Source organism: Molothrus aeneus, chromosome 11 (genome assembly GCF_037042795.1).
Source record: "Molothrus aeneus isolate 106 chromosome 11, BPBGC_Maene_1.0, whole genome shotgun sequence".
NCBI lineage: Eukaryota > Metazoa > Chordata > Aves > Passeriformes > Icteridae > Molothrus > Molothrus aeneus.
In genome coordinates, this window is record NC_089656.1 from 14241739 (window position 1) to 14378844 (window position 137106).

Consider the following 137106-nt stretch of genomic DNA (forward strand, 5'->3'; position numbering starts at 1 on the left):
GAGACTTCTGTCCCCTCTGCCACACTGAGCAACAGGTATGTGCCATGAGGCACATCCAGATGGGATGGACCCACCCCCACTACTTTCCTCTTTTTTCCTTCCCCACCTCATAGTCACGTTGCCCCAATTCTTCTGTTTTAGCTGAGGCTTTTTACATGGCAGCTCTATGCTTCTTCTAACACTTCTGCATCCTAGAAATCCATGCCCCCAGGCTGGCCTGGGTTGCAGCAGCCTTGCTTTTACAGGCATTTCTTCAGCTTATAAGCATCCAGCATTGTCCTCCAGCAAGGAGGAAGGTGATGGATGTGAGCTTGAAGCCCCAGCAGTCAGTGGTCAAGGCTGCAGGGAGTGGGGGTCCTTCTCTGCTGGCTCCTGGATGCTCTGGGGGGGAGTGTTGGCAGGAGTGGAACAAACTGCACTCTGTGTGCTTCCCAGGCTGTGCTTTGGATTAGTGTCTCATAATTCAACCATCCCAAATTTACCCCCCAAACTAGGAGATTGCTGGCCACAGCCAGATTTGAACCTGTTCTCCTTTTCCTGGTAGTACTCTTCCAAGTCTGTGGAAGAGGTGGACCCTTCTGCTGTTACAGAGATTCTGGGAGCTGGGGCTTTAGAGGAGCATAGTGACAATGCAGGTGACATGCAGCCCCGTGTGTCAAATATCAGGGAGCCCTTGGTCCTCTTGGGACCCTGGTGGCTCTATTTGGGGCAGGCGAGGGGCCAGGTGCTGGCACTGTCCCAGTCCCCATGGGTGCCCAGAGCCACACCCTGGGCTGTGCCGGGCTCCTCTTCACGCCAAGCAGGCGGCAACCCTGCCATGTGTCACCGCCCGGCGCAGAGGCTGGGGACATGGCTGCGCTGGCTCGGAGCGTCCTGGTGACAGGGTCCAGCCGGGGCATCGGGCTGGAGCTCGTGCGGCAGCTGGCTGCCAGCCCCCGGCCCCCCCAGCACATCTTTGCCACCTGCCGCGACCCCGAGGGCCCCAGAGGGAAGGTCAGTGCGGGAACAGGGAATGGGATGGTGCTGAGCCAGGTGGGCAGAGGGGATCCGTGGTCCCCACAGCCCTGTTGGCTTGCTGCCCTGGCTGGGTAGCCCAGGAGTGGGGGCAGAAGTGTTCTGGGGGTCTCATAACCCCCCCAGCTCCCTGGATAAGGCAGTGCCCAGTGTGGCCGGGTGGGATGAGGCTGGAGAGGCAGACATATTCAGCCTCACTCCTGGCTGTGCCCATGGCTGGCCAACCCCTTTTCTGTGCTGGGATCACTCAGGAGGGGGGACAGTTCCTAAGCCCAGCAGCACCATTCTCCTGCTGGCTGTGGGGTTGCTGCCCTACCCCCATCCACTGGGAATGGCCCTGCGCTCTTTCCCCAGAGAAAGCAAAGCCACCCTGGCTCAGTGACCTGGGAGCAGGGGTGGGACACCTGACCATGCAGCTGGTGGCTTCTAACCTCCTCCTTTGCCCCATCACTTTATTTCCAGGCCCTGCAAGAATTAGCTGCCCAGCACTCCAGCATCAAACTGGTCCAGCTAGGTATGGAGCAACCTTTCTCCTTGTACCCAACATTGCTTCCAGCTCTCTGGTGACTTTGGAGGTGGGAGCAGGGACAGCTTTTGCAGGAAGCTCTAGCCCTGCCAGGTGGGGAGGGATCCATAGGGAGGCATCCATGCACACCTGGGCAAGCTTCTCCCTGCAAATTAAGCTGTGCCCTGGCTGGAGCAGTCAAACTGGCTTCAGAGGAGGCAGAGGTGGGTCCAGGCATCTCAGCTGAGCAAGTGTCATGGGAAAGGCATGACGTCTCTTCCCAAGGATACTAAATACAGTGCCCAGGTTTTGGGCTGGGACATATGGGTTCACAAAGTGAAGCAAGGCAAGGCACAGTAGCTGCCTGGATGGTTCCTAAGTAGGAGAGTTGGTTTGGGATCTGCTTGGAGGTGGCCATGGTTGGCATTTCTTTCAGGTAAAAAAGGGAGGAAAAAAATAGCTAAAAATGACACAGGGGAAATCTGCCCAGCCTGGTATCCCAGGCTGATGCTCTGACCCAGAGGCACAGGACTGAGTCCATACCTTGGACTGGGGAGATGTCTTCTTGGCCATTCCCTCCTTCTATGGATGTGGGCCAAACTCAGTGACCTTTTTCAGCAGCATTTGGGAGAAGCACAAGGCAGCAAATAGACCTAGGCAGCATAGGGAGAACAGCCAGACTGGAATCAGAACTGGCAAAGTTGGGGTATTCACAGAAAAGAAGCTTCCAGGGTGCTGGACAGGGACAGGGTCTCACTGGGGAGGACAGTGTTTGGGTGAAGAGTGGGGGGATAAGGAGCTCCAGGCTGAGGATATGTCTTGAGAAGCAGAGATTTCCTGTGTTCCCCTGTCTTAGAGAGTGGGGGCTGCTTTTATTAATGAAGAATTAAAAGAACATCTAAATACAAAAGAAATGTTTTGGCAAAGTGCCTGCACTAGGATTGCCATTGCTGTAAAAAGTGAGGTGGGAAGCAGCCATAGCTTCTAAATATTTGTATTTCATTGAAGCCAATAATAAGAAAACTGATTCAAGGCTATTCTGTATCAGTACCTACTTATCTACCTACCTGTTAATTTGTTTAAAAGCACCTGAAAAGTTCAAATAACTTCAGTTCAAGTTCAGCTTTTAAAATATTTCTTAGAAAATAAGACATTCTTGAATTCAGGCTTTACTACAAAGAGGCAGCAAATCTCTCTTTTGCTATTAAGTAGATTATTAAAGTAAAATACCTTCTCTGTAATAAAAAATGAACGAGCTGTGAGCCCCAACTGGCAGTACCTGATGGGAAGAGCATGGCCAACATAAAGGGACATCTCAAGGGACTGGCCACAACATGAATAATCTTTTCTAAAAACACACCCCAAGCCCCAACTTGTCAATAAAGTCCCAAAATATGCTTAAAAGCTCTTAAATATCAACAGCAACAAGATACTTCTTAAAAAGAGAAGTTGCTTCAAGCTCTCTTGCTCCATAAAAACAAAGAGTTGTCTTCAAAACAGTAACAGGCATAGACTCTTCAGGAAGAAAAGTTTAAAAAATAACTCAAAAATGTGTAAGATCTGTCACTTCTTTTCATTCTCTCTCTTTCTTTCCCACCCTTATTTCTTCCAGGGAGACAAGCATTGGTTATTTCATCAAATTTGGGGGTTAAGGACTAAAAATGTGTTGGTCCCACATGCCTTGGAGCAATGACTCAGCTAATCCAAACAGAGCAGTTAATCATTCACCAGGTGACCAAAAAATCCCTCACATGTACTGGAGTGACAGAACCTGGACCTTCATCCCATTGTTATCCAAAGAAATAACTCCAAAGTGCTCTGTGATTTGTCCTGCATCTAGACATGCAATATCCTCTTGAATCCCAAGACTCCTTCCCCTCCCAGCAGCCCCACAGCAGATTATCCCATGGTGTTCCCCTCAAATGTTTTTAGGACACCTCTACAAAGGTCTGGGCTGCACAACACAAGGTAGCAACAAGTCCCATGCTGCTCATATACTTGCTTACCACCATAAAGACATCAGGGTACTTAAAAATGCCAGGGAAAAGGATCCTTTTGCTGCCCATCAGTGTATAAATATTCCAAGAAAGAAATCTTCAGCCTTGGAAACTTTTGCTAAGTCACTCTTTTCCAAGAAGGAGAACAGAAACACAGCCCAGGGGCCAAAGTGTTGCAAAAAAAATAAGGAATCTGCAGTCCCCCATTCCCAGCAGGCTCATCACATTGGCATCTGCAAAAAACAGGCACAGAAACATGCATGGGAACAAGGGCACATTCCAACCTGCCCATACACGTGAATATTCATCGTTTTAAGGGCTCTGTGGTATACCTGAGGTATTAAAAAGCAATATATAAAGTTTAATGTTGGCCTAATCAGCCTGTTTCACATTCTGAAGGTATTCAGATGACCTTTTTAAATAAACAAATGATGGCCACTTCAGTTGGTGAGCATCCAGGACAGGATGTAAATCCTAATAAGCAATCCTGACAGCTGGACACAAACTTAAAAAACCACCACTTTTATTGCCTAAGTCAGAAAAATCCTGCAATTAAAGCATGGCAGAATTTCAAAAGCTATACCAATACTTAAGCACAGAGGAAGGCACTGGGGATGTTTATCCTTGTTAGCCCAATTTCAGTTGTGCCTAGTTACTTAGGATGGGCTGTCTCCACAACTTAGTCAGTAGGGATAGGGAAGTTCAGATTCAGAGCCTGCAACCAAATGCTGCAGGCTACATCCCAAATCTTTTATTACTTGTACTCACCTCAGCTCATCTGTCAGCTCCAAAACTTTGTGGGTAACAGCATGAAGAAAAAAATGGCTCCCTGTGGAAATAAACTTGGGGGTCTCAGTGTGCAAGGACCAAGTATCCCTTGTACAATCATAAATTCCTTGGATACAGAAAGCAAATACAGACAAGTTTTTCCTACCAGTAGCCCCCACGTGACCTAAAATGAGTTGAATTAAAGTTTAATTCAGCTGACGCTGCAAAACCAAGAGATGAGGACGAACTGCTGCTCATTCCAATGTGCTTAATCTGCTAAACCTGCTGCATCCTTTCTGGATAAGTGCTGGTTCCAGCCACAGCACAATTTCCAGTGGGTGCTGTGTGACCCATCAGAGCTATTCTTCACTTTGCTTTTTCCCTGGCAGACACAGTGAATTTGCCCAGCATCCAAAGAGCCACGCAGGCTGTGGGGTATCATCTGAAGGACCAGGGCTTGAACCTGCTCATCAACAATGCAGGCATTAGCTCCCACGCCACACTGTGCTCCCTCGACTCACAGGAGATGCTCAACGTGTTTGCCACCAACGTGGTTGGGCCACTCCAGGTTGTCAAGGTATGTCTGGACCTTTTACATTTCTCCTGCTTGGGAAGATGTTCCCTGATGGGAATAGGGGCACCTCAGTGGATCTCCCCTGCCTACTCAGAGGAGCTCAGCAGCTTAGTCCAGCCCAGCATCACCCATGCTTAGTTCTTCCCCACCCGGAGTGGCTGCCTGCTCCAGGCTCACTGTGCCAGCTCACTCCTTTCCTGGGAATGGGAAAGGCTGGAGCCTGGCCCCTCCTTGGGGCATCTTCCCCATCCCCTGCACTTCTGCCAGGAGTGTCTGTCCAGCTGCTTGTCTGCAGTCTGTGACAGAGCCCTCCAGGATGGTCCTCAAATTGGGGTTCTGTTGCATGTTAATTGGTGTCTTTGCATCAGGAATTTCTGCCGCTCCTGGAGCAGGCGGCGAAGGGAGAGGGAAAGGAGGGTCTGAGCTGCAGCAGGGCCGCTGTCATCAACATCTCCTCCAAGCTGGGCTCCATCGGGCTGTGCCTCCGTGTGCCAGAGGCCCCCATGTACCCGTACCGGGCCAGCAAGGTGAGCTGCCAGGGGAGGTGCAGGAGATGCTGCCCCAGGCACAGTCCCCGTGGAGGGGAGGGAGCCCCTGGGTCACCCCCTGCCCCAGCCACCCACCCCCCTGCCTGGTTCTCCCAGGTGGAAGCACAGAGACTGGGACAGCAGCAGCCAGGATTGAGCCATTCCAGCAGGTCATGCTGATGCTTTGTCACAGGACCAAGTCCCATTTCCCATCTCCACAGACATTTTGTGGCTATGAAATGTCTCCTCTCCTGCCCACCCACTCCCTGGGTTGTGCTGGCAGGGCTGTGCCTCTTCCAGGCTGCCCAGAACATGGTGACGAAGTGCTTGGCTGCAGAACTCCAGGACAAGGGGATCTTGTGCATGGCCATCCATCCTGGCTGGGTGAAGACTGACATGGGCACAGAGGAGGTACTGGGCTGTGCAGGGGAGGGTCAGCAGGATCCCCACTGAATCCCCATGTCCTGGGGAGGGCAGAGGCACTTGGAGGATTTTGTGTGATGCTGTGGGCTGCCAGGACCATCTTCTGGAGCAGAGCAGGCAGGGAGCAGGCAGCAAGCTGCAACATACTGAGTACATGGGATAGCCAGCCCTGTCTTCCGAAGCCAGCCTGGAGAGGTGTGGCAGTAAGGAAAAATATCCCCGTGAGCACCATGGATGCTGCTCCCAGGCATGCACCCTTCCCAAGAGCTGCTCTCTGTTACAGCTCATTGTCCTTTTCTGCAGGCACCACTGACAGTGGAGCACAGCGTGAGGGGCATCCTGACCGTGCTGGCCAGCCTCTCACAGGACACCTCTGGAGCCTTCCTCGACTGGGAAGGGAACAGCCTGCCCTGGTGATGGACAGATGGACGGCACCTCTTGCCTGTGCTGCAGCCTCTGCTCGCTGGCTCACCACTCTGCATGGTCACCCCTGCTCACTCCCAGCCCTCCCCACACTGCTGGGGAGAGGGAATCAGCTTTCTCTCTCCTTTCCCACACCATGTGTTCCCTGTGCTCCCTCTGTACCCCTCACTCTGTAAACTCTGGCAGCTGATGCATCTCTGCTCTGTCTCCACACCCAGTCTCAAACCCCTGTCTGAGCCCAGGGCACGATCCCTGTGCTCTGCCCGAGCTCTGTGTGTCCCTCTGTCCCACCTGTGACCAGGCATCCCCCAGCTGAGGGCAGAGGGCAGCTGCTCCCTGTGACCCCCAGCCCCTGAGGCAGCTCAGCCTGGGCAGGGGAAAGCCAATCCTGCAGGAGCTCAGAAGATCTCTCTCCTCTCAGGACACGGGCCCTGCTCCAGCTCCTTCAGTGCCTCCTGGAGGGGAGGTCTCCAGAGGGCAGTCACGGTGCCATGGCACCTGCTGGCTGGAACTCATGGGGATGCCAGTGACAGCCGTGGGTCAGGGCAGCTGCGGGCACCACCAATCCCCAGTGCAGGAGTGGGATATCTGGAGAGGGTCACCCCATGAGCTGGCACTGCACAACAGAGCTGGAGGTCTCAGCAGGAGTTTATTGAGGATGTGGGGGAGGTGGGAGCAGTGCCAAAGGGACCTCTTGGCTGCCAGGATCCTGCAGTGGTGCCTCACCAGGGGATGACGTTGCCTTCCCAGTCCAGGAAGGTGCCGGTGTCCTTCTCAGAGAGGGAGGAGAGGACCTTCAGCATCCCTTGCACGCTGTCATCCACTGTCACTGGGGGCTGTGGGGCACAGGGGGAGATGCAGCCCATGCCCAAGGCCTGGCTGAAGGCCCTGGAGCAGCTGGAGCCAGGGGAAAGAGCTGCTCCAGGGCAAAGGGAAAGCTGAAAACCCCAGGGGGAGGGACTGAGACGAGAACTGAGGGCACGGGGACACCCAGCACCCAGCACCCAGGACCAGGACAGTGGGAGCTGCCCCAGCAGGGATTGGGCAGGCAGGGAAGCCATGGGCAGGGGCTCAGGATAGCAACTCCCACCCATGCAAAACCAGCACAGAAGCTCTGATGGACCCGCCCCGGGGGAATTCCTACCACGCCTCCGGCAGAGCTGCCCAAGTCAGTTTGCACCCAGCCGGGGTGGAGAGCGACGCAGAGGATGCCGTGCTCCTTGTACGCCAGGGACTGGCACTTGCTCAGCATGTTCAGAGCAGCCTGAGGAGAGACAATGCAGGGACGGTGGTGAGAGGGGAAGGGGGGCTGCAAGGGAACCGACAGCTGGGCAGGGAAAGCAAAGTGTGACAGCACCTTGCTGCAGCGATACGAGGTGACTTGTATCAACTCCCAGCCAAAGGCAGAAGCGATGGAGCCGCCAATGCTGGATATGTTGACGATGGCAGCCTTGCTGCAGCTCAGCCCTGAGCCTGGGCTCCCCTGGGCAGCCTTCTTCAGCAAGGGCAGAAACGCCTGCGAGGAGACAGAGGGGACAGGAGCACACATGGACAGGCAGGGGAGAAGCTCCTTCCACCGTGGGCAACATTGACACCAGCACTGGGGGAGCATCCTCCCTCCTCTTCCCTGCCGGGCTCCAGCTCCTGAGCTCCAGGCCCATGGCTCCACAAGCTTCTCATTAACTGAGAGCCCATTGGTAATCAGAATGGAGGCAGGATTCCCTCTCACCAGCCCTTCATGCTTCCCCAGGACAGCCCAACTTGGGTGAGGGTCTCACCTGGCCCATCAGCAGGGGGCCAACTGTGTTGGTGGTGTAAATCTCCCTCATGTCCTCCGATGTCTCCGTATCAAGCGTGTTCAACTTCACAATTCCAGCATTGTTGATGAGGAGGTTCAGACCAGAGCCCCCCAGGTGCTCCCCAACCTTGGCTGCAGCTGCCTTGATGCTGGGAGGGTCAGAGACTTCTGCAGAGCCAACACAGGGGAGGTCAGAGCCTGTGTCCCCATGCTGGAGTCCCCTCTGTTCCCCCAGAGGTGGCAGTGCCCGATGGCCCTGCAGGCACCCGCCCATGGCACAGCTCCCTCCCAGCACGGGGCTCCCAGGGCGTGCCCAGCCTGGGCACTCGCCAGAGGAACTGGGGCAAAGGATCCGCACCTCGGGGCACCTACCGAGCGGGATGATGATGATGTTGGGGTGCTTGGAGGCCAAATTCTGTAACTCCTGAAAGAGAGGGCACTGTGTAGGCATGGAGAGGCTGGAGGGGCTGTGCAGAGGCTCAGCCGTTCCCAGGTAAAGCCCATGCCACTCCATCTCTGTCCCTGCATCACTTTGTGTCCAACACCTGCTCCAGCTGCCACATCAATGGGGCTCTGTGCCTTCTATACATGCCTGGTGCCATTCTCCCCTCCACATATCCCATGCACAACTGGTCTTGTGGTGTCCCAAGCCAGCTGACCTGTGCTGCAGGTGCTTGACTGCAGCTCCAGCCCATTGCAAACACCATTCCTGATCCAGTCTCCCCCTCCCCAGTCTCACCTGTGCTCGCTGTCCCTTGGGGTCCCGACAGCCTGCAAAGATCCACTGAGGTGGGTTTGGCATCCTCAGGAAATGCTGGACGAGCCCCAGGCCGAGTCCCCGGTTGGCCCCAGTCACCAGAAGAGAGCGGACGTGGAGCCCTGCCATGCTGCCCTGGCTGTGGCTGCACTGCTCTCGCCTGGACTCTGCCAGTGCCTTTTGCTACTTGGTTATCTCACATGTTCCCATGAGGACTTGCATCAGCTCGTGGCTCTCAGAAATTCTCTGTCTGCACCTCAATCTCTTGGCTCTGGTCCATACCCGTGATCCACTTTTCCTGCTGGCTGTGGAATGATGCAAAGGGAGCCAAGTGTCCTGCCCAGGCAGGCAATACCCTGCCTAGGTGTCAGGAGCGTTGCTTTATGCTACCAGACCTGAGCCTTTTGGTTTTAAGGGCCAGCACTATCCCTGTCCTTGCAGTGCAACACCATCTCCCACCACCTCCCTCCCTCCTGGGATGCCAGGCCTGTCCCTCCCTTTGCCCAAGGTCAGGCAGGCGAGGCTGGACTTGCTGACTCTGCACAGTGCAGTTTATTTGCTTTAGTTTGTGCAATGCTGAGGCCAGGGCTGGGGATAGAGCAGTCAGGACAGGTGAATGTCCCTTGAGGACTTGAGAATAGAGCAGCCAGGACAGACAAATGTTCCTTAGCCACAGGAATAGGCTGAGAAACCTAGAAACCCTCCAGAACCACTGGGAAAAACCCTCCAGGGCTGACCAGAGTGACCCCTTTCCTCAGAGTCTGCTCTAACAGCACCTATAATATTCAAGTGTGATAGAAGGATAACCCCTGCCCCATCCCTGGAAGTGTTCATGGACAGGCTGCATGAGCTTCTGAGCAACCTGGTCTAGTGTAAGGCATCCCTACTCGTTCAGGAGGGTTGGAACTAGATGGTCTTTAACATCCTCTCCAGCCCAAACTATGGCTCTGTGATGCTATGATAAAATTCAGATTTGCCCCTGGGTGTGACTTTGGTGCAGGTGGGAGCCAGGGCCGTGCCCAGGCACACACATTGCAGGTGAACATCCAGTCCCAGGGTGGTCCAGGTACTGCCCAGCTCTTTCCTGCAGTACTTAGCCAATTGATGGACTGAACTCCCAGGGAAGCATGTGACTGGTGGATTACGGAGCTTTGGACAGGCCTGAGGATCGCTGAATTACAGAATCATCCCCCAGGAGTTCCTGTTGCACCTAAAATCAATGGAGAACCATGACCTGCATGTTTCCCTGTGTCCCCACCCTGCAGGGAGGGTCTGGGCATCTGATGGATGATAGACAGATTGTACTTGGTGGTCTTAGGGGTCTTTTCCTGTCTAAATGATTCTCTGATTCTATGATCCCATGGCCTCCCCAGCTGGTTCCTGCTGCAGCATCACTCAAACTGCACAGACCATTTGCAACAGTGGAATATACACATTTAAGATAGTTCAGAGATGTTGTGTAGGTAGTTTAAAGTAATTAATAACCACTTATACGGGATGTGATTGGGCAGGACTAGGGTGCATAAGCTTGTGGAACCTCTCCTGCTCCAGCTGGAGATGCTGCTCCAACTTTGCTTTGCAACTGGACAATGATGAGCTGTCATGTTCAGGAGATCTGATCCTCCATCCAAATGCAACCTTTCCAAATAAATCAGCTTTTGTCAGAAAGAGCAAACCCTGCTGCCTATTCTTCTGTGTGTTTGGTGAGTTAACCCTGGCTGAATGCCTCACATTCACCAAAGGCACTCTATCACTTCCCTCTGCAGCTGGAAGGGGGAGAGGAAAAATGTAACAAAGGTTCATGAGTTGAGATAAGGTCCAGAAGAGATCACCCACCAAATACCATCACAGGCAAAACAGACTCAAACTGAGCATATCAACTGAATTTGTTACTAACAAAATCAGAGCAGGATAATGAGTAAGATAAATCTTAAAAATACCTCCCCTCCACTACTCCCTTCTTCCCAGCTCTACCTCCCCCTGCTCAGCAGTGCAGGGAGGCAGGGAATGGGGGTTATGATCAGTTCATCACATGCGTTCCCTGCTGCTACTCAGGGAGAAGAGTTGGAGCCCTTCCCCTGCTCCAGCATGGGGTCCCTTCCATGGCAGACAGTTCTCCATGAACTTCTCCAATGTGAGTCCATCTCCTGGGCAACGGTTCTCCACAAACTGCTGCAACATGGATCACTCTTCCCTGGGGTGCTGTCCTACAGGCACAGGCATGGCTGCACCATGGGTTGCAAGAGAATCTCAGCTCCCGTGCCTGGAGCACATCCTCCCCCTCCTTCTGCACTGACCTTGGTGTCTGCAGAGCTACTCCCCTTACATATTCTCACTCTACTCTTCTCTGGCTGCAATTACATCTGCACAGTAACTTTTTTCTTTTCTTCTTAAATACATTATCACAGAAGTGTTACCACTGTGGCTGAAGGGTTCAGCCTTGGTCAGCAACACATCTGCCCCTGGCTCGAGGAGGTTCCGGGCAGCTTCCCCAGAAGGCCCACCCCCACCAAAACCTGGCCATGCAAACCAAATACAGGGTGACAATTATATCCATCTTGTCGTGCCATTTCACTGCCCTCAGTGTCAGCTCACTGATGGAACCACAGCCTCTGACATGGGGATGAAAGGCACTGACTGCCCCAAGTCACAACTGAACTGGGTGAGGGGAGGAATTTGCCATCCCTTCACCAGAACATTTCCCAGGTTGTTTGACAGACTTGACCAAGTGGCTTTAATACCTTAAGATGAGATAAAGGATGGGCAAGGCTGTTGTGGCAGGATGCTTCTTCCCATGGGCAACCATCTGGGGAAACCCTGGGATTACCTGGAGCTGGAGCCAAAACTAAAGGAAAGAACATAAAACCAAGGTAGAGTTCCAGGGATGGTTTGGCATCACGTGTGAAAGGCAAACTGTACTACAGAGTGTGCCAAAGCATGGGGAATCCTGGAATGACTGGGATTGGAAGGGACCTGTTGTTCCAACACCCCACAGTCAGGGTCACCTTCCCTTAAGCTCAGAGCCCCATCCAACCTGGCCTTGAACATTTCCAGGGATGGGGCAGCCTCAGCTTCTCTGGGCAACCTGTGCAAGCGACTCACCCACTAGCAGGGAAGAATTTCCTCCTCATATCTAATCTAAGCCTGCCCCTTTTTTTCAGTTTGAAGCCATTCCCTCTTATGCTATCACTCCATGGTCCAAAATCCCCCCCCAGCTCTCCTGTAACCCCTTTATGAACTGGAAACGGCTCCGACATCTCCCCAGATCCTTGTCTTCTAGAAGGGCACGCGTGTGCCCAGGAAAAGCGCTGGGGTTTGGCACAGGGATAGGACAGGACATAAAAACGGGGGTGAGGATGGGGATGGGATGGAGGGCCGGGAGCCGGGCCCGTCTCGCTCCGCCCCGGAGGTGGCGCTGCCGGGCGTCGCTTCCCGTTCCGGGCCGCGCGGCCATGGCGGCGGCGGCGGCCGCTCCGCCGGGCGGGGGGAGCCCGGGGCTGGCGGCGGGGGAGCGGTGAGGGGGTCCGGGAGGGGGTCAGCCCTGCCTGCCCTGAGCCCCCGCCTGGCCCCAACCTCGTGTGGCCCAGCCCCGCCTGCCGTCATCCCCACCTGTCCTCAGCCCCTGCCTGCCCTCAGCCCCTGTCTGTCCTCATCCCCACCTGTCCTCATCCCCACCTGTCCTCAGCCCCGCCTGCCCTCAGCCCCTGCCTACCCTCAGCCCCTGTCTGTCCTCATCCCCACCTGTCCTCATCCCCACCTGTCCTCAGCCCCTGCCTACCCTCAGCCCCGCCTGCCCTCAGCCCCTGTCTGTCCTCATCCTCACCTGCCTTCAGCCCCGCCTGCCCTTATCCCGTACCTGTTTCCAGCCCCTGCCTGTCCCCAGTTCTTCTCCCTTTCACAGTTCAGACTGTTACAGTTAAGACTCGGTCCCAGGAGAATAGTTATCAGGTGGTAATAAATAATATGGAAAGGAGTAGAAATAAATGTCCTCTCCTGTGTGGGAGACTTGCAGAAGGCCAGGCACACTCCAGAGCTGTGAGTGTCCCCCTCCACTGTCCCAGCAGGATGCAGCAGGACCTGTGTGCCCCCAGCAGCGTGGCTTCCTCAGCACAAAGCCCTTAGGATGGGTGCTTGCAGAGAAGTGGGTGCACTTGGGTGGATTTGAACAATCTGCTGGGTTTGTGGCTGTGCTTGGAGTGCAATACCCTTCCCAGGGTAATGAGGCACTGCTTATGGCTTCGTGTCTTGTCTCTTCTTGTGTAGTCTTGTGTGTGTGGACAAGAATGTGGCTTCTCCCAAACTCTACGTCCTGGAGCCATGGATTGCTGACCTCTTGGTGAATTACGAGCAAGTGGATGAGCGTGAAAATTTCCTGGCTGGGCAGGTGGTGCGGGTAGGTACCCAGAGGGACTGTCCCAAAGTGCTCCAACAGCCTTTGAAATCAATTCTGGGAAGTGCACAGTGGTTCCCAGTTTGCTGGCTGTGAACGTGCAACTCTTCCTCCTCAACATCTCTGATTTTAATTTTTGTTTTGAGGAGGAAAAGCTTGGTGTTGTGACCGCCTTCTTGTGAAATTTGTTCCAGATCTATGAATAAGAGCTCTTTTTTTATCCCCTTTCTCCAATCTCTTGACAGATCTTGAGTGACTCGAGTGCAGCTGGCCAGCCTGGGCTCCTCCAGGACGCTGTGGTGCAGGTCTCTGACGGATCCTGCTACATCCGTGTGGTCATTACAGCCGAGGCTCTGCAGGCAGAGGAAAAGTGGGTTCCACCATGGCTTGGTGTGGCTGGGACAGCAGTTCTGCACAGCTGCTGGGAGCACCTGGGGCTCCTGCCTGCTCTTGTCTCAGGTTGTGTTAAGCTAAAGCAACCTCAGGGTGGGAAGCTGGTGTGAAAGAGCTGCTAAGAGAGGAAAGCTGGAATGCCCTTCCTCCAGTGTCTGCTGGTTGGGATGGACAGGGATCCATGGCAGAAGCTGTGATGCCATTAGAAAGGACTGTAAAGCCCTTGGGTTTTGTGGAAGGAGCCAGATCATTAACCATGGTAGCCTGGGTTGCTCCTTCATTGCTTTCCTCCATTTCCCCATTTGGATACCCTTAAACAGCTGGGGTGCTGGTAGCAGAGAGCTAAGGATAAGCAGCAGAAAGAAGCTGCTCTTAGGCACAAATGACTAAGGAATAAGGAGCCTTGGTGCCTGCTGCTCATGCTGAGACATGTTCCAGAATGCCCCAGTGTGGCTGGCAGAGCTCTTGCAGGAGCCTCACTGTGTGTCAGGGGGGATCCAGCTCTGTTCTTCAAGGCACTCCTGCTCTGCTCCTTTTCCAGCGCCCACCTGCAGCTGAGGCTTTCCAGCCTTAATTGCAGAATTATCGTCCTGCAGAAGTACACGGTGTGTTTTCAGGACGAGGCCAGGCTGGTAAGTGCTCTGAGGAGTGGAAGCAGCCTGTTCCTTTATCTTGCTGTGCTTGCTGCACTCCTGCCTGCTTCCAGCTGCTCCCAGGAGCTGAAGGCAGGTGATGGGTGGCCTTTCATTTCCAACTGCAGCTCCTGTGGGGTCTGTGGCAGCTGACCTGGGCAGGGATTAGCCCTTGCTGGGGATAGGGTGCATCTTTCCCAGGGTCACCTGGCTGTCACCTCTGCCTCTTGGACAGCTGCAGAAGGCCTGCATGGGCTGGTGGCAGAGCAGCCCACTGTCCCCTTGCGGTGGTTCAGAGGTGTCCCCACAGACTCCCCTGGGTTGGCCCACCCTGGTGTGTGGCTCTTGTGGAGCCATCAGCTGACACAGGAAGACACAAACTCCTGTTTGAAGGGGGGCTGTCCTTTTTGAGGGGACCTTCTCTTAGACTGGAGGGTGGGTGGCAGAGCTGGGGTGGATGTGGGAGTGCTGGCTGCCCCCAGGGAAGGCAGAGGCAGTGGTGGGACTCAGAGGTGCCTTACAGGCTCTGTCCTCCCCACAGGAGGACTGCGAGTTCTACCTCACAGCCCAGCAGTTCATCGTGCTGCCCATGCAGAGGCAGAGGATGGAATCATCTGATGGGTATGGCCCATGGGGTGGGTGGGTGGGTGGGGCTGTGCTCAGGGGGACTTTCATCTTCCCCACAGCAGCACTGGCCCTGGGAGTCCTAATGTGACCTGCTTGTGGCAATCCCTTTTGAAGGAGGGATTGTCTCCAAAGCAAGGGAGAAGGGAGGTAGGGATTTGGAGGGAATTAATAACTGGCTTCTCTCTTGCTGCAGGAACCAGGACCCCTCTGTGGTGAAGAAGATAAAGGAGCTCTGGCTGTGAGTATGGGGCTGAGGGATGCATCCAGATGCCCTGATATGTGCAGCCTCAGACTGGGGTTAGAGCAGGCTGGCAAGGGCTGGCACAGGTTATGGCAGCTCCTGGCTAACCTGTGTGACTCCTTGCCCTGGAATGTGACAGAGTTGAATAGACTGTGAAAAATGAAATTGGTGGCACATTGCCAGCCTCTTCCTCTGAGCTAGGAGGAAACACCTGTGGGGAGCTTGTTCCTGCCAGTGGTGGGCAGCACAGCTGTGTGGGTCAGCCCTGCACAGCTCATTCTTCATCCTTGGAGATCCCCAGGGTCTTCAATCAATCCATCCATCTCCAGGGGTGAGGCTTCCTGATGGCTATTCCTGGCATACTGAGAATGTGGCCAGTGGCCAGATCAGCACCCAGTGGGGGATCCTCTACTTTCACAAGCTGCTTCTTCCAATCCAGGGTGCTTGATCTGTGACCAAGAGCTGTGTATATCCCAGCCCTAACCTGGCTTTATCTTCTCCTTGGTGATTACAGGAGGAATCTTGCTGTGAGGAATGCTCCCAGCTCAGGTAAAGGGTTGTGGGGGGCACGCGATGCTCTGACTGCCTGGGGGAGCCCTTGGGTTTCCTCAGCTTGGTCCTTGTTAGGCAGAGGTAGCACAGACCTGGTCAGATCTCACAAGTGTGTATTGCTAAGCCCAAAGCAGGAAGAGATAATGCTGACAGCTGAAGCAGAGTGGGACATGAAATGCCTGTGCTCATGCTCCTGGTCCAGGATTTGTGAAGAAAAGAAAGATAGTTTCTAGAAGTAAAAGAAATGCAGAATTGTGGCTGTTCAGTGTCATGACAATCACCGAGTCATGCAGCAGGGTAAAAGTGTTTGCAAGTGAGGCTTGCCTGAGTTCAGCTGTCTCCTCCGCTGGTGTCTGTGTGTTCTTGCTCTAGAGCCCTCTGTCTCTCAGCTGATTGATGCCATAGGACAGAACCAACTGGAGATTTTGAAGGAAAATGCCGAGGAATGCTTGGATTTATGGAAATCAAAGGAGAAGCCAGTGACAGTGGAGGATGAGGTTCCCATCACCCAGTGGGAGGCAGAGCGCAAGGAGGTCAGTCTGTCTGCTGGGATCAGCTGGGACAGCTTGGGGTGCTCTGGTGGCTGGGAGAAGGAAGGGAAAGGACATTGGGCAGATCTGGAGGTTTGCTGGGGAGGGAGATGTTGGGTTGGCAGGCACAGGTGGACTCCTGCATCTGGAGAGGGACTGCCCAGCGAAAACCTTGTCACGTGTCTCATTTCAGCAGGGTGAGGATGTTTTCATGGTCCCAGTCAGTGCCCTGGTGATCCCTCCTGAGGAGGAGGCAGTTGTTTGTGATTCTTCTGAGGCAGTGTCTGCAGGGTACACAGGTAGGCAATGCAGCACCCAGGCATGTGAAATTAGGGGCTCCCTAGGGTCGGGAGAGGAGTTCCCATGCTCTGGGTGTGCCTCATGCTGGGGGTATGACCAGCAGTGCTCTTTTCATTGCAGATACAAGCCAAGTAGCTCCTGGAAAGAGTAGTGATGACAGGACAGTGCCAGGAGACCCAAGTGTTGTATCTCAAATAAGCTGTGAGTAGCAGAATCTGAAGATCCTGGAAGGATTTGTGTTGGAAGGGACCTTAAAGACTGTCTAGCCCCAATCTCTTCCATGAGTAGGGACACATTCCACTAGACCAGGTTGCTCCAAGCCCTGTCCAACTTAGCCTTGAACACCTTCCAGGACTGGGGCAGCCACAGCTTCATTGGGCAACTTGTGCCAGGGCCTCACCACCCTCACAGGGAAGAATTTCTTAAAAATATCTAATCTAACCCTGCCCTCTGTCAGTGCAAGGCCATTCCCTTTTGTCCTGCCACTCCATGGCCTTGTCTAAAGTCTTTCTCCAGCCCTCTTGAAGCCTCTTTAGATACTGGAAGGTTCTTGAAGATCTCCTTAGAGCTTTCAATTCTCCAAGCTGAATAATCCCAACTCTCTCAGCCTGTCTCCATAGCAGCAGTGCTCCAGCCCTTGGATCATCCTCATGGCCTCCTATGAACGCTCCAGATCCCATCCAGCCTTTAGTTTCCTCTACAGTTGGCTCAGCCCATCTCCCTGGATTGAGTGGAGGAGGTACTGGTGTGGCCAGGTCTTTGGGAGACCTTGAGCAGGCAGGGGATGGTCCCAGTCCTCAAGTTTCTTGAAGCTGCAGCCTTGGTTGATTGTGCTGGGAGCACAAGAAGTCATTTTGATGCCATCACTGAGTGTGAGTCTCCTGCCCTGGTGTGGGCTCCTCACTGGCTCTGGCTCAGCACCACAAAGGGTTTGTGTCACCTTACTTGGCTTGGTGTCACCAAGCTTTGCTGCAGAATTACCTGTGGAAGCTCCATGTGGAGGAGGAGCTGAAGGGAAGAACTGTCCTGGGCAGTGCAGGGTGTAGGAGAAGGCCTTCTTCATACCTGCCTGCTCTCTGGGCAGTGTCTGCCTCTCCAGTGCCTGCTCTGTGAGATCTTGGAGAGGATCTCACTGGAATATGCCGCATTTTGGGCTGGAAAGGGTGCAGAGCTCCCCTCAAGAGCTGTCTCTGAGACCTTGTGCACAGGGGACCCACAGGGAATGGGCAGCTGCTTTCTTTGCTAAAATCAACCCTCTGGCTTCTTCATTGCAGGTGCTGCATCACCAACCTTCTCAGATAGCCTGGAGGGATCCCTGGACAACCCCTGGAATGGGATGCCCTCGTTGTCTTTGACCCCAAGCTCTTCAGATGGTGAGTCCCATGTCCCAGGGCATCCAGCCTGCCTTCCTGGCAGGAGACAGCTCCTCTCTTCTCAATGGGTGTAGCTCAGCCTGGATGCTGGCTTGATTTCCCCTGGCCATAAAGCAGTGCTGTGTTGTTCCCATAGCCTGGACCTGCATCATTGCAGCCCTGACACTCTTCCTGTGTGCCAGGGCAGGTCCCACCACCCTGCTCAAATTGACAGTGCTTTTCCTCTTACTAGAGAAGACCTTTCAATCTGACCCTCCCCTGAAGACCCAGAAAGATGTGGCTGCTGACAGCAACACCACTGACCTGTTGGAAGTGTGCAGCCAGAGCTCTCCTGAGGGCTCACCCCGGGGAGAGCCAGCACAGACCTCCTCTCCCTCCCTGCTCCGCTGCTACAGCAATCCCAGTCTGGCAGAGATCAGCACCAGTGAGGCAGCATCAGCTGCAGAGGCAGCCTGGGATGCCCTGTGTGCTGATCAAAGCCTGCAGAGATCCAGGGGCTCTCAGCCCACCCTGCCCACTCTTTCTCCAGTTTTCCCAGTCTTGCCCAGCAGCAGCTTGCAATCGCCACCTGGCAGGATTCCTCACAGGGAGCAGGCCTGCTCCAGTGGCACAGCCTCCTCTACAGAGGCGTTGAAGCCTGGACTGGCTCACGCCAGGACAAAGCGAGGAGAGACTGTGGGTGCCAAGAGGAAGCTGGTGGAGGAAGATGAGCAGGCCTCCAGTGAGCAGCAGCATCTCCCAGGCACCTCGAAGCGCAGGGGGAGAGGCACACACAAGGGAATGGTGCTCAAGAGCTCACGGGGTGCAAAGAAGAGCAGAAAGGAGACAGGGCTGCAGAGTAGAAAGGAGCTTGAGGAGGAGGAGGAGGAGGAGGAGGAAGAGCAAGCATCCCCTGCAAGAGCTGGGCCCAGCTCCAGGCCGGAGCAGCGCAGTGCTCAGGAGCCGGTAAATACAAAGCAGCTGGTGAGGTCCCCTGAGGGCTGGGGGTGCCTGGGGAGGCTCTCAGTGCCACAACACTGGTGTTCATCCCCAGGATCTTTCCTCACCAGCCTGGTGGGGATGGGAAGTTCAATGCAGGTGTCAGTGTAGATGGTGGAGGATCTGGGAACCCTGAGGGAATCATGAGGGAATCATGTAATCACTTAGGCTGGAAAAGAGCTCCTGAGATGGAAGTCTAACAGTCTAACCGTTCCCCAGCACTGCCAAGCCACCACTCAACCATAGCTCCAGCTGCCATATCCACAGGCCTTTAAATCCCTCCAGGGATGGTGAAGATGTGGTTTAGCCAGACTTAAACAATTGGGTAGGAACAAACGCTGGAGCATCTTCTGAGCTATCTGGGTAAAAGAAGATCAGAAGAACAGAGGGAGAGACACCTCAATCCTAGGTGTTTTCCTGGGGTTATTGGGCTCTCAGGCTGTATGGGGCAGAACTCTGGGTGCTGTGGGTGGAGCAGACCCATCTCACCCTCCCCTTTGCTTTTGTAGCTCATGGAGAGACCACCCCAGTACGAGGCACCAAGCCCCGAGCTCTGCCAGCAGGTACAATCTATCAGGTCAGTGCCATATCAGCCATGGACTTGTGGCTGTCCCTTGTTCCTGCAGTGGGACTCACACACCTATAGTGAGTCTCTAACCTCTGCCCTACCCCTTGTCACCAGCTGCCCAAGTGGCATGTCCACAGCTGGGTTTCTTCTCACCCTGGCTCCTCCTGTCTGGTTTCTCAGGATCTCAAAGGCAATGCTGAAGTGGGCATGCTGGATGCTGACTGAGGAGGAGGAGGATGACTCCTGAGCTCAGCCCATCTTTCATTCCTTTGTTTCTTCAGTGGGTTTGTCAGAACACTGGGAAGAGTGGTTGGGGGAGGGATGTGGGGATACCAGAAGCACTGTGCCGCAGGAGACTGCTGAGTGGGCTGGCCTGGCTGCAGAAACCTTGGTTCCAGGGGTGCTGGCATATGACCTGTTGAAAGCCAGTACCCTCAGTGCCAAGAGGGGAGAAGAGCATTCATTCAGGCATGCCTATATGGGAGCCAGCATCCCTCTCCCACCTCTTCATCCTTTTCAGATGCCTTGTCCCAGCAGGTGGGGACAAGAGGTGACCCAGTGCCACCATTGCAGCAATGGCAGAGGCCCTACAAGCTGATCTTGCTCCAAAGGTACCCCAGGAGCTTGGATGGTTTATTGAGTAAGTTTAGGTAGGGTCCTGCACTGTTTATTACAAAAAATATCCTGCAGGGTTATGCTGTAGAAATTAAAAATTGTATATTTTTTAAATACACAGCTCTTGTATTAAAAAAAAAAAGAAAAAGGAAAAAAAAACCAAAACAAGCATCTTGCTTTGTCGTAAACATCCGTGTGAGGAATGCGTTTGGTCCGGAGCAGAGGGCAACACAGGAGAAAGCCACTGGGGTGTCAGGATCACGCTGGTGCCGTCAGGGAGCTGCGGGGATGATGGAGCTGCGTGCTGAAAGGCGCTGGGTCGTGGTCCCGCTGATGGAAGCCTGCGTCTGGCGGGGGCTGGAGAGAGCAGTACCCCATGGGGTCAGGAGCTGCAGTGGTGAAAGTGCCTTGGGAACGCTTCCTAAAAATAGCTGGCTGCCTAAAATCACCGGCTCCCCCGCTGCAGCCCACAGCGACAGAGGGCACTGGGGACTGCAACACCACTGGATGCATCCTGCAGGCTCTGACAGTCCCTGGGCATCCTGGGCAGTGCTGGTGGCCCGGCTGTCCCCATGGCGAAAATTGGGCGATGCCATCATTGGCACATCCACGCCAGCCTGGTGCCCTGTCTGTCCTCTCTGCACCCCAGCTGCCAAGCACCCCGGCACGGCGCACTTGCTTGCAGGGTTTTGTTGGGAACAGCGTGGTGACATGCAGGGGCTTCACTGTCCCAGGGCCGGCTCCTCCCGGCCCAGCACTGGGCGTCTTTGGTCTACGGCAGCTGAGTCTTGTGCATTCCCAACAGTTTGTGCCAGGGCTTGCGGCTGCTCGCCCTCAGTGCCTGTGCCAGCCTGCGGCTCCTCCAGCCCGGCACGGGGCCAGTCCTGCAGCGTGGCACCTACACAGGTCAAGGTGCTGGTGTAAGCATGGGGGGACCCTTGGTACCCCAACACCTGCTTTAGCAGGGAGGGGAACATCTCACCTTCAGCATCTGAGGTTGGTCCAGGCTCACCCTCCATCTCTGAGAGGGACTCGTGCTTGGTCCTGTGCCTGAGCACAGGCGAACGCCGCAGGCGCAGGGGAACGGTGCCCACTGGGGGAAACACAACCCAGCCCCATGTTAGGGTGGGGCACAGTGGCCTGGCTCCTGCTGGAACTGATCCCAATGCTGAATCCCCCTTGGGAACTTCCCAGTGTGGCAGTGCCATTGTCTATCACCCCCAGCTAGGAGAGGCAGCACCAGCACACGTGTGGAACACCACCACCCACCTCTGTTGGTGTTAGGTTCAAGGAGGGCTTGGGGTCCCACTTCACACACAACTTACTTCCCAGCTCCGCCGGGCACTCGGGCTCCCTGAGCTGCTCCTCGTGGACGGACAGTGCTCGGCGGCCGGGCCCCCGTGGCGCTGCCAGCCGTGCCATCAGCCGGGTGTCTGTGTAAGCAAAGGGGAGGTGCCATTAGAGGACAGCCCACAGCACCCCACTTGGCAGGCCCCATCAGCACCCAGCACCCACCGTGTGCTTGGCTCCCTGCTGCCCTCCAACCCAAGGGCTCCAAGAACAGGCCAGCAGTGGAATGAAGCACCCGTGGGCACCTCGTGCATCCCTACCTTCAGTATTGGGCGGGGTGGGCAGGGTGCCAGCACCCACCTCCCCACCATGGCTGACCCTCCGTGGCAGTGCCACCGGCACGTTCCTGCCCAGCCGTGGCAGGCTGCTGCTCCAGCCCTCCCGGCCCCCGGGCTCCGGCAGCCCGCTGGGCTCTGCTAGGGTGAGGGAGCGCCGGGGCTGGTCGGAGCTGGTGGCCGGAGGCTCAGCGGGCAGCTGCCTTCCCAGGGCTTTCCAGGCTGGCCGGGGCTCGGCGCTGGGCTCCGTCCTGGCGGCTGGGCTGCGGAAGGGTGCGTCTGTGGGGCAGGTAGGATGGAGCTGTGGGCGTCCAGAAGTGACAGCCCCAGGGATGGTTCTTGGTTCTGGGAACCAGCCTGCAGTCAGCCCAGGGACTGGGCAGTGGGCTGGTGGCCATCTGCCAACACCAGGGATGAGCACCCATGGGTGTAGGGCACGCTCCAGAGGGTGGAATTCTGCCCACGTGCCTGCGCCCATCAGTCACTGTTGGCTCCAGTCCCCATGCTTGGTGCTAGGAGAGGGGATGAAGCCCTCTGCCCCAGGGGCTGGTGTGACCCCCAGCATGCACTGGTGACCCACCTGTGGACACAGAGTGTGTGCGGGCCTTCAGGGATGGGGGCGAGTCCGCAGAGCTGTCTACGATGTCCCCTGCAAGCACAAGCCACCGGCCAGCAGCAGTGAGCTGGGGTCTGCCCAGTGCCACCAGCACCCAACAAGGCAAAGATGTAGTGGGACCCAAAGCTGGGAGTCCAAGGGGGGCTGCCCATGGCCACCCATGGGTACCCAGCTGGGTGGGGGTCAGGGTGGGGAGGGAGCAGCCCCTCACCATCTGAGCCGGCTTTCTTGATCTCGCTGTCTTTGCTCTGCAAGGGGGAAAAAACTGGTAAGGGGGGGTATCAGGGAGGCAGTGCCCACAGGGTGCAGAGGGAAGAGTGCTGCTGCCAGGCTCTGATGTGGCTGCAGGGAATGGGTGCATGCCACGAAAGGAGGGACAGACTGACAGACACCATGCAGTGCATAGGAATTCACCCCTTGCAGAGGGTTAGGTGACAGGGCAGAGGCTATGGGCAGTGACAGCACAGAGCTGGGTGCTGCCATTCCCAGTGGGGAAATGTTCCTACTCTATGGACTGGCATCACCTACCACCCTAGAGGGGCAGGGTTCATCCCAAAAATGGAACCAGTCCCCACCTGCTGCTTCTTGCTCTCAGCAGCTGGGCCCTTGGTGACGCCGATGCGATGGAGCATGACCTGCACACGCTGCTCAAAGGAGCTGGACAACTCCCCCTCGCTCTTCTCCAGGTGCCTCTTCTGCAGGAGAGACACAACCCTGCCAGGAACATGGACCCACCACAGCACCTGTGGCACCCACACTCCTGCCTGCAGGGCACCCACATTCCCAACCCCAGCCATGCTGCCAGGAGATGGTGACATGGATGTGACCCAGTGGGGATATCACTCCAGTGTCCCCACATCCCCTTTTAACCCCACCAGCATCCATGGATGGGAGCAGCACCCACCAGGTGAACTGAACAGTGGTGGGGGCCTGGTGACTGTGACAGTGCTTACCTTGTCATGCCTGACCCCCAGCGCATCCTCGTCCTCCCCGGACAGTAAGATGAGTGACTGGGATTTGCCCTCCCGAGAGTACTTGGGCCGGATCCTCCGGGCAGAGTCAGGAGTCTGGCAGTGCTCAGGCTCTGCTTGGGGCTCAGCAGAGAGCCCCCCCTCCTCTGATTTACTCAGGGGCTTCCCTGACTCGCCTGCCTTGCTGGGGGCTCGTAAAATGTCACTGAGCATCGAGCGCCTGCTCCTAGGGGCAGTAGGACCACCCTCAGGCTCCTTCTCACACCTCGAGCCCCGGCTGGATTTGGGTTTCTTGAAGGCAAAAAAATTCCCAATTTTCTTCTTGAGGGTGCGGGAACCAGAGGGAGCCAGAGGAGCTGATCCTGGGCAGGTCTCCAGAGTCGTGGGGCTGGGGAGAGATGAAGCATTGGAAAAGGTGAGCTCCAGGCTGCCAAGAGGTGAGGGGTCAGTTTTTTCACCCTGCCCACCCTAAAGGGATGGATCCAGACCCTGGACGCTCCACCTGAGATGGCAGTGTCCTGGCAAGGGCACCCATTCCCAGCACAGTTCCCCTGGGTGCTGCCTCATTGCCTCCCCACTGTGGAACAGACTCCATGGCCACATCCAGCACACCATGGCTGCCATCCCATTCCTCCTCCCCCAGCTTTGCCCTTGGTGATATCCCTGGGTGTGCTGCTTTCCCCAGCATCCATTTTGCCCTGGGCCCAGCAGCATTTGCAGGGAGGCTGCTGGATCCTGGGGATGGGTGTGTGCTGGGCAGCTGAGGCACCCTGAGCACCCTGGGCTTACGGCAGTGTTTCTGTGATGAGCCTCTTGGCAAAGAAGTCCTCCAGCCCCTCGTCCACGCGGGTGATGCTCCTGTCCTCGCTGTTCTCACAGGCCACGGGCTGCACCTGTGAGGGACAGCTGCTGTCAGCCCAGCACAGGGCAAAAGTGTCCCCAGGCGTGACGGTGTGTCTGTCACCCACCCCTGGGCATGAACAAGTGTGTGCCCCTGCAGGATGGGTGTTGGCACGCTCCATCTTGTACCCAGCATTAAAGCCAGACCTAATCCTGCTCCCTCCCTTGAGCACTGGGGGCTCCAGGCAGCCCCAGGCTCCTTCCAACCCCTTGCTCAGCACAGTGGCTGAGGTATGGCACTCATACTGTGGGAGAAGCCTTTGGCAGGGATGCCTCCTCCATCTGGGCTCCAAGAAAGGGACCCCTCTGCTGCTGGCAGGTGATGGAGCAGGTGACCTGCAAGGACCCACATCTGCATCCTTCAGATGTTTCTAGTCCAACCTTGGAGTGCCACCACAGCCTGCCTGAGAGCCACCTGCTCCATCCCCATAACAAAGTGGCCCACACCATGGCCAAGCCTTCCTCCACAGCACCTTCCTCTCCCTGGCATGTGCCACTGCATCAGTGCCATGCTATCGATGAGAGGGAGGCGCTTCCCCATCGGTGGCATTTCAATCCATAATGACTTTTCATTACGGCTGGATTGATGCCGCTCAGGATCCGTTCCAGCCATCTGAGATCTGCTCTCCCTGTCATATCACATCCATCAAAGCCTGTCCTTGCTCAAGTCTTGGCCCACCCCGGGTGCCAGGCATGCCTGTCCCACTGCAGGGTGATGGCCCCCTGGCCCTGCCAACCTCCAGAACCCACCCTGCCCGTGGGACACAGTTCCTGCCTCCCCTCCGGCCCCGTGCCAGCCTTGATCCCACCATGATCCAAGGGCAAGCATCACCACAGCCCTGCAAGCCAGGGCTTTCCAGCAAGTGAAAGGATCCAGCTGCATCACGGTGGCACGGGGATGAGGTGATGCCAGCAGGATCCAGCCCCAGGGACAGTGATGGAGCTGTACTCGCCACTGACTGCACCCAAAAGTTACTTTTCCTTTGGGAAGGGGGGTGCAAAGGCAGGATCCCCTTCCAGTCGCCTGTTGGATGGGGGGAGCACAACCCACCTCATCACAGCTGGCAGAGCCCCACCAGCACCACCGGGAGCCATGGTGGCCACCAGTCCTTCAGGGATGATGGATTTTGGATAAGGGGGAGCAAATGGAGCTCAGGAGGGAGGCAGCTGGAGCCATTGCCGAACACATCGCCGGCCCTCTGCACCCAAACTCTGCAGGGTTTTTCATTCCTCTCCTGGCTCCCACCGCTCAGCATCTCCCAGTGGGGAGCAGGAAAGAGGATGGATGATTCCCCTCGCCTCCCCAGCCCCCTTGCCCATCCTTTCAGGCTGCCCCCCGAGGAGGAGGAGGCTCCGGCAGCAGCTGAAATGCAGAATAGTAAACCCACCGCGTCTTTGCGCATCTTATTTTCCTGCCTTGCAACAAATACTGACTGCAATAATTCACCCAAGCGGAAAAAAAAAAAAGGGAAAAACACCCCGAAAGCACCCCACCTCCCTTGCCAGCCGTGCCCCCACCCTTACATTCGGCTTGCTGGGCGGCTGCCTGTGCCGGCGGTTGGGCCGGGGCCTGGCTTTGGTGCAATGCTCCAGCTTCTCGCCGGCGGTCGGCAGGTCCATAAGGAATCCGGTGGCGGTGGCAGGCTGCGTGGCGGGGAGCGAGCCGCTCGCAGGCTCAGCATCCTTTGTGGAGGCAGGGCGTGCCGGCGGCGCGGCGGGGCTGAGTGACGGCGGCGCCCGGTGAGCTCGGAGCCCGCTGGCGTCTCGACCCGCTGCCGGCTCCAGCTCCGAGACACCTACGAGAGGCGAGAGGGTCCCTGTTGACACCCGCCCTCGCCAGGCCTCCCCATCATCATCATCATCATCACCATCATCATCATCATCACGGACGCCGTCACCCTCGCCCACGCGCGGGGGGTCAGCGAGCGGGGCAGTGGCTCCGCCGCGGGGCGGGAGCGCGGCCGTGCCCGCCGGGAGCGTGCGTGGCGGCTTTGCGGCGCAGCCTGCGATGGATCCCGCCACCGCCGCCGCCGGAGGTTTGCTGTGTGCAGGGGATGATGCTGTGGGGGGAGTGTGCGGGGATGCTCAGGCAGGGGCCGAGCCGAGCCCCGCAGCCAGCCCTGAGACCTGCAGCAGGCAGCAGTGGAGCGGCACAAACTGCCAGCAGTGAGCAGCACTCACAAACATACCCGTTTTGCTCTGCAGGCAGCTCCTCACCCCCCCACGTACCCTCTGGATGGGTAGCAGGGTGCTCAGGGATCCCCTGGGGACACAGGGCTGCTTGGTGCTGGAGTCTGCATGAGCTCAGCCAAAGCAGAGTGACCCATCAGCTGCTCCTTGTCTGTGCCCCCCCTGAGATTCACTCCCATCCCAGGCTAGTGGGGACAACACCAGCAGCAAGGGAAACCCATGGGCAACCTCTTCACCCCAAGGTTGTTGGGTGAATGGGTGATGTCTATGTCCAGGGTGGCCGTGGGAGATACCATGGCACCCACAATCACAGACAAACTGCCTACCCCTGGCTGGCTCTGTGGGGAAGGAGTTCAGGGCATTTGCTCCCCTGCCTAAGGGCACTGAGCCAGCTGGGGCCCAAAACCAGCACAAGAGCAAGGTCAAGGTGAGCTTCCCCCACAGACCCCACCACAGCACTGGGAGAGGCTCTCTGAAGGGTCCTGACCCTGCTGCCCTCAGCCCATGAGGCTCCCCCATTGCTGCTGCGAGCCCCCCGCCCCTGCCATGCCCTGTGGAGGCAGCACAACACCCACTGAGCCACAGCAGAGGGACAGCTCCCACAGTGACCTTACTTCTCACAGTTGGTGTGGGCCGAATGCTCCTGAAGTGCTTGTTTCTCCTCCGCAGGGCCATCTTGTACTGCAGGGAGAGAGGGATGGTGGCAGCTCCGGCATGGGCAGGGGACAGGCTGGCTGTGCCAAGACACATCCCATGGCAGCCAGAGCTGTCACCCAGTGATGGGTGCAGTCCCTCCATCACCCCTAGGCTCCCAGGGCTGCACCCCTTCATCTTATCCCAGCTCCAAAACCACCCACGGTGCTGGATTGGATACTTCCCCATCCAGAACTGTTCACTACACTGGATCCCAGGTCCCAAAGCAGCAGCAGCAGGACAAGGTACAAGCAGCCAGGCTGTCACAAGGACACGTTCCGGTGCCAGCAGCATGGCCTGGCAGGCTGACGGTCCCATTTCCCAGCACTAATTGCCTTAGCACTGCCCTGGGGGGAGCCGGGGGTGTGTGCACCCGCAGAGGCTGTGGCTAAGCCCAGCATCATCCCATAAGGCGGATAAAGGGCGGTTGTACCGCGGGCATCACGCGGCGGCTCCGGTCCCTACCTCCTCTGCAGCCAGGTCCGGTGGATTCCTGCCCCTCGCCAATGCCGTGGCATCGTCCTCAGCCGACTCCGGCTGCAGCACCAGGAGGTCGAGCCCCTGCTTGGAGAGGCTCTCTGCCTAAAACCATTAGGAAGCGCTTAAATTATCCCAGGGGCTGAAGCGTGCTGGGCTGCCCTGTGTGCTCTGCGCTGCTCTGCTCCCTACCCACGGCTGGGATTTGTGAGCGGATTTAGGCCTGATTAGCCGGTGTCCAGCCCAGCACAGCTGCCCTGCTGCAGGAGTGGCTGGTGCCTGGCGTCATCCCAGCACCCCCAGCACCCGGCAGCAGTGCTGGGACTTTGCTCAGGGTGTTAATATTGCTGTGACCACACTGGGAGAGGATTACCTGGGAGGAAAACCAGCCTGGGTGGGAATTGTCCTGCTTCCCAGACTGCAAATCCATGGCATTGGTGTCCAGGTACCTGGACAATGCTGCAGACCCCCATCCTGCATCCCAGCCCCACACCCCCATCCTGCAGGTGCTGGCAGCCCCCAGCACTCACCAGTTTGCACTGGGCGATGGTCAGGTCTCCCAGTACAGCATCCACAATGCAGTCGGCTACAGCGGCTGTGACGGACAGCTTGATCTCACTGGGAGCAGAAAGAGGGCTCTCAGGGCCAGCACCCACTGACCCTGCAAGCCATGGGGCCATCTCCCCAGGGAGGGCTTTGCTGAGGAGATGGATGCTTGGCTGTGGCACACAGAGGGGCATGCCCATGTGCTGCAGCTTGCTGGGTCTGTCCTGCCAGAGCAGGAATGGGAATAGGCACTGGCTGGGATGGAGAATGCCAAATCCATCCCATTGAAGATGGTCAGGGCCAGCCAAGGGGATATGCCTGCAAGAACATCATCACCCCACAGGTTTCCCCAGCACCCAGAGACTCGTCCGAAGTGGATCCAAGCAGGAAGCAAAGCTACATGTGGGAAAACACAGCAGCAGGATCCAGCACACCTCTATCACAATGTGGGGAGAGGAGAAGTTGCTAGAGAGCCCCCAGAGTGGTCCTCTGGCCTCAAGGGTCAGTGCCAGTGACTGAGCAAGAAGGAAGAACAGCACATCACCCACTTCAGCTTGCTGAAGACATCAGTGACCATCTGGTCCAGGACAGCGCTGAGGCTGAGCTGGTCCTGGAGGCAGATCCTCTCTGACATGGCATTGACCAGCTGATCCCTGACCCCGCTCTTCTGCACCACCGCTGGGCACAGGCTGTGGGCCGTGTCCAGCACCGCCTGCATGATTGCCTGAAGTTTGGGCAGGAAAGGAAGGATTCAGTTTATTTTCTATCGGGATTCACCTGGCTTTCAGTAGACACCATCCCCCTTATCCTTGGGCCAAGGCTGATGAATATCCCATGCTGCCCATGGTGCCCACCTGGATTTCCCGGCTGCAGGTCTGTGATGCTTCCTCTGTGAGACACTCCAGCTTGTGCTGCAGCTTGCCATTCTGGTAGGGGGTGTTTCCAGCCTCATACAAGAGGGGCAGGATCTGACATGAGAAGAGAGATGGTGTGGATCATCCTGTGTCACCTCATCTTCTCCTCCCCTATTTCCATGCACAGCCTGCACCCGTGGCTCTCCCATGGAAGAGCATTGCCTACATCAGCTGGGGAGACCCAGTGATTTTTTGGCTTTGCTGGGCCAGCTTTGAGCATCCTCATCCCTGCCACCCACTGACTCTCCTTCCCCTCTTGCACCCCACTACACTGCTTCCTGGATCAGGGAGATCCTTATCCAACTTTTTCATCACCTTCCCAACATCAGTATTGTCTCAAATCCTGTCTCTGGCGTCACCCCAGATTAAGTAACTGGGGGGGGTGGGGGGGGGGGTGGTGCCAGAGAGGTGGGGAAAAGGGGAAAGGAGGTGGTTTGAAGAGAAGCAGAGGAGGAAATGGTGCAGTGGGGAGAGAGAACTAAGACCAGGAGGATCAAACCAGGTCTGACAGAGCCAGAAGCTGCCAAACAAACATGGCGGATTTTATCATGGGCTGATGGAGCATTCTCATTGCTGGGGCGGGATGAAGATGCCCCAGGGATTCAGGGAGGTTTCTGAGCAGTGTGGGCATCTGTGGGTTGCAGGGTGTTCTCAAAGCTGGAGCACCCATCTCTCCCAAGGAGGGATGTGTGAGCATTGGATGCCAGAGGAAGAGGGGTTGTAACCCTGTGGGGGGTGTGCACACAGCCGTGTGTCTCTGGGGCAAGGGGACTAAGAACATTTTGATCTTTGTTCTAGAAGGGAATTCAGAAATTCCCAGCTGTACTTTAATGCTTGCAAGTGCTCGGTGATGTGTGTCTGTTGCATCGACGTTCTGGAATTCCCTGACTGCTGGTTAATGATGTCATTAATTAATCAATGCCCTGCTTCGATCCCGAATGGATGCTGGGTGAGCTGTGGGGTTTCCCACGCTCTGCACTCACACTGACAGAGAGGTTGGCATTCCTGATGGCCTCCTCAGCACAGAGGATGTCCGTCTCCACCTCCCTGCCCGTGCAGGTGCTCAGGATGTCGACGTGCTTCTGCACGCTCAGGCAGATCTCATTCACCATCTGGAGCACAGAGAGGCTGTGTCATGTGCCAGCGCTGGGGCAGCACTGCCAGTTCCCCTCCTTGCTGTGACTTTCCCAGAGAAGAGTGTGCTCAGAGGGGGCACAGTCAGGTTACTGCCTCCAAGAGCATCCCTGCCTAATAACCAAGGATGCACACGGCAGGGATGTGCTGGCAAGAGTGCCCAGGGGGCAGGAACACACTGTACAGGTTGGTGTAGCGGCAAGTTATCTCAGCAGTGCATATGCATGAAAAGCATGGATGCAACCAGCAGGATTCCAGGAGATCTGCTTTCCATCCACCCCCACCCTCACCACAGAACCATGACATGGTTTGGTTTCGAAGGGATCTTAAAGGTCCTCCTATTGCAGCCCCCCTGCCATGGTCAGGGACACCTTCCACCAGACCAGGTTGCTCCAAGCCCAGCCTGGGCTTGAACACTTCCAGAGATTTGGCATCCACAATTTCTCTGAGGAACCTGCTCCATCCCTGAATCTGCTCTGCCTTCCACTCAGGAAAGGTTAAGAGGGTGTTTTGCTGCTTGCAAGAGCTCGCATGAGCAAGCCAGGCTGGTTTGGGGCAGGGGAGGAGCAGCCCCATGCAGTGGTTTGTCCCTCAGACCTGTTCAGAAGAGGTGGTGAGGATGCCCTGCTGCAGCCGGAAGGTCTGTGCCGGCAGCGTTTGCCGCAGCTGGTTTCTCGTCAGGCAGGACTGGAGCTGCAAAGGAAGAGGCCATGAGCAGTGATGGTGGCACCTGGCCCAGGGTTCCACAGGCCGTTTTCCCCACCTTGTGCACGGCCTCCTCCGTCCTCTCGGGGTGGCTGCGGTAGGCCTGCGCCACGTCGCTCATCGGCAGCGGCATCGACTTGAGCGTGAAATTCCTGTGGGGTGGAGGGGGGTCAGCAGCTGCTGCTGCACCCAGGGCTCACCCCCCTGCTCGTGTCCCCATGGACGTGGCACAGGCTCAGAGCCCACCCAACAGCAGCCTGGACATTGTCCTGAGGTCCAGCTCTGGAGATAAGATGGCCAAACTCTGGCCCTCGGCAGACCCTGATGGGGTGGCAGTGACCACGTGCCCAGGCTCTCCATGCACCCCTCTTTCTTCAGACCTCTGGAGATCTGCACAGCCAAACACCAGACAGGGTGATGGGTGTGCTCAGCAGGGGAACAAACCCATCTGTCATGGGCAGGGAGGAGAGGAGCATCACATCACATCAGCACCAGCAGCAGCAGATCACCCTGTGCTCACTGGGGGCTCCTTGGGTGACATGAGGCTGTGCTGGTTGGGATGCAGAGCCCAGGGGAGCCCTGGGGTTGGTAATGTGGGTGTCATCACTAAATGGGTGCCAGGTTGCTTTTCTGGCTGCAAGGCCAGAGCTGTGGACCAGCTCCCTTGGGACATATATGAAACTGTGTGATGCCCTGGGGACAGTGACATGCTGGTGACAGAGGCTCTTCTGCATGGCAGTAACAAGCCAGGAGGACCAAGAGGCTCCTTCCTTACCTCTCCAAAGCTTGAGCCACCTCTAGGAGCCCATGGGCTGTTGTGTTGTTCCTGTCCCAAACCACAGTCCTGCAAAAAGAAAGGACCTGGGTGAGCCCTGCCCACACCCACACCACCCTGAGGTGGGTGCTAGCAAGAGTCAGCCCAAGACTGACCCCAGGCATCAGAGAGCCTAAAAGTGGGGTCAAAAATTACAATTTCCAGTATCCAAAACCTAAACTTGGACTTTGCAAGGAGCTATAAGTTAGGTGGGTGCCTGGAGAGAGTGAAAGGCTGGGAGAACACATTCAGGGACCATCCTGCAGGCAGGGACAGACATCTCCAGAAGAACAGCCCTGGCTGAACACCATTCCCTGTCCTCTGCAGACACCCCTGCTTTGGCTTTGTGTACACAATGTGGTCAAAAGTGGTGTTTTAGGAAGTGATGGCAGAGCATGAGGTGAGGGCAGTGACCACAAAGGTCTGTCTGCAGCAGGCTGGGCTGGGCAGGAGCCTGGAAAAGAGGTAGCAAGCACCAGGGCAGGGATGGAGCTGCTCTCTTCCCCTTCACATGTCCCCAGATGACTGCCATGGGTGCAAAATGCAGTCATAGCATCCGACCTTGTACCAGGAGTGGTCCAGGGCCACATCCATCAGGAGCTGTGATAAAACTCCTCTGATGGCATCAGCACCACAACCATCACATCAGGGCCACCCACGCAGGGTCACCCACGGGGTGTCACAGAGCTGCTGCTACCTGAGCTTGGTGTTGATCTGCAGGGCCTTGGCGAGCATCTTGGCCCCCGTGTCCCCCATGGCGTTGCCACTGATGTCCAGGGACACGAGGCTGGTGTTGCTGCCCAGGGCACTCAGCAGCACGTTGGTTCCCAGCTTGAGGCGTGATTCAGCCACAGACAGCGACTGCAGAGGCTGGAAAAGGGACAAGGAGGGGCACCAGGACATGTCAAGGTGCATGTCACCCTTCAGACACAGCTCCACCCCTGTGCAGCAGCGTCTGGGCTGGTGCTGGTTTTGGAGAGAACAAGTGATACTGAACCCTGAGAAACAGAGGGGCAGTGGCTGCTTAGACAGGCTGGATTTAGCTCAGATGCCCAGCAGGCAGTGAGGAGAAGAGAGGTTTTTGGGAAAGCTGTGCTGAATGCAGGTTACAATAAGTCTCCTCCGTGACTTTAGCCAGATATAGGCTTCCATTTTACCACATTTCCCACTTCTCTGTCTGAGCTCCTGCTTCAGACTGAGGAAAAATAAAAGCAGAAGGACTTGAATGGCAGTGGGAGAGAGAGAGGATTGCTCCCAGCCTGGGCAGGAGGGATCTGGATGGCAGCCCTGCATGGAGACTGCCCAGTGGTGGCTGAGGGTGACCAGGAGCAGGGATGGGATGGTTCTGGTGGCTGAGGGCAAGCTGGACTTACACAATCCTCCTCCTGGGTGAGCTGGACAATGCGGTGCAGGACATCCAACAGGCCTTCCCTGCAGGAGAGGTGTGTGTGTGAGGGGGTTACTTGTGCATGCCCCGGGGCCACAGAGGCACAGCTCTGTCCTCCCTCCACTCTTGCCTGGGCTGTGACCCATCTCTGACTCTGCACCAGGTGCTGGCAGTGGTGACCCTCCCTGCAAGGGCAGGCAATTCCTACCAGCCCATGGGCTTTTGATGGGGAGGGAGAGTCAAGGTGGGTGCACCATTCCAGGGAGGCTCCAAGCCTGGGTGCTGGTGCTTGGCACTCACTTGGATTTGATGTTGAAGTTTTTCCCCAGGGAAACGTGCCTGATGGATTTGCTCCTGCCAATGGAGAGCACCAGCGTCACCATGTCAGGGTCAAAGCCTGCAGGAGAGGGAGACACCCCAGGATGCCCAACAAACCCACAGAGGTGGCACCAAGGTGGTCCCTCACAGGAGACCTGCAGAGCCACCAAGCTGCCACAGTGGGATGCTGGAGGTACCCCAGGGAGGTTCCTGAGCATCTTCCTCCTTTCCTGGCTTCTCCAAGGAGATTGAAGACCTGTGCAGAGCTGGGGTCCCTGAGAAATGACCTCCAGGGAGGAGCAGCTACTGTAGGCACTCCTGATATGGGGGTGCCAAGGCTGTGCTGAGCCACAGGGGCACTGAGGGAGCTGGAGATGGCACTTGCTGTCTGCCATCCCTCAGGATGTGCCCCCCATCACCCACCCACCCCCCTGGACACCATGGGGGAGTTCAGCTTTCAGGCAGCTGCCTGCACTCCCATCCTGCTGGCTGCACCAGTTTCTGCCCAGGGAAACCCTTTCAGTGCTTCAAACCCTGAACCAGCCACATGAGACCACCTCGGATTCAGTGATCTGAAGAGGACTGCATCAAGAAAGATGCAAAATGAGAAATTTTGGCAAGTCTTGAGGTAGGAGGGCATAAAGAAATCACCTCACTTGCTGTGCTGGGACATGAAAGTCCAGGAGATGCAGGAGAACTTTTCCCAGGCTGGGAAAAAGCAACCTACCGTTGTCAGACAGGTCCAGGTGACTGATGGAGCTAGCATCAGGGATGAGGTCCTGGATGACTTGGGCCCCCGCTGATCTCAGCTTGGAAGAAACAGCGAGACATCAGTACAGGGGAGGCAGCGAGCCCTGCAAACCAGATCCTCCTGTCGGGGAGGTCAGACAGGGCATGAACCCTCCCTCACTGCCACAGGGGGACTCCCTGGCCAGAGGGCTGCTGCCCATGGCTGCTGGGCCCTCACCTCACAGCTGCTGAGATCCAGGTGCAGGTCACTGATGTGACTGTTGTCTGCCAGCCCTTGCAGCAATGCCCTGGAAAAGTCACCAAAGCCCCCATCAGTGCAAGAAATGGGGGCACCAGCACCTGCCCTGGGGCACCCCCAGCAGTGCAGGCAGTGGAGAAGGCATCCTTCCCAGAGCTCTGCCTCTCACAGCCCCTTCCCTCCATCCTCCCCAACAGCCCTGACCAAGGTCTCCCCAGGCTGTGCTCACCCCAAATCCATTCCCGCAGCCCCATCGCACCTTACAGCATCAGCTGGCAGCTTGGTACCTGCCAGGGAGACATGTCTGAGGGAGCAGGCCTGGCTGAAAAACTCCTTCATGTCAGGGGAGATGGTTTTCACTCTCCTGAAAAGGATGGGCACAACATGGCAACAACTGCAACCCAGCCCCAGCCAGACCCCCTGAGTACCACACACCCCCCTGGGTACCCCACACCCCTGGGTACCCCACACCCCTCTGGGTACCCCACACCTCTCTGGGTACCCCACACCCCCCTGATGCCATCCCCAGCTTACTTGTGGGAGTACACATTTTTGGAGAGATCCAGGTGGATGAGGCTGGTGTGGGATCCATGGACCAGGGCTCCAAAGAGCTGCCAGGGTGGGATGTGAGCCGTGTGGAGGAGGACCTAGGGGCACTGCAGCCCCTCACACAGCCCAGGGATGGAGGGGGCTGAGGGCAGGGCTCACTGCCAGGAGCCCCTGCATGGTACTCACAGCATCCAAAGGACAGTCCGTGCCAGCCAGGCTGAGGTGGGAGAGCGAGTGGCAGTGCAGGAGGAGGCTCTGCAGGTTCTGTGAGCAGAGGGGGCTCAGCAGCTTTGCCCCTGAATCCCACCCCCACCCTGCAGCCCTGGAATCCCAGTTCCAGCCTGACTCCTCCCTCCTGCTGAGCAAAGGGGTGAATCCTGCACACAGGAACCCACTCTCTCATGGGATACACCCCTGCTGCAGATGGCATCTGCACAAGGAGATGCAGGGGGATGTCCCCAGGGTGTCCCCAGCTGCTCCCAGGCAGCCATGGGGGGCTGACGCTGTGACCTCCCCATCCCTGGGGGGCTGCAGGGCAGGGCACAGAGCAGAGCAGACCAAAGCCATCCAAACCAGACTGGGGACAGAGTCTGAGTGTGTCACCCCACCCATGACAGCACGGGCACTCACACTGATGTCATCCCCAGCCAGGGTGCCGGGGTTTCCAGAGAGGTCCAGGTGCCGGAGGGAGAATCCAGTGGCTTTGTTATCTGTGAGGGCCTTGCACAACGTGCTCATCCCTGCTCAGAGAGAGTGAGAGGTGCATGGCCACAGGCTCCCTGCACTGGGGAGAGCCAGGGAGCAGAGCAAGGGAACTTCCCTCCAGCTGGGGCAGCAGGACATTGCATCCATGAAGGTGCCCTCTCCAGGGTGTCCCTGCAGCCCCTCCATCACTCCTTCTGTGGAGTGGGGCAAGAGCATCTGGGCTCTACCTTTGGCTGTGAGCATTGTCCTGGCCAAGCTGAGGCTCTGCAGACCCTTGGGACTCTTCTCCACGTGCCGGCTGAAGGCAGAGACCCCTGATGGGAGCAGGGAGCTCTGAACGGCTGTACCAGCACAGCTGGGTGTCCATCCCACCCTGAGCTGCAGCCTCCAGGACAGGAGGCAGCTGCTGGTGGGGTCTGGAGTTGAACATCAGTTTTTGTGGGTGTAAACTCATCCCAGCCCAGAATTTGAGTACCTCTGTCTTCCAGCTGGTTGCCAGAGAGGTTGATGGTGTGCAGGACAGAGTTGGGATGGCTGCTGAGTGCCTGGGCCATCCTCTGCACAAAGTCACTGTGGGGAGAAGGGTCACCCATCTGAGCAATGCTGGGACACCTCCAGGAAGGACAGCCACCAGCTCTGTACTCTTACAGGGACATGCCAGCAGCTCCTGCCTGTGTGGCAGACCTGGCTCATCTGAGCAGCCAGAAGGAAGCAGAGCATCTCCAGGGGTGGGTGGTATTCACTTCTAGGCGATGGGAATCTCTGCTCCCAGTGAGCTTCCCAGTGTGGAGGGGATGGAGCCACCAGCCCCTGGCACAAGGGTCCATGCATGGACCTCCCTGCTCCATGTACTGAGGGCAGAAGCACCAGGCTGCCAAGATCCTGCTCATCATTGCCTTGCAACAACTTCACCTACCCTTTCAAGCCACTGTTCTCCAGCACCAGCTCCTCCAGTGTCACTGACTTGCTGAGCATGTAGAGCAGCTGCTCTGAGATCTCCTGATTCTGGCAGGGAAGAAGAAAGCCTTTCTGGGAACCTGGCCACCTCTGGTGCACCCAGAGCCACAGCAGCAGCACTCACCAGCCTGAAATCCTTGCAGGAGAGTTTGGTGAACCACAGGTTGAAGGACAAGGCAGCAACACTCAGCGCCACATCCCTGCAGGGTGACAGGGAGGAGGGAGTCAAGGGCCAGGCTGAGCCAAGGCTAATCCCAAATGGGTGACAAAAAACACCCAATTGGGGCTTGTCCCAAGAGACATCCAGCCCCAGGGTGCCCCAAGACACCCAGGATGCCAGAACACACCCATCCCATCCAAACCCGAGGTGCTCCAACTGACTCAACCCTGGGATGCTCCAGGACACCCAACCTCAGTGTGCTCCAACACAACGTTCAACAGAACAGGACTGGGGATTGTGGGTTTAAAACAACACACAGGTACAGATAATCTTCCCCAGATTATTCCCTTGGGGAAAATCAAATGAATCTAAATATTTGCATGCTTCTATCTAAACCTCAGGGTTTAAAGTTCTTTTTAACTCTGAGCTCTAACGTGAGCAACAGCACAGGTGTTGGTTGAGTGGAAACAAGTTTCTTTTTTACTTCCTCATCCAAAGAAATCTCTAAAGCGGTCTCCTTTTTCACCAGCTGAACACAGATCCTCTGTTCCCCAAAACACTCAGCCCAGAACTTTGACTTGCTGTGGCCCAGCCTGGCCTTGCTGCCTCCCCTGAGAGCTGAGCCCTTGCTCTGCCTTTCTTGGGATGGAGACGTGGCTGAGCCCCACATGGAGAACTCCAGGCACAGCTGGAGATCGCAGCCCCACTATCAGGTTATAATCAGGTGATAACAGGGTTATAACAGACATCTGGGGGGGCTGGTGGGGAGCAGTGCAAGTTTCCGGGTGGCAAGCTGCACCAGCTGCTTTGCATAGGGAAACACCTGACAGCCACGAGCTGCAAGAAGCCACTGTGACATTGGGTTTTCAGCCCTATAAACAGCTCCTAGGCTGATCTAAGAGTTAAAAATGAACAGAGAGGCTGCCTGGACTCTCAGCTGCTGCCCCATGGGATGGGGCTCAGGCTGTTTGGTGAGGGGGAGTGTCAGGCTGCAGATGTGGCATCCCTGGAGCGTGTAACCTATAAAAGCTTCTAACGTGGGCAGGAGAGCATGCTGGGCCCCCCAACAGGGACAGGGAGAATGAGGATGGGTGCTGGGACGCTGCAGGCAGCACGGCTGGGGGCTCACCGGCTCTCCAGGTGGCTGAAGTCCAGCAGGTTGAACTCCCGGCAGTCCTGGCTGTGGTAAATGTTGTCCACGTCCTTCCCAGAAGGATGCACATATGCAGCAGGCTCAGCACTGGGTCCTGGGGAGGGCTCAGGTCCCTGGTGCTGCTGCAGGGAGCTGAGCCCTTGGGGAGTCCCCTGCCTAACCCCAAAGCCCAAAAGCTTCCCTGATGGCTGGCAGGGGACATGCCCCAGCTTGGTGGGACAGATTGGTGAGCCTTGGACAACTTCTGTAGGGAATGGTCAGAAGGCAACACACCCCAGGCTGGTGGGAGGGAGGGTGTGGGGAAGGATGAGCTGGGATCAGTGTCCAGAGGAAGGGGGGACAGGGAGTCCTGTTGTGGCTGGGTCCCAGCAGGATTCTCCTCTCCTGGGACACCCAGCAAGGTCCCAGATTTCCAGGGCCTCCCCCTGGGTCACAGACTGGGAAACAGCCTGGTCCAAGGCACGCTGCTCCCACCTGCACTTTGATTCCAGCCCACCCAGGAGCAGGGGGCACTCAAAGCTGCAGCTCCATGAGGCAGCCACAAGCATCCTGTCCCCAAGTGACACCTTGCCACTGCTGCATCCTCGGGAGGGCCCAGCTTACCCACTGGATCTCCTCGCGGAAGGCAAAGCCGTTGTAGTCACACAGAGCAGCGTAGGTCTCTGAGAAGCCCCCTGCAAGGAGAAGGCAGTTTGGGGGAGCAGACATTCCCAAAGGAACATGGAGGAGAGCTTTGAGGGGAGTGGGAAACAGGAGAGGGATGACAGGGACTCTGTGAATGTGATGCAGAGGGCTCCCCCTTCCCTGCCCAAAGGGGAGAGAGATCTACTGTCAGCCCCAGTGCGGGCTGTGGCGTGCTTTGCTTGCTCCATGTGGATGCCAGGCAAGGCACATTGCCCTGGGGGTAATGCAGGGATCCTGCTCCAGACCAGGCTACAGGAAAAGCTCCTGGCTCTGCAGTGGTGCCATGTGAGGTGGGTAGAAGCATGCACAGCCACAGGTCCTTGCAGGTAGATTCTGAGCAATATTGCCTGCTATCCTGCTTTTTCCTGGAGAGCTACATCCCCTCAAACCTGCTCCTGCCCCATGGGATGGGGTGGCCTGGTGGGCAGCAGACCCCAGTAGCAGGGCTCCATCTGACCAAAGCCATCACAGGTGCCCTGCCAGCAGAGGTGAGGGCTGTCAGCAGAGCTGCTGTTGGTGGATGCAGGGCTGGAATGGTTCTCAGAGGGCTCCAACCCTCCTGGTCCTGCCTGAGGGAGGTTATGGCAGGACTTACCACATGGCCCAGGGTTGCTCTGCAGCACTTCCTCCAGTGAGTCTGTGATCTGCTGGATCCTCTCATACAGGCTGGGGGGGGAGTTCTTGAGCAATGTCCTGGGGAGGGAGCAGAGGGGTGTCAGGGTGGGCCAGGAGAAGAGCATCCCCACCACTCTATGCTTAGCTACAACCCTGTGTGTAGGGTGGCCAGAAATATTCAATCAGGGAACAGGGTCTTGCCTCCATCTATGTGTTTTTCTTCTTCTAAAAGCACTGTTGTAGATCCATCCTATATTTGGGATTTTCTAACTGCAGGTGTCCCAATTCATGGCAGGTGGGTTGGAACTAGATGATCTTTAAGATTCCTTCCAACCCAAACCATTCCAGGATTTTGCAGTCTGGGGCTTTTCTGGGCAAAGGAGTTGCTCTGGTTCCTACACAAGCACCCCTCAGGAGCAGAAGACCCTTACCCAAGGGATGAGTCTGGAAAGACCTTCTTAAGTGACATGGTGACATGGATAACAACTTGCTCCAAATCATCCAAGGACATGAACCGGAAGGCATAAGAAGCTGCATCTGTTTCTATGACAACCTGCAGGGTCCAAAGGATGAGAGATTCCTGAGCGAGCTGGCAGCACACAGCGTCCCCAAGCCCCCAGACACAACGGTGACAGCCATCAGCTCCTCACTGCCAACCCAGCCACAAGCACAGAGAATGCTGTGAGCACCAGGAATTTAGGATAAAATACATTGGTGTGCCAGAATAAGGCATAAACCTCCTGAAAATTCAGATTAAGCTGATGCAGAGGCAGCCTGATGCAGTGAGGTGAGAACAGCCTTGTCTCTGCCTGCAGCAGCCGCAGCTGGAGCATGGAGGTTTCCTCCCTGAATTTATTTAATCGAGGTTTAGGGCTTTTTCAGCTTATGGTTCCTACCAGGAAAAAAAAAAATCCCATGGCAACATGCTCCCTGATTTAATTACACGCTGATTGAGGCGTGGGAGCAGGATGACAATTATCTGCTGGCATCGTGCAGGACGGAGCTTCCGCCAGTGCCCGGGGCTGTGGAGGCAGGAGAGCGTGGGACCGCCTGCACTTTAACAATCCCTGGGCTTTCCACGTCCCAGTCAGACATCTCAGCCCCCTCCACCCTGAGGAATCGACTCCCTGCACCCCTCTGTCTGTGCCCAGCTCCTGCAGCTCTCTCCTGGAGCTCAGCCTGCTGAGCAGCAGAAACCCTGTGTGGAGGCTGAGGCCATGGTTGCTGATGATGTTTCACCATGAAAAAGCCAGACAGGATGTTAGAAAGGAGCAGACAGGAGGTTAAGCAGGACCACAGCCCTATTTTGGCCAATACATCCAAGCCTTGATATCCAAGTCCTCTCTTCCATGGTTTCCACTGCCACATCTGCCCTATGTGCCCGCCCCTCTCTAAGAGGATTAACGGGGTTTAAAACACCCTCCTGCTAAATTTGTCTTCACCTTGGTAAGCCTGCAGCCGTTTGTCACCTTGTCCCTGCTGAGCAGGAGGTGCCATGGCCAGGCACTGTCCACGGATGTCAGAGGGGAAGGAGTGCAGGCACCCACCCAGCACCTCCAGCTCCAGGGCAATACCCTGATGAGATCAACACTGGTGACCCTCAATGGGGGACCAGAACACCCCCAGATCCTGTGGGGGGCTCTGGACCAGGGTTTGCCATGGGGGAGAGGGCAGAGAGGGGGGTAATGCCCAGGTTGGGTTTGTCCCAGTTTGTCCCACTCACCACACTGGGCTCTTGGACTGTCATCTCCCTCACCTCCAGGAAGCTGAAGCTGCTGTGAACCTGTGGATGAGAGAAGCTGGATCAACCTCAGTGCTGATGGAGAAAGGAAACCCAAGGGTTCCCCCCCAACTCCCACACTTCCCATGCCTCAAGCAGTGCTTGGCCTTGGCCCCACCCTTCACCAGCCCCCAGACAAGACCCTCTCCCCTTCCCCCATCTCTCTCCTCATCCTGCTCTTGAGGGCTTCCCAGAGCCAGTGGTCCAGGTGACTCAGGGGTCACTCCCTCCAGTGCCCCAAGCCCCCCCAGGAACCCCAGGGCTGTACCAGGCTCCCCACACTTACCCTCACTGGCAGCATCACAGGCAGAACATAGGCTCGCCAGGGTGTCAGGACCTAGGCAAGGTGTGACAAGGGACCATGGTGACATGGAAGCCACCCCTGTCCCTCACTGCAACCATAAAACACCTTCCTGGGGAAACCAGGAAAGCAGGAACCAGGCCAGACTCTGCACATACCAAGATAAAGTCATCATACTTGGATTTCACCTGCAGCTGGATGCTCAGCACCAGGAGCACCTTCTTTGTCCCCAGGAAGGTGGTGATGCCCTCTGAAAAAACCAATGTCCATGTGAAATTAGGTGGCTGAAGTCACCTTGGTCCTCTCCCATGTGCCCTGTTGCTCTTGAGGATACTGTCCCCACCTGAATCATCTCCTCTCCCTCCACACCTGACAGTCAGACCCTGGCTCCTCTCAGACTCACCGTGGTTGCTCAGGTGGTGCACCCACCTCCCCATCTTCTGCCACAGCCTCAACCAAGCACAGGGTTTGGGGTTGCTGGTTCACACTGCCTGTGCTGCCTTACCCACTGGCAGCTGGCACTGAGTGATAAGAGTGTCCTGATTTCTCTTCCTTCCTTTTCAAATTTACCACCAGGGAGCAGCTGGTCACCAAAGTCCCTCCTCTCTGCAGGGCAGCCAGGGTGGTCACATGTGCCAGCGTCCCCAAGGTCACAGACTGGTCACTCCACCATCAGTGGGCCAGTGTGAGCATGGCTGCTGTCCTGAGCACCCTTCTCCGTGCCCTCCTGATTCCTGCCTCTCATGGGAGAAACAGGACCAAAGCCACAGCTGTCCATCACTGTGCAGAGCACACCAGGCTGTCACAGTGACACCAATCCCCATGGGTCCATGGCTTGAGCCACACCTCCCCAGGGACCTACCCTGGTAGAGCCGGGCCTGAGGCTGTGGGGACACGGTGACCCAGCTCCTTCCCACCTCACTGCCAGCCCTGGTGGGGCTGAGGAGGCTGAAGGGGCCCGAGACCTCTGTGGCCTTTGGCTTTTCCAGTCAGCCAAGAGAAGGCTGTGAGCAGGGGTATTTCACACCCCCCATGCTGAGCTGCAGGCTGTGGCTTCCTGGGGAGCTTCTGGGGACCCCCAGCTGGCCAGAGGAGCCCAAGCCCATGGGACTGAGCAGCACCAAGTTGCACCCACAAATTCAGCAGCTTGAGCTGTGCAGAATCCCATCCTTGAGGAGCCAGGTTATCTGGGGATGCTCTTGGTCCAAGGTCCGTCCTCAGGCAAATGAGTTTTGCAGACAAGAGGAACCCCCAGACACTGCATGGGCCCCCCTGAACCTCAGCTGTTGCAGCTGAGGGACCCAAAAGTGACTCTGCCAAGCCCATCGAGGCAAACGGGGGCCAAGCAGGCCCGGCACGGGCAGCCCCATGTGGCAGCGGTGCCCCGGCAGTAGCGGCGGGGGGGATGCTTACCTTGCAGCTCGGCGGGGATCCCTCCGGGGGACACAGCCATGCCTGGCACCTGGGGTCACCTGCCCGGGATGCGGTGTCAGGGCAGCATCCTCGGGGCCGCGGGAAAGGCACCCTGCCGGGAGGAAGCGCTGAGGTTACCGACCGGCAGCGCCGCCGCCTCGGTGCCTCCTCCCCCTCCCGGTGCCTCTTCCTGCCCCGTCAGGCGAGATTTACCGCCTGAGCAGGAGAAGCGAAATGAAAGCGACGGTGCCCACGGCCCACCGGCCCCGCCGGGAGGAGAGGGCGGCACTACCCAGCTTCCACCCTTCTCCTGCCGTGCGCCTTCCCCTGCGAGAGCAGGACTCCCCTCCCGGCACGAAGGAGGATCCATGACCTCTCTCTGTCTCCTGAGGTGCTTCATGGGCTCATATTTCTGCCTGAAGATGGCCGGTGTGTGGGGTAAGGGCAAATCTACCCTTCCCAGCACTGGGCAGCCAGCCCAGCTCCATCACCTTGCGCTGGAGATGGGTGAAGGTGCCCACTGCAGGCTGGTCTCTGGAGGATGGATGCTGGTACCCATGGCAGGAGGCTGAAGGAAGGGCTTTTCCAGAACAGGAATGCCCCAGGCCTTCTGTCAAAGTGACAAAACTGCTGTCCCAAAGCAAGGGCGAGAGGCAGAAGCCAGGTGATCTCCTTGGAGCAACAGGACTGAGCACAGCAACCACTCCACTCATCCAGGAAGGTTTTGGACCGGGAAGTGCTCCTGTGTCCTGTGACACGCTGCAAAGCTTCCCTGGACTCAGGATTTCCCACTGTTAGCTCAACTTGGCCCCATTAGAAACTCAGGAAAGGTGCTGAGGGAGAGGCAGAGCTGCTCTCAGCCAGCAGCCTGAGTCCCTGTGACCACCACCCACTGGACAGTTGCCTTCTTCCCCTAAATTGCCCCTTTCTGACAAACTTCCAAGCTCCAGGCTGAAATCTGCCAACCAGGAGCTCACCAAGCTTTCCCAGAGGTTGAATGACATGGGAGAAGGTGGTCCCTGGACGGGATGGGTGAGACCAACCTCTGCTGAGGCACCTCCTCGAGCCTCTTGAGCTACATCAGCAGAGGGATGAGCACCAGCAGGATGAGGGGCACAGTGCAGTCAGCAGCCACCAGCAGCAGTCCTGGCTGGATCCATGTTTTTTCCAGGATAGAGGAGGCCAGGATATTGGAATCTGAACTTCTAAAAGGGCACCATCTCCCAGCTTTGGCATGCAAGGATATTCAGGGCACAGAGGGAGCAGCTGTCTGTCCCCTTTCATGCATCAGAATGGCTTCTATAGAAGACCAGAAGCACAGAGGAGCTCCAGGCAAGCTGCATCCAAAGCCCATTCCCCAAAATACTGGTTCCCACATGCTGGAACATTCTGAGCAGCGGTGGAGCAGGACATGTACTCCAGGAGTGGGGCAGACATCCATGAGCACAGGTGTTCCCTGCCTTTATGCAAACCCAGGCACATCAGGATGTCCAGAACACCTCCTCTGTGTCCAGCAGAGGGAACAGCAGCCCAAGCACCAGGGATGGCAGCCAGGCCAAGCAACTGGCAGAGGCAGCAATGCTCCTTGGATCCATCCCAGCCCTGGCTTTCCACTCAGAGCCCGAAGCCCAGCTTTTCCAGCACTGATAACAGCTCTTGGGTTGAGCAGAATTGTTCTGTCCACATTCAGGCTTTGGATGCTGCCCTGGATGTGTGTCCTTGGCAGCAGGCTGGGATATTGATCTGCATCTCTCCAGAACAGCTCCTCCGAGGGCGAACCAGAAGCCTGCAAGAGGCACAAGCAGAGATCCCTGCCCAAGGCAGGAGCCTCAGCTCAAATCAAATAAAACCCAGTCTGCATAACAGAACCATTGACTGAGCAAGCACAGAGAAACCAGGTCAACTGAGCAGATAGCAAGGTAACATGCCAGGCTGGGGAAAAAGGGAGGGGATGGCCACAGGGTGACAGCTTCCATCCTCAGTAAACCTCTGCTGGGGTCTGTGAAGATAGTTCTAGAATCAGAGCACAATAAAAAAGTTGCTCAGAAATTGCTCCTCTGATCTGGGTTAAGGGCTAGGGTTATGCTTAGGGTTAGGGTTGAGGGAGCCAAAGAGCCCAGAGCTCCAGGGACACAGGTGCTGGAAGAGGCAATTACAAGGGCATTGCACAGGTGATGTACCTGTGTCAGAGACTGGATGTTGCACATCTCACCACCTCTTGGATTGCCAGTGCCTGTGTCTGGTGGGAGGGGCTGGTGGGGCTTGGCTAAAGGTGAGGCCACACCCTGCTCATCCCCAAACCACCCATACCCTGGCTGAGCTGTCAGTCATGGACTCCTGGCGTGGTGCTGCTCACCTGGGCCCTGACTGGCCAAGGCAGTGCCACCTCAGGAGTGGGCACATGAAGGGCTTAAAGGATGGAGCATGAGGCCAGCACATGGTCACAGCCCATAACCCTTCATGGAGTGGTGTTTCCTCAGATGAACACTACAGAGGCCACTCAGCACCAACCATACCTGTGGTTTTTGGACAAATACACCTCTCAGCTCTTGTCCTTTCAGCCTCCCATTAAGCTGTTCACACACTGCCACCTCCCCCAGCTCTTTTGAATTCTAAGAGAGCTGCAGCACTTGGTTTGGTGTCACCCATGTCTGGGTACAACAGCATGAGCTGTTGCACATGAACACTCACACAGACCAAGGGAGGTCTCTGCTGGACCACGTGTGGCACCTCCTGGGGCCACCAGCTAAAACAAAGCCACTGCACCATCCTTCACACCCCACTTGTCAGCACTGGGTTGAGCCACAGGGTTTAAGATATGATGGAATTTCTCATTACAGATCCCAAGGACACCTTTGGTTTTCCTACTCACCACAAAGCCTCCCTAGCTCCAGGCTTATGTGAAACCACCTCAGCACTGCCTCAGACTAAAACATCTTTGGATTCTGAGCACACAAGCCCCTTGCCCAGCTGGGAAAGCACTTGAGGATTTACCCATTTCTCAGCCAGACCTGACTTCTCACAGAAGCAGTCCTTACACCACCTCTCCCACCTGCTGCAACAAGGCTCCAGCCTGCTCAGGACTCCGAGCTTCCACCTCCAGACAGGCTTTCCTTGGCAGGTCATAGAAGGACCATCTCAAGATCAGGGACAACGAGTCACCAAACACCTAGTGAAAGCCAGAACTAGCAATTCTTGTGCTTGGTTACAGCCTCCTGTAAAAGAGTGTAAAATAAAGTAGTGCCATTTGCAGTGACTCCTGTACCAGCAGTAGGAGGTTCTATCCTGAACTTGCAGTGACTGCCCACAGCTGGCACCCTAAGCTGCTGTCATAGGTAACCAAAAAAACACAGCACAGAATCGCCACAAATGTTTCCAGAATGAAATGAAAACAATATTCCTGTTAACTAAACCATCAGCTATAACCATTTAAAAATCACAGTCAAAACAAACAGAAGTAACAACTACTCCCATGTTACTGCAAGCTCAAGCTGTCAACACCAACATTTGCATTTTACATCCTCCTTCCTCTACACACAGAGCAGCACACTCTGATTTAAGGTCATGGACAGGTACCTTGCATTTGGCATGGGGCAGAGGAACATCAGCAGAGAGAAAGGAGCCAGTCCTGTTGACAGCATCCTTCTGGGAAGAGAAGCTTTTCCATCTGGAGATGGCTGCCAGGTCACACCATGGATGTACACAAAGAAAGCAGCCAGTGAGCACACGTGTTAATCCGTTATTATTTATTAGCTGTACAGCAGTATATTCTCCTTCCCAGCTTTCAAACCCCATTACATATTTTATAACAGTATTTTTTCCCATGTTGGCTTCCTAAAATAATGAAAAATATCACACAGTACAGCTAAGTACAAAAATGCATCAACCTAGAGTCTGATAGCTAAACTGATAGCTCTCTTAAAAGCGATACATAGAAGAAAAATTTGTTTGAAATCAGCAAGACTGAGGCTCTATAAAAAGCTTACATATTTTAACATGTGACATTTTCATATACAGGCATCATTTGTATTTCACATTATTCCTTTTTTTGTCTTTATCAGAGATTCAAAAATTGTAGAATTACTGACCTATTAATAAAATTTCCTGGCCCAGGTTGAGGGCTGCAGTGACCCACTCATAAATCACCACTTTTGTCTTAACATAGGATTCATAAACACAAAATACAACTACAAGATAGAGCAAAGAAAATGTATTTATGAAATTATAACTCAAAAAGGTTAATTATATGTTTTAAATTGGTTGGATAGTCACATCCAGAGGGCAGTGGTCAACAGCTCAGACTCTGGATGGACAGCAGTGACTGGTGCCCCTCAAGGGTCCATACTGGGACCAGTGTTATTCACTATCACCATTAATGGCATAGATGAAGGGATGGAGTACACCCTCAGCAGGTTTGGGAACACCAAGCTTAGGGCGCAGTGACACACCTGAAGGACAGGGCCATCCAGAGGGACCTGGCCCTTGGGAATCTCATGAGGCTTAACAAGAGCCAGTGCAAGGTGGTGCACCTGGGTTGGGGCAACCCTTGGGATCAATCCGGGCTGGGAATGAACAGATCCAGAGCAGCCCTGGGGAGAAGGACCTGGGGGAGCTGGTGGGAGAGACTGGACATGGCCCAGCTGTGTGTGCTGGGCTGCATCCAGAGCCCTGTGGGCAGCAGGAAGGGGGAATCCTGCCCCTCTGCCCCACTCAGGTGAGACCCCACCTGCAGTGCTGCATCCAGCTCTGGGGTCCCTGGGACAAGGAGGACATCAAGCTGACGGAGCGAGTCCGGAGGAGGCCACAAACACGATTTGAGGGATGGAGCACCATTCCTATGAGGAAAGACTGAGAGAGCTGGAGTTATTCAGCCTGGAGAGGGTTTTGGGATGACCTGATTGTGGCCCTACAGAACCTTGCAGGGATCCTACAAGAGTGCTGGAGAGGGACTTTTGGCAAGGGAATGGAGAGACAGGACAACAGGGAATGGCTTCAAACTCACAGAGGGCAGGGTTAGATGGGCTGTTAGGAAGAAATTCTTCCCTGTGAGGGTGGTGAGGCCCTGGAACAGGTTGTCCAGAGAAACTTACTGCCCCATCCCTGGAAGTGTTCAAGGTCAGGTTGGACAGAGCTTAGAGGAAGCTGGTCGAGTGAAAAGTGTCCCTGCCGTGGCAGGGGGGTAGAACTAGATGGTCTGTAAAAGTGCCTTCTAACCCAAGCCAGTCTAAGATTCTATAAAATACAATTTTTTTGTGCTTCAAAACCAGATTTCACATGTGGGTTTCTCTTGTTCTGCAAGCAATAGTTTGGGTACATATTTTCTCTACCTTATCAACAGCTTTTCCAACATTTACACTCTATCAATTCTCTTGTCACTTAGTTTGAAAGGAATTAGAATACTGGGACTTCTTTAAACTGCATTTTTGCATACCTCTTAATTAATGGAAAAAGATTAAAATGTAAAAAAAAAAAGTTATTTACAAGCTTGACCATTACAGAAATGCTTTGCAGAAAGCAAAGCATATTAAGGACAGAAACCAGTTGGAGCATGCCAAAACTACCATGTGCAGCCGACTTGGAGAACCGGAGCTACTCAGTGGGAGAAAGCAAAAACAAAAAAAAAAACAAACCAAAAAAACAAAAAAAAAAACAACAAAAAAACCAACCAAAAAAACATTTCAAAAGTCTAGAACCCTCCCAAGTCTGCATTTACAGTTAAAAACACTACTGAGAGAAGAGGCTCAAGGACTCTGGGAACTGGAAGGGCAAGTCCGGAGTGGTTTTCCACATACTCTAGTCAAGGCTTCCACTTTTGTATATTAAAACTTGGTGCATGTAAACACGGCCCTTGGACCAGCTTTACAATGCAGTTCAGAGCAAAACTAAATCAAGCATCTCAGAGGAAACCCTCAAGGACTCCAAAATATTTCCTAATGTTCCATGATCCTGTAATGCTAACATAAAACAGCAAGTTCTAGTTAAATCACATTCTAACATCGTTTTATTTCCCAGTATGTTTGGTAAAATGGTCTAAAATGATGCACTTCCCAAAGCCAAGAAAAAAGATTAAAAGGAAAAAAATAGATTTGAGCCGCTTAAACACAGCCCAGGCCAGTTCAGTCAGCCAACGTGGTCTTCCTCCATCACCGGTCCATCATGCTGAGAATCATCTCAGGGGTGAGGTCTCCATTGGGAGCTTCCACTACAGCAGGCTGAGCTTCCTCCTCTTCCTCTGCTGTTTCTGCATCAGGTTCCTTCTTCACTTCAACTATAATGTTTTCAATTTCACCAGTGTTCTGGTCTTCAACCTGAATGATTGCTGCAGCTGGAAGGGCAAAAACAAAGGAGGAGAGGGGGAGAAACAGATTATTTTATTGTTTCCAGAGCCAGCCTGCATGCCTCAAGCAGGTCTTTGGTAAGACTATTCCAAGGCAAGGGAAGGTGAGGCCCACAGCAAGCACTGCCACATCAGTGGGGAGCAATTCAGCCCACCTCACTCACCCAAGCATCAAGCATTATTTTCTTGCCCCTTTATGAAGATGGGCCCCCAGTGCCACAGTTCCAGTGTGCACTTTCATATTAAAACATTTTTCAAACAATGGATTTTGTAAAATAATGGACAAAATCAAACCCTATATCAATATATAGGCCTAAGACAAAACTTAAACTTCAGGGGAAATTAGTGATGACAAATTCAGCATTAAAAGTTTCCACAGAATAACCCCAGAGAGGAAACAGGCCACACTTGTATCACTGAGCAGACAGCCAAGCCACTGAGGAAGCCACCACCTCCTTAAAGGAACTAATTTCCCTTTCCCATCCTACTCTAAGTCTAAAATGTATTTACTTCGACTTTGCACAGTTACAATGTCTATTCTTAACCACATCCCTGTGGAGTTGAAACAACACCTTCACTGGTCCTTGCTCAGAACTAACGGCCTGAAGCAAGTTCACTTGTGGCAAAAGCTAGCCAGGTAAGAACACCATGATGTTTTTACTGCCAGCTGTTTTCCCAAGGACTGTATGTCAGCAGAGATACCATAAATGGTACAAAAAGAAGTGAGCACTTTGCACAACTATGAAATGAAACAATACCAAACAAACATAATGGCCTTTCTTTTCTAGCCTGGCCTGAAGTGGCCATGTCCCCTCGTGACCAGGAAACCCTTGCAACAAATTTCAAGGTGAGTTCTTAGCAATGCAGAGACAAGTACAATTACCCACTTTTAAAATAATCTCATTTGCAGGGATCACATCTATAAGAATGGCCAAATCCAAGGCAAAAGGTGCTCAAGCAAGCAGGGTAAGGTGAGCCTCAATCAGTGACTTACGCTGGGATTGTTTTGGTTGCGCAGCAGCTTTGCCTGGTGGTCTTCCTCTTCTTTTCTTACTGGGAGGTGGTGCAGGAGCCTCTTGCTCAACTTCTGGTTCAGCCTCAATTTCTACTGCTGTCTCCTCCTCATCTTCATTATCATCCAAATCTGGTTCAGCATTTTCCTCTGTAAGAAAGGATGTCAGATAAATCTTCAGTTTTAACAAAAATAAAACACATCCATCTACAGAGAAGCACCATCAAATCCCATCCAAAAGGGATGGATTTGAAGGAGTCAGCTCTGAGAAAGAAGGCAAGTAAGGCCTTTGTTCAGAAGCTGCAGGCACAGACTGTTAATCTGTTACCCTCACTTAGAGGGAACAAGCTGTCCTTCAGAAAGCAAAAGGTAATTTAATTATGGTAGATTATTTGGTAAAAGCTACTCTGCACATGCACAAAGGAGCTCAGAGACAATAGCACAAGGAAGACCAAATAACACAAGGCTGGGCTACTCCCAAGCCTACCAGAGGGTCCAACAGCCCATCCAAGTCCCACCTGCACAACACAGAGGAGCATAGCATTGCACAATGGAAGGTGGGAGCCCAGATTCACAGCTTCTGAGGAACAAACATCTTGTCCAGGACACTCCCAGAAGAGCCACCAGGTTTGAAACCCATTCCAATCATGGGAAGCAGCTCTTGAGATTACCTTTGGTACTATGGGGAGTTAGGGAATTCCTGTTTGGGACACAATGGGATGCAGGAGGAAGGCCATTTTGGATCACAAAGGACTATTTGCAGGATGTTTAGGGAAGGGAATGAGCTGATTTCAAGAAGTGTGGGGAAAATAGAGGGGCAAGAGGATAAAAGAGGTAGATCCCATGTAAATTGCTGTAGCAACCATTCCAGGATCTCTGTGAAACAGGAGAACCCCAACAGGCACCCAAGAGCCAGTCTCCTACCCTTCTAGCTCTACACTTCATTCTTTACAACGTTCCTTAAACCTAATAGATGAGGACCATCAACACTTTCAGAATGCTCTGGGCAAACCCAGAGCAGACAAAAAGCAGTGAGAGATGTCCAAGAGAATAATATTGTTTGGACAGCAAAATGATTGCCCTTAAATTTGTAAGGCTGTTCACTAGAGGAGTAGCTTCACTCAAGAATACAAGGGGCACAAGGATACTCCCTTTTATCTGACTAAAGGCAAAAACCCCAACCCACACTGGGGCATGTACATGCTGCATGATTTTACAATCACTCAAGGGATTCTCCCCATGAAGAATTTACTGGATTTCTCAGGTCCCACTTTTTAAGAGATTCATTACATTCTCCCCTCAACTCAATGTCCATCAATTAACATTCTGTCTAATGTTGGGCAGCCAGGAGACAAAACCATCATTCACTGTTTGGTCTTTCCCCCATCCCCTTCATTAACACAGATAGGTCTATTTCATCCCAGCTTTGCTTATAATTTTTAGATATTTAGTAGCTGCCAAACCTCATGAAACTGCAGAAATCCAAATAAACACAACAGTGAATAATGCAATTCCTCAAGCAGGTGATTAGCGCATCTTTTTTACAGCTACTCAGCTCTCACTGGTCAATTCTTCATATCTATCAAATGACTTCTGAGGTCAACCCACACTTGCCACTTCTACTGAGGCTGAAGGGATTCCCTCAGCACAGAGCCTGGCATCATTCACTGCATATCATCAGCTCATTAAAAAACCTGACTTTTGACCAGCTTCCCCTACAAAAAACTGCTTTAAACTCAGACCAAACCAACTAAATAAAATGTGAGTTTTCAGAACAGGCTGAACTCCCAGGAAGATTTCAAACCAGATACTAAGAATGCAATACTCCAGAATGCCACATTTTGAATTACCTTCCATCAATTATTTTACCCTGCCTCCATTACCTTTTCATGTTTTAAATGCACAATTTGTTACATGTGCTTAATTCACCCGATACATTCTTCTAAAGATCTATACAAACATGAGTTTTAGCATCAATTTCTACAGTTTTTGAATCAAGGTTTGCAAATCATTTGATCATACTCATCCTAAAACTAGTTTGCCATATGAGATTTTCAGATATGCCTTGTCTAGCCAGAAAGATCCCTGTTCTCTCAACCTACACCCCTTGATTAATTAGATAAAGCACTCCAGATAAAAGAGACTAATCAGCAACATTCCTTCTGCAAAATCATCTTTGAACTGGTTGGTCTTGAGACTCTACTTGGCTCTTCCTGTTGAAGACATGATGATGTTTTTCCTCTACCAGGAGACAGGAGTAGGACTGAGTTTTTCCTTCATATAATTCTCCACCACTCCCTTGGATGTTGCCAGCCTTTCTCCACAGAACTACCAAACTATTCAGTGGTGGAGTTGTCTGGACACGCCACCCAGAAATGCTGAAGAATGATCAAGTATCATTTCACAGCAATGCACTGCAGAACCACACAGCCTCTTTTGGGACTCTGAAAAAAAATTGCCAGAGAGTTTCCCACACAGGCAGGACAGGAATGGCACAGCTGACACAAGGGGTGTCAGACAGTGTTTTTTAAACTACTGTCTTGGATCAGGCCTGGGACAGCAGGCTCTGTATTATCCCTCACAGGCAGTACATCTCTCTCTACTTGGCCATGTATCACCATATTCTGTGTTTGCCAACCAGACAAGACTCTTTTAAGTGCCAGAAGAAACCTGCAGAACTGGCAAACCAGCAGCAAAACACACAGAGTGAATCACAGACCTGTAACTCTCAGAAGGTACTGAGCTGCTCTTACCACTATCAGAGGAATCTTCTTTCTTCGAACGCATCTTTCTCTTTCGGCCACGTTTGCCTTTCTTTGTCTCTCCTCCATTCTCTCCTTCCCCACCATCTAGGCCAGAGCAGTTATCAGCATGTCTGGCCATTGTGTTCTACTCAGTGAAAGATCAAAAACACAAGAAAAGTTAAAAGATGCATTGAATTCAAGATCAGACATTCTGGCTCTGTATTTTCAAACACGTTTCTGGTAACTAAGTCTTTTACTTTTTTTTTTTTAAAGAGAGATTCTTTAGGGGAAATGGGTACATTCATTAACTTTATGAATGAAGTTGCATTTCCACATTGCTCATGATGTGAACACTAATGTTTGCTGGTACCAATTCTCAATTCCCTCTCCTCTCCTTCCCTCTCAAAGAGAAGAGCTCTATTAAAAGATTATTATTTTACCCTTTACCTCACCCATCTTTCCTTCTGGGTAAACATTTCCCTCCCCTTGACTAAAAAAGCCTCATTCCACCCCAACCCTCTCTAAGTCAAAGCATATTCCCTTACCCTGCGAGTGAATGTTTTGCCACACTTGGAGCAGACAAAGGCAGCAGGGACAAAGTTGGGGTCGTGGTATCTCTTGAAGTGCATGTCGAGGAGCTGCTTCTGGCGGAAGGTTTTATCACAATGGCTACAGGCATAAGGCTTTTCTCCAGTATGGGTCCGTTTGTGCATGACCATGTGCCGCTCCTGGCACGGACAGGAAAAATGGAAACTCGTGTCAATGGATACAGAAAAGTGAATTTTCAGCTAAAACGAGGCCAAAATTTTATGGTTAATATCAGGAAAAGAATGATTCCACAGCAGTGCAAGAACATCTTGATTGATGGCATATTTAGTCCTAGCTCTTCCCATCCTATATGGACTCTTATTCCTTGGTCAAGGGGTACATCAAGGTTATGAATTAGAAGGTTCTTCTCTACAGGACAGAATCACACCAAGAAAAGGCCACTTGGAGTCTCCTTTACACCCTTCAAAAATTTAGACAGCTAATTCGATCTTGACAGCTGGTTGTTGCCCTGTTTTTTAAAGTTCTTCTAAGCCTTCTGATGTTTACATTCTTGTAATGAACTGTCTAGTGCACTTTATGCAAATAACTTATTGTTTTGCATTCTTTTATGGAGGAGGAGAAATTTGATTGACTGTTGGTTTGTCCAGTGTCATTGGAGAGGTGGCACTGTCATCCTCCAATCAACTGTCTCTTTTGGAAATCTATAAATGTTGGAGTCAGAATTAAACTTTCCCTCTCTTTTACCTTGGAGAGTCCAGTGTCCACGAAGTTTTTATTTTGAGTGACATCTGGTCATAGCTAAAAGCTAAGATTTCCATCTGTACTTTCAGCTCCTGTCCTAACACTCTTAAGGGGTGCCCCCAGCTTACCTGTCTGCAGGCATAATCACACTGGTCACACTTGAAGCGCTTCTCGTTCTTGTGGGACTTTTGATGCTGGATGAGGGCATACCTCTCATGGAACACGGCGTCACAGTAGCGACACTTCTTGCCCTGCTCAATATAGGAATGCTGCTTCCGCAAGTGGACACCTACAGGAAAAAGAATCAAAAGCTTTCACCACCGTGGCTTTCCAAGCATGAAAGATGAGCCCATGGTCCTTCAGTGATCCTCCCAAGCTCAGCCAAAACAGTGGAATTTAGGATTCAACTAAAAACCTGAAGGACTCACAAGTAAAACCAACCAGAACAATTTCTAGACAGAAAGAGCTCCCAGAAAAACTTCATTAAGATTTTCCACAGGATTCCAGATTTGGTTATTACTTGCAATCTGTGCTGATTCAGGATACTTGAATTTGATGACACATGATTGTCAAACTAAAGTGTCTTGTGGACTGCCATGTTTAAGACTAACTTGAATTGCCTGGATACAGCCAGAAGCCAGGTAATTCAGTGGGGGGAAACAGGATTTTCTGCAGGATTAGAAATCAGAGTGATAGGACTAGAAGGCAACAGGGATACCAGCAGATAATCCCCGAAAGGTTTTAGTCACTTATTTAAAATCCTCCAACTAAGAGCATACCACAGCTGCACGAGGTAGCTTAGGGTAGATTAAAGCATTATTACAAGAAAAATTCTTCATAGCTAACATCAGTTTTCCTCTGTTGTAAATCAGCTTGTTTGCTCCTGACATTCAACTGACTGCCTTTCTCTCAAACTGCCTCTCACTGTAGCACTTGTCTTTACTGGAAGGGAGCCTGCCTTCCCATTACTTGGGTGATAATTCTGTTTAAAGACAGAAAGTCCTGCCAAATCATGGCTCCTTCCTTTCCCTCAGCTGCTCTGGGCACGATATTGTTTGTCACCTTCTAGAAACATAAGAGCTTGCCTGCTGGAATCACACTGGGTACTGCTCACTAGATCAGGAATGTCCTACTGCAAGGACTCAGGGCTTTTTTGAGCACACAGCTCCAAATCCTGGAAAGTTAAATACTTGCTCTAATTCAAATCTTTTAACTTGATGAAAATATCTGTGCATGAAACAATGGCTCCAATGTGCAGGAGGTTAAGCCAAGTGATCTTGCTTTTTAGATCCCAATCCTTATGCTGTTGAAATCTCAGTCCAAGTTCAATAAATGCCTTGCATCTATGGGCAAACAGTAACTTACCTTGTATGTTTGGGAAAAAAAAATCAAATAATGAGAAGAAACTGAAAAATGTTCTAACTTGCAGCTGATAGAAGCTAAAGGTGTGTTTTACTAGCCCCATATGTGAAGCTGTGCTTCATGTTGTGCAGTTACCAAACTGGGTACTGGGCTAAGAGACAGCAGTTGGGTTATGTGGACTCTAAATTCTGGGAAGTTTTGTACCATCTTCAGCAAATGGCCACGTTTGGAGACACATACCCAGGTCACTCTTTCTTGCTATAACAGTATCACAGTGAGGACAGTGGAATTTGGCCACATTCTCCGTGTGCTTCTGCAAAATGTGCATCTTCATGGTACCGCTCTGAGTGAAGCGAGCATGGCAGATGTAACATTCATATGGCTTCTCTCCTTCAGGAGCAAAAGGAAAAAAATGAGAACAAGTACTTTTATTAAAAAGAAATCTCACCAAGAAACCCCAAATAACCTCCCAGAAACTTGCAACACACAGCTAGACAACAGAAATTTTAATTTTACAAAGTGCTCAATAACATCTTTCTCTGCAAGTTATAGCTCCAGTAAGTGTCTTTCTACAAAGAAACTAAAGTTCAATCCTTAAGGAAGTTAAATTATTCTTACTCTGAGAAATACAGGCAAGATCTACATGCTGCCAGAAGAGAGCAAGTGACATCAGATTTTTTGGGGTGGAGGTTCTGAATGTTCATGTATACATAAAAGGGCATGTTTCTCCCCATCAATTTTAGCAATATGATTAATTTGGCACTGCAGTAACATTCTGTGCTAAAATCATCCCTTATTTAGATTGAAGAAAAAATTAGCATCTTTATGAACTAACATGCATGAGATGCTTTTAAAAATGCACTGAAGCATGAAACTACAAATGGCTTTACTCTTCAGCTGGAACACTGCAAACAGAAGAAGTTTCTTCTGTTCATACTAGAGGTGCCTGCATTTTATCACCTCACAGTCAAACTAGAAATCAGAATCCAAAGCTCATTTCTCAGTGAAGCAATTTAACCTGGTTTTAAATTTACAAGTGCTCACAAAACACGGTGCATCCTCTTCAGCTACACTTTATAAAGGTTTTATATTAAACTACACAATAGTATTTGTTTGCAGTGTGTCAGCAGACACTGCAGCCTCAGCACCCTGACACTAAGAACATGGCATCAGTACCGGAGTGGGTCCTCATGTGCCTCTTCAGTTTGTAGGTGTCTCTGCTGGCATAGCTGCACAGGCTGCACTGGAACGGGCGCTCCCCGGTGTGCGAGCGGATGTGGCGTTTCAATTTGCTAACCTGCAAGCCAAGGGCAGGACTGAAGTTAGCACAGATGAGCAGGCCAGATTGCCAAAAGCACAAAAAACCAGTCAAGAGTTTAAGGTAGTTTATATTTACTTAGGCACAAAACCAAACAAGCACATACATTTCAGTATGTGCCATTTTCCCATTTTCATAGTGCCATTTTCCCATTGCTCCTGCCCACTCTACCTCGCTTCCCAGCTTCACTCCCAGTCTTGCCTGATGCTTGTTCCCAAGAAGCATGGGAACATTAGACTCTGTGCTCACCTTACTGTTATTGATCATCTCAGTATCTGAAGACACCCTGAAATTTTAAAATATCCTGGAGAGATACAGGGAAGTGATGTGGGGAAGCTTAATTATTTTCTCCTCCTGCTTTTATTTAGAAGGTACAAACCCAGCTCAAAGCAAGAACACCAACGGTATGGCATTTTCTACTCCAGCCTGATCATGCTGCTTAATCATCAACTTATGCCTACAAAAAGCAGCATGACCTCATAAGGACCAACTTGGTTATTCTTTCCTAATTTATACTATGAAAACCTCTGCAACATAACTTATTCAGCACTCAAACCACAGGACCAGAAGTGACAGCACTGCAGGCATAGCGTGGGCTGAAAAAAAAAAACCCTGAAGCCCCTACACAAGCTCTCCCACTGTAGCCTTCTTCCACTGTAGACATCCCATTTTTTTTTAAATTATGTAGCTCATCATCTGGCTCAAATTTCCTTTCACAGTATAAAAGCGGTCCTATAAAATATCTAACAATACTGCATGGAGGGAAGGCATTCAAGAATGTCTAATCTGCTCAGGCAAATTAAGCTATCATCTAACATTAGCAAAGCTGCTTTTCACCAATACTGAGACAAAGGCTCATTAGTTTTAGCTACAGACACCTTCATGGCATAAACAGATGATGTGCAGAATGCATGTTTCTAAAATGGGAAAGCACTGTGGACTGAAAGAACATCCCACTGCAGCAGGAAATGTCTGTCTCCTTCAACACGAAGCACACCACAACTCCTGCAATCAGCTTAAAGGACAAATCATTTAAGAAACTGTGACAACTATTGTTTCCAAAGAGGAAATGGGTATCACCTAGAATTTCTGTTAAGTGATCTCAAATTGCTTTCTGATTCACTGAGGAAACCCCACCATTTGCTTCCAAGAGCAGCCCTGATTTATAATTTCTTTTTCCCAGAGCCTTTCAACCAAATGGCCAAAGAAGAAATGCCTAAGAACAAGAGTTTGTAACAGATGGTGAACAAGCTTTGAAGTGCACAAGGAAGCAGTCAGCACTGTAACAAGTCCCATACCTCCACACTGGCATAGTCACACATGGAACATTTGAATGGTTTCTCATGGGTGTGTTTGTAGCGGCGATGCCGAACCAACTCTCCACTGGTCACAAAGGCCATGTCGCAGTCTGGGCACTTGTGAGGGCGAGTACCTAATGGTGTGCAGCAAGACAGGAAGACAGTGACACAGAGATTTAGTGACAAAAGAAAATATAGGGCAGCACTGGTTGTGGATTTTATTTTTTGTTTTTGAAGTGAATTAGCAAGACTGCTTTCATGTTCTGAAACATTAAATTAGAGCAATTAGAATGCACAAAAGTCAGAGGTTTTGTATAAATAACTAATAGATTTAAGATCTTAGAGAATTAATATCCTTTCAGTGAGGAAATAGACTCCTGTATTTTTGTACCACTTGGTTGTTTACACATTAGAAACCAGCCAGTCAGACGTAAGTTCAGTAAGCAGAGAAAATGAGGCATTATGGATTACACTCTTTTTTTTGGCAGTAAGGCACAACAAGCTGAAAACATGAGTGCTAATGCCCAAGGCAAAGAGAACATTTCTATAACTTCAGGTAACTTGAGATCAAGCCCAGGATCAATTTTGTACCTGTGAACAGGATAAGCTCTGCACCTGACCTGGCCAGGCAGAAAACAACTACGCTGTTTCCTCTTTTTGAGCTTGCTCCATAAGAGAAGGTAGGAAAACAAGAAGAGTCTACCTTCAATCTATTTGTTTTGATGGCAGAGCAGACCCTAAAACACAATAAACACAAAACCAAGAGTACCTGTGTGAGTGTTGAGGTGGTTCCTCAGCAATGTGACTGTCCTGAAAGCCCTGCCACAGAGATGGCACTTGTGTGGTCTTTCATCGGTGTGGCTTTTCATGTGGCGGTCCAGGTTGGAACGACGTGGACAAGTGTAACTGCACAGCTCACACTGGAATGTCTTCTTTACACCTGGTCATGAAGGAAACCATCTTTAGCCTTTGACAGTACTGTGGTTTACTGTGTAATATAAGAGGAAAGATTCTTGGGAGTGTAAGTACTGCAAGGAACCACCATGCACCACTAAATCCAACTGCATTGCCTGTGGCTGGTTTTGGATTAAATTTTCACTGGAATGCCAGCACTTAATGTTCCTTTTGCACTCTAAAAAGGGTTCCTTAACTCACAGTTTTAACAAAAATCAAACATACTTATTACTGTATTTTGCACCATCTACCTTACCCAGCAACTGGTTATGAAAAAGCCCACAGAATTAATGACACCATTGACTCCTGATGTAAAACATGCACACTAACTGTTACATGTACAGTACAGCAAAGAGAACAATCTTTTCAGTCACAGTTGTATGAGAATATTAATGCCACAGTATCATACTTGTGGAAAATGATCTCCCTGTCAGCCTATAGAGAGGAGAAGGGAGGTGTGCCCCAGAAACACTGCAGTCAAGCATTATTACATTGTGAGCAAGCAGCATTGGGCATGTCTGCTCTCCTCCCACTTGAATGCATTCATTCGCCTCAGTCATACTGCAATCACCACAACAAAAGCATTTTTAAAATCCATTTGCAGATGGGGAACTTACCTTTCTTTTTAATTTTTGTTGGTTTTGGTGGCTTCATATTGCCCACCACCTTTTCTGCATTAACCTCGGACAACAAACCCTCCTGCTGCTCCTCTTCAAAGTCATATACAGAGACATCCACATCTTTGCCTTCCTCAGTGTAGCGAAGCTTACTCTTTTTGTTTTTCTTTGTTTTTTTGGCTGGTGGCTGATAGTCTGGATCTTTTTGCCAATTGGGATCTTCCTGTGGCTGAAGTTCACCTTGTTCCAGTGTCTCCACCTCACCGTTTGCACCCACTTTCACAACTTGGAAGCCTTCTGGTAAAGGGAGGGTGTGACAGATCATGGGCTCCCCCTCCTGCAGGCCTCCTTTGGAAACCTCATTTTCATAAGCTCCCTGCAGTTCTTCCACAGACGTGGTGGCAACAGGTACAGTCACTGGTACAGGTACTTGGACCAGCTGAAGCTCACCAAGGTTTATAGGCTGCTCTTCCATATTAACAACCTGAAGTGTTATGATCTGTGTGTCATCCACAGTAGCCTCAGTTTCTTGAGACACTGCACCTTCCATTACTTCGGTCTTCATTTGAAGAAGAGTTGGATCCAGCTGATCCATCATCACCATCTGCACCCCACTGCTGACATCCTGCACCACTTCACTTCCATCTGCTTGGTTTGGTGGTATATGACAAGCATCATCCTCTTGCCCACCTTCACGGCGTCTTTGATAGGTTTTCCTCTCTTTTCCCTTAATGAAAGTTTCTGATTCCTCCACAATAGCGTCGACTGCCTCACCTTCCATTTCACCTTCCTGCTGTAAAAACAAGAGAATGAATGCTGCACACCATCCAATGTATTTAACAACTGCACAAACCCCACAGAAGGACAAGTCACCTAACTGGAAACACCCAACGCATCCCAATCATATTCAGAAAACAGGAGCTCAGAGCTGTAGTTCTCCACAAGCCTATCACACTGCAAACCAAGGCAATCACAGAATGCTGCCTGCAGTGAGACAATTGTATCAGCTTCTTGGAAAGGAAGGAAAGCAAGGAAGAGAGATTAAGTGATACACATGTTCCCATTACTCAAAGACCACAAATCCCACCAGCAAGATGCACAGTAGTATTATTCCTTACTGAGCTTGTTTAATCATTTCACATAACTTAGCAGTATCAGAGGCAGTCTCTGGCTCTTTAAATTTTAAAGGTACAGAATTACCACACTGTTAAAAACAAAAAGCCAACCTTAAAGAAAGTGTTACATTTGAGAACTGCAGAACTTTTCCAGAAAAAGGCACTAAGAATCAAGCACAAGAACATAAGTTGCACTTATTTAATACCAAACTACTATTACTTCAAGTCTAAACTCCTCTGAACAACATAAGGACATGAAGGAGTTAGGCAAATATGTCTCTTTGTCACCAGTCTGGACTTCAATTCCTGCTCCCACCTCTGGCACTGCTGGGCCCTGAGTGGATCTGAAGATGCACCCTGCACTCCCTCCTTGGCTGAATGAGCCATAGCAGGAGACACAGCTCAGGTAAAATCTTACTTCAGTGTAAATGATGTGGATTCTGAGCTGGTTGGACTCTAAGGATCTCATGATACCTGTGTTAAATCCATCCATCCAGTCACAAACGAACAACAACACAGAAGTTCAGCATTTGAACTCTGAGTTCAGCATGTAACTCTGACAGTAGCTGCACGCAAACAAAATACTGAGAATTTGTGCCTCCTCAGATCACCCAGTGCTCTTCACCGCAGTTGGGGTGGAGAGTAATTAAAATATTAAACTCCTGTGTTCTCATTATGCAGGAAGGTTGTTTCAAGAGTAGTAAGAGCTAAAATAAATTATCATTTTGCAACTTTTTCCCAAATGAAAGGAATAAGATCATAGTAAAGGAGCATTTTGTAAGTCTGTCTCTATTCCAGGTGGTTTACTTTGTAAAAATAAGAAGTCCCTAGCCACACCAAAGACCTCCTCTGCATCAGGATACCATTTCTTATACCCCTCATTAAGCATTAAAAAGGTACCAAGGTCAATTTTGGGTAAGAAGAAAGTGACAAAAAAAAGCCAGCTTCCTTATTAAGCCTGTGAAAAATTCCTGAATCCAGTTCCAGGTTTGCTAAGAGACTTCTGTATTTTCCCATTAGACTGACTGGCCTCTCAGACCAGCTAAGTGAATTAATATAAATATTTAATGTCCCTTGCTAACACAACACTTTAAAATCCCCATACTATTTTCAAATATCTATGTTTAATCTTGTGTACTCAATTTTGATTATACACAAGAAAAACATGAAGCACAGCTAAAGTCTCCATCAGCTTTAAAAATTATAAGACATGTAATTGCTATTATTTTTAGAGAGTTCTTGCTTTTACTCTACTGTCTTTTCTAGTATCATCCACTTCTGCTGTAAAAACAATAGAGCTCATCTTGTTCTTCAGCCTGCCCAGACCAGGGACATAAATTAGCGTGGTGTCTTGACACTGGTGATGTCGTGGGCAGCCACAGTCTCCAGAGGGCACCAGATCCCCAGGAATAGCGACATATGGCTTCATGCGCACTCCCCGCAGGGATCCCGCCTCTCCTTTCCTTCACCACCCGTCAGCTTTTCAAGTCGGAGCAAATCCATATGGACAAACAGCTGAAGTACACCAGATGATGTAAGTACTTAACACCAGACAGCAGGCAATCAGAACAGAGCAGGTCTTTGGCCTACAGCAACTGCAAAAGTGTTTTACAATTATCTTAAGTATTTGCAGAGAGAAGAGAAGACTTTCCAAGTGACCAAAAGTCTCTGAACATAAAAAGGAAGGACATAGCTAAACAACACAAAAATGAGGTAAATAGGCAAGGAGGTATAATAAAATATCTAAGATGGAGGGAAAAAAAGGCAAAAGTCCATCTGCAAAGCTAATGCAACTCTGGTGCCGAGCAGAGGTCTGCAACATTGAAACAAGCACAGGCAGCTCTGAGCAGAGGTGGAGCCCTCACAAGGACCTTCACATTCCCTGTCAATATCAGTTGGTAACAACATTGCTAAGTCACCAGAAATCGAGCCAATAGGCCAAAATGTGCCGGTGTCCTCTATGATTCTATAGTGTAGTAGGAGGGAACCACTTCTGACTTGTAAAGCAGAAAATCCTATGTCTGCCAAGGAACAGGACACTGGCACACATGGAGACTTTGGCTCACACTGTCAGGAAGTTTGCCAGTCTAGGAATGCAGACGTACAGGGACACCAAGGAAATGCCTGCAGCAAGACTCGGGTTAAAGACACTCACAGTGGGGGTGTACCTGTGAGAAAGGAATGGATGGATTCTTACAGCCGTCCGGTAAAGAATCTCAGACCCCGCCACTGCCCCTGTCCCTCTGTCACCTCTCACCCCGTTTCCTGTCGCGCGGCTATCAGGGCTGACACGGCGGGACACGGCTGCCCCCGAGCGGCGAGACGCGGCACTGCACCGGGCTGGGCCGCCGCCTCCATCCCTGCCCGCCACCCGTGTCACCGCCATCCCTGCCTGCCACTGCACCCCGACACTGACACCTCCGTGTCACCGCCATCCCTGCCTGCCACTGCACCCCGACACTGACACCTCCGTGTCACCGCCATCCCTGCCAGCCACTGCACCCCGACACTGACACCTCCGTGTCACCGCCATCCCTGCCTGCCACTGCACCCCGACACTGACACCTCCGTGTCACCGCCATCCCTGCCTGCCACTGCACCCCGACACTGACACCTCCGTGTCACCGCCATCCCTGCCTGCCACTGCACCCCGACACTGACACCTCCGTGTCACCGCCATCCCTGCCTGCCACTGCACCCCAACACTGACACCTCTGTGTCACCACCATCCCTGCCTGCCACTGCACCCTGAGCCTGCCACCTCTGTGTCACCGCCATCCCCTGCCTGCCACTCTACTCCTGCCACCTCCATGTCACCTCCATCCCTGCCCACCACTTCCACTGTCCCCTGCCCACCACTCTATCCTGACCCTGCCACCTCCATGTCACCTCTCTATCCCTGCCTGCCCCCTCCACTGTCCCAGTACATGCTGCATCCTGACATTGCCACTCCCACTGTCCCTGCCTGCTGCTGCATCCTGACCCAGATTCCCTGGTCTCCAACATTCAGCACATGGATCAGCATTCACTCCTGCCTATTCCAAAGTATCCACTCTTCTCCTTTCAATCAAAGTTAGTGCATCTGAAAATGTCTGGTTCTAAATCAAACTCCTGCCACAGGGGAAATGTCACAATATACTAAATGTCACAATTAACAACATATAAAGTTACAGAAATATATAGGAGCTGTCTCACTTGATGCTTTGTACAGTTCAAAAATCTCAGGAAACTGCTGAGATTTCCTCAGAACAAGTGTGGATTTACAAATTTCAAAATTCTTCAACTGCAAATTAGGGACACAGGATGTACCCTAAACTTGAGAGGAAAATGTATGGGTGTTTTCTTATTAAATAAACTCTCTGTAAAGACTCCATTTCTGCTGCAGCAAGTTTTGCACTGGCTGTCCATGCCACTTCTCAATCACCCTGTCTTGAACAATTTGCTACTTCTCTTACTTAATTTTTCTTCTTAACCCTAATTCTCCCTTTTCATAAAGTGAGTCTCACAGGCAAGTTTTGTATTTATTGGAGGACATGTGCCATTTGCTGCAACTATGACCATTATAGCAGAACACTAGGAATAAAAACTGCAGAGTTTCTCTCAACTTTTTATTTCTGGCTTTTGTCTCCAGCTCTCTTCCTACCAGTTACTGCTACCTTACACCAACAGCTCGGTTCCACAATGACTGAATCTAAAAAGGAAAACAAAGCAGCAGGTTAAAAGATGCAGTAAATCAAAACTGAAAAAAAAAACAAAAGAGAAAATATTCCTCAATAAGGAGAATGACCAAAAACAACAACAACAAAAAAAAAAAATCAAAGAAGATCTGAAAGCACAATTCCCACTAATAGCTCAAGCCAGCCCTTCCACATGGGCTCACCCAGCAGGCTCTACTGAGAGACACCGTGACACCAAACAGCTCAGTGTACTGTCACAATCCAATTAGCCAGGTAAGGAGCTGTGACATCCAAACAACAGACCTAAGCTTGCTCAGACAGCTCATGGACAGCCCATCTAAAAAGCTGGAACAAGCAGAAATACAAAGTGCTGTGCCTTTCATACAACTGACACGTCATTCCAATGAAAGGAACCAAAAGGTTGCTTGAGAGAAAGCAATTTAGTGCCAGCTGTCCTGCTGACTACAGCACAGGAGAGCCTCAGCCCAGATATGCTCACTTTCTGCCCAATATCCAATCTAACCATGCCCTGGTGTCACTGGGAAGCCATTCCCTCTTGTCCTGTCACTCCATGCCCTTGTCCAAAGTCCCTCTCCAGCTCTCTGGAAGCCCCTTTAGGTACTGAAGGGAATTGTAGAAGCACTAAAAACAACTTGCTGTCATTGTCAATGCAGAAAGTACAAACTCAGAGACAGGGATAGCTAGTGCCAGTGCCTATTTTTTTACTGGTGTTATTTATAATAAAGCTACTGTCAAAGAAACATTTGTCTGCCTCTCAGGCACGTTAAAATTAAGGGACCCTGAACTGCATCAAGTTTCATGCACCAAATTACACAAAAATATGTATTTTTGCCAAATAAGGCACAGTCTCAACAAAAACTGCTGGGAGACTAACGCAATTGAGAAGTGTCACATGTTAAATCTTACACATTTAATGCTGTAATATGCACTTAACTTGAGAAAAAAATATAACTCCAATAGAAACAATGAAGCCAAATGCTGTCAGTAAATTTTTGATGTTCATAAAATAATGAAAAGTATCATCACCTACATTAGTGCAAACAACCCTATCACCTTCCAGCATATTCAGGTCCTGAATTCAAGTCAATCTACATACAGATCCCATTCAAAAACTGACATGGCTTTGACACTTGTAGATTAGCCACTTATTAAAAATTACATGGGAGTGGAAACAAAGCCTATTGTTAAAACACGGGAGACTTATGTTCCTCCTGCATCCTCTGAGAATCCTTTTGAAAGCTGAATAAAGGAATAAACAAAAACTTCAACTAGGAGTCTGCAGTTATGCACTGTATATGCCACTTAAAGCAAGATTGAAAAAAAATACATATCCAACAGGGTTTATAGATAACAGACTTTTTTCTCCCCTGCTTGCAGTCCACAGATGTCTATGTAAGTATTTTAGGGCATGAGCAGATGCAGATTAACTGCAGGAGTGCTTGGCCATTCTCCTTCCCACCATGACACAGCCATATCTTTTCCCTGAAAAGTCTCCCAGCTAAGCACAGCCCAAGATAAGGCACTTTAACAGGTAGGCAGCCTTTCCATTTCCTCCAGCAGAGCTACCCTGATAAGAGATGAACATGGCGTGAGCATAACTTACTCTAAAGCAGACAGACACACATCCAAACAGGCCAGCTGTGCCTTTCACATGCAAAACACAAAGAGTTACTACCAACAGGAGAAACTAAAACATTGGGTAAATTTCTTTCACTAAGTCATTTTCTCACAGTAAAAGCTTAAGGCTTTCATTTGGCTACTGCAATCATTTCCATATTCACTGGTTATGACTGCTACACCCATCTCCAGCTGTTTTCTCATTTCCTTCTTGCCACTTACAACACTGGTACTGAAAGCAAACAAGAAGAGTAAAATGGACAAACATTTACTGCAGCTTTAAATGAAAAAAGGGGAGTCTCATTAACCCACTATTAAGCAATTATTCTGAGAAATATTTCAGCATCTTGGAGGGCATAAGGAAAAGCAAGAAAACTAGAAGTAAAAAAGCAAACTCCACCACAGGTTAATAAACATCTTTGCTGTCCCTCTGCATGAAAAGGGGCCTATCAAGATTAGGCCCCAAGAAATACATAAACCAGCTAAGGGAATGAGAGCTGCAATTGGAAAATGCAGTTGTAGAAGGATGATTTCCTTGAGTGCTGACCCTGTGAGGGGATCAGAGAAGACAGCGCTGGTGGTGATTACCTAACCAAGGTGTCTGTGCTGGGAGGTTGGTCTAAATAGGACAAGAGCACATTGTTCTAGGGAGTGATTCAAAGCTTTTAAGCGGATCCCTACACTAAACTGACATCTAGAGGATTTCACTTTTTCCTTACTCACAAGACAGGAGATCAGCTTTTTGATCTGTGTAATACTTTCACGGTCTCTGTAAGACAGCTAAACACAGCACTCTCTGTCCAAAGAGCTGCTCTCAGCTTTCTCCTTCACACTGACAGAAAAATTCACCATAATGAACTTGACTGAGAGCTAATTTGGCCCAGATGTTATCAAAGGTGATCTTTACCTTCGACCCCTACAAACTCCCAAGGGCACAGCCAAGCCAGTCCCTGGCTACAGGACACTCCTCACCCACAGCCAGCTTGGTGCACTGTTAGAATCAAAATGCATCTTGTGCCATTTCTGTACTTCCCCCCTTTTCCTTTTTCTGCTCCTCCTGTAACTTACAGGAGAAATCTTCCTGGTTGCTACTGCTGCCCAGGGATCCCAGCAGAGCGCTTTCCAATTTCATTGTGTCTCATGAAATGGTGCAAAGCAATGAGAAGCTTCATTCAGCACTGACCCCTATTTTTCAGTCAGCAAGTAGCACACACCTGTGATCTCCTGCAATTACTCAGAATAAAGCTGACCTTTCACTTTGGATCAGAAACTCAGGGAGTTCATGCAAGACATGGAAACAGAGTATATACCCAGGGCCTCCTGCCAGGCAGAAGGAAACTCAACCCCACATCTTTCCTCAGCTGTTTGCTGAACAAGCTCCCTCCTAATCCTTGCACCTGACAGTGGCAGAAAGCCCCAGATCATGGCTCTTCCAGAACTAATACTGCTAATTCTGTTGTAATAAGCTGCAGCCTACAATGGAGAGAAAAGCAGATACAATAATGTCAACTGCTTGAAACTTGCATTGTGTAACAAAAGATAAAAAATCATTGCAGTTACTAACAACAAATCCCACACATATTCAAGTCACTTGGGATATCCTGTAACCTGACAAGGAAAGCCTTGATGAAGAAAGCAGATTGATGAAAGCATTTTCAGCTTTATTTCTGGAATAGTTTTTTTCCTTGCTTTTATTTTAGATTTGGAGAATTAAAGGTCCAATGAGAAGGTAATAGGGTAAAAATTAGTTAATGTTCTTAAAATTTGTCCCATTCATCCTTAATTTCTCCTTCAGTTCCTATCTGCCATTCTTTCAAATCTCAGTTTTATTTTTTCACTATGTCCTTCAATAATTGCTAGTGCATCTCACTAGATGACATGAGGTCTTTATTCATTCAGAGAATTCTCTACTCAAAGCTAGGAAATGCAAGTGAAATATACTCTTATCAATGATTTTTTTTAAGTTTCCCTTTTTAATTTAGCAAAACATGATGACTTCCTTACTAACCTGACAGTCCATTTCAGAAGGACAAACACACAATCTAATCAGGTGTAGAATACAGGAAGACTTCAAAAGAAGCAATCACAAAGGAATTTCTTTTTAGCTGATGTTAGATCATAAAACTAATCAGTCCCTCCCTTTTACAGGTCTTCATAATGTAAAAATGATGAAGAAGCTCATGAAAGACCATTAGAATACCTGAAGGTATTAAACTGAAAATCAAAAATTATTTCAGATTCAACAGCCTGTAAATCCATTGGCACAAAAAGTGAAGCCTTATACTGTAGGCAGATATTGGAAAAGATTCCTAGTTTTATCATCAAGTATTTGTGGTCATTTCTCCCATCACACATTAATTTAGGCTTTCATTTAATTTACTGGCAAACTGCTAACAGCAGAAGAAGATATTTCTTCAAAATAAGTCTGAGCAGAACAGGATTCTTTGGCCATCTGATGTAGGGTTGCATGATTCCAAAATGGCAACACCAGCCACTCCCACACCTGAAAAAAGACCTGTGCAACAAGTTTCATGGCATTCTAGAGACTTCATAATAAGTATCTGGATTTTGTTTTCCTCCAAGGCTTCACCTAGATGAACAAGTATCCAAGAATAAACTTTTGGGGAACAGCTATTTCTTTTATCTTTGCATATGCACTCACTAAGTAGTGATACTCTACCAGGACAAGGGAATTCAGATTTCAAATTGGAGGAGCAGGAAGTGCTTATCCCTGGGATGGTAACTTGGGTCCTATCCCATGAACAACAGCTGCCCATGCACTATTAGTCACCTCACAAATCACACCCCGATGCATATAAGGAAAACTAAAGTCAGTGCTAGTTAACCTAATGTCAGGCTGTACCAAACACAGACATGCAGTTCACTGTTGTTGCAGCAGGAACAGGAAATTCCAGGAGTTTTGAAAGCACCTATGGCAGAAGGGTGGTGGACAAGACAAACTCCCAGAGCCTAAATTAAGACATCCTTGCTTTTGAGTCACAGAAAAGTTAGTCTGAATTTAGTAAGTGCTGGAGCACACATAAACAGAATCAAACCCAGGTGACTCCTTTAAAGTGACCCTCATGCTGAAATTTTAAGATGCTTCATTGTTTCACACACACCCCTAATTCATTTGGACTCGTATTCCAAATATTCTCATACACCAAGCCCTAAAAGTGCTACAATCAACCTTCAAAACAGATGAAGCAAAAAACCCCCAAAATCCCACAGAGGCACTCAGCCTTGGAAGAAAAACCCCTTTCTCCCAGGAAGCAGTAAGGTCTCATTTCCAAACATACCCACTCTGCAAAGAAACCATATCTGCCTTTAAACTGCCCACTCATTGCCTCCATCAGCCCAACTACTCCTCATGTTAGCTCAAGCACTCTCAAGACTGCAGCTACTGGTCAGGAAACCAATCCAGGCCAGAACTCACCCAGCCAAGGATACTTATTTCAATCCAGACTAGGTCTCTGGTGTACCCCAACACTAAGGGCAGCCAAAAGAGAAGCAGGGCAAAAGGGTTTCTACTAGCACAATGTTAAGCTTTATGTTCAGGAAACTACTGCCTCAGCATGGAACACATACCACACTTCAAACCCCCTCAATTTACATTTATGTTCTTGACGCTTCTGCACTTCTGCCTGGACTGATTTGTTCTCTTCATGCTGGCTATTCTTCATGCAGCTCCTGAGGTCAGAACTCACTCTGGAACAGAACAGATGAACTAGTGAAACTACATAAAACAGAAAGGTGAGGGGGGTTGGGGAGGGGAGAGGGAGGGGGGAAATAAAAGCAGTGTTCAATACTTAATGCTTGTTTAACACAGGTGTAGTCCCACACCCCTAGCAGAACAGCACTGATAACTGCTTGAGGACCCCTTCACTTACCAAAAGAGCCATAAGCAAAACCAAAGGAATATTTTAATCAGCTTTAATACTTTCACTAGGATGACTGAACTCATTTTACAAGCTTCTCTACCTACTTGTTTTCAAACTCTTTAACATTTACAGTTCTGACAACCTAAAGCTCTGGATGCCTCACATCAGATTACAAGTGCAATATGACATTTTAGAGCCAGCTCTGCCTACTTCAGATGGCCTCTCTGTCCTGTGTTGTGGAATAGCACATCACACACAAGGAGTTTTTGTAGCTGAAGAGGTGTAAATGAGAGCAAATATCACTCCTTACACACTGTCAATGCAGCAGTGGATCTACTGCTTGTATCAAATAACAAAATCAGCTCTAACACAGTTCTAACCTTGCCACCCTGAGGAAGACAAGGCTCTCTGCTCACTGAAGCAAGCTTCATTACTCTTATCAATTAAGGGCTTAAAACATCCACATTTACAGAAATACAGAATTTACAAGACAGCACATTACTCCTTTCTGTAATCCTTGTCAGTCTGCAGTGTGCACACATGCTAAAAACCCTGGGAATGGGAAGGAAGTCCAGAGGAGTAATTCTCAAGAGAGGCACGTATTCTTGCTGCACTCAGTAATGAAGGCCAAGCAGTGTTGGATTTCACACTAGTTGGATTTCACACCCTTTGAATTTAAGTGCTTCCCCTCCAGGTTCTTCTGTCATTTATTTAGTACAAGGCACTCAAGTCTGGGTCCTGCATTTATTACTTGGCAAGTCTATTTTTAATTGTTTACCAGCTTCAAAGAGCATTACCAATAAGTGGTTTGTTAGAGCTGTGGATGCTCAGTGATTGTGAGCTTCTAAAAAAATTTGGAAATTATCTCTTTTTATTTAACACTCACACTGCAAAAATCACAAATGCTACATACAGGCCCTGACCAGGAAAGAGGATGCTCAGAGGATACATGGGGTGTGCTCCACTGCTAAGGGCATATTGAGACTGTTGATGGAAGCTGCATCCTTGCCAGGTTCTGTGCTGTGCAACACTGGAAAAGATTTCCTGAACTTTACAAACTTTTTAAGTAATGCAGAAAAGCCTCAAGAGAGAAGGAGTTCTCCCTTCAAAAGACACTTAATACAAAATTAACACCTCCCACCTGGAATATTATCACCTTAGAAATTTTGTCACACACACAAGAGGACAACAGAACACACTGAATTGAATGGAAACATCTGTTTATCCACTTTGGGTTTCCTAAAATTTTGAATCAAGAAAATCAGTTTTCTTCCATTTTTCAAATCTAATCTTCTGCTTGGAAAATGATTTAACAGTAAAGAAAGCTGTTTTAAATAAAGATTGCACCTAAACTCTTATGAGGGAAAGAGAAAACAAACCAGTAATTGCAGCTCTTTTCTACACTGAAGACAACACAAATAGAGAACAGTTCACAGGGATCTCTGCAGATTAGCACTGGCGGTGAGTTAATGCAAGGCATAGCCATTGCCCCTCTCTGTTTACAAGGTATTGATTCTGATTAAGGAAATAAGTTACAGGAGTTTTTTAAGAGATGTTTTGAAGCTGATTGGACACCACTCAAGAAGTATCAACCTACTAATGTACAATCCAGGGAGCTCCAAAAATGCAAGGCCCTCTTGTTCTGATCCACTCCAAGGGAACATCCCAAAGGGAGAGTAAGTCACTTCTACTCTCCTTTACTGCAGAGATGATACTGAACTTCTGTTAAATACCTGGTGTATTTTCTGGCATAAAATACCTTGCATGAATTTACACTCCATCAGATCTTTAAGATATGGGCAATGTTTGATAAGCTTGAAGGAAAACAGGCATAAACTGAAAATTTAAAGTGCGTCACATATGCACTGTTGAGGTTAGAACACATGGAAAAAACACACCAGAAGGCTGCCAGAACAATGAAGTGGCTGGATATACAAGACCTACACAGAGGAATTACAGAGTTAGCTGTGAAAAGACCATGGGGAGATCCTACTGCTACCTTCAAAGGGAAGCAAAGAGAAGATGGAGCCACACTCTTGGAAGCAGAGAGTCAAAGGACAAGTGTAACATACCAGCTGCAACAATAAGTGGTCAAACACTGGAGTAGGTTGCTCAGAGATGCTGTGGAAACAAAAATATTTCCTAAATACAACCCTAATTGACCTCATCTAGCATCAATGTTGGTCCTGCACTGAGTCAGGGGTTGAACAAGGGTACCACAAGAAGCCCTTTCCAACCAAAATTATTTTACCATTCTCTGGCACTACATAAAATGAAGGATATACTTAAACTTCAAACACAAAACATTGAGACATTTTTCCATCTATGCAGTTATAACTATGATGCTCCTAGGACTGAGATTTACTGAGGTCTCAGCCCTCACTTCCACACAAGATGTAGAGGCCCTGGAACACTTCTGCAAGCTCTCATATACTGGTCAATTCTTCAGCAAATGAACAGATGTACTGCAACTCCTGGCATTCTAATGGGGACCTGCACTTTCAGAGTGGTGGATATCCAAATCCACCCAGTATAGAAGAGAACAGCATTAGAAAAGCACAAATATTGTGTTTTATTGTTTAGGAGACAGAGAATCACATGTGCTATGAAGTACAAAGATCCACATCAGACAAGAGTCCTATAGGGACTTCAGTAAGAAAAGGATGAAGCAGTACTGACAAGAGACCTCACTACTTTTTTTATAATTTGCAGAAGCAAACCCAGGTCCACAATGAGTAAACTAATAAAAAAGGAAAAATCTGTCTTTGAAGTACTGAGGGCTACTGTATCCTCTTTTCCCCAGGATGTTAACAAGAAATTGTATCTTGTCTGATAGGCAACAGGAAAGGTGCCAAAAGGCAGATGGAAACTCTCCCTTGGCTGCCAGCATTGGACAGCCTGTTTCCAGAGGCAGCACATCATAGTGACCAACAACTGCACTGGATCCAGCACTTCTAACCAGGAAGAGCCAAACTGGTAACACAGCAGGACAAACATTCAATGCTCTCTCCTTTGAGAGATGGAGAAATCATCCCTCAGGATTTGTCTGCACAAGCCACTCAAAGCAGATGTCTCCAAAACCATTACAGATGTCACATCAGGCAAGTGAGACATCAAATTATTTCATAGTTGGCTCCACCATACTGTCATGGAAGCTCACAAATTCTTCTTCATGTAGGTCAAAATGCTGGTAGGACAAGGGGAGGATGCAGCTGCTTTAACAGGACACACACTACAGGAGCAAAGCAGAAAGTACTCTGGGATGATGTAATGCTCCAGGTAGCTCAGGGCAGGCAGGAGTCAACAGCAGTCACTCTTTGGCAGGAAGGAGAGAAGAGTATTAATAAATATGGAAGGTAGGCAGGGATCAAGTAACCAATGAGTACCTTTTGAGTATTCAGTATTGCCACAGGAAGCGATAAACCTCTCTCCAAAGATCAGAAGTGGCAGTAAGTTATATACTCAGCAGGAATGCTGGATAACACTAACTTCTTCCATCCTCCAAAAAGAAAAGAAAAGAAGAAAGGTTTTAATAATCTGATAAGCTTTGACTGAAACTACTAGCCTTCAAAAATGTCACTTTTTTTCCAACCTGTAATCTGGAAACTCCTGAAGTGCCTTTAAAGGGTTTTCTTGCAGTACATACTGAGAAAGCAAAACTGAAGTTTAGACTGCACTTCCACTGCAAACAGTTTAGGACACAGGAGAAAGCTACTGGTTAAAATGTAATACTGTTAACTCATGTCATGGAATTATACAATCAAAACCAGGGAATATTTTTAATTCCATAGCATTTCCTGCTTTCATTTTACATCTCTGGATGTTAGAAGTGGTTTCAAGGGAAGAGCTTTGCAAATCAAATACAAGGAGACAGAAAAACCATACAAGAAGCTGAAGTAACTGGCCAAAAATCACTACTGGTTCTGCTGCAGTGAAAGGCTCTTCCAGGAGCCAGTCCAGCAAAACCATGTCTCTTTCAACATTAAACAATGGGAGAATTCAATTGCCTGGACAACAATTTTAAACATACAGGGAAGTTTTACAGCTTCATTTCAAAAGAGTAAAAAATGTTTACAAATAGCCAAATGCTGCTATTACTACTTGTGCTCTTGGCTTCCCTCATAGAACGCCTCTACTTACCCCAAAATATTTTGGGGCATGGTTCCATGAAGGCTCAAATCAAACTTGAGGCAGCATTTTTTCCACATCCACTTACATGCCATTGCTCTCATGAAGCAAATTCTGCTGACCAGTTCATCACCTGGGGATGCAACTGCCAGCACACATGTGGAAGGAGATGGGGTCACAACAATCCTGATGCAAGCCAACCTAATTTTCCAGGGAAGCCTTGACTTTCACCTCCCTAAATGCTTTGGTGTTTATTCCCAAAATAACAAGAATTGTAAATTTCCTTGTATAGCTTTTATCAATAGGTTGGGAAAAAATGAAAAAATTTCCTTTATCCAACATGAGCATAAAAAAAAAAGCCCTACAAGGACAGATCACTGTCCATTTAGTGCAGCAGGAAACAGTGAGTAGGAGAGCAATCAGTCATGTCTGTGGTTTACCATGATTATCCCAACATCCAGTCAGGGGATTAGGGATCATTGCCTCTGGACTTGTGGATCCCCTTCTGAACCTACAGTGTCTCCACAGTCTCTTACCAAAACAGGTTTCCCATCAATTGTGGTGTATTTACCTCATTTTTTACTCCTATAAACTATAGGCTCACCACAAAACTCCCTGCATTTACTCAAGAAGTTGGCCTTGTGTGAAGCACAGCAGCCAGACTGGGCACAGACTGAGTTCTGTGAAGAGCTCAAGGGGCAGCAGCAGAGTGACACCATTCACCTTCTTATGAACAGCCAGGAAAAACCAGAATTGCCAAACCCATCATCACGTGCTTCTGTTGAAATTACCACACAGAGGAGCACATGGATTACAAGCAAGTTTGCTCTGTAGGTCTGAGTTCTCAAGATTACATATCCCCTTTCCACCTTTTTAAATTAAGATGTGAAAAAAACCCTTAGCTTCCAGCAATCTCCACCTAGAGATGCTTATACCACCATCAAGCTATTCACTGTAACATCCCTGAGAGCTCAGAAAGTGTCAAACACTTGTGTCAAATCTCCACACGAGGCATTAACACAAAATTTTATGGAGCAATGTTTTCTTTAGTGGATTCAATAAAAATCACCTTGCTTCACCCTCTGTGCATTTTTCATGCTTAGAACCAGGAAGGAAGAACTCCTTTGCTGATACAAAGACTGTCTGGGCAGCAGTGCCTGTGCCAAGGTCCTTGGGCTGCTTGGTAGGCAGCGAGCTGGACATGAGCCAGCAGCTTGTCCTGGCAGCAGAGAAGTAACATTTATCTTTCCAACAGCTCCCCAGTGCCACAGCCTCAGATCAGGATGTATTAGTCACAAGTCTGGACCGAGTATTCAGGACACTATTTGACACATCTCCAATATATATCAATATCTCCTTATTTTCCCCCCATTCAGAACTGGTTTGATCATATTCTTGATTGAAAAGGAAAAGTCCTAAACCTCTCTCTGCTCAAAAAGAGGAAAGGTGGATCAAGAGAAAGAGAAGACGAGGTGCTATCCAACCTTTTCTTTAGCATCCCCAGTTTATCACCAAGCCTGACCTCTCATGAATGACAGTTCTCTAAATATACATGAAACAAGAAAAGGTCAGCACCTTGCAGCTGGCTGAAGCAATTTTCAGGGTTTTTTTCCCCCCACAATCTTGATTCAAAGATGTTAAGAAATAAAGAAATATATGACTGCTCTTGATATCAATCCATTAGTTAACCACTCTCCCTGTGAGGAACTTAAGCCTTTTAATTTGAACTTATTGGGTTACAAATTCATATTGTGTTTGTCAGCAACATTAGAACAAGATCACTAATCACTAATATCCAGTATCACTAATATCCAGTATTATTTTGTAAGGGACATATCTGAGGACTCTCATCAAGTCACCTCAGTTTTGATGAGAAGCTGCTCATGTTTAACATTTTACTGTATGGCAACACAGGTTAGTTTTCCATCAAACTGGAGATGAATCCCTTTTCACACAATAATTTTTGGAAGGTTTTGAGTGCTGAGACCAAAACCATATGTAGGATTTTGGGAATGACTTCATCCCATCCCACAAGATGGGCAAGAACACACCCATGCTTATTCCACTAATGCACTGAAGAACCACATTAGGTTCTTTGTCACAGCATCACCTTGGAAACTCGTGTTTATGCTGTTTATTCACTATGACTCCAAAACACACTTCAATCACTGCCTTCTAGGATACCACGTGCCTTGATTTAAATTCAGCTGGAATACCTGGTTCCCAGGTGCACAGCTTTACATGTAGCAGCCTTAGCACACACTGGACTGGATTTACTCCACCTGACAATCACAATGGCTGCCTTAGTGCCCAGTGATTTTCCATAAGTCAAAAGTTTATAATGAACAAGTTTTTAAATACATTTTTCATCAACAAAATCATTAATGAAAATAAATTGTGACAAGCAATTACTAGTTTTTGCTGAATATCCATGGAAACTATTCACTCTTGTACACCCCCAGATTAATCCTGAACTAAATGGCATTTACTGATACTCAGTACTAATATTAATATACAGTAAGGTCATCAAGATCAAGTCCTTTAAAAAATCAAGAAATAAATTTAACAAGCTCTTGTTTTCTTAAAGCCTTTGTTACTGGGATTAACATTTTTCTCTACTTTAACTAAATTCTGTACTAAGAATAAATGGGAGAGCTGGTAATAATGTGAACTACATGTGTGTTAACACCATGCAGAGCTAGTCAAACACCCAAGGTGTTTTGGGCACCTGCCACCCTCCCTGCACAGCCATGTTCATCTACTCCACCTCCTTTTAGAACTGACACATCAGCACTTCTCTGACCTCCTGGAATTTCACTACTGCTCCAAAGTGCATTGACTATAAAACATCCCTTCCAATACTGCAGTTAAAAATATTCCAGTGGTGAAAAATATACCAATATGCCAAGGTAAATGTCTCTCTCACCTCCCAATGTACTCTGGTGGAGAGCAGTTTTAAAGACTTTTTGTGTTAAGTTTTGGCTTGTGTTTGTTTTTTTTAATATACTTTATCTGTGGGTGTTTGAGACATATACAGGCTTCTAATGATGATGCATTATTAATACAGACAGGGGTACAATTCACATGCCAAACAATCTGGGATTTGCCTTCTGTTTTGCCAGAATTTGACAAATGCAATGATGTCAACAATTTTTTTTACAGTATGGGAAAAATATATGCAAAACAAGATTTTCAGTTTAAGATGAACTTACTTAACCCTGTCTTTACATTTGAGCAAAGCTTTCCAGTGAAACCCATGAAGCTTTAGAAATTTCATGAGTTTGCAGCTATATCAGAACAGATAAGATGCTGCTGCTGACTGACATAACAATATGTATCTGGGCAGGCTACTTGCACTACAGGAGAAAAAAATACCTTGTAGTTCAGCTTGCTGCACTGCTACCATTACACAAGCCCTCGCTGGTCTCACTAGTCAGAATATTAACTGATCACTGCCCTTGTTTTTTTAAATAATTTCAAACATTCCTGGCCTCACCTCTTAACATGAGCCCCACACAGCACACCGAAATCCTCAGGTAGCTGACAGTAAACTGTGGGAGGGCTTGAACTGAGGGGGGATCTCTAAAAACAAACCTTTACAGAAGAAATGCAGCTCTATCTATGACTCAAAACTTCACCTGTAGGGATAGTTAGAGAATAATGCTTCGGGAGTCCATTCTATCAGAGATGTCCCCTAAGTCAATGCACGTTAACTGCGCCATTCTTGAGAGCTGGCTCTGCACTACTTCTCTTTTCACCTGTTAAGAACCACATTGGAAGGAAATTAAGATTTTATAGCTTCCAAGTTTTTACAATACTGAGGAAAACTTCACTTTAGCTTTAATTTACATTAGATACCCAAACTGAGTTGTTCTGCATACAGTTACTTAAATGTTAACATGATCTGAAACATAAAACTCCCTACTCACCTTCTGTTTATTCTGCTCTTCTTTTTGAGGTTATTTTTGTTAATCAGAGAAAAACAGATCACTCAGCTGAGCAGCAACTCTTTAGTTTTCATATTAAATATGTCTGCAATAAGCATACCTCACTTAATTCCTAAAGACTGATGAATTATTGGAGAGATCTGGGAGAAGCAGCAGAAAAGGGTGTTGTAAATGAAATTCAAATATTCTTCAGCACAATGAAAAGCAGTATTTTTAGCTAGAGTCAGGACAGATTCTTTCTAAGTTTCAGTAAAAAACCCAAAAGAACAAGTGCCACGTACGATCTGAGCCATTGTTACCAACACTAAATATAAACAACAAAAGGGAATTTCCTGGATCTGCGTGTCTCTAAGACCATGTAGGTTACAGAGTAGCAGAGCTTGATACTATATTGACATTTCAAGGTTTATTATAACAAAGAGTGAACTGGGCATCTGAACTAAAGCCAAATGGATGAACAGGGGTTTACAGCTAAGCAAATGAATCAGTACAGTTCAGTAAGTTATCACACACAAAATGAGCAGTCAAAGCTTTAGTTTCTTTCAGCTCTTGTCAGTGTGTGTCCTCGTGTTCAGGTAAAGCAGTGGCTGCTCCCTTTTACACACATTTCTAGAGCACCTACAAGCACGTTTGAGATCCTAAAGCTTATTACTCCCTCGAGCATTCCCTCTCTGGTAAAGAGGTAAGAGAAGCTAAAGTTGGCAGGATGGGGAATTAGGGAGTTTTTATGCAAATATAATCAATAACATAGCTGAAAGAGCTCATGTACAAAAAACTGCTTGGACAGAGCAGGGAGAGCTATCCAGAGGTCAGTGGAGCCTGTTTAAGTACGAGGGATAAGTCCAAGGAATAGGCTGGCTTTGCTCCAAGAACACAGGCCTAATAATATTCAACATCCAACTTCCAAAAATCCAGAAAAGCAGGAGTTCTTGGACATGAAGTCCTGAGGGGAGGAGAAGAAATTAAATTCTGGAGTAGGCTGTGCACAGAAATTCCTTAGCAAGTTAGTAATCCCATACAATTAGATTTCTCAGGTAAATGCTGAATAAAGTCAAGAATAACACGGGTCAGCTTCTGGCATTTCAAGACACAGCCCGGGGAGCGCGGCAGGCGGGTATCAACCTGCAGCCCCAAGAGCTGGTGAGGATGCACACAAATTAGCTACAGATCACAGTCAAGATCCAGCCTGCTCACATGAAAACAGCTCTTGAAATAGCTCCTTCCCTCAGAAACTCTGCAGGCACAAGTCACCAGCAAACTTAACGCTGTAGTGACAGTTCTCCAAGCTCTGTCTGAAATGGACGAGCCTTGCTGTATTATTTCACTTGCAGGGCCACTGGAGGCTACAGGAACTCGAGTTTTGCACGTTTTGCTCAAATATTACTCCTCAAAAATACCCCAAAGTTTCTTGAGCTTTTCTGTGCATCCTAATAACCATCCATGCACAGCGGATGACCTTAAAACTGAGCTAGCCCTAGACATCCAGAAGAAAAACAAAATGGAAGTAAAAATCCATCAACCTAGAAAAAAAAAAGGCAGCAAGCATTGCTTTGCCCTTATACTAAAATTCAGTTCTGCTGATGTCCTCTATGCTGAAGGAAAGTGTTAGGGGGATCGTTTAAGTAAGAACAGCTTGAATACAGCACAGAATTATTTCCAATACTCAACGGGCTCCTCAAATTCAACAGGCTCGGCAGAAGATTAATAAACTGGAGAATTTGAGACGATATTTACACACTTCCTGCACTGAAACAAAAAGACGTACACTGGAAGTGGTAAACAGTGTTTTAGATGCAGTGTTTTAACGACACCTCTGGAGTTTATTACTAGGATTCAGTAAGTGGTCAGAGATGAGGAACAGCCATGCACGTATTTAAGGGGAGAAATGCTCGGCAAAAAAATAGGAAGTCACAAACAGGAAAGCGAGCTCATTTTCACCAACAGGCAAGTCCTAAGGATTACACTGAACGGAGAGGGATCCATACCACACGACAAAACCCTTCTACCGAAGTCATTTCACAAGGTTAACACAAGGCCAAATCCGATACCATATAAATATATATTCTAAAGAAATCTAAAGCTGATATAGAGAACAAACAGCAAAGCGGTTGGACACAGAGCATGTGCGTTTTCCTCCTCTGCATCACAAAAAGAATCGGGTTTTGTGCTTCCCCCCCCCAGGCAGCACAGACCCGTGGAAGGGAGGGAATAAGGCCGTCCTTTGCCATGAGATTTCGGGCTCCATCCCCGGGCAAGCGCCCGGCTCCGGAGGCCCGAGAGGTTCCCGGGGAGGTGCCCCGCGAGTCGGGCAGCCGGGCCAGGTCCCAGCAAGTGACACAGCTGCTCGGTGGCAGCCCAGGTGCTCCCGATCGGAGCCCGAAGCCCCGTGGGGACCCCGGGCCCGAAGTGGGGTGGCGGGGACGGGACGGGGGGGGAAGGGCGGACACGGAACGGCGAGGCCGCCGCGCTCCGGGAGCGGCGCGGGGGGTGCGGGGGGGCTGCCGGCCGGTCACCGCGGCGAGAGCGGGCGCCCCCCAGCCGTGCCCGCCCCGGTGCTGCTGCATGGCGCTGCTCAGCCTGCCTTGCAGAGGGAGCTCGAGTCCCGCTCTGCGCCTCGCAGCGCCTCTCACTCCGCCGCACACGCCAGCGCAGCGAGGCGGCGGCCGGCGGGAGCGGGACACGCAGCCGTCCCCGCGGGCAGCGCCCGGCCGGACAGCGCGGCAGGACACGGGCGGCGGGCGGAGGGCGCCGGGCGAGCCCCGCGGAGGTGCGAGAAAGGAGGGGGAGCGGTAGCGGGGCGGGAGGGGAGCGGGCCCGGCGGGGCGGGGGAGGGGGGGGAAGGAAGGGACGTGCGGGACGGGAAGGGAGGGGGCGGTAATGGGGCGGTTAATCAGCGCCGGTGGCGCGGTGGAGGAGACAAAGGAAAGAAAATGGAGTCGGGGCCGGCGGGTGGCGGCGGCCGCGGAGGGAAGGAGGGCGGGCGGCCCGGGCGGTGCCGCAGCCCAGCGCCGCGCTGTGGGGAATGGCGGCGGTGGCGGCGGCGGCGGCGCGGGGACGGTAGAGGGAGACAAAGCCCCCCTTGCTGCCCCGGCGGCGGCCGCTGCGGGGCCCCAGCCGCGCCGGAGCCCCATCGTGACACCTAGAGGCCGGAGAACGCGACTGCAAACCCCCCGCCGCCGCCGCTTACCTGCGCCCCGCGCCCCGCCGAGCTCCCTCCGGCCGCCGGGCCCCGCCGCCGCCCCGCGCCGCCCGCGGGCCCCGCGGAGGAGCCGCCGCGCCCCGCACGCCCCGCCGCGGCCGCCGCCGCTTTAAGCGCCCCGGCACCAGCCCCGCGGTTTAATCGCTCCACAGTCGCTTTCGGACACAAAATGGCGGCGGGCGGGGCACAGTGCGCACGCGCCACCCAGCGCGGCTCTGCCGCGGCCGCCGGCCCGGGCGGGGGGGAAAGGGGGGGCGGGGGGGGCCGGCGCGCGCGGGGAAGCGGCCGCGCGGGGCAGGCTGGGAGCGGCGGGCGGGGCGGGGCGGGGCGAGAGCTGGGGGGGGAGCGAGGGCGCGAGTCGCGCGCCAACTTCAAACGCGCGGGGCCCGCGGCGTCACCCGGCGCGCGCCTGTGCGTGCGTGCGTCACCGCGTCACGTGCCGCTGAGGGGCGGGCGGCGGGGGGGGGCCGGAGGTAGCGCCCCTCCCTCCCCTCAGGGCAGCGCGCGGGCCGGCGTGAGGGGAGCGCTGGGGAGCTCCTGTGTTAGTACTGTCCCGAGATCCCGACAGCGGCGGGCAGTCCCAGCTCTGCACGCCGCTGCTCAGCCGGAACTGACCCTTCGCCTCAGCCAAAAGTGACCCCTTCACCTCCGCAAAACTGCCCGTTCACCTCCGCAAAATTGCCCCTTCGCCTCAGTCAACAGTGACCCCTTTGCCTCAGCCAAAAGTGACCCCTTCGCCTCAGCCAAAACTGACCCCCTCACCTCAGCCAAAACTGCCCCTTCACCTCAGCCAAAACTGACCCCTTCACATCTGCAAAACTTCCAAAGCAGGAGGCTGTGCCTCAGCTCTGTGGGAAGGAGCTCCTCAGGAGAATAAGGCCACAGAGAAAGTCCATCCTCCGTGCTGAGGAGGGATTTGGCCTGGTTGAAAGTCCCAAACTGTCCTTAAGCTGGAAGAGGAGTCAGTACAATCTTGAATTAATCAGCAGGAAGGTCATAAGACAGTTTTGTAAATACCAACAATTGTCTGGAATTGGGGTCTACAGGGGAAACCATGTGAGGAGTGGCTGAGGGCACTTGGCTTGTTCAGCCTGGAACAGGATGCTGAGGGCAGAGCTCACTGTGGGTTTCAGTGGTGGCTGCTCCCTGTGACCAGTGACAGAACCTGGGGAACAACATGGAACTCTGTCAAGGGGAGTGAAGCTGGGTATTAGGTTCTTCACCCAGAGGGTGGCCAGGTACTGGAACAGGCTCCCCAGGGATGTGATCACAGCACCAGGCCTGACAGTTCAAGAAGCATTTGGACAACATCAGGCATGTGGTGTGATTCTAGGGGATGTCCTGTGCAGGGCCAACATTTGGACGTGATGATTCTTGTGGATCTCTTCCAACTCAGGAGATCCTAGGATTCCACAATTCTGTGATTCAAGGTGGTGTTTTCCTGGTGTTTTTAAGGACCTTAGGCTTGCCAAGCTCATAATCAAGTAGGACAAACCAGCTCCAGTCAGCTTCAGCACAGCAGGAATGGTAGATGTGCTGCCAGGTGTTCAGTAGGGAGCTTCTGGGAAAGTCAGAAAGGTTGATTTCCATCAGAAGTTAGACACCATGGTGTTTTCTGTCCACAGCTTATCCCCAAAAGGTGAAAAGAGCTACAACTCTTGGTGAAATGCATGAGTGAGGATACTCAGGGGCTTGCCTGTCTTTTATTTGCTGCAGTCTCCTGAGTTGCTGAATCTTCTGGGTTTAACATATTTTCTCATCTACAGCAGTGCTGTAGCAGCCCCAGAGCTGATTGACAGGCAAGCTGAGGAGAGGAGAATTCTGTGAGCTCAAGCTGCATCCTCTTGGTATTTTCTTACCATAAATCCATGTGAAATGGAGCAAGAGTAATGGGTTAAAATATTAATAGTTCAAAAATCAGACGCATTGGAAGGAAGCTGCATTTTTTTTCCTCTTACTCCATCAGTCGCTGGAGGACAATAAGGCCAGGAATTCAGAGAGAAATCTAAATGTAAAGAAACCCCAACACAAACCTGTGGTGGGAGTTTTAAGGCTGTTTGAATTGAAATCCATGTTAAAAATCTTTCCTCCAATTTGTGCCTCTTTAGATATCACTGCAGGTTGGGGTAAAAGCTGTTCAACAGCCCAGGCGTTACCACGACCTGCTTAACAAGTGACAAACCCATCAGAAAAACATTAGCATACATTAGCATGTGTAAACTGTCCCTTAAATGCTGGTATGAATAATGGTGATGCCTTGCTGAGCTGTGCTGTGCAGAGGAGGGTCCCTCTGCCAGGATAGATGGGCTGAGAGTGAGATCAGGCCCTGACCCGGCTTTACGGGTTTCTCCTGCTTAAGCCTAAGCTCTCTCAAGTCCTTGCAAAGCAGCAGAGCGCCGTGGGCTGTGTTCTGAGTACCAGTACTCCTTTGGAGGTTGTTGACAACCCAGAACAAGTTTCCTTCTCAGGATCATGACAGCAAGATAAGTCCATTAGCCTGTTTCAGTGGGGCATTGGCAGCTTACCGAGGGGCCAGAGGGGATGAGCTGTGTGGGTGCAATCTTGGCTGAAGGAGAAATAAATTATCTACAAAGCAATGGTAAAAAGCAGCCATTAATTATAAGAGGTGATGGTGTAGCCCACAACCATGAGCTCCTGGGTCTTCATTGCATGAGAAATTTGAATAATCAAAACAATATTCACAAAGTGGCCATTAATTTAAGAGGTGGTGTAGCCCACAACTGTGAGCTCCGTGGTTTTCATTGCATGAGAAATTTGAATAATCTAAACAATATCCTGAATTTGAAGGAACCTCACAGGGATTTTTGAGTCCAATGTTGGACAATCAAAAGCTTTGCTAAAATAAAAAAAAAAAATTCCCCACATCCATGGCCTTCCGTTTAGCCACTGGATGAGTTGGTATAGAAGGAAATTAAGTTAGCACAGCACGAAGAATCTGCTCAGAACATTTCTGTGGTGTGAGTTTTAAAAAAATCACGTACATTCTAAGCTGTCAAGCCATCAATTCTCACGCTGCAATTTTTGGGAGAATGGCATATCTTTCGTCTGTAGCCATGAATTCTGCTTTAAGCTCAAAATTTAGCTCAGGCACGAATCAAAATGGAGAGGAGCAGTGGCTGCGTGTATAACTGTCTCTTACCTCTCTTTAGCTACTCACCCAGGGCAGGGTGTAAATGGTTGCTTATGATCCCTCTGCCTTTTGTTTGAGCCATTCCATGGCAAACGGTCGCATCTTTCTAGTAGGAATGTCGCTGCTTAGGATGGAGAGGTTTTTTGTCCTGGCAAGCACCTATTAATGGACTTTTCCTGCCAGGAGCGTCCCGGGCCATCCACCAGCGAGTGCTGGGGGTCTGCCCTACTGATCCTGGGTTTCCTCACTTGGAGGCGCTTTTGAGCTGATTTGCAGGGAATTCAAATCCCCAGCTTCAGTCCTAACTGTGACTGCTCCTGAGTATCGGTCTCTGAGCCTGTCCAAATGAGACACCCAGAGGCAGATGCTCCTTCTAGAGAAGTTGCCTGAGCGAAGCCTTTCCCAGAGACACCTTTCCCATGAGCACAAGGGAAAGAACTGAGGCCAAGGAGCTCCCGACCACCTTGCTGAGGCCCTGGGTGGGCTCACCCTCCTCATTCCAGCTCTGAGCTTCCATCACCTTCACAATCCCTCAGGAGTCACCACTCTAAGTCAGCTCTAAGGAAGGCAGTAGTCGAGCTTGAGAGCATTAAATTAAGTTTTGAAGGCTGCCTAGAGCACCATTTGGTCTCTCTGTGAAACAAGGCCCCAGCTGTTGCCCCAGGAGTGGTCCTTGGAGAACAAGCCCATACAGATGTGCCTGACAGCCCTGCAAGGAACACGTCAGTGCTCACAAGGAGGCTGTTGCTTTGCTGTGGTTCAGCTCAGGCTGCTTAGCTGTTCCAATCATCTCTTAAGTGCCCCAGTGAGTGCCTTGGAAACATGATTTCCCACAAGCCTGGGAAAAGGTGGGAGGTCCAACTTTGAGATTGCTCAGACGGGAGAGTCATAAACTGCAACCTCCAAAAATGACTTTGCATCAAGATTTAAGTGATTTCTAACACAAGGGCTGATTGGAGCTTGTAGTGCCACAAAGTGGCAGTGTCTCCTTGGGGCCATTCTGGCTGGTGGCTGCTCTTGGTGTCAAACCCAGGCAGCTGCACCAGCCCAGATGCTGTGCAAGAGGAGGGAACATTGTGCTGATGGTCTTCAGGGGCTCCTCAGGACACTTTCCTAAGACTGGCAGGTAAAAAGGGACAATGCAGAGTGCTCCAGAATCTGTATGCACCCTTCCAATTAAAAGGAAAAAAAAAAGCAAAACCAGCAGTAAGCAGGGAAAAGGAACATCTTCCCCAAGCCAGAGCACATGGATAATGTAACTGTGACACAGACACCCTCCCACGGGCTGCAGCTCCTGCAAGAAAAGCAAGTAGCTGCTGAGCACAAGCACGTCCGTACGGGAGGGGGATGTTTTAAGTGCTGACACAGATTTGGCTGACAAACGCGGTGCTGGCACACTGTCTCCTTTGAAATAACAAATGCTGCCGCAAAACGTGCTCTGCAGTGCTGTGTCTGTCCCTGGGTGCTGTGAAAGTGGCTCCCAGGGAGTTCACCCATGAAGCTGAGAGATCTGAAAATCAAGACCCTTTGTGTGAAGTTCGGTCCTATGGAAATGGCAGTCCTGCAATTCCAGGTGACCTGGTGGTGTCCATAGGGCAGAGGTCTTTGGCAGTGCCAGCAGACACCCATTCACAGCAAGGGGCTGGGCAATAGATTCTTAAGTTAATCTGTTTGAGGGTTTTTTTCCCACATGTTCTTACAGCCACATAAATAATGGGATTATTCCTTTCAATTCCAGGAGCAGAGTCATTTTGTCCTGGCCTGCAGCTCCCTGCCTCCCCTGACAGAAGTCTCTTTTCCTGCTCTGATCTCTACAGTCAAGGTGTAGCTTATCTTGGAAAGTGGAATTGTGCTGCTGGGAGGGGACAATGTTTTGGCAGGGCAAGGAGAACACCCAGGTAGGTGAGTGAATTAAATTAATGGCTTTGGCCACTGGGGCACTGGGCTGGTTTTTTTTCAGCAGTTATTGCAAGGGGAAAAGAAACCAAACCAAATTAAATGTGTGAGAGGGCTGGGCCACTTTACACCTCTCAGTTGCTCTTGTCTGCGGTTACGTGTGCCAGCTGGGACCTACATCCCTCATCTCTTGCTGCTCAAGCTGAGAGTGTGATGCAATGCTTTGGGAAAAGCACTGTTTCCCTCCTGGAGCTTGTCCAGTCCCCCAAAGCATGTGGAAGAAGGCTAAGGAATGAGTGATGCAGCAGTGTCCCCTGGTTAGCCCTCCCTGAAAGCCCATCTGCAGATAAAACTGCATCCAGGAGTGGTCATGATGGGGGGGTGTCCCAGATGGGACCACAATGCACCACAATATGCTACATTCTGCCTGAGCCAGCCCCCAAAATCTCTGCTTCAGTGAGGAAGGAGGAAATCAAGGCTGCAGCCTCTTGGGATGTACTTAGAAACCCTGGGAAGCACCAATGGATGGGCCTTGCTTGGCATGGGAACTGTAGATTCCGTGCTCTGCTGGGGATGGCAGTGCCCCTGCTCTAGCATGGGTGACTGGCAGGACTGAGGGGATGTCCCTGTCTCTGCTGCTTTTGGGGGCATCTTTGCTGCTCTGAACTACTCCCAGGACCATACGGGCCACTAAGATGATTAAGGGATTGGAGCAGCTGTCATGAGAGCTGGAAAAATGAAGGCTTGGGAGGGGGGTTCTTATCTGGTTGGGGGTAAAGAATCTCAGAATAGTAAGGTTGGAAGGAACCACTATGGGTCATCTGGTCCAACCTCTCTGCTCAAGGGGTCATCCTAGAGGGCATTGGACAGAATTGTGTCCAGATGGTTTTTTAATACCTCCAGTGAGGGAGACTCCACACCCTCTCTGGGGAACCTGTTCCTCTGTGTGGTCACCCAGTGAAGATGTGTTTCCTCATTTTCATGTGGAACTTCCCGTGCATTAGTTTCTGCCCATTGCCTCTTGTCCTGTTGCTGGGCATCACTGAGCAGAGCCTGATCCATCCTCTGGCACCCTCCCTGCAGATACTCACAGACATTGATGAGGTCCCCTCTCAGTTGTAACTTCTCGAGGCTGAACAGTTCCAGCTCCCTCAGTCTTTCCTTGTGAGAGAGATGTTCCAATCCCTTAATCATCTTTGTATCCCTCTGTTGGATCTGCTCCAAGAACTCCATGTTTCTCTTGTGCTGAGGAGCCCAGAACTGGACACAGCATTCCAGATATGGCCTCAGATATGGAGGGGCAGGATCTTGCCCTGCTGCCAATGCTCTTCCTAATGCATCCCAGGATACCAGTGGCCTTCTTGGTTCCCAGGGCACACTGCTGGCTAAGGGACAGCTTCTTGTCCACCGAGACTCCCTGGTCCTTCTCTGCAGAGCTGCTTCCCAGCAGGTTGGCCCCCATCAGGTACTGGTGCATGGAGTTATTCTTGCCCAGGTGCACCATCATGGTGGAGGTTCAGGGATTTAAACCAGCAGAAGGTGATGGACAGCATTTGAGAAGAGGAGGGCAAATGATACAAGCTTTAAAAAATCACCAGTGAAACCACAGAGACACGTAACAGAGAGAGGGGGAGCAGTTCTGGAGGCCCCCAGCCCCACAGTGACACCACGCAGGGTATAGGAGCAAGGGGCTCAGCTTCCCTACTTCATGATGCAGGCAGAAATATCCAGGATTCCCCCTTTCTGCCCAGCCCAATCGGGAGGTGGCACAGGACCCAGGAGTCTGCCATGCACTTTGTAGCCTGATGCCACCTCCTCCTTGGTGGGGCAGAAGGCTCTGTGTCACCAGCCACATGCTGCCAAGGCCACTGAACTCAGGAAATTTAATAAAAGCAGTGAGAACCAGTCATGTTGTGAGTGTCAGGGAGGTGGCTCCCACCATGCTGCTGCACCATGCTGTCACAGCCACCAAGAGGGCAAAGTTCCTGGGAGAGCCAGAGGAAGCAGTGCTTCCTTCCCAGCAAGCTTCTGAAAATCCAGCAGCTCGTTGGTGCTGAGGAGCTGCACAGGAGGGGCACAAAAACCTCCAAAAACCCTCCATCCTCAGGGAATGTGGTGAGGGACAAGCAGGTAGGGGGGGCACAGAGAGCAGCCTCCCTCCCAGCCCAGTGGTGTGTCCCTCACACAGTGAGGTGGGGACAGCGGATATCCTGGGACAAGGCACAGCCAGTTAGGCAGAGCAGCTCACAGGGTGGTTTAGCATTCCCTGTCACACCCATCCGGTGTGGGAACATTTGGGAACATGGCCTGGCCACCACAGCTGCTGCAATCTGCTTCCAGTGCTGGACATGGGTCCTTACTGGTCCAAACTGGAAGTCAGGGCCTAGATAACCAACAGCAGCTGGAGATGGGGAACGTGTGGATTTACACACGCACACACAGACACAGACACAGACACACACAGGGCTGTTTCCCAGGGCAGCCCTGGTTTTGGTGGCCCCCATCCTGTGTGGCCACCTCCTACTACCTCGGGTGATGCATCCCATGCTCAGCAGCCAAATTTTGGCAACATTTGGCTGAGTTGCAGGGCCAGAAATCACAATTATTTCCCATGACATCCCCTGTCACCCTCCAGGCAGCTATGCTGACACTCAACTTGCCCTGCCCCAGGGCACTGGGACCAAAGAAACACCCTTACAGTGACACCGACACTCTTTAAAGGTTTTTATTTCTGCTTTAAAATCAAAATTAGTCATTCTCTGTAATTACATTATATATAGATTTATAGAGACAATATAGAAAAGAATTTTTTGCTTTTGTTTTTCTGCAAAAATCTGTAAATAAAAAATAAAATAAAACAAAACAAACAAACAAAAAAAAGGTGGCAGCTTCTGTCCATCCTGTCTGTCTATCCCTCTATCGTTCCTCCTGCCCCTGCCCTCCACAGCACTTTCCAACAGGCCAGGAAAGGCTCTGGGCTGAGGCCACATCTCACTACACTCCCTACAGCCACAAGCCAGGGAGGGACAGGAGCACGTGGAGCTGGAAAGAAGAAACGCCAGCAGAATATATTAATATCTTATATTTAATTTTATTTAAGTCCTGGGGACTCCAGGTGGCAGAGGGCAGCAGTCCCCATGGCCCTGGCAGCTCCTGGAAAGAAACAGCAAGGTTTCCAAAGTGCAGGTCCTTCCGGGACAGGGCGCGTGCCCTCGAGCAAGAGGAAGGCAAGAGGAGGCAGAGCAATCCTGTACCTCTCCCACCACCCCAGTCCAGGCAGCTGTAGTGGACGAGGGGGGCAGGAAGGGTGGACTCCCTGGGTACTTTAAATAGCGATCAGAGGGAGGGATGTGCAGCGAGCCCCCTGCCCAGTGGTGTGGAGGTGGCACCCATGGGGCCGGTGGCCAGGGACAGGGAAGCTGTGCTCCGTAAGGCAGAGTGCGGCCATGGCGAGCTGCCGGCAGGCGGGGTAATACTGTGGTGTGCTGCCGGGAGCGGAGCTGCCGGGTCCCCAGTCCGTGCAAGCCCGGGTGGCCCAGCAGTGCCTTTGCCCTCAGGGCTGGCAGGTGGGTGTGCGTGGGTCTCAGAAAGCTGTACTGGCCATGCTGGCTGGTGCAAAGATCCGCGGGAGGCTATCCAGGGTCTCCTCCAGTCGCCGGTGAGCTGATTTACCGTCTTCCCCTGCAAGTACATGCCACGGTCAGTGATACAAACTGCAGAAGTTCTGTCCCCTGCTAATCCTTGGCCACCTACCCTGGCCTTTCCAGGGAAACATGCCTAATACCTGGTAGAGCTGAGCCTGCGTGCTATGGCCACAGCATGGAAACCTCTCTTGTTCTCTATAGCACACCCCTGGGCAGGTCCCAGCTGGGATCTGGATCAAAAAGTCCCCAGAGCTCCCGATTCAGAAGTTGCAAATCCCGTTCTCAGCTGCCCACGTGGGACACGGTTAACCTGTGTTTCAGCTGCAGGACTGTTGGCTTGTGGAGAGCCTCACTTGGGGCCAAGGTACCAGTGCTCAGGGCTGTGCCAGCTCTGGTGGCTCCAACAGCTGTGCACATCTGCATGCACTGGCATGGGAGTCATAAGGGCTCCCCAAGAACTCCCAGGCACACATAGGGATGCACACATCCATGCTACAGGCTCACTCTGAGCTCTGCCTGCAAATCTGCCCGCAGCGGCCATCCCCAGCAAGAGATGGTGACATGGACAATCTGCTGGGACATAGGACACAAGGCATCTACATGTGTCAGGGTGCCAGTGGGATGTGCACTATCAACAACCAAGACACACAGACTCCAAAATGTGACACAGCTGACAGGCTCTAAGACAGAGACATTCGTGAGCAAAGCAGCCGGAGCAGGGACAAGGGATACAAGGACAGCTCACGTGTCCCAACCTGTGCAGCAGCTGCCACGATCTGGAGGCCTAGAAACACACTCAGATGGTTCTCTCAGGGCCATCTAGCAAATGATAAATAACAACCAGGCTTAGCGCTGTGGCTACAGGATGCCTGGCCTTCACTGCCAGCTTGTTCTTGCCTGGCAGAGCTCGGGGCATAATGAACCAGAGTGCATGGGGTAGCCATGGAGTCCCATCTCCCGTGGGCACTGCTGGCACCAGGAGATGCCACCTGGGATGCTGTGGGTGGGGAGCAAGCAGAGAAGCATCAGGACACTCACCGCACAGCATCAGGCTCTGCTTGGCTGCCTCCCGCACAGGCTCTTTGTCGGTTTGGCACAGGTAAACCAGCTGCTCAATGCTCTCCTTGGCCTGCAGGAGAAGGGACAAGGAAATGAGTTTTGGCTGTCAAGGCTGGAGCAGGAACACAGCCAGATGGGGAAGGTAGCAGAGGGCGCTGCAGCCCCATGGTGCAGAAAAGGCCCTCATCCTCTTTCTTTTCCTCCTCATTGTGTTTCCTCTTCCCCTGGAACATCCAGCTCTGCTGCCTCCTCCCCACATCCCTCACCTTCAAACAGCCCAGCGCCGCACACCCTGCCACACGTGTCTGCACCTCCTCATCCTCCAGCTGCTCCAGGAAACACACGAGGGCCTGGGGGAGATGGGGGAGTCAGTGCCACCATCTGTAGCAGAGCAGGGGCAGCACCCTGGGGGCTGTGGCACCAGCCCACGTCATCCCTGGCTTGCCCAGCACGTACCCGTTGGCGGAAGCGGGGGTTTTCTGCCAGGCTGCGGAGCTGGGCTGACACGGCGCTCACCACCTTGCTGTTGCCCTCCACGAGGAGCAGGCTCAGAGCCTTCAGTCCCTCCTTCTTCAGGCGGCCCTCGGGCATGCGCTTCAGGGCACGCAGCACCACGTCCTGGTCGTCCGAGTTGAGATTCTGTGCCAGCAGTGCTGCAGGAAGCCATCCAAGGTGTGGGGAGTCACACAGCACTACCCCCACACCCTGCCACCCATCCCCAGGCACCTTGGATCCATGCTGGCAGAGTGGGCCCCACACAAGGTGCCAATGCATGGAATTGCTCCCCAAGACACTGGGGGACCTACAGCAAGGATATCAAAAGGCATCATGGTCCTGGGCTGCACTGTAGATCAGACTGACTTGCCCACCCCAAGGATGGCTGAGCCTCTTGGTGTTGCCCCAGAATGGTCATGGCACTGCTGCAGGGTGATCAATCACTATGGTGATACTCTAGCACCCCATCCCAGGACTTAAGGAGAGCAGGAGGACACCCACCTTCCTCTGCCAGCTCCATCATGTAGGTGTCAAGCACCAGGGCACCGAGTGACTCAAAGTGGCTCCAGTACTGGAAGATGGTGATCTGCTCACTCTGAGCACTGCCGGGCCGCCGGGGCAGCCGCCGATTCAGCACGTCCTCCACCAGTTTCACACACACTGTGGGAAAGAATCAGGATCACAATGTGCAGTAGCCATGGTCACTCCTCTGTGGAGCTCCTGGCACCCATATCCTCCCACTCATGGTCACTGAGCGAGGCTGGCAACTCCCTGAACACCGCTGGGCACCCACTCACCAGTATCAGCCAAACCAGAGTGCTGCTCACTGATGGCAGCTGCATACTGGGCACTGAGCACCTGCAGGAACCGCTCCACAGGGCAGGTGTAGATGTTGGGCACTTCCACACAGAGGTCCCAAAGGGGCAGCACGCCCTCCTTCCGTGTTGAGAACTGCACCACTGTGGGGACAGGCACTGTCAGACCTCCCCAAGGCCATGGCAACAGGCAGGTGACTCCTGCACTCTGTCTGGCATGGTCCATCGCTGCCCAGCCATGCCCACAAGAGGACACAGGCTTCACACAGCCTCCAGGATGGCAGAGAGGGTCCCCTCAGCTGTGTTTCTTTACCATCAGCAGCCGAGGTGGCTGTTCCTGCGCGCTCCTCTGTCAGCTGGCACACGATCTCCAGCACCTGGGACTCCCGCAGCAGCCTGTCCAGGGCATACATCTCCTGGCACCGCAGGGGACCGAAGGTGCCCAGCTTCTGCAAGGCACAGCCAAACCAGGGACTTCAGGGACAGAGCTCACTGCCCACATCACAGACTCCAGGCTGCAGCAAGACCCCGTTCAAGGGGATACATACAGCCACAGCCCACCACAGGGTGTCCCCTGCTGCCATATCCCACCCTGGTCCTCACCAGCAGCAGACGGTTGCAGTTGTTGAGGTGAAGCACCAGAGCCTTATCCAGGAACTCATTGCCAGTGCTCATGGGGTCAGTGCTGGCCTCAGAACCACTGCACATTCCGGTGTCATCTGCCCCCATCTCGCCAGCGCTGGGGGCTCTGGTGCTGCGCAGGGGTCTGCCAGCCCTCCTGCAAGCCAGGGAGAGATCAAGGCAGTGGATCAGCACAGGACACCTGGACCTGGCCCTTCCCCCCCCACAGGGCAGAGGACAAGTCCCAAGGGCACAAGGACTGCTTCCAGCCCACCCCTTATGGAAAGCTACAGGGTGACATTATGCTACCAGAAGGACCAGGTACTGCTGGTTCTTGACCTAGACCTTCCCTAAGCTGTGATGAACAGATCTAAATATGGTTGGGCCCCCTTGAACATCCCCCATTCCAACTTCCCCAATGCCATCTCCTGCCCTGTGCCCCATGCCATGAGCCCCACTCATGCACCTCTCATCTTGGAGAGGCTCCTCCTCAGAGCCTTCTGAGTCCTCCATGTCCGAGGTGTTGAGGAAGCTGAAGCTCTCCAGTGCATGCTCCACTGTCAGGCTGATGCTGGAGGCCCGGCTGAGGAAGATGCCTTGCTTTTGCTGTGGAGGAAGGCATGGTGGAGTTGGATCCTGGCTCACCAGCCAAGACAGCCCTGCCACCCGCATTACTGGGCTATGCCATCATGGATGGCCCCATCCCCATCACGCAGGGGAACTGCCAGCAGGGTTGGCCCCATCCCTATCAGCCCTGGGCACTGCCAGCAGGGATGGTATTGTCTCCATTGCCTCTGAGCACTCCCACCATGGCTGGCCCTGTCCCCATCATCTCCAGGCACTGCCAGCCAGGATGACCCTGCCACCCTCACCCCGTGACACCCCTGGGAGCCCCTCACCAGCAGCATCTCCTCCAGACGTTTGAGCTCCCGTTCGAGGGGCTGCAGCTCTGGGAACTGTCCCCGATAGTCATCCAGAGCTGAGCCCAGGAGGCCAATTGCCTCCTCCAGACCTGAATCCACCATCTTCCCCCGTGGCACCTCAGGGATGCTGGTGGGCAGTGGTGGGGTTGGGATGGGCCTCTCTTTTGCCGAGGTTTGTGCCAGTGCTGTGGGGATCCCAGTGCCATAGTCACTCTGTGCTGGCGCCTGGCTCTGCACTGGCTCTGCGCTGCCAGCTTCCTCCTCGCAGGAGGTGGCCCATGCCACGGAGGCACGAGGCTTGGCCTCAGTGGCCCTGTCCTGCCCTGCCACAGCAGCTGCCACTGCAGCACCAGGCAGAGGGTGTGCATCTTGCTTGCCCATCCCTGCATCCTCCGTGCTTGGTGCAGGCTCCCAAGGACTCTCCACAGTCTTGACCTCCATTGTGGCATCCACACTGGCCTCGCTGATGTGGCTCAGAGTCCGGGAGTAGGGCACATGCCCGTTGGCCACTGTGTCCTTCTTACGGCTGCTCGACTCCTCTGGCTGGCTCCCAGCAGAGGGGACGCTGCTGCCACTGGCCCCAAGCACGGCATCAGCCTCCTCTGGTTGCTGGGAGAAGGAGATCTCGATGGCAGGGGCGGAGGCCTGCACCTCAGGCTGCACGATGGGCTTGTGTGTGGCATGGCGGGCACTGCTGGACAGCTGGGGACTGGAGGAGTCATCTGAGGACTCCGAGGAGATGGACCAGGCTGTGCCGTTCTCCAGCTCCTCTTGGCGCCGCAGCATATTCTGGAGAGGGGGAGAATGGTGTCAGCTGAGACCCTGCTCCTGCTGCCCCATCTCCTCCAGCTGTCTGTGCATCAAGCAGGGGCAGGATCAATCTGAGCTGGAGGGCACTGAGGCTGCCATGGCTCTGCTGACACAGCAGGATGGTCAGCAAACACCTGGCAGCTTCCAGCTCTGGATCCCACCCAGTGCCAGCAGGCAATCCAGCTCCCCATGAACAGCCTCATATGTCCTGGAGCCTTGGGGCGCCGGCATTCCCTCAGCACAGTGGGATGCAACATGTGGAGCCAAGGACACCAACCACCATGGCTGCAAGGACAGCAACAGCTCCAGCACCAGCTGGTGGGGACAGCACTGGCCACCACCAATTTTGTGGTTCACCATCACTGAACTGATGCCAAGCTAATTCCACGTTAGTCACACCAGCACCATGACAGCATCACACCAGTGCCACACCAGCACTGTCACACCATTACCATTTCACCAGCACCATCACCAGTACCACACCAATGCCACCAGCACGGGGACATGGAGAAGCTGTCTACTCACTAGAGCCCAACTCTTGCACAGGGGTGAACCCAGGCTCCCCTAGCTTGGGAACCAGCTCTGTAGGACCAGCCAGACCCAGCCTGGCAGAATCAGGCCTTTGGGCATCAGCGAGGGATAGTGAGTAGGAGACAAGGACCGGCTACAGCTACAGCAGGATGGCCACAGCGCTGGGCTAAGCTACTGGCCTGCTCCAGCCCCGCACTTACGCGGCCCTGCTGCGGCCATCTCCCGAGCTCGGCCGAGGAGACATCGCCGCAGGAGCAGCTCTGAGACAGCTTCTCGAAGAGTGTCTCCCGAAAGATGTCCAGCAAGGACCAACCACGCTTGTCAGCTGCCCGCTCTGGGCTCTTGGGCAGAGAGAAGAGGAGCTGTGAATGTGGGAGGGAAGAGCAGGTGCCGGTACTGGGGAGTCCTGGTGGGATGGCTGGAGAGGAAGGAGCTGCCTACCCATCCCTGAGCTGTGCCACCCTCTCAGACGTTGCCTAGGCACATCCCTGTGTGGACCCCTCCACTGGCCATGTCTCCTGAGCAGCCCTGCCTGGTGCACACTTACATAGAATGCCTGTTCCCGCAGGGACGGCGTGTCAGGCGGACTCTGGTTGTAGGTGGAGAACCTCTTGTTCACTGTGGAAGCCTTGTTGACAGTGCTGGCTGCCGAGGGCTGGTCGTCCTTGTCGAAGGGGCTGGGGAGGACAGCAGGAAGGTGAGGGGTATGTCCCAAGACACCAGGACCCCCTCCAAACCAGATCTGGTTTTCTATAATTACAGCTCGGTTTTGGGATGGGAGACAGACTGGGGTGGGTCATCTCTTGCTGGGCATCCCCTGCACTGCCATCTGCCACCAGCAATGCCTGCTGAGGTACTCACTTCCAGGTCACCTCCAGGCTGAGTTTGAGGGTGCCCAGGTCGTTGATATCCACAGCCACTACCTGGGGCAGAGCTGCAAAGAGGTCCTTGGTCTCACAGGACACATTGCCCACCACAACATGGTTGGCCAGGCTCTTTAGCTCTGTCACCTGGAGAAGGAGGAGAGGAAGGAGAGGAGGAAGTGAAACCATAGGCCAGTGAGGGTGATGTTTAGGTGAGGTGCTGGAAGTAAGCCCTGGGAAGTGGTGGAATCACCATCCCCGAAAATGTTAAAAAAACATGTGGATGTGGCACTTGAGGACACAGTTTAATGGTGGGATTGTGTTAACTAGGTTAACAGTTGGACTTGATGATCACAGAGGTCTTTTCTGACCTAAATGACTCTATGATGCAGGGGATAGCTGGCCCACCCCATCCCTGTCCTTTTATGCACTATACCTTGATGGAGAGGAACTCAGTGACGAGGGGCAAGAAAACCATTTCCTCGCTGTCCCACACCTGCTTGCTGTTCACCTCAATGCGCCCTCGCAGCTTCCACCGCTGCCGTCCATACTTCATGAAGATCTGGGGATGCAGAGGTATGGGTATGGGGGAGACATGACCCCAGAGTGATGGGTGCTCTCTGTATGTCCCTAGGCATGGCCATGGACTCATGCCACCCACCACCACCACTCTGCAACACACCCTCCACGCCAGCACCCACCTACACCCCTCAGACACCCCAAGGACACCAGGGCAGAGGAAGAGCAGAACCCAACCCATATGGTCCCACCAACCTCATACTGGTCACCAGCACAAAGCCGGGCAAAGCCTGCCAATCCTGCAAGAGAAGGCAGAGGGGCATCAGCAGGCAGCAGGCAGGCAGGCAGGTAGCGGGACAGGGATGGAGCAGGACAGGGTACCTTTCATCCGGATGTGGAACTCGCCCAGCTGGCTCTCCAGCTCATTCTCCAACAGACACATATTCTGGGAACAGACAGGCGGATGGACAGGACCTATGAGCAGCCAGCCATGGGCTCAGCACCCTGCCAGCCCAGCCAGCCAGCTGCCTCACCTCTGTGTACTCCTTGTAGCCCTTGCTGGCCTCGGCCAGGCTCTCGCGTGCCTCCCGGCTGCCCGGCGAGCCGGTGCTATAAGCCTTGACCATGTTGTGGGCTCCATCACGGAGCCGCCGCTGGATGCAGTAAGCCTCATACAGCTCATCTATCTGCAAGGACAGGCCCGAGCTGCAGTGACAGGCACAGGGCTGGGGACAGCACAGCCACCCCAGTACTGCCCCAGGTCTCACCTTGCTGGCATGAAACTCCAGGCGACGCAGGAAGCGCTCGATTGACTTCACTTGCTGGAAAAGCAGAGGAGATGGTGTGAGCGGCAGCACAGGCCCTCCATGGAGGAGCCACAGGTCACAATGTGGCCTCTGCAAGCCCTGCACTGAGGCTGGGGTCCTGCCTGGGAGCTGCAGGGTGGCAGCCAGTGGGAAGCACCCATGCTACAGCCTCCTCCAGACTCTCGTGCACCAGAAGGTCCTCCAGGAGCCAAGCCAGGCTCCAGGCTGCTTTTTTTCCCAGCCTGGGAGTTAACCCATGCCCTGCACTCACTAACAACAGCTTCTGTTTGCCTGAAAGGGGTTACAAGATCATCTCTGCTTCATCCCCTGCCCACCTGGGCCACCCTGCCTGCAGAGCCCCAGACCCTCTCCTTCCCAGGGGACAAGGCAGTAGGGCAGTGCTAGCAGAGCGGGGCTGGCAGTAGCACATCCCAGGCACAAGGAAGGGGAATACAAGGGGAATGAGACACTGATCCCGCTTACCTTATCCAGATCGTAGAGAAAGCCCTGGAGGAAAGATGAGAGGGATAAGATGTAGCACAAAGCCAGCTCTGCCCACCCAAAGAAGACCCAGCACGTGGCACCCACCACCCATAGCACGGCAGTGGGACATGCAGCACCCAGCCAGGGCTGGAGAGTGCATGACAGAGGGATGGGAGCCCCAACACCAGAGCCTGAGCTGGCCCCTACAACCCCACAGAAACAGGCTCAGCCCCAGGCACAGATGGACCATGAGTTGTCCCAGCTGTGCCGACAACCTCAGCTGTTTACCCAAAGCACCACTCCCCATAAGGCTCTTCCCAAGCAGCACTTACCAGGCGTGAATTCCTCTTGGACTCACGGATCTGCGTGCTGAGCTTCTCCAGTTCCAGCTGGTGCACCTCCAGGTAGGCTCTGGGGGCAACCACACCATGGGGGTCAGGTTGGGATGCTGTGTCCAGGGCTCCTGCTCCCCACAGCCCACACCAGCCCAGCACACGTGTCAGCACATCCCCACTCTCTGTTCCAGCACACAGGTGTGGGAACCCATATATGCCTCTACATGGGATGTGGGACCCCACACAATCTGGGACACCAAGGCAAAGTGCCCAAGAGACCTGGCATGTCCCTGCCTGGTAGAAGCAGAGAGCTGCCAACCCCAAGCCATATCACAGGCTGTCCCCATGCCCCTCAGGAGCTCTCAGCCTCCACCCACCCAGCACTTACGTCAGGCCCTTCTTGAGAGCTTCGTACACCTCGTCCAGGCGGTTGGGCTGAGGCACCTTGGGTGGTGGGGATTTGTGGGACATTGAGAACATCCTACTGACCCTGGAGCCAGTCTTGCGGGAGACAGTGGGGGTGAAAGGTGAGAGATTCCTGGGGAGAGAGGCTGGGATCAGCACACAGCACCAGGGTCCTTCTGGGTGCTCCAGCCAGCCAGGCACCTGTCTCTAGAAAAGGGTGATGTCTGGCATGAAGTGTCACTGGGCCAGGTCCACCAGGTCCCTGGTGCCAGCTGGGGAGAGACAAGGCAAAGGAAGATGGCACCACCTGAAATGAAACTGAATTCCTGGAGGGTCCATGAGGACATCTCCAGCCCTGGCTGCCCTCTAAAGGGGGCATGCTTGGCTCCATCCCAGCACCCAGATTGCCAGGGGCATAGAGGGTGAAATATGCCACCCTGTGCTTCCAGGGTCAGGCAAGGGTCCCAATCCATCATGGGAGCATCCTGGGGACCAGCAGCCCTGTCACCTCATCACCCAGCACACCCACATGGGGCAGGGACATGCTCACTGATGCTGTGCCTCTCCAGATGTCACCAAACCTGCTGGATGGAGCTGCCTCCCCCAGCCGACCCGCAGGATGCCGACCCAGCGCTGGGACCTGAACACCACCCTTCCTGCCTTGTGCAATGGAGTCACTCCCCAACCCAGCAACGCCTCACTCAGACCTTCCCTTCCTCCTTCCCAAGCATCGTCATGCCACCAGTGCCCAGGAGACACCGTGGGCTCCTCATTTCCCAGCCTGTACCTCCCATCCTGTGCTGCTCTTCACAGAAGTGACCAAAAGACTTCCCCGAATCATGGGTGGGGAAATTAATGTCTTGGTCTCTTCCCAAGAGACGGGTAAGCACCTAATTTCCACCATTCCTTCTCCTTCCCATCCTCCAAGGTCCCTGGAGGCATCTCCCAGCAGCATCTCCCTGGCAACCACTTGGTTGCAGGCATTTAAAAGTCCTCACTCTTCTCTGTCTTTAGGGGCCCCCTCTGGTACCCACAAATCACCAGCGATGTGCTGGTGACCTGGAAAGTGTCACTTGGCCCAGCGGCTGGACAGGACTTGGGGACAGAGTTGAGCAGAGCGGGAGGTCAGAGCACAGGGAGGCTCTGCCTGCTACCCAAGAACTACCTGCAACACGGTAGCCAGGAGCTAGGGATGGTGCAGAGAGGGTTGGTGGGGAAGTGCAGCACATGGGGATGCTCAGCAGAGAGGAGGAGGAAGGGTATGAAGGGACCATAACATCACCAGTGGATGGAGAGGAAGGAGCAGGGAACAGTTGCTCCTCACACTGCAGCTGGCGGGCAGCTGGTAGAACCTTTCAAACGATAGGTTTGAGGTGACCCTGAGGAAACCCTGATTCACACCAGCGCTCAACCCTGAAACTGGCTGCCGCAGGATGTCAAGGCCATCAAGACACTTCAAAGCCACCCCAGCTCTACCTCACCCATTAAACATTATGAGGTGGTCACAGGGAAGGTCTTAGGAGCTGGTTGAAGAATGAGGTGAGCTACATCTGCCCTCTCTCTCATGCTCTTGTGGCAGCAGCCACAGGGCTGCAGGGTCCTCACCCCAGCCGGAGCACAGCATGGCAGAAGATTGGGATGATGGGCTCTGTCTCCTACATGGCCTCAGTGTTCCCCGCAGCCCTCTGTGCCAGAGTCCCTGGCTACCAAAAAGATCCCTGAGGGAGATGATGGGACAGCTGGATGGAAAAGAGCCTCAGGATGCACAGCAGGTCCCACACAGAGCCCCAGCCTGTCCCCATTCCCCGTGGCAGGCAGCATGAGCAGCCATCTCGTACCTGAAGGGCCGGTCGGCCGATGAGTTCACTCCGGCGAAGGACTGGCTCCTATTGATCTTGGTGACGAGGACTCGGCGCTGCGGGCGCACAGACAGTGACATCGTTGAGTGTGACCTGGAGGGCCGCCCTGGGGACAATGACACATCAGGGTCACCAGCAGCAGGGTGAGGACACACATGCAGGCAGGACTGCCACCAGCACTGAGAATAGCACCCACGGACCATGGGTTGGGAGACTTCCCCCTCTCTCAGTCCAAGAACCCTCCTGGTGGCACTGGGACACAGATCCCATGCTGTCCCCAGAGATATTGCCCTGGGTGAAGTGGGGCTCTGGGCACTGAGAGCTCTCAGTGGGCACACCCAGACAGACATGTCCCAGGTTGGCCCTGTGGGAGTTACAGAAAGGGGCTGATGCCTGGTGCCTACCATGGCCCTTCCCAGATACATCCATGGCAAACTACACAGTGCCCAAGCCCAGACACCTCCTCCTGAACCCCACGTTGTCACCCGGGCCACCCTGCTGCAGGGGCAGGAAAGACACAGGGCTGGACTCAGCTGCCCATCCCTTCGCTGACTCCTCACTTGCTTCCGCTCACTCCAGCAGCCAGGAGGGAAACCCAAGGACAACAAAGCACTTTGAAAAGTTCCCAGCTTTGCCAGGAGCTCTGTGTGGGGGAAGAAAAGGCCAAGCCATTCCCTGCCAGACCCTGGAAAGTCTGTGCAGGCCACACGTGTCCAGCCCCAAGGCTGCTGCACCCTGTCCTCTGTTCCTGGCAGCAACAGCGTCAGGAACCTTGAAACCTCTGCCATGAGCTGCCTGTCCCCACCACAGCCGGTGCAATTTATGCCAGCCAGGGAGAGAGCACTTTTCTGAGTTTCAGGGCCTGCACCTGGCTGCCAGTCTGCATCACAGGAACCATCCCTGTAGCCCTGGCCAGGGCTGGGCCTTGGGGAGAGGAGCCCAAAGGACAAAGCAAGAGTAGGGGAGAACAGGGCTCCTGGCCCTGCCACGCCCAGCACTGCCAGCTGTGCACAGGAAGGAGCCCTGCCCACAGGGCAGCCGCTGAGGAGCAGGATGCAGGATGCTCCACTTCATTCTGGCCACCACTGATGGCAGGTCAATCCCCCTGCTCCAGCCAGCCCTGAGCAGAGCTGTGGCAGCTGCTGGGGATGAGCCCACACGGTGCTCAGCATTCACACACCACCAGGGACAGCCAGGCAGGACCCCAGGGATGCCAGCCAGCTTCCCTGGCTGACAGACTGAGCCAGAGCCACCTCCCTCCATCCTAAGGAGCTCACTTTGCCTTTCCAGAGCCACATCCCTCCAACCTAAGGAGCTCACTTTGCCTTTCCTCCTGTCTCCAGCATGGCCGACTGAACAGCGCAGGGACGCAGGCACTGCTGGGGCTTCCACCCCCACCCCATCCCATCCCCACTCCTTCCCCACAGCCAGGAGCCCAGCTCAGCCTGGTCCCACACGGCTCACACCCACTCACTGTGTCCCTCACCACCCCGCACGCCAGGCTGGGGCCAGGGATTTGCAGCACCCAGGATGTGCTGGAGCCATTTGCAGTCAAAGCTAACCACCACCACCACTCACCTCTATCCCAGTGGAGCCAGGAGGCAGCAGGTCCATCTGGTTCCCCCTTGGGACTCGTGTCCCAGCCCACACCACGGAGCCACTCGGCGGGTCCCACGGACACAGCGTTATCTGGGTGCCAGTCCCTCCATTTTCCAGGACAACACTGTCCCAATTAAGCTCATTACCAAGAGCTGTAATCCCTGGCAGGCCGGCTGACCTGCAGGCCTGGGCAGATTACCCTCTGCAGGGCTCTTTAATCTGCTCCCCACTGAGCAAGGAGGGCCTGTGGCACCCGTGCTACAGTGGCTCAGCCACCCACCACCCACAGGACAAGGCTCTCATGTGTGGGGCAGGTCACAGTTAAAGGTGAGGACAGCCCCACCAACCCATCTTTCTCCAGCCCACATTGCCACTTTGGAGCACAGAGGGCCCTCTAAGGAGGGTTTCCCAGGCAGGAGCCCACACTGGGAAAGGATGCTGAGGTTGTCAGAGAGAAAGATGCTGAGAGCATCAAGAGAAGGAGGATGCAGGAGGGGGAGAAGGATGCTGGGTGTGCTGGAGGGGACTGTTGCCCCAGCACAACTCAGAGCAATCTGCAGCCACCTCCACAGGCACCTTGGAGGCTCCAGCAGACACTTGTGCCGTGCTGGGTCCTGCTCCAAAGCACTGGAGGCTCCCTCGCTGGCACAGGGAGCAGTGGCTGCTGACAGGACCACATTCCTGCACTCCAGCCCTGGACCCGGCTCTCCCCCAAACATCCACCACGATGCACCATGGCACCCTGCATCCCCAGATCTGGCACCCTGCAACCAAGATCCTGTGCCAGGACACCAAGCCCCCTCGGGGACAGGGGACACCATACCCCTGCTCTGCAGGAGTGATGCTCCAGGAGCCCCAAGGATGCTCCAGGAGCCCCAAGGATGCTCCAGCCCAGCACCGGCAGCCAGCTGAAGGGCAGCACTCCCTGCATGAGGCAAGGCAGGAACGATGTGGGGTCTCTGTTCCTGGCACTCTCGGGCTTGGATCACAGAGGAGGAAAAATCCCCAGCATAGTGCATTCCTGACATTACCGAGATAAGAGGTACCTGGTACCAGCAGCACAGCCAGCCCCCACAGGGAGCAGAGCCTGGGGCATGCTTGGAAGGGACCACGGGCACCGTATCTCGCCCAGGATGGTGAGCCCCGTGCCAGGCTTACCATGAGGCTGGCACCATCACAGCACCGGCACACTCATGTCCCTGCCATGGGCTAAAGCCCCAAGCACATCCTTTGTCTCTCCTGAGCAGAAAAGTTCCTGCCCCAAAGGTTCAGTTCCAGCAAGCCCCACCGCCCCCTGCCCTTAGTTAGGGCTCAGTGCTAACAAACCTGCCTCCCGACCAAGCTTTTCACCTTTTCCGTGCCACAGACTGCCTCCAGATCTCCCAGCACAGGAAATGAAATCCTGGGACTGTGTCCCTCTGTCCGTCCTTGGCCAGCACTGCCCGTGGGCAGCGGCCAGAAGGGCAGCGAGCAGCTGAACAAGCAGCACAGCACGGGCTGCTGGAGCCCACCCCGGGGCTCACCAGCCCGGCTGCCGGCTCCTCTCTTGACGCCCGGTGCTCTGGAGATGATTGGGATCCCAAGAATGCTGGTCTGAGCAGCGGAGGGGGCAGTCCGACCGGCTGGGTTGGTCCCAGCTGGTTTCTGTTTCCGACACTCAGACACCAGCCTCAGGTCGCTCCGGCGGGTTTATCAACACTGCCCTGGTCGGAGACGCCCCAAACTGGCTCCCACTGAGTCCCCAGCCCTGCAGCCCTGGGAACTGGGGGTGCTCTGACCAGCACTTCCAGGGATGTCACTCACTAAAGGCCACCAATGCCCAGGGTGGCCCACCCAGCAGCCTCCAGCACCCCTCACCTCGGGGAAGGCACTCAAGGGGCTGGGCTGTGGTCCCTGCACTAATGGCACTGCGGCGATCCCCGGGGCACAGCAGGGCGCATTGTCCCTCAGTGGGGGAGGCCACGATGGCCCCAGGACCATCAGCCTGCCCGTGGTGTCCGGGGCAAGTGGGGGGTCCTGCCACACCTCACCCCAGCACCTCTGGGTGAAAGCTGGGCGCGCGGCGGGGGTGACCTCGGGAGCCTGTGAACGCAGCCCGCTGGCTCGGCTCCCCCGGGAGCAGCCGCTGCGTCCGTGTTTGCACAGCTGCGGCCCCGCTGCCCCGACCCAGGCACGTACCCCGGCCCCCGCCGGCCCCTTCCGGCCCCGGGCCGGCCCTTGGCCGGCTCCCAGCGTGGGCTGGAGCAGCTCTTCCCTCCCATCACGCCTCATCCCCCCTCAGCACAGAGGATGGGAGCATCCGGGGACCGAAGCCATCACGCCTTGGTCACAAGGAGCCTGAGAGCCGCCTCTTCCCTGACCTCTCCACGCTCTGCCTCTCCTCCAGGAAGGCAGGACACCCCCGGTTCCTTCTCGTGCTGGGCAAGGAGAGGGATTGGGGGCTTTTGGGAGTCAGATGAGTCAGTGAATGGCATCCGGGCTCCCGTGACTCACCCGGAGAGAAAGTCTCAGCCATAAGGTCACAACCCCCCACGGGAACAGGGAATGGCGGTTTGGTTGTTTGGGTGCTGGCTGCTCTCGGCAGTTTGGGGTGGATGGGTGCTGGGTGCTCTCAGCCCCATGGCAGTAGGGACATGGCGCTGATATCCGCCCCTGTGGCCAGGGGAGGCTGCTGGCTCCTTGGGCCAAGTGGGAGGGCAGCAGGAAAGGGAAGGAGCTGCGAATGGGAAGAATTGGAGGAAGTGCTTATTTACCCCGCGGAGTATCCCTGAGGAAGGGCAGGGCACGGCACAGGCGGACACTAACAGCCAGTTCCTCGGGGGGGCTCACAGCCCCCGACCCTGCCACTCATCCCACATGCTCCCTGTCTCCAGCCAGGAGGAGATGCAAACCCAAACTGTAACATAGGGAAGCAGCCACCTTCTGAGGCAGGGGGTTTCCCAGGGGCTGGCAAAGCTCAAGCCCAGTGTGTTCTCTAGGATGGCTCCGGGGAACCAGCCCAGGACTACAGTGGTCCTGGTGAAGTGGGTCCCCCACCACTGAAGGCACAAACCAAGCACCCAGTCAGGGTCCCCACGGACACCACATATCTCTGTACCCTGTGAGATGGGGCTTCATCCTGGCCATGGGCACCAGACTCTGCTCCTGAGTGGGCTGTGATCCCTCTCAGAAGTGCTGGGAACCTCTGGAGGGATCCTCCTGGGACTAGCATAACCTTGTGGAGGTCCCACATGCCACCTTCCCCCTGACATCCTTATCTCCAGAGTGCTCTGCTGGGTACCGGTAGCTGCCCCCACAAATCCTGCCCAGACAACTTGGTCCAAGTGCACTAAAGCAACCCCAAGGCCCTCTGTTCTGCCCAGGTCCCCTGGGGCCACCATGCCAGGGACGCTTGACATGAAGATGGGCTCTGTTTGTCGTCAATAGACATGGGGGCATGAGCGGGGAAAAAACAGTTTGCTGAGGAACTGTGCTGCCATGGCATCAGGTGCTGCTCTGGCATCAGGGGTGCATCACCCCAGAGCAGCTGGCAGCTGTGGCCCCTCTCCTGCCTTGAGACACAGTGGATCTCAGTGTAGGCAAGAGCAGATCAGGCACCCAGGGGGTTCTATCCTGCACGGAGACCCTATCCTGCCACCCCGTCAGCACAACGTGCCGTGACAACCACATCCCTTGCAGGTGGCGGGTGCATATGTCCTTGGCGTCCCTGTCAGGGAGAGCTTTCCCCTCAAGAAAACTCCTCACCCCAAAAAACCCCGCCTGAGCCCAGCCACATCACCCCGGGAGCCTCGAACTGCTGGGGGTCCCCAAATTATCGCCGTTCGCTGGGGAGCCCTGGCGCTGCCGGTGCTCGGTACCTTTCGGTTTGCCATTCATGGCGTGCTGCGACAGCACATCCCCCTCGGGCTGGGCTCAGCGTCCCGGGTGGCTGTTGTTCTCTCATGCCGTCTGTCCGCCCGAGTGCGGGGGCCGTGGCCGGAGGGCCCCCCCGGGCAGCAGTCTCCTCCCCCGCTTCCCCTGCCCGCGGGCTGACATCACTGCCCAGCGCCGCAGCCCCGGCGTGACTCAAGGGGACGGAGGATGGGAGGACACGGGGAGGATGCCTGACCCCCCTGGAGGGAAGGGGCCCCACCAGCACCGGCTACACCCGGAGCACAGCACACTTCGGTCCCTATGCTTCCCTCCCCACCGGCCCCCTAGGGAAACTGAGGCACGGGTGGAAAGGAGGGGAAAGCACTGCAACCCCCCCCTGCTCCAGCCCCTCTCTGATCGCTTCCCTTAGAGACCCCCGCTCCCGCCGGCACCCAGAGCCAGCACACGCCAGGGGCACACACCGCCCTGCCCAACGCCGGCCCTGAGCCGCACAGACCCGAGGCTGGGCGGGGGATGCACAGCCCCTCGCCCCCGTCCCTGCCGGCTCCACTGCGGGCAGGCACAAAGCCGTGGGCAGCTGATGCTCACACCACTGCCGCTTGCTTCTGCATTGCTTGGGTTTAAATATAAGTATATATAAATAAAATAAATATATATAGTTATATTTATGTATATATAAAACCACCGTGGCTTTGCTGTAGGCTTCCCACAGCATGCAATCCCGTGGTATGCCTGTGGGCATCCTCCAAGACCCAGGAGCCACTCGGAAAAGGGTTTCCTTGCTCAAAAGTCCCTACTTTGTATCCTGAGTATCCAAAGCTTTGGAGGAGCTCACTTCAGCCAGGTGAAGCCCTCACAGGGCTCTCCAAAGACGCTGGGGTGCAATTGCCATGTGGGAATGTCTGTCCTGCTTTCCATGGGGGTCCAGCTCCCACAGCACAGTCTGGCAGACCCACCTGCTCTCCATGCCAATGCCAGCAGCCAGCAGCACCTCTTAGGCCCACAGCTCCCTGTTTAGTGCCTCTACAACCAGGAGACTCTGTGGCACAGATGTCACCATGCTTCAGCACTGGTCCTGGGAATACCCAAGACTGCAGCCCCCCTCCAGGTCGGACAAAGGCTGGAGCAGCCAGCTCTGTCCAGGCTGGGATCAGCTGCCCCTCTCCACGTCACTGGAGCAGGAAGAAACACCTCCCTCCCAGGCACCTTTCCTGTTTGCTGCTGATTTTAGAGCAAGGTCAGGACAGGTTCAGGAGGAAAAGCACTGAGACAGAGTCTTGGGGGTCCTTGCAGATATGAGGTCCTCCCACAAAGTTAACCCCTCTCCCAGAGAGTGAGCCTGTTGTGGGATTGCTTCCCCAGCCCAGAGCAGGTCCCGTCCCTGCAGGTCCCATAGGGGACAAGAAGCATTAGGGGCTCCCACGTATGGTGGCAGGGCTGCCCCACTGTGGACACCCACATGTGGCTCTGGAGAAAGCCACAGTCAGGCCTGCAGAGCTGAGGTTGCAGCAGTGTCACCAGAGAGTGCTGTGATCCAAGCCACCCTAAGGTCCCAGTGCCCAGGTGGGTGCACAGCATCAGCCACATTGGGAGAACAGCTGAAGCTGGTGAGGCTGGGCTGGCTCTGAGAAGCATCCAAAGAAAAACCATCCCAGGTGCCCACCAGCCTGCAGCCTCCATGCCAGTGCCAGTGCCACGGGGAGCCAGCAGCCCATCACACTGCAAAGCCCATCTCCACCCCAGCCTTCCAGAACCTGTACAAAGACCACGTCTCCTACCTCTCCCGGACACGATGCATCCCCCCGGCTCTCCCCACCAAAGGACAGAGTCCCATCCTGGCGGATGCCGTGGGCAGTGGCCACCAGCGGCTTTTCACCCCGTGCTGATTCCCCCAGGGAATGGCATCACTGCCGGCACCGCCCCGGCCCCGGCCATCCTTGTGCAGAGCCTGCCCCGGCTGGCAGCGTGCGGAGCCCGCGGCCGGCACACGGCCAGGCAGCGCGCCCGCAGCGCCGGCCATGCCAGCTTGTTTGTTCTCATTAAAGGTTAATGAGAAAGCCACGCTGAAGCTGCCCCAGCTGCGGGAGGGGCTTTCCCTGGTGTCACACAGAGCGAGGGACTTCCAGGCTTCCCTCGCAGAGGGGTGACAGGCAGGCTGTGCTGCTTGTGGGGACTCTGCCTCTCCGTAGCCTGCAGTCCCAGGGGGATCTGTGTGGCAGCTGACACATGGGTGAGGTGCCTGGCATGGCACCATCCCAGGCATCACCCCAGGGGAGACCACCAGGAGCAGGTAGGAGACAGGGGCAGGCATTCCAAAAGTGGCAGAGGGTACTGGAGAAGGGCATATGCCATCAGCCATGCCCTCTGAGCACCTCACAGCACCCTGCAAGGCACTTGGCAGGGCCTGACAGCTCAGGACATCTTGCCAAGGGAGGGCAGAGGAAGGGCACAAGCCACGCCAGCAGTGCCAGGGTGGTAATTGAGTTAAATGAGTCCCTGTTCCGGGCTGGGCTGGGAATAGGGAGTGGGTGCAAGGAAGGGGACATCTCCATGTGACTCTTCAACTCAGGAGGTTTCCCTGCATATTCACCACTCTGGCTCAGCTCAATCTACCAGGCTGGCTGCCTCAATCCCTCCTCTGCAGCAGGGATGTTGTGGGTGTAATGCCCCAGGTGCTCCCTTTTTGGCAGTGTCCCTTTATGCCTTCCTTGTACCAGGCCTGGGGAGCTGCCCTGGGCATCCCCACCCCAACCACAACAGCTGAACACGCAAACACTCCCTGGGCAGCCATGCTTGGACACACACATACAGCCACGGCCAGTTTGTCCACAGGCAGAAAAATCCAGCAGGTTATTCCCACTTCCCTGCCCTGTATGGGATAGAAGACCAGCTTCCCATAGATCCCACATCCTGCCAATAGAGTTCTAGGGAAATTCTCCAGCCCACCAAGCCCCTGGAGAAGCCACCAGCCCCAATTCAATGCTGCCTTAGTGGCACCAGCACCAAAGGCCAAGGTGATGAAGAAGCTATTTCAGGCTGTTTTGGACAAGTACTCCACAGACATCCTTGAGTGGCTGGGAATGTCACCACAGCTGGAAACCTGACAGGAAAGGGCATAGACCAGCCTCAGTCAGTGTTAAAAGTCATGGCTGGCCCAAAAGGTTTGTGGAGATGGAATCAGCCTGGTGAGGGGCCAAAATAGCTCTTGGCCATGGGGGAGTCCTTGGGAGAAGGCAGGAGATGACAATTTTGGCAAGAAGACACACAGTCACAGCTTGAAGGAGAAGCACAGTAAGTGACCAAGTGACCTGTCCTGGGCTGGGACAGCTGGTCCTAGAGCTGCAGGTGGTCACCCACACCACAGTGCTACAGCTGACTTCTCGGACTTTACTTTCTGCTAAAACTGGCAAAGCCAACTCCAAAAAATCCTGGGAGCCCAACACAGAGTTTTCTCCACAAGCAGATGCCCTGAGGGCTGGAGAAGGACCAGCCTCATGCCAAGCCAGTCTCTACCCCCAGCCAGGCTGGCCCTAATGCTGTGGCAGCATCCTTTCCTGGAGGGGCTGGGCACGGGGCGGTGGCAGACTCGAGCCCTCCCCCCTCGCTTCCTCGCACAGTCCCCACACGGCAGCAGAAATAGAAGCGATATAAATGGCAGCCCTATAAATAACCCCAAAGCACGCGGCGGGGAGCTCGTCCCAGCCCAGCACTGGCCTCAGCCCACGCAAAGCCAGGGCTTGGGCTGCCTTCACTGTGCCCAGGGGATCTCGAATGCCAGCTGCTCCCTGCCCGCCATGGGTTTCCCAGGGTCCTGTCCTTTAGGTCAGTGTCATCGCAGGAGCCTCAGCCACGGGCACGCTCTGGATCCCAGCCTGATGGCATTCCTGGGGACACCCTACACCCATCCAGCTCCTCCTGTCCAATGCCCATCGCAGGCATCCTGCTGCAACCCAGCCAGCAGAGTCCTGGGCAAAGCAGCAGCTCTGACCAGGAGCCTCAGCAAGGCTTGGGAAGAGATATCCCTGTCCTCACCACTGCAGATCAACAGTTATTCCCTGGTTGCACCCCAACACCTCTCAGCTGCTCCCCTCGACATCCCCCATCCCTGCCATGTCCATTGCTGCCCCCATTTCCATGCTCAACCCCATCATGACATGTCCTCCATGGGGACTCAGCCACCACCATGCCAGGGATACCAACACGCCACCACAGCTCCTCTCCACCCAGGGGACTGTGGCAAGGCACCGGGGACCTCACGAGCCGAGAGGAGGCAACGCCAATGGTGACAAGCCGGTGACAAGCCAGTGACAAGCCCTGCACTGCCGGATTTTGCGCGGCGGCATCACAGCCTCCCGTCCCAGCCCTGCCCGGGGGACGCAGTGAGGCCACCAGCTAGGAGACGGGAGATATGGGGTTTATAGAATGCCCAGGACTTCCCGGTGCCCTCGGGAGTCTCCTCTGGGAATGCGGCAAGGGCAAAACCCGCTGAGGCTGTTTGCATGCTACGGGATGGCCGGAGGTGCGGCAGGGGAAGGGTTAATGGTGCGAGGCCTTCCCGAACACTTCTTGGCAGGCTGGGAAGGGCTGGGAGACAGGAGGATCGGGCCAGCAACAAAGCGAGATCTGTCTCATTAATTCCCCCGAGCATTCCTCCCCCGTGGCCCCGGAGGGGAGGAGGAGGCAGCACCCAGCTGACACGGTGCACCCAGGTCCCCGGGGAGCCCGGCGGGTCCCGCCCGGCGCGGGGCTGCCGTGGGGGGCGATGGCTGCAGCCTCTCCCGCGGGATCCAGGGCTCTGGAGCTCGGGCACGGCCCTATATGGGCACGGGCAGCTTCTCCTTCGCCCGCCGTACCCCTGCCCGTACCCCTGCCTGGAGTCCCGAGGGATTCGGGGCAGGGCACGGTTCGTGCCACCAGCGTCATTCCCAACCCGGGAGCGAAAGAGTGGCTGGAGAAGCTGCTCTGTCCCAGACAGGGTCTGGGGGGCACCGGGTGATATTGGGGCTGCTCGCCCTGACACCCCACTGTCAGGCGGCTCCTTCTCCGGGCGGCTCCGGCCACGGTCCCGGCCGGAGCGCGGAGGATCGCTCCGGTCCGCAGTGGGGCGGAGGAGCGGAGCCCGTGTCCGTGTCCGTGTCCGTGTCTCCGTCCCTGCCCTCCCGCCGAGCCCGGGCACCCGAGCGCGGCGTGGGGCCCCCAGCGGGGCTGGCGGCAGAGGGGACACGGGCGGGCGGGCGGTGGCTTGCGGCGACGTGGCCCCCCAAGGGTGTAGCCCTGCTGAGGCCACCAACCCCGCTCCCCCCGACCCTCCCGTGCCCGCGGGGTGCGGAGGTGCGGGTGGCACTCACATGTCCGAGGAGAGGCGGGGGGCGAGGCGCGGGGCGAAAGCGGGCCTGGCTCGGTGCATCCCCTTTGTTCCACTCCCATGGACGGGAGCAAGCGGGGAGTTCGTGCAGGCTCTTGGCAGCGCCCACCCCGGCTCTCTCCATGGAAACGCGGGAGCCATGTGATTTCGGCAGGAAACCACGGCCCAGCCAGCGCCAATGGCAGCTGCATGGACGAGAGCACCTCCCTCCCCGAGGCGACCGACACCGCTGCCGACACCGCCATCGCCACCACCGCCACCGCCACCACCGCCACCGCCGCCACGGCCCGCGGAGGTTCCACACCCGCCGGCCCATCAGCGTTCCCGGGGGTCCACAAGCCCCACCGCGAGCCGGAGCAGGATCCCACCGCCCCGGGGCGAGGGGAGTGGGGGCAGCCCGGCTTGCTCTGCCCCGGGCTGTTGGCCTTCCTGCCGCACACAGCGCCCACAGCCTCCCCTTGCCAGGGAAGCAATGGCTGGAGCAATACCTCCTCCTTCACCGCCCCCCGTGTCCCCCCACAAGGGCCAGCACAGCCTCCCAGGCTTCAGTGCTCTCTGAGGGACCCCGGGCATGTTTCACATTCCAGCAGTGAAGTGACATGACCAAGGCTGTGCAGTCAGTCAGTCGGTGGCAGAGGGAACACCCAAACATCCTTGCTCCTAGCTCTGTGACACACAGCACCCCACCCTGCCTTACCCCCTCAGCTCCTGCATCCAACTGAGCCATGCTCAGACCTCTGCCAATCAGAAAGTGCACTCTGGGGGAGCAGAGCATTGGCACTGATCCACATTCCCCATCCCACCAGCTTCCAGCATCCTAGGGAAGCAGCAGAAGAGCACTCCCAGCTTCCTGAGCTAAGGGACAGGCAGCAGCAGTCTCAATGCAGGCTGTCACCCTAGGGATGCCACAGTCACGCCGTGCTGCTTCCACACCTGCCAGGCCACTTCCTAAACCCTGGCACCTCTGAGCATCCCTGAGGCTGTAGGGGTGAAGAAGCCAATGCCTGTTGGGGGGCTGCATCCTGCTCCTCTCCTTTCTCCCAAGACCATCTTTCTCCTACCTGTCCTAGATCCTACTGAGTCGACCCAGTTTTAAGTGGAACTGAAGCCTTTGCAGCCCTGGTGAGACACCCTCCATGCAAGGACAAGGCTGAGCAGTGCTCCCACCAGCCCTGTGAGGCAAAAACACTAATTAGACCATCGTCAGGTCTTGGAGCCCAGTGGAGCAGGGCAATATCAGTGACAAGGAAATCATTGCACCACTCTCACTCTCCTGGGGCCACACCAAGGAGCAGAGCATTTGCTGCCAAGGTTGCTCGGTGAGAACCAGGGCGTCCCAGCTCCCAGCCCAGTTCTCCAGGCTGGCCTGGTTACACAGAAGGAGAAGTGATGCAAAGATGGGAGAAGGGGCAGCAGGTCCTGAGGCCACCAGGGAAAAGCCAAGCCAAAAGGCCAACAGGGAGAGGCTGCCAGGGTGGATCCACCAAGCCACGTGGTTGATGAATCCCAGAATGGTTTGGGTTGGAAGGGACCTTAAAGACCACCTGGTTCCAACCCCCTGCCATGAGCAGGGACTCCTTTCACTAGGTCAGGTTACTCCAAATCTCATGTAACCTGGCCTTGAACACTTCCAGGAACAGGACAGCCACAGCTTCTCTGCACAACCTGTGCCAGGGCCTCCCCACCTTCACAGGGAAGAATTTCTTTCTAATATCCAATCTAATCCTGCCCTCTGTTACTTCAAAGCCATCCCCCCCTTGTCCTGGCACTCTGTGTTCTTGTCTACAGTTCCTCTTCAAGTCTTTTGCTGCCCTTTTAGGTACTGGAAGGGACTCCAAGGTCTCCCTTCTCATCTCCAGGCTGAACAGCCCCTACTCCCTGAGCCTGTCTCCACAGCAGAGATGCTCCAGACCTTTGAGCATCTTCGTGGCCTCCTCTGGACTTGCTCAAATAGATTCACATCCTTCTTATTTTGAGGCTTCAGACTGGATGCAGTGCTGCAGATAGGATCTCACCAGAGCAGAGCAGAAGGGCAGAATCTCCTCTCTCAGCCAGTTGCCCACTCTGCTGAGGATGGATCCCAGAGTACGTTTGGCTTTCTGGGCTGCCAGCACACGTGGCCAGGTCACGTTGAGATTCTTGCACAACCAACACCCCCAAGCCCTTCTCCTCAGGGCTGCTCTCAACCCATTCTGAATGCAGGTCCCAGTGCCACACTGTCCCTGTACCACCAGGGTGACCCACCTTGTGCTTGGTGTGGTCAGCGCCACTGTGCCACTCTGTCATCACCTGATCCAGCATCCCACCTGGATCAAGTGGGGGGCTGGATCCCACCCACACCCTGTACATGGTGTCACCACTGAAAATTTTCAGTTGAAAGTGACATCCAAGGATTATTGGGGCCAAGTGCCCGAGCAATTTAGGTCAGTTAAATCATGTTGTCAAGGGCATTGTCCAAATGCCTCTGAGGCACTGATGCTTGGGACACCAACCACCTCTCCAAGAGGTCTGTTCCAGGGTTTGACCACCTTCTCAGTAAAAACTTGGGGTGCCTGGAGGTAGACTGACCCACACCACCACATTCCACTTACCTATGCACCACCATCCCAAGTTAAGCCCCATTCCTGGTTGCTGCTGGGGAGCAGCTGTATCCCTGCAGACAGCAGGAGAGGGGACTGCACCCTCCCCTCAGCCACACGCCTGCCTGCCCTGCCAGGCTGGGCTGGGGAGCCAAGCACTCCCTGTGCCAAGGTCAGAGCTGGCACACTGCACTGGCTGCTCTGGGAGCTTGCTCAGCACGGACCAGCCTGGCAAACAAAAACAAGGACAGGCTCCTGCCCGAGTTCCGGCAGCACCCCTGGCCTGCCTGCCCTCCAAAACTCCCTCCTGGATTTATGGAGGTATGGTGCCTGCTGGCAGGAAGGAGTTAAACCTCCCAGCGTGGATTTGGATACTCCTGGGTTAACCTTCCCAGCATGGATGCAGATAATCTTGGTTTAACCCTTTCTTTATGGATATGGATACTCCTGGGCTAATCTTGCCAGCATGGCTATGCATGGGTACTCCTGGTTTAATCCTTTCATTATGGATACAGATACTCCTGGGCTAACCCTCCCAGCATGGACATGGATACTCCTGGGCTCCTGCCACTGAGGGAGCCTTCCCAGCAGTCTGCTTGGGAAGCTGGGCATTGGTGCAGGACAGAGTCCCTGAGCCCAAGGGCACTTTGTCTGAGAACCTGCTGGTATTAATGAGCTCCTCCCAGCACAGGATCCAACCTTTCCAGAGCCTGGTGACCCGAGACCACTCCAAGCACATTCCCCTGCTCCTGGCAGCTTCAGCAGCAGCCGTGCCAGCTGCCTGCAGCCGCCCTGTGGTGCAGAGAAAGGCCTGAGCTGTCAGTGGAGCCCCGCACCGCGGGTCTCTGCCCAAATTGCTCTTCTCACTGCAGGCTGGGCCTGGAGCCACGTCTTCCTCTCCCCTCTCTCTGGAGGGCTGGAGGCCAGCCCTTGGCTCCAGGCTGGAGCTGCTGCATGCTCAGCATTCCTGCTGGAGCAAGGCACACACAGGCCGGGGCTCCAAGCCTTGCACCGGGACAGTCACGAATGCTGAGCACACTCAGAGCCCAGCCACCACCCCTGTGAGCAGCTGAGGTGCCTCCACAGAGCCTGCCACCATCCCTGCCACCATCCCTGCCACCACCTTGGAGATGAGCATCCAGCATCCCAGCACCGAGCTCCCCAACCCTCCAGCTGCACATTTTTGGAAAACACAACCTGGTAAAAGCTAAGGGAGCCAGGGCGGCGCTGATGCAGCATGAGCAATGTGAGCTGCTGCTCCAGCTGACTCACCAGAGCCCTGGCCGTGCTCGGGAACTGGCCAGCAGCACAGAAAGGCTGTGCCAGCAGGTCCTCTGAGCTCTGCTGGAAAACCTTCCCTGACACCCTCAGGGCCAGCTCACAGTGGTAGCAGGCTGGGGTACGGCCCTGACCCAGCCTGTCCCTTTCCATGGGGCAGACTTGTGTGTCCCAGCACTTTGCCTGCTCATAGGGCCAGGAAAAGGAAAGATAGGATACCCCCAGAGTGTCCACAAATTCACTCAGTGTTGGCCAGCATTGGGTGCTGGTCAGCTCTCCCAGATTCTGGCCAGCAATCTGGAATCCAGGTCAGGGCTTTGCAGCAAAGCCAGGACATCCAGACTGTGACTTCATCAGGTTCAGCCCCAGCATGGGCCAGGAGGGTAAGGAGCTGCAGAAGAGCACTGGTCCAGACTCTCTGGCCACAAACCAGCTCTCCTCTGTCCCTTCTGCACCCCTGGAAAGTTGCTGGCAGCATCCTCAACTGCTGTCCCACCTCAGCCTAGGGTGCTGAACATCCCCTGGGACCACTCCTCCTCCTGCAAGCAGGCAGCCATGCCCATCTCAGCACAGCAGGAACCAGCTCACACACACACCCACAGGATCACTCCAAAAGTATCCATGATTCACAAGATTCCTACAGTCCCTTGTTGTTGTCCAGCACTGAGCAGGAAGGCTGAGCTTGTGGGCAAGCCCAAAACCAGCCCAGCCCAGCAGACGTAGCCAGTGGCAGGGCAACTGGCACAGCTGGACAATGGCACAGCTGAGGTGTCTGCAGCCTTCAGGACTCAACATTGCACCAGGTGAAGCAAAGATTGGCCAGTCCAGTTGCCTGAGGTAGGAACACATTGCCCCAAAGCTGGTGCTGTAAGGATGTGAGAGCAAAAGGCCATTTGGAGCACGAGGTGTTTTAGCAGGGCTGAGTCTGCAAATCTGGCAGAGCTGTATGCAAATGCATGTAAATATAGTCCTCCCAAGCAGGGCAGGGGATGTCACACACACCCTGATCTGCTCCACTGCTGAGGTGGGGTCCCTGTCCCCCTGTGAGCAGCGCCTGCTGGACCCAAGAGCAGAGTGAGCCCACCTGGGAACAGACTGGTCCACGCTGGTCTCCCAGAGTGTGAAAGTGCTTCCTTCACTGCAGTGAGCAGCAGCCTCCAGCAAAGCTCCCTCCCCTCCAAAGAAAACAACAAAGAAAATGCTGGGATGGGGATTAAGGAAATGAAACCGGCTGTGCAGGGTAAGCAAGGATAGGAAGTGGCTGTGATATCTCCTCTCCCCACTGGCCTGCAGCTCTCCCAGCCTGGAGCCCACAGCATGGCACATCTAAACCCAAGGGAAATCACGTGCTGGAGAGTGTGTTGAATAACTGTGAGGTTTCTGAGTGATCCCTGCTCCTGAGATGGAACAGGCACTTGGGGATCCTCCATGCTCCCAGACTGGCATTTCCATGCTCTCTCCATCCCAGTATAACATGCATGGAGACCTCCTGACACCACAGGCTGCACTCTGCTTCTGAAGCTGGTATTGTGGGCTGGCATCTCAGGAGTTTTGCTCTCATGAAAAATTAAGGTTGGAAAAAACCTTTAAGATTATCAAGTCCATTAACTCCACACTGTCAAGCCCACCATTAAACCACATCCCCCAGATGTCCCATACATATGTTTTTTTTAATACTTCCAGAGGTGGTGAGGCCACCATTGCCCTGGTCATCCTGCAGTTATTCCACCTCTCCTGACCTGCTGGCCCAAATGGATTTGTATTGGGAGGGGTGTCCCTGGAAGAAAGCAGTGGCAGTCAAACAGAAAGACCAGGACTAAAACGAGCTGCTAAAAGCTGCCATGGGGTAAGGGCAGCAGAGAGGGGACAGGCTGATAGCAGGGATCCTGCCACATCCTCCCCACCCAAGTGATGCTCCTGAGCAGGGCCCGTTCCAGCTCTTGTTCATGCCTCTAGCACATGTGTGAATGCCACCAGCCCCAGGCTGTGGCTCCAGCAGGTCTCTCCTGTATCTGTCACATGTCCTGGCATGCGAGGGCCAGCTCTGTTTACATCTGCAAGTCTCAGATTCTCCTGCTGGGGATGAGTCAGGCTTCCCTCGACACCCCGCTGAGGTGGCGGTGTCAGGGCCCCAGCTGGCGTTCGCCTCCTGAACGGCTCCGAGCCGGCGGATGCCAGGCTGGGGAGCGGCTGCAAAGGGCTCGCACAGCCCTCTCTGCCTGCTCTCCATCGCGCTGGGCTCGCACAGCCCTCTCTGCCTGCTTTCCATCGCGCTGGGCTCGCACAGCCCTCTCTGCCTGCTTTCCATCGCGCTGGGCTCGCACAGCCCTCTCTGCCTGCTTTCCATCCTGCTCGGGCTCGTACAGCCCTCTGCCTGCTCTCCATTGTGCTGGGCTCGCACAGCCCTCTCTGCCTGCTTTCCATCGCGCTGGGCTCGCACAGCCCTCTCTGCCTGCTTTCCATCGTGCTGGGCTCGCACAGCCCTCTCTGCCTGCTTTCCATCGCGCTGGGCTCGCACAGCCCTCTGCCTGCTCTCCATTATGCTGGGCTCGCACAGCCCTCTCTGCCTGCTTTCCATTATGCTGGGCTCGCACAGCCCTCTGCCTGCTCTCCATCGCGCTCAGAGCCATCTGCAGCAGCACGGGAGGCACTGGAGGCTGCAGCTCCCTGCAGGAAGCTCTCCCTGGCTCGGCTCCACGGGGTCAGCTTCCTTCCCCTCCACCCCACAGGCACGTCATGGCTCAGCATGGGGCAGTCAAACCCTGAGCGAGCCCCCAGACACCTCCAGAGCTGCGGGTGGGATGGCCAGGCTGCTACTAAGGAAACCCCATGTCCTCCAAAGCCTTGGGGTGCTGGCGTATCTCCTGGGAATCCAGCTCACAGGAGAGAGGGGTCCCCTGGATTTGGGACCCCAGGGACAGAGGCTGGAGCTCGAAGGAGAAGCCAGCCCTCTTACCATCTCACATTGCCTGGAGATGCTGAGCTGCCCCTGGACTTGTGGGGTGGTGAGATGGGTGCCAGCTGCACGCCACTGCCCAGCCTGCACACAGTGGGAACCAGCAGGCTGCTCTATCCACAGGCTCCCCAGCTGAGCCAGAGTGAGAATCCCAGGAGATAGGAGAAACCCCAAAACACCCCCAATGACATCCACCTCCCCCTTCCCTTTCATTGATCCCAGCCCTTGCTTTCTGCTCCTCTTTTCCACACATCCCAGAGTCACAAAAGCTCTCCTCTTCACATAGAGGCCTTTTCCCTATGCTCCCAAACTTCCCAGGGTGGGAAAAGAGCCTGGAAACTTCTTTTTGGATCCCCCCACCTGCGTCCCCCTTGCTGTGACCAGGGCTGGGCTGGCTCTGTGCAAGCACAATACCCAGAAGTGTGTGGAGCCGCTGGAAGGAGCGATGTTCCCGGATGGTATGCAGCCCTGACAGCACTGGCTCTGCTTTAAAGGGTAATTTTATCCTGTAATAACAAACAAGAGGAGCCAAGTTCCTCCCCAGCGTCACTTCCCTGGCTCCAAGGAGAGGGACATGGGGGAGAGAACTCATTAGAATGAGCTTGGATCCTTGTTCTTGCCATCACAGGGTCTTAACTCCACTCCCCTGAGAGAACAAAGGGGGAAGATGCTCCAGGGCAGCAGGTCTGGGTCGAGAGTTGAAACAGATACATTTGTGTGCTGACATTCTGGGCCTGAGGAGATGACCCCTCTAGCAACTTCAGTCCTGCAGACAGCAGCAGGAAGCCTGCCCCAGCCCATGGCATGCCTGGCTGAACCCCATCACCATTCCCACAGCCCCCCCACATGCTCACAGCACTGGTCAGGCACGCTGGCATCTCGGCACTGTGCCAGCTCCAAGTGCAGCCACCCGGGAACTTGTTCTGCAAAGCTGGAAATTCAGGCCCAGCTGGTCCCCTGGGATGGGCAGGGAGAGGCTGACCTGCTCCAAACCCCTGGCAGGACCCTGCAGAGCAGGACTGGGTGCTATGGCCAAGGGATCATCCCTTTTGTGGGCATCCCTGGGGGCACAGGCATGGGCAGAGCCCAGCTGTGGGAGGAAGGGTGAGCACCTCTCTGTGACCCATGGGTGCACCCTCCTGTGCTCCCAAACGGGTTTTTTTTTTGAAGATCCATGGGTGTGGCAGTGTCAGGGCCCCAGGGCACAGAGCAGGATGGTTTATTCTTAGGGGGCACTGGGGGCATGTGATGGGCTCATCAACATCTGTGGTGCATTCACAGGGGACAGGGAGGATCTCTGCTCACCCCATCAAGCTCAGCATTGGCTGACCTACCTCTGCTCCTGCAGGGACACTGATGCTCAGGAAAGGTGTCCCTCGGTGGTCATCACCAGGGAGGGCACAGCCCAGCCTGTGCTGATGGGACACCGATGTCCCCTCCTTGCCAGTTGAGAAGTGGGGAAAATTTGGCAGAGCTCAGTTGTGTGAGAAGATGACAATCTGGAGAAGGCTGCTGAGATGTTCTGTCTGATTTCCACTTCCCCAAGGAGCACTTCTGGACATCCCAGGGTTTGATTAAATCCCAGCCTGTCAAACGAAGCTGGAGAAGTGCTGCATTTTTCTTCCTCAAGATGGATTTCCTCCAAACCCCTTATTAGGGGTTTGGGTTAAGTCTGTGTGGAGCTGGTAAAGCTGCTGTCTCCATGGTGCCCCCCCCAGCAGACTAGGGGGCTTCCAGAGGAAGCAGAAGACAGGATCCAACCAGCTAAAAAGGGGAAGAGAGAGGAAGGAGGGAATTATGGCATCTAAAGCATTCAGGGTGGCAATATCAGTGTCTGCCCTCTGCAAAAAGGGTTGTGGGAGACCCGTGGGACACAAGGTGGCTTGGGGGAGATAAGTCAAGTGGTGCTTCTGGTTGCCAGGGAGGTAAAGCCTGAAGCAAGCTCCCAGTACCAAACCACCCTCCCAGGGCAGATGTGAACCCTGCCTGGCTCTGGCTGATGGGAGTGGAGAGCATCAGGGCAGGCATCAGTGGGTTAAAAGCTTGAGGTGGGACTTGGGTGAGCTGCTTCCTCCTGGCAGACAATAATATGGGAGGGAGAAGGGATGGACTGGGCTCTGCAGGGGCTGATAGCAATGGAGCAACCCCAGCCCTGCAGCTGCAGCTGTGCAGGAGGAAGCCTCAGCACTTTATCTGCTGGTCCCACTCGGCTTCCTCAGCAGCCCTGATGCTGCAGGGACCGGGTCATTCCCCCTCCAGAGCCTCATTTCTCACGGACACAAGTTGGGTCCCTGTGCTTTGATGGTAGCCCTGGCCCCCAGCACCCCCAAACCCTGCACTCCCAGACAGTCCAGCCTTCCCAGCATCAGTGTTTCCCACTGCTGGGGGCTGTGGGAATGGTCACCCAGGCCTCAGAGCCCCCTAGTACCACAGTGCCACCCAGCACATGGCCCCCACAGCAACCATCCTGCTGCCCCATCCCCTCCATCCCAGACAGCGCCCACACCTTGGCAGAAGGAAGTTTTGGCTGGAAGACGACTCCTGCAAAGAGGATCTCCAGGTCCTGGCTGAGGTCCCTGCAGTTCTGGTTGCCTCTGCTCCTGGTCCTTCTCAGCAAAGATCAGCAGCACCTGGAGCTGCTGCAGCCTGGCCACGCTGGCTGGTGTCCCAGCACTTCCTCGTGTGTGGCTGATTGTGACCTGTCTGTGCTCCACCTCCGCAGCTGCACGGCTCTCACAGGAGCAGCCCTTTTCCGTTTCGTTTCCGTTTTTTTACCCTCTCCTCCTGCAGCAGCCTTTGCCTTTCACAGAGGCTCTGCCTGCTGCCATTTGCCCCACTCGGGTGTGCGAGGGTGTCTCTCAAATGGGTCTTGCCCTGATCCTGGCCAGTCAGATCAGGAGTCCCGATGTCCTCAGTGCTCCTACCCCAACCCACAGACCTGCCTGACTCCAGCTCCTGGTGCAACAAGTCTTTGCCAGTGGCTATTGGTCTGGAATAAGGCAGCTGCTGGAAGAGCCTGGGAAATGTGGGCCTTTCCGACCACTGAGGTCAATCCCTGGAGCCTGGAGAGCTGCTGGGCTCCCTGGAGCAGAGAGATGTTTGCTCCCAGATGTTACCATGGCTCCAGAGAGGCTGGGGGAGCCTGTCTGAGCTGCTCTGGGTGACAGCTTCCCTACCCATGGTCTCTGGAAGTCCCCAGATATGTTTCCATGACCCTGTGCAGCCTCAGGAAGAGTCCTCAAGGAGTTGTCCAGCTTTCCCCACTGCTGGAACCAACGCTGGCACCTGTGCCCCAGCTTCAGAATAGAGATGGATCAGCTGGTAAAAGCAGATGGATCCTAAATCACACTTGCTCTGTTCAGACCTGCCTGTGCTCACAGGGAGCAGCTAGCTGGTCAGGGGGAGCTGGGAGCTCAAGTGTCTCCTGGGGCACTGTAGTGCACCCAGTGAAAGGACAGAGGGCTATGTGCTGCCATCCCAGGGGGCAGGGGGGACACTGAGGTCTGACACTTCCCAGAGCCAGGAAATAAGCCTGACACAAAGGGCAAACCAGCAAAAGGGAGGGAGGGAGGCAGGAAACATCAGGCAGGAGAGGAAACGGGGAGATAATCAGCTCCATGAGCACAAACACCCGGAACTTGTGCAAAGGAAAAGCCAACACCACTTGGCAAGCATTTGAGCAGGGAGACCTGCCCATCTGGCCTTTTACTGAGGCTTCCTGAAGAACACGTGCCCTGCAGCACCTTAAAGTTCTCAGGGGTCCCTGGCCTCCAAGTTACCATGGGTGGCACAGTCCCTGGTGGCTTAGCTCCAGCATGTGCTCCCTGGAATGAGCCTTGTCTCAGAGGGTGGAAGGATGGGCTCCTGGAGAGCACCTGGCTGTACTTGCAAAGGCAAAGCACTCACCAGGGGTGAATCCCAGTTGCAGAGAGGTCCCAGCTGGTTTATCCTGCCCCAGTCTTGTGTTGGCTTGAAAACTGGGAAGCTGACCTGTTTCCACTTGGCTCTGCCCAGAATTGGTCTGCTATCCCAGCACCCTAAGTGAGACCACTGCCAGCAGTGCCTGGGGTTAGTTCTTCTCCCCAGGAGCTGTGCCCAGTGCTGCCAGACTGGACTCCACCTGCAGAGCTTCCCACTCCTCCTCCTACCACCTTCAGAACACAGGGCTTCCCATGCCCTGGTGACCTGACCACATCCCACGGGATGCCCCAGGTGATGGAGCTTGTCCCAGCTGTCAGCAGTCCTGTCTCCTGCGTGTTCCCAAGGGAGCAGTGACACACATCTCATGGGGCTGGCAATGGCCACAAGGGGGACAATGACTGTGAACTGTCAGCAATCCATGGTGGGATCCCTGGCATTGCTCATCTCCCAGGATCCAGCACGTGGCGTGGGACAGAAGGGAGGAACACGGAGAGAGATGGGCATGGAGCCAGCCTGTGGTGACTGGCTGGGCTCCAGCTGGCTTGTGTGGAGTAACTGGGGCAGGAGAAGCTCTGCCAAGGGGCAGGGAGGGAACTCGGGGGAGGCTTGGCCGTGTCTCTGAGCCAGCACTGGGCTGAGCACAGCAATGCACTGCCAGGATCAGGCCCCTCACCCACGCTCCTGTCCCTCAGCCATTCCTTCCCAGGGATTCCCCTCCTCCTGCTGCCATTGCAGCGCTGATAGGGAGGTGCCCAAGTTGGCACTGACCACTCGTGCCAGAGATATGAGCTGGGAAAGAAAAGAGCAAGCATTGACATGGGAAATCAGGTGGCTGGATCATGTGGAAGAGCCCAGATGGTTCAGAGCTCCCTGGAGGATGAGGCTCCTGAGGTCAGTGTCTCCCTGGCAGGGGGCACCTGTGCAGCAGTGGGTGCCTCATGTGGGTGCTCTGCTGGCAGTGCTGGCTCCTGAGGGCCTTGGAAAGCACAGCACAGGCTTGGAAAAGAGCATTTCAGCCTGGGCATGGGGAACACAGCTCCTCTGGCACAGCCAGGTGGGGCATGGCCTCAAGATTCCCAGGAAGCTCTTGGTGTCAGGCAAGCTGCCACTCCAGAAAGAGGTAAAACCATAGCCCAGACCCAGAGGGACCCGGATGCTTCAGCTGGTCCTCCAGATGAGGAAGAAAAGGTGGTGGCCTCTGAGGGAAGGAGCAGGGGGTTGCCTGTCCTGCAGGGCAGGTTGCTCTGCCCACCAGAGACCAGGCTTGGTTTTGCAGGAGTCCTGGCTCCTTTTGGCCATGCTCCTTTAAGAGGAGTTCTTTCCAGAAAGGGCAAAGCCCCAATACCACCCCAAAATCCATTTATCTGGGGCAGTTACCACTTCCTGGTAAAATTCCTGCAGTCAAGGGCTGCCCAGCCCACCTTATTAAGGTTCTCAGCTTCTCCATCCCACAGAACTGCTGTTCCCATGCAGTGATCCCCCATGGGACCAGATTTTCCCCACCCAGGGGTACCATGCCCAGCTGGGGCACCACTGTGGCAAGAGCTCTCTGCCTGGGATTGCAGAACTGGACTGTAGTGCCCAGTCTTCCCATTCCAACCATAAGGCTGCTCCCAAAGACAGCAAGACAGCATGTCCAGCACAAAGTCATCCCAAGAAATCTATGGCAAATACACCATGCTTTGGTGGAAGCATGGCAGAGACCAGGCAGACCTGGGCACACCCTGCAGCCAGGCAGGACAGCAGGAGCTTTGGGTGAGTTACATGTCCCCTTCTGCTCAGAGCAGCTGAAGACAAGGCAGGCAGACTGCTTGGATCACAGGATCATTTAGGTTGAAAAAACATCTCCAAGATCATCAAGTTCAACCATTAATGCCAGGCTATTTTTTGCAGGGGCAAGACAGTCTGAGTAGAGACTCTGCAGCTGGGAGAAGGCACAGGTACTAAGTGACTTTATTTATTAGGAAGTTGAAGGCAGGGATCACACCCTGCCCACCCACTGGAGTCCCAGGTAGGTCCCTTGCAGACCACAGAGGGCTGAGCACCCTGAAGTCCCGTGGCATGGAGTTGCTCACAGGGACAGAGAGCAGTCACCAGGGGATGGCTTTCCCTTCCCAGTTGACCAGAGTCCCACTGTGTTTCTCAGAAAGGATTGGCAGCACAGACAACAACCCCCGCACACTTGTGTCCACTGTCAGGTCAGCCTGCAAAGGGAAGAATGAGACACCACCATCATTCCAGGCCATCCAGCAGCACCCACTTGGCTCATGGGCAGTGACAGCAAGGCTCCCTCCACCCAGAGTGAGCAGAGAGCCATGGGAGCTGGGACAAATCCACTGTGTGGGAGGATGGTTGGGTATCTGCACTGCTGGCTTGGATGGAGGTGGATTGGGCTGGGAAGCCAGCCACAGGTTTAACCAAACAGGAAGAGATCCCTGCTGCAAATGAGATGCTTTGTGCAGCCTTCTCAAAACCCCAGTGCTGCAGGGACCACCCCCACTGCAAAACATGGATCCTGCAGGATGAGTGGAAACCTCATGGACCTGCAGTTCTTCACGGAGTGGGGCACAGGATGGGATGGTGTTGCTCCTCTTCTCCCTGCTCTGTTGGATCCAGGTTCTCTGCATATCTTTCAGGCTGCCCAAAGCCCCTTTTTTCCCCCTGAACAAGCAGCCTGATATGTGCTGATGCTATTTCCCAGACGTCCCAGTATCCACATGTTCTGCAGGGGCCCAACACAGACATGGGCAACTTGGAGCCCAAGAGGCAGCTCATTTCCACGTGGATCCTCCCTCCAGAGAGCCATCTTGGCCACCTGGGCCACCTCCTGGGCAGGTTTGTAGCCTTGGGTACCACCCATGGGTTCCCTGTTGACCTGCTTGGCCAGAACTCACCTCCTGTGTGCCCATGTCTGTTTTCACCCAGCCAGGGTGCAGTGCCACACACAGGATCCCAGCTTCCTTGTAGGTCAGAGCCTGGCACATGGTCAGCATGTTGAGGGCAGCCTGGGTGAGGAAGCAAGCATCATCCATGGGCAGCAAAACCTCTATGAACCAGGTTCTCTACCCATTGCTGCCTCTTGGTGAGGGAGAAAAAGCAATGCCAGTTCTTCAAGAGACAGTGTGTGTTTCCCCTGGGTGGGCATGAAGATGCCCTGGGAACTTGGGGTCTCCCTCCATCTCTCAATGCCAGGTGTTTCCCTGACATCCAGCCTGTCAAGGGCAGCTCTGACCCCATGGAGCTCAGGAGCTGGGGCAGGTCATGACTCTCCATACCTTGCTGCAGCGGTAGGAGATGACAGGGTGGAAGAAGGAATCAGGTGTTTTCTTGATGGACCCTAAGATGGTGGAGATGTTGATGATGGCTGCCTTGCTGCAACTCAGGCCCTTTTCTTTGCTGTCCTGGGCAGCCTTCTTCAGCAGAGGCAGGAAGGCCTGTAGAGAAACAACCTAGAGGGACACCTGTGCCTCAAGCCAGTCCCACTTACAGCAACTGCAACCCAGGGAGGGTGAGGAAGAACAGCAGGATGTCAGGAGAGCCCAGGTGTTGCTGCAGTGGCCCTGCCTGCTCCCAATTAGACTTGCACAATTCAGAGAGGCTGCAGAAGGCTTAGGCTTGAAGAGCAGCCCTAGCACTCCCTGGCACAGCCCCCAGAAATTTGGCAAAGCCCTCCAAGATTTCCCTCATGACCATGGACAGCCTGGGCCACCCTCAAGTTGGGCCAAATTTCATCCCCAGAGCTTCACCCGTACCTGGGCCATCAGCATTGGCCCCACTGCATTGGTCTTGTAGGTCCTGACCATGTCCTCAGCATCGACCGTGTCCAGCGAGGCCGTGGGGGTGTAGATGCCGGCGTTGTTTATCAGCAGGTTCAGCCCCATCCCGTTCAGCTTCCCCTCCACCACCTTCGCCGCATCGGTGATAGCCGAGGGGTTTTCCACATCTGCAGAGCGAGAGAACAGTCTGAGAGCCACGGGAGGGGAGGACGCCGAGGAAATGTGCGCGCTCCGAGCCGCGCGGCCCTTCCATCCACGGGCAGCAGATGGTGCTGCGAAACCAGCTCCGACTCATCCCGATCCTCCCAACACCGCCGCCTCCGCCGCCAGCTGAGGGCCCCCGCCAGGAAAAGCCCACCGTGGGGGCAAACCGCTGCTGTGTGTCAGTTCTCAGCATCCACTGCTCCAAAGTCTACGTCTGAACAATTTCTGGAGACCCCAGGGCAGCCTCGGGGGGACAAGTCCCCAGGGGAAATGTGCTGGGACCTGCTGTGGGATGGCTCTGCAAGGTCCTTCTGCACCTTCTCAAGATCTGGGCTAATCTTACAGCATTCCCACAGGAGCTGCCTTCCTCCCAAGGCCCTCCTGGTCTTGCCTAAGACTTGGGATCAAGGCAGAGCAGGGATGTGGTCACTCATCTGGGGGAGCCAGGGGGCTGCCCAGGATGGATCTCAAGAACATTCTGGTCCTGTGGCCATGAGGCAAGGAGGCTCCAGGGAACGGGGTACTGAGGCTGAGAGGGGTCTGGAGAAGCTGGGGTTTTGGCAGCAGGACTTGAAGAAGCCCTGAAGAAGTGGATCCCCATGTACAGCCTGAAGGGAGAGAGGGAAGGAGAAATGGGGCATGCATGGCTGGTAGTCACAAATTTACCAGCTCAGAGGCAGAGCACACATACCCAGCTTTACAAGAACCAGGTTTGGGTGTTTGGATGCCAGATCTCTCAGCTCCTACAAAAAGAGACACGGAAACAATCAGCATGAGGCAAAGGTGATGCCAAGCATCATGCTGGGGTGCCAGCAATGGCCCACCCTGAGGGAAACATTGTCCAGGTGTTACTCAGTGCTTGTGAACAGCTGGAATGGGGACTGGCCTTGGCTTTCAGGCTTCTCCCAGGCTCCACAAAGCAATGCGCCATGTGCTCAGCACATGCCATGGCCATGACTGCAAGATACTGTGGTCACTTTCCCAAAGGGTCATCCACAGCCCAGCCAGAGCCACAGCAAATGATGGGAGCAAAGTGTGAAGGACCAGTTTACCAGGGAAATGATGTGAACTGGCTGGGGACACAGCCAGAAGTGTCTTCCAGAGGCTGCAGGAAATGAGGTGGAAGAGGAATACCTGTGAGTGCCAGTATCAGATTTGACCTGTGAGGAAATCACACCTGGATAGGCCAGTCCCAGATCCACTCACTCTGGACTTTATTAATGATTAGTGAATGTAACCACTTTGCACATTTTTATTGGTTGTTTTCACCTCGTGGGGACATTGGGTGGAGTGGGTGAAAAGCTGAAGTCTCGGGAGGAGGACTGTAAATCCTTCAAGTGACCTTACAGCTGGGAATAACACTTGATAAACCATGTAAACAGCAGCCAATGAACCACTAGCATGGATCTTAATAGTACTTGTGTCTCCTCTCTCTCTGTACCTCCCTGTACCTTTGCCTGGTGTTGCAACAGGGATCCCCTGGTTATCAAGATAACAGAAATAAATTTACTCTTTGTGTTTTAGCCATCGATTGTTCTGCCTGCCTGTGCCAACTCCCACAGTGGAGGATTCAGAAGCTCTTTTCAGCAAGGAAACTTTCTACTTCACAGTTCCTAGCAGCTCTTTGCTCTGAGTCTCCAACTACAGCAGGTTTCAGACAGCAGAAACCGAACCACCTTGTTTAATGTGCCCAAAAGGATTGCTTTTACAAATAAAAACCTCTTCCAAACATGCCCACAGGAGAAATACAAATTGGTGGTTTCTTTTGAGAGGAACATAGAGCAGGAGAGCTGCTGAGACTGGCCACGGTTCACTATCAGTTATCTCTGGGCTCCCTCACCAGACCCCATCTTCCCACATTAGCCCCGGGAAATCATGTTAAATCCATTAATTTGTTTGTGGTGGTCAACAGATATTTCTCCTCTCCTGTTTTTCCCTCAACAACCCCATACCATCCCAGCAGGAGCTTCCCCCACCCCAACACCTGGTCCAGGCACAAAAGGGCAGGAGAAGTGATGTGGCCTCTGCTGTCTTTGTCCTGTGGTCACGGACTTCAGCAGCACCCTGATGACACTGCTCTCACCCTACCACAGCTGGACGACGCTTAGGGAAGTATCCCCTGGCTGGGAGAGTTGCATGAGGACCACCTTGTAGGAAAACTGGCTCCAGACCAGCCCTGAAAAAAAGTCCCTGATCTCATTGCTGCCCTGCAAGAGTCCTGCAAGTTGAGGGAGAAAGAATGGGGCAAAAATAAAAGCCCTGGCCTATCTTTGACCCAGACAGCTTGGGCACCAGCCACAGCAGGAGCTGAGCACCCCCGGGCTGGCAGTAGGGTGGGCTCTCACTGCCCCAGGACTACTCCTGACATGGAATAATGCACACTTGCAAGAAGATGCAACAAACAAATCAGCTGGAGCCAGGATCTATCAGAGAGCAAGTTTCTCCCTATTAGTATTTCAATGGGACACAGCAAGCAGAGGAAGACAAGCTGGATATAAAGCGAGCTGGAAGAACAGGGAAGAATTGTGATTCCCTGCACAAGCAACATGTGTCAGTCTCTCCCATTTCAGCAAAGTGGAAAGCAGGGACAGGGGGATCCCACAGGCCACCACGTTTGGAAATCCCATGTTCTGAACCTCGGGATTTTGCAGAGAGCAGCGTGCCACAGCAGGACCGGCCCGAGCAGCGCCTCGGGCCCCGAGGCCAGCCCAGCTCGGCCCGTGCCCGGGGGAAAGGGCCAAGCCTTGGCACGGCAGGGCGGGTTCGGGCACACCCAGCACGGCCCGGGGCAGCCCAGCGGCGCGGCCTCAAGGGTGACCCGGCCGATTCTCCGCTGGCTGCACTTCAGGTGACTTTCACAAGGGGCAGGGCACGGTGCGGGCAGCAGAGCCCCGCGCCAGCAGCGAGCCCTTCAGGCCGGTGACAGGGGCCGAGCGTCACCGCCGCCCCCGGCCCGCACTGACCTGTGCCCGCGGCCCGTCGGGGTCCCGGCAGGTGGCGAAGATCCAGGCGGGGGGTCGCGGCGAGCCCAGCAGCTGCTTCACCAGCTCCAGGCCGATGCCGCGGTTGGAGCCGGTCAGCAGCACCGTGCGCGCCGCCGCCATCGCCATCGCCGCCCGCGGCCCGGCCTGCCTGGCGCCGCCTCCCGAGCCCGCGGGCCGCACCGGGCTGCCCCGAGCCCGGGGGGCGGGATTGTGTCTGTCTGTGTGTGTCTGTCTGTGTGGCCGTGTGCCTGCCCACCTAATGTTCACTGCAAACACAAGAACCGCGTCCCAGCCCTGGCGCGCCCGAGGGGAGGAGCGCGGGGTCTCGGAGCGAACCGGGGCGGCTGAGGGGATTCTTGCCGAGGGTGGCGCGTGAGGGAGAAAGCCTGCAGCGGGTCTGGGTGGTGTCTGCAGCACCTTTAGCACACTAATCTTCACCGTAGATAAGACTAAAAAAAAAAAAAACAACTACAGACCCAACCCAAACTAAACCCGTTTAGCATGAGAAAGTACCAGCCCCTTTACAAGCTGTTTTTATTGCCTGCCCATAAATGCGCATGATTTGCCTCTTTCCGTGACCATCAGATGCAATAAATCTGGTAAACAAATGGCTGTAGCACCCCTCCTATGGAGATGGGCTGAGAGAGTCGGGGTTGTTCAGCAGGTTCTGTGGAGCCTTAGAGCCCCTTCCAGCGCCTCAAGGGACTCAAAGAGAGCTGGAGGAGGACTTTGGACAAGGGGGAATGGCTTCAAACTCACACAGGGCAGGGTTAGATCGAGTGTTTGGAAGAAATTCTTCCCTGTGAGAGTGGTGAGGCTCTTCCATATGTTGCTCAGAGAAGCTGTGGCTGCCCCATCCCTTGAAGTGTTCAAGGCCAGGTTGGACAGGGCTTGGAGCAGCCTGAAGGTGTCCCTGCTCATGGCAGAGGGGTTGAATAAAATGGTCTTTATGGTTCCTTACCACCCAAATGATTCTGTGATTTGGGCAGTTTGGGCTTGCAGGTGTTTTGAGGGATGTTTCCTCCTTCTTTTTGTCGCTATCAGGTACCTGGTTGAACAGCTGCGCCAAAGGGGTAGCGTAGAGTAAAGCAAGGAAAAGGTTTGCTGGCATCTAGGGATGGGAAAACAGGGCTGGAGGGAAAAAGGAGAACAGAAAAGAGATTATCAGCATCAGCTGGAGGACAGTGTCTGGAGGGGGTCTGCATTTGCCAGCCTGGAGGTGGGTGTTATTGTTTTATTTTTAGCTGTTATATGGACAGCCTCATACCCATTAAAATCCCATTACGGTGAGCACACAACTGGGATTTAAACAGTGAAGTACTGACTGAGCAACTCTGATGTATATAAGGGTTGTTATTTATGTTGCTTATTTTCATCTTTGTTTGACAAACACCACACAAAACATCTCTGATACTGATAAATACATCAGAAACTAAATATTTGTATCAGTCAGGTGATAGCATCAGGTGATTTGTGCTAGCTCTATCCTGCTCCATGGTGGTTCAAGTACACAGGAGCCTCTGCTCCCCAGGTTACTTCAGGACATTAAAATGCTTTTAGACTTTTCTTTTACAGAAGTTGGAATTTAATAAAAATAAATGTTTGATTATACTACTAAATACTAAGAAAAAAAACCCCTTTCTTTTAGCAGATATTTGGATCCCCTTCTCTTTTTCCTGCCTCCTTCTGTGCTCAGGCCATTAATTCAGTGACTTCTCAGCAGAAATGCTGCTCTGTCTATGGCAAAGTTTAGCAAATAATGACCAAGGGGTACCAACACTCAGGGTGAACCACAGCCAGAGTTTGGCCACCTGTTCCACTCAGATCCTGCATGCTGCAGGCAAATTACATTTATAGCTCTTCCTGAAAAGTGCTTGTTTGAAAAAGCCTCGTAGACAGGCATCTCCTGTGCAGAAACAGTTAAAGTGCAGCCGCAGCTGAGGGCAGGAGGAGCCTGTTCTGAATGCTGATGTGAACCCTGAAAGAAAGGCAGCTCCAAGTAGCATTAACTGAGTACTTTCCGGGCGGGTGTGGTCATTGCTTGACCTGCTTCTGCTCCCCATGAATGAAATAGAGGATTATCCATTCTTTGAAAACCTTGCTAGTTAAGTGTTGGGAGGCTTCAAGCAGGTAATGATGAAAAATGCAACCAAAAAAAACCACCAACAAGTAATAATAAAGCATAAAAGCCCCAAGGCTTATCCAAGTACTCTAATTTCACTACAACAGGCATTGGGAAACTCCCTGCTGCTTGGTAAAGTCTGATATTGGTGAATTTTGGAGCATTTGAAGGTATAAATCATAGAATCTTAGAATGTTCCACTTAGGAGTGGAAAATGTCCCTTAAGACCTCCCTAAGAATACAAAGAAGTATTTGAGTTCACTTAGCTAAAAATCAAAACTAGTAATTCCTGTTATCAGCTCATTGATGCTGTAATTTGATTGAAGTTTCTGCACTGTAAAGAACATGTGGGCACATGTCCTTTGCACTGAGCTGATGGATTCATCCTAAGTGCTGCTTTAAGTTACTGGATTAAAAAATAATGCAGCTAGAGAAAGAGGGGGAAATATCTTAATTAAAGAAAAAATGGTAAGTGGGTTTTTTCCCCCTTTTTATAAATATGGTTTGAAACCAGAATGAACACCTATGGTAAGTTTAAATTTCTGCTGATAAAATACTAATGCAGCCCCTTTTACTCTACCAGTGTCCACAGCTTCTTACAGAACAATATGAGTTTTTGCTGTTCACAGACTGTATTTTTTCTGCTCAGCTGTGTGGGCAGTGGGTCACATCATTTAGGCTGGCATGGCATTTTTGGAGTAGCATGGTGCTCAGCTTTTAACTTCTTAAAAAGGAGTAAATTTTGAATAGTCCCTTAAATATTTTTTAATTTAAAAATTATACTCACTCTTTCCTGCTTAAATATCTTTCCTTAATAAGACTTAATGATTTTTTTCAGCTGGATTCCCAAATTAACATCTGCATTACCATTTATCTATTCCTAAACCTTACTGAGCCTCCTTTTCTCACTTCAATACTTGGATGTCAAACCAAGGCAGTCACAAGCTGGTCATTTAGCCTATGCCTTAGTGTTCCTGAGAGGGAGCATATCTGCCACACGTGACAGCCCATCCTCAGCCATCCCTGTTAGCAAATCTAATAGTGGGAAAGAAAATTCATCTGGCTTGGTGGTTCTGAGGTCCCTCCTCATGGCACTGTGCTGAAGCATGAAGGATAACCCAGCCACCCACCCCCTTAGAGGATGGGAGAAATGGTCAGTGAGAATCTGTGCTGTGCCCATGGGTCCTGGCAAGGCAGTTCTGTCCCTGTGCTGCCAGCCCTGCTGCACCCAGGTAGCTGAGGCATCTTGGCTGCTGTCGCAAGGGGAATATGCCCAAAAAGTGTTTCTGAACCCAATGAGAGGCCCCAGGCTGGCACAAGGTCAAAACACTGTGGCCCAAGGGAGGTTGCATGGACAGTGTGAGCGTTTTAAATCCTCAGTCATAGAATCACAGAATTGTTTGAGTTGCATGGAGCCTTAAGGACCATCTTGTTCCAACCCCTGCTATGGGCAGGAACACCTTCCACTCATCCAGGTTGCTCAGAGTCCCCCCAACCTGGCCTTGAACATTTCCAGGGATGGGACAGCCACAGTTTCTCTGTGTAATCTCTGCCAGGGCCTTCCCACCCTCACAGGGAAATACCCAATCTAACCCTGCCCTCTTGTCAGTGTGAAGCCATTCCTCCTGTTCTGTCACTCTGTGCCCTTGTCCAAAATCCCTCTCCATCTCTGATACAATGCAGGTGTAACCTGGATGAGTCTGCTTGGAAAATAGCAAAGCTGTGACAATGGTGCCATGGGAACTTCACTTGGGAGCTGCAGGTAAGCTCTCCCAGACCCTGCATCCTTTCACAATGGGGTGTCACTACTCATAGAATCATATAATGGAATCACAGAATGGTTTCTGTTGGAAGAGACCTTACACATTACGTAGTTCCAACCTCCTGCCGTGGGTTTCCAACTCCCCCAGATCACTAATCCTCTTCAGCCCAGAAGAAAAGTAATCAGGGAGGGTGGGTACTGCCCAGCTTCAGTAACAGTGCAGGGTTGGTCTCACCCCACCTCTTCGTGGATGGCTCACTTACCACTATCTACTGATTCTTTAGCAAATGACTAATAGGTGATGACAGACCTGAATGCATTGTGGAGCAAGGGACAAAAAAAAAAAAAAAAAGGAGGAAATCAGTGATAAATAGCAGCGAGTTTATTTCTTATTTATTTCTTATTTACAGTAGATTAAATGTACTAAAATTAATTGTGCCACTCCCCTGTTCCCCTGGCAGGCAGAGAAAAGCATGTTCCTCCATGTTTCTGTCAGCAGCACTGTCATTGTGCAATCACCTTAGTGACTGAGAGCACACCTGAGCCTCCAGCGACTGAGAGTGGAGAAGGTGTGACTGCCTCTTGGAAAACTGGCTGCAAGTATTCCCAGTGTAGCAATATGAAAACAATCCTTGGGTAAATTTGCAACAGCCTGGGGCTCGTGGAAGAAGAGCTACAGTGCCCCTGAACTTGGTGTTTGTGAGGCTGCACCTTGAATCCTGTGTTCAGTTTTTGGCCATTCACAGCAAGAAAGACATTGAGGTGCTGGAGTGTGTCCAGGGAAGAGCAGTGGAGCTGGGGAAGGTCTGAAGCACAAGTGTGATGAGGAGCTGATGGGGAGCTGGGAGGGCTCAACCTGGAGAAAACGAGACTTGGGACCAGGACCGTTATCACTCTCTACAACTCCCTGACAAGGAGGGTGGAGCCAGGTGAGGTCAGGCTCTGCTCCCAAGTAACAAGTTACAGGATGAGAGGAAACAGCCTCAAGTTGTGCCAAGGGACGTTTCAATGGGATACTAGGAAAAAATTCTTCACAGAAAGGACTTTCAAGCACTGGTACACAGGCTGCCCATGAAAGTGGTGGTGTCACCATCCCAGAAGTGTTTAAAAAATGCATGGTTGTGGCACTTGGGGACGTGGTTTAGTGGTGGAATTGGCATTGTTAGTCTAATTGTTGAAATCAGTGATCTTAGAGGCCTTTTCCAACCTATATGAGTCCATAATTCTGAGGACTTAAATGCTCAGCTTAAGATTTAGACCATGCAAGAACATTTCAGAGCAAAGGAAGCCCCTGAATCCCCTCTTAGGAGCTGGACCAAGATCCTCTCCAGAGGCTTGGGGACAGCAGCAGCCCTTGTGATGAGACTGGGCTGCAAGGCAGCGAGACTGGTTTTTTTCCCCTCTGCCTCTTCGTGCCAGGCTGGACTTAGACTCCTGGTGAAGCAGTGCTTGTTTACACTCTAATAATCAATAATGCAGCCTATGGCCCCAAAGTAAAGTCAACATAACAAAGTTACAGCTCCAAAACAGTGGAAGGCTACTCAAATGAGGTGACACAGCAAAAATAGGAGACTTAAAATGTTAATTGTTTGCTTTCTGATGCTACCTGCTTCTGAGTCACTGTGGAGGTTTCAAACAGGCTGTGGGTGATGGCCTTGTCCTCCATGTAGAGGAAGAAAACCATGGAAGTCTGTTTGGAGGATTTGAGCTCTGGTGCATCTGCTGGCAAGTATAGTTGAGGTCTGTAATCATTGAAAAGGAAATACTGAAATGATCTATGGAGCCTGAATGCCAGTCCAGCCATCTGGGAGATCCTCAGTGAGAGATCAGTCTGAGATACTGAAAGGCCCAAAGCTTTGCACTGCTGGTAAGTGGTAGGAATGCACAAGGGAAAAGAAGTGTCTCAATCCAATATGGAAAATTCAAAAAGTAGCAGAGATCCAATTGACCAAGGAAACAAAGTGGGGAAAAAAATTAATTGCATGGAACTTAAGGAGAGGCTCAGACTTGGCAGAGAGAAGATATGGGATCAGCTCACTATGGAAGATGCCAGTATGCACCTTCCCAAATGGGTTTGGGGACGGTACCCTGTGCAGGTGCTCCCAGGTCTGAGCAGGAAAGGACCTGCTTATCTCACAGTGTCTGCCAGCTGAGCCCCAGAAAACAGACTGGAGTGGGCAGGAGGAAATCAGCTGCTGCCAGAGCATGGAGACACTCTTGGCATTGCCACTGGGGGAAGCTGTTCTGGTTAAACCTGCTGCCAAGATATTCTGGGGCACAAGATGACATGTGAGCAGCCTGTGCAATGGCTCTGGGACTCAATGCAGGAGGACAAGGGGTTGGCAAGAGGTTTCTGGGAGTGGGTCTTCACTTACAGTGGGGCAGGAACACATGGTGTACACACACGCCTGATCCAGCCTTGCAGTCTTGTAATGCGTCACTTGAGGTACTGACCAGCACTGGGCTCCACTGGTGGTAGCACAGAACAGTCAGTGCCTCATGGCAGTAGTTGAGGTGGAGAATAGGCTTTGAGCAGGGCATTGCCTTTGCAGGTAAATGTCCCAGGTGCCTGAGTCCTCTGTGGCTCTGATCAAAGGGACAGTTCAGCTTAGGACAGCACCCCAGGGGATGGGGCACATGACCTGCAGCATGGTGCTGAGCCAGCCATGCAGGTCCCCACCCTCCTGCCAGGACACCACGCTGGGTTTGCTCTCCCACTCCACAGGTCTTTGGCTCCACAATGAGGGAGAGGTGATTGTCTTGGAAAAAGCAGGAACAAGGCAGAGAACATTTGCTCAGGGTCACCTGAGGCACAGCTTGGTACAACGTGCAAAGACCATCAAGCCCACAGCATGCTTGTGAACGTGTCAAGCCCACCTGAGCCATGGAGCTTCCCACATCAACCCACATGTTGCTGCCTCCCTCTTCACCCACAACAGCCCCACCTGGCTTATGGTATCAGGTTACCCTGAAAGGAATGCATAATTTTCCTGGAAAAACCAAGTGATTTTGCTGATAGGTAACAAGGATTGGTCCCCAGCCAGGACATGTCCTGGAGCTCAAAGAGCTGGAGCAGTTACTCCTCCCAGAGAGAAGCCACCATTAGAGCAATCTGTGAGTGGGTGGGGTGGGTCATGCTAAAAGGAAATATTAGAGAGCTGTGTAAACAGTGCAAGCTGGAATGAAGAGAGAAGCAACATGGCAGGGCTCCATGTCCACTCCGTTCTGGTGACGGGGGCCAACCGGGGACTCGGCCTGGGGTTTGTCCAGCATTTCCTGAGGATGCCAAACCCACCTCAGTGGATCTTTGCAACCTGTCGGGACCCCAAGGGACAGAGAGCACAGGTGAGGCTGGGCGGGAGGCAGGGGCTGTGCTGGGGGATGGGAGCACTCGGTGCCAGGGGGAGATTGGAACAGGGCTGGTGCTTGCAAGGGGCTGGAGCTTCAGCTGGGCACCTGTGGCACAGGGCAGCTGGGCTGAGACAACATGGGAGCAGCTGTGCATGGAGGGGATACGTGGTGTGTGCAGGAGCTGTGGAGTGTTCCCCCTGTATCAGGATCAGGGCAGCTGGAGGAGGGTGCTGGGCACTTGGTGGTGCAGGGATGGAGCTGGAGGGACACAGGCTTTGGCTGGCTTAGCAGGGTGAGCCTTGGTAATGCTGTTCCAGCCTGTTGATACCAAAGTCATCACCCTTCTTGCAGGACCTACAGAATTTGGCCTCCAAACATCCCAACCTGGTCATCATCGCTCTTGGTAGGTTCTCTCTTGGCCCAGTTCCTCTGGTGAATGCTTGGGTACTCATCACAGCCCTGGGAGCTTCACTCAGGAGGCAGGCTTGGGGGGGCACTTCCTTTGGGGGACACAGGGGACCCCAAACCACCATAGGGTCACTGAGCTCCAGTGTACTGGCTCTGCAGAAATTGCCGACCCTGCCAGCATCAAGGCAGCTGCAGCCAAGGTTGAGGAGTGCCTGGGGAGCTCTGGGCTGAACCTCCTCATCAACAATGCTGGAATGGTCAAGCCTAAGATGCTTGAGGCTGAAACATTGGAGGACATGACTGAGACTTACACCACCAACACAGTTGGACCCCTGTTGATGGGCCAGGTGAGTCCCCAGCACTACAGCACAGCTCCAGAAGGATGCCTTCCCATGTGCTGAAACTGAACATGACAGAGGGAGTGAAGGGCCAGTGGGAGGGGCTCCTGTCAGTGCTCTGGTGCCCTGATGGGCTCTCAGTTAATGAGAAGCTTGTGGAGCCATGGGCCTGGAGCTCAGGAGCTGGAGCCCGGCAGGGAAGAGGAGGGAGGATGCTCCCCCAGTGCTGGTGTCAATGTTGCCCACTGTGGAAGGAGCTTCTCCCCTGCCTGTCCATG

The 137106-nt window shown here is 53.2% G+C and overlaps 8 protein-coding genes across 20 annotated transcripts in view; 3 read left to right on the forward strand and 5 right to left on the reverse strand.

Moving 5' to 3' along the window:
- Positions 1 to 849: 849 nt before the first annotated feature.
- On the forward strand, positions 850 to 6225 carry LOC136561454 (C-signal-like). Its single transcript, XM_066557769.1, has 6 exons — positions 850 to 993; positions 1477 to 1528; positions 4674 to 4861; positions 5227 to 5385; positions 5686 to 5796; positions 6112 to 6225. The coding sequence occupies exons 1-6, from the start codon at positions 850 to 852 to the stop codon at positions 6223 to 6225; spliced, it is 768 nt and encodes a 255-aa protein (XP_066413866.1).
- A 677-nt stretch (positions 6226 to 6902) lies between these two features.
- On the reverse strand, positions 6903 to 9227 carry LOC136561267 (C-signal-like). Its single transcript, XM_066557501.1, has 6 exons — positions 8769 to 9227; positions 8402 to 8453; positions 8010 to 8197; positions 7589 to 7747; positions 7376 to 7495; positions 6903 to 7067 (listed from the first exon to the last, which is right to left on the reverse strand). Exons 1-6 carry the CDS (start codon positions 8913 to 8915, stop codon positions 6954 to 6956), a joined length of 780 nt encoding a protein of 259 aa, XP_066413598.1. The 5' UTR covers positions 8916 to 9227; the 3' UTR covers positions 6903 to 6953.
- A 3005-nt stretch (positions 9228 to 12232) lies between these two features.
- Positions 12233 to 20153, forward strand: ACD (ACD shelterin complex subunit and telomerase recruitment factor). 5 transcript variants are annotated; one of them, XM_066557283.1, is made up of 15 exons: positions 12233 to 12300; positions 13050 to 13179; positions 13422 to 13546; positions 14111 to 14201; positions 14743 to 14822; positions 15022 to 15066; positions 15584 to 15618; positions 15994 to 16154; positions 16345 to 16450; positions 16572 to 16652; positions 17059 to 17190; positions 17726 to 17824; positions 18057 to 18769; positions 19312 to 19379; positions 19551 to 20153. In XM_066557283.1, exons 1-15 carry the CDS (start codon positions 12239 to 12241, stop codon positions 19615 to 19617), a joined length of 1995 nt encoding a protein of 664 aa, XP_066413380.1. In that variant the 5' UTR covers positions 12233 to 12238; the 3' UTR covers positions 19618 to 20153. The 5 variants fall into 5 exon arrangements, with proteins under 5 accessions (XP_066413380.1, XP_066413378.1, XP_066413379.1 ...); XM_066557281.1 differs by lacking the exon at positions 12233 to 12300 and adding an exon at positions 12755 to 12927; XM_066557282.1 differs by lacking the exon at positions 12233 to 12300 and adding an exon at positions 12755 to 12927 and having other exon boundaries at positions 16348 to 16450.
- Positions 19966 to 42620, reverse strand: CARMIL2 (capping protein regulator and myosin 1 linker 2). The gene is made up of 40 exons (XM_066557279.1): positions 42581 to 42620; positions 41326 to 41417; positions 41153 to 41203; positions 40810 to 40869; positions 39518 to 39639; positions 39067 to 39164; positions 38391 to 38461; positions 37764 to 37837; positions 36599 to 36674; positions 36434 to 36522; positions 35993 to 36087; positions 35745 to 35831; positions 35443 to 35552; positions 34999 to 35076; positions 34798 to 34874; positions 34523 to 34627; positions 34243 to 34312; positions 34003 to 34084; positions 33258 to 33354; positions 32944 to 33001; positions 32268 to 32440; positions 31532 to 31600; positions 30815 to 30908; positions 30649 to 30744; positions 29901 to 30029; positions 28858 to 28971; positions 28552 to 28727; positions 27988 to 28075; positions 27446 to 27562; positions 26902 to 26968; positions 25622 to 26157; positions 23987 to 24090; positions 23180 to 23585; positions 22802 to 22921; positions 22438 to 22474; positions 22191 to 22259; positions 21596 to 21889; positions 21311 to 21418; positions 20968 to 21078; positions 19966 to 20883 (listed from the first exon to the last, which is right to left on the reverse strand). Exons 1-40 carry the CDS (start codon positions 42618 to 42620, stop codon positions 20708 to 20710), a joined length of 4716 nt encoding a protein of 1571 aa, XP_066413376.1. The 3' UTR covers positions 19966 to 20707.
- A 3691-nt stretch (positions 42621 to 46311) lies between these two features.
- Positions 46312 to 81149, reverse strand: CTCF (CCCTC-binding factor). 5 transcript variants are annotated; one of them, XM_066557395.1, is made up of 12 exons: positions 77590 to 77652; positions 69556 to 69650; positions 59513 to 60305; positions 58711 to 58881; positions 57942 to 58075; positions 56502 to 56622; positions 55566 to 55715; positions 54092 to 54252; positions 53219 to 53401; positions 52683 to 52818; positions 49912 to 50079; positions 46312 to 48905 (listed from the first exon to the last, which is right to left on the reverse strand). In XM_066557395.1, exons 2-12 carry the CDS (start codon positions 69607 to 69609, stop codon positions 48724 to 48726), a joined length of 2253 nt encoding a protein of 750 aa, XP_066413492.1. In that variant the 5' UTR covers positions 69610 to 69650; positions 77590 to 77652; the 3' UTR covers positions 46312 to 48723. The 5 variants fall into 5 exon arrangements, with proteins under 5 accessions (XP_066413492.1, XP_066413491.1, XP_066413493.1 ...); XM_066557394.1 differs by lacking the exon at positions 77590 to 77652 and adding an exon at positions 73210 to 73297; XM_066557396.1 differs by lacking the exons at positions 69556 to 69650; positions 77590 to 77652 and adding an exon at positions 81086 to 81149.
- Positions 81150 to 88855: 7706 nt separating this feature from the next.
- Positions 88856 to 119415, reverse strand: RIPOR1 (RHO family interacting cell polarization regulator 1). Of its 4 annotated transcripts, XM_066557270.1 has the most exons (23): positions 111133 to 111394; positions 100292 to 100418; positions 98437 to 98586; positions 98046 to 98124; positions 97714 to 97737; positions 97192 to 97245; positions 96958 to 97110; positions 96806 to 96869; positions 96680 to 96723; positions 96342 to 96467; positions 95904 to 96052; positions 95590 to 95719; positions 93678 to 94490; positions 93245 to 93384; positions 92761 to 92935; positions 92471 to 92606; positions 92140 to 92301; positions 91844 to 92002; positions 91304 to 91500; positions 91114 to 91197; positions 90827 to 90917; positions 90544 to 90607; positions 88856 to 89825 (listed from the first exon to the last, which is right to left on the reverse strand). In XM_066557270.1, exons 1-22 carry the CDS (start codon positions 111392 to 111394, stop codon positions 90585 to 90587), a joined length of 3342 nt encoding a protein of 1113 aa, XP_066413367.1. In that variant the 3' UTR covers positions 88856 to 89825; positions 90544 to 90584. The 4 variants fall into 4 exon arrangements, with proteins under 4 accessions (XP_066413367.1, XP_066413370.1, XP_066413366.1 ...); XM_066557273.1 differs by lacking the exons at positions 90544 to 90607; positions 111133 to 111394 and adding an exon at positions 119297 to 119415; XM_066557269.1 differs by lacking the exon at positions 90544 to 90607.
- Positions 119416 to 123808: 4393 nt separating this feature from the next.
- Positions 123809 to 128979, reverse strand: LOC136561211 (C-signal-like). Its single transcript, XM_066557406.1, has 6 exons — positions 128827 to 128979; positions 126555 to 126606; positions 125636 to 125826; positions 125159 to 125317; positions 124778 to 124888; positions 123809 to 124087 (listed from the first exon to the last, which is right to left on the reverse strand). Exons 1-6 carry the CDS (start codon positions 128971 to 128973, stop codon positions 123974 to 123976), a joined length of 774 nt encoding a protein of 257 aa, XP_066413503.1. The 5' UTR covers positions 128974 to 128979; the 3' UTR covers positions 123809 to 123973.
- Positions 128980 to 135929: 6950 nt separating this feature from the next.
- LOC136561297 (C-signal-like) overlaps positions 135930 to 137106 on the forward strand; it is a 2001-nt gene continuing 824 nt past the window's right edge. For both annotated transcript variants that reach the window (XM_066557545.1, XM_066557546.1), the window contains exons 1-3: positions 135930 to 136076; positions 136434 to 136485; positions 136650 to 136837. In XM_066557545.1, the coding sequence (XP_066413642.1) occupies positions 135930 to 136076; positions 136434 to 136485; positions 136650 to 136837 (387 nt within the window). The remainder of the gene's footprint in view (positions 136077 to 136433; positions 136486 to 136649; positions 136838 to 137106) is intronic.

Bases quoted from the DNA above. Each gene is read 5' to 3' on its own strand.
- LOC136561267 (XM_066557501.1), bottom strand. From the start codon at position 8,915: ATGGCAGGGCTCCACGTCCGCTCTCTTCTGGTGACTGGGGCCAACCGG. The intron at 8,198-8,401 runs GTAGGTGCCCCG...TTGGCTCTGCAG, and splicing joins CATCATCATCATCCCGCTCG to AAGTCTCTGACCCTCCCAGC. The intron at 7,068-7,375 runs GTAGGAATTCCC...TGTGCCCCACAG, and splicing joins GCAGCTCTGCCGGAGGCGTG to CCCCCAGTGACAGTGGATGA.
- LOC136561454 (XM_066557769.1), top strand. From the start codon at position 850: ATGGCTGCGCTGGCTCGGAGCGTCCTGGTGACAGGGTCCAGCCGGGGC. The intron at 994-1,476 runs GTCAGTGCGGGA...CTTTATTTCCAG, and splicing joins CCGAGGGCCCCAGAGGGAAG to GCCCTGCAAGAATTAGCTGC. The intron at 5,386-5,685 runs GTGAGCTGCCAG...TGCCTCTTCCAG, and splicing joins ACCCGTACCGGGCCAGCAAG to GCTGCCCAGAACATGGTGAC.
- LOC136561211 (XM_066557406.1), bottom strand. From the start codon at position 128,973: ATGGCGATGGCGGCGGCGCGCACGGTGCTGCTGACCGGCTCCAACCGC. The intron at 125,827-126,554 runs GTATGTGTGCTC...CTCGCTCTGCAG, and splicing joins CCTGGTTCTTGTAAAGCTGG to ATGTGGAAAACCCCTCGGCT. The intron at 125,318-125,635 runs GTACGGGTGAAG...GTTTCTCTACAG, and splicing joins GGCCAATGCTGATGGCCCAG to GCCTTCCTGCCTCTGCTGAA.
- CTCF (XM_066557395.1), bottom strand. From the start codon at position 69,609: ATGAAGAGAACAAATCAGTCCAGGCAGAAGTGCAGAAGCGTCAAGAAC. The intron at 58,882-59,512 runs GTAAGTTCCCCA...CTTCATGACCAG, and splicing joins AACAAAAATTAAAAAGAAAG to GTGTAAAGAAGACATTCCAG. The intron at 56,623-57,941 runs GTATGGGACTTG...CTTGGCTTGCAG, and splicing joins GTGACTATGCCAGTGTGGAG to GTTAGCAAATTGAAACGCCA.
- RIPOR1 (XM_066557269.1), bottom strand. From the start codon at position 111,394: ATGGCGGTGTCGGCAGCGGTGTCGGTCGCCTCGGGGAGGGAGGTGCTC. The intron at 98,587-100,291 runs GTACGAGATGGC...CTCTCTCCCCAG, and splicing joins TCGGCCGACCGGCCCTTCAG to GAATCTCTCACCTTTCACCC. The intron at 92,302-92,470 runs GTAAAGAAACAC...CTGTCCCCACAG, and splicing joins AGCCACCTCGGCTGCTGATG to TGGTGCAGTTCTCAACACGG.
- ACD (XM_066557281.1), top strand. From the start codon at position 12,770: ATGTCCTCTCCTGTGTGGGAGACTTGCAGAAGGCCAGGCACACTCCAG. The intron at 12,928-13,049 runs GTGGGTGCACTT...CTTCTTGTGTAG, and splicing joins GGATGGGTGCTTGCAGAGAA to TCTTGTGTGTGTGGACAAGA. The intron at 16,451-16,571 runs GTAGGCAATGCA...TTTTCATTGCAG, and splicing joins AGTGTCTGCAGGGTACACAG to ATACAAGCCAAGTAGCTCCT.
- CARMIL2 (XM_066557279.1), bottom strand. From the start codon at position 42,620: ATGGCTGTGTCCCCCGGAGGGATCCCCGCCGAGCTGCAAG. The intron at 37,838-38,390 runs GTAAGCTGGGCC...CCTTCTGGGAAG, and splicing joins TCCGCGAGGAGATCCAGTGG to GACGTGGACAACATTTACCA. The intron at 34,628-34,797 runs GTAAGCTGGGGA...CATCCTTTTCAG, and splicing joins AAAAATGTGTACTCCCACAA to GAGAGTGAAAACCATCTCCC.